This window comes from Callithrix jacchus, chromosome 22 (genome assembly GCF_049354715.1).
Source record: "Callithrix jacchus isolate 240 chromosome 22, calJac240_pri, whole genome shotgun sequence".
Classification (NCBI taxonomy): Eukaryota; Metazoa; Chordata; class Mammalia; order Primates; family Cebidae; genus Callithrix; species Callithrix jacchus.
In genome coordinates, this window is record NC_133523.1 from 20,584,251 (window position 1) to 20,728,429 (window position 144,179).

The window sequence follows — 144,179 nt, forward strand, 5'->3', positions numbered from 1 at the left end:
AAATGACGGCGTATGGGCCTTCCCAGCAGGGAGTGAGGGGTTTGGGATGTTTCGCTTTGAGGAGGACTGAGTCCCCGGATGTGGTGTTTGCGCCAAGGGCTCATGACTTGCCCCAGTTTGGCTGCTGGACCTGTCTGCATTTCCCCACCTCGAGGGCTGTCGAGTGAGACAGGGCCATGAGCTGACTCACTAAAAGCAACAACAGAATGCAAAGCAAAGGCCTGCAGTTTATGAGGACATTGTGCTGTCTGCTTCCATGTCCCCCTTCAGTCTCTGTGTAAGCAATAAACTTGCTGCAATTAAGATACCCAAGAGTAGCAGAGACCTCTGCCCATATTTTCCCTGGAGCCAAGCCTTTGTTTTAGCTCCTGATGAAAAACAGGTTTAACCAGCCACCTTAAGGGTGCCATTGTATCTTTGGAATGTAAAATCTTTGAAATGTAAACTACTACCACTAGCCCCCTTAAACTGCTTCCTGAGCAGGATGTTTCCTTTCTGTCTTCCCCTTTGTTTCTTTCTGCTGAGATAAGGTAAATGTAAACAAGACAAAAGGTATAAAAGCTGTAACCCACAAAAATAAATTTGCTGCGTTTTGGCCATAATCTTCACGCAGCCCTCCAGACTCTACTTTTCTATATTCTTTCTTTTCCGCGCACTCTCTCTCTCAGGTTGAACGAGACATCTACATTGGCGGTCTCGGGGACTCCCGCAGGTCGGTAGTCCCCTGGCAGATGTGTCGGACCCCGACACCCGGACTTGCTTTGAGATTGGTGGCAGTGGTGGGGAAGGGCTGTGGGATACAGAGGTCAGCTTGCTGCATGAGCAGCTCCCTCACGAGGGACAGAGTGGGAAGATACTGAGCAAGAGTGGAGGTACCTGTGGAGAGAGGAGTCAGACCAAAGGGCCTGTCGTGCATTGACTCAAAGGGACTGAGGCCTGTAGATTTTCAAGGGGCTGCCCTACGGCAGGTTAGGGCTGGGGGCAGGAGTTGGGTCCAGGGGAGCTGTCATTCTGCAGTGAGTTTACTGAGGTGGTTTGCTTTTTCAACCTTGCCGGAGGATTTGGCCTGTAGGGAACGTGTACGTTCCATTTGATATTTAAGGATTAGGCTGTGAGCTGGGTTATTTGAGAGATGAATGCAGGGCCATTGTCAGATTCTAGGCTGCTTGGAAGGCCAAATCGGGGAATGGTTTCTGAAATGAAGGCTTGTGTGATGGCTGCTGCGTCTTCCATAGATGAGGGAAAGGCCTCGATCCATCCTGAGAAAGTGTCCATGAGAGTGAGGAGGTACTTTAACCTTTTGTGGGGAGGCATGTGGGTGAAGTCCATCTGCCAGTCCTGTCCTGAGATATGTCCCCTGGCCTGATGGGTGCGGAAAGAGCAGACTTGGAGACCTCCCTCAGTAGAGGAGCGTGCACACGAAGGGCAATTGTGTGTGATGTTTTTTATGTGTTAGCTCAGGTGGGGATGGTAGTAGACTGTTTGGAAAACTCTGCCCCTACCGCAAAATCTCTCTCTCTTTCCCTCCCCCACAAAGAGGCTCCCTTATCTCTCACTTTACATACCGGTCCTAGCCCTCCCGCCGCCCAGCTTCCCGCCACCCAGCTTCCCACCCAGCAGTTCAAACTGACCAACAGTTGCCCACCACCTCGGCTTTTGGCTTCCCCACCCCCCAGCCCTTCAGCCCCCTATAAAACAACCCTGCCCCTCTGAGCAGCGCGGCCATTTTTCCTTTTCGTCCTGGCTGGCCTGCCCGGAGGCTCTTTCCTCTCAATAAAGCCTGAACTTAAGGAATTTCCTCTAGCCTGCGGTCCGGTTTCTTTCCCAATGAGCCCAGTCTTCCCGCAGAGGGTAGGTCGGACAAATGGTGCCGGAAACCCGGGACGGGAGCTGGGGCCGTTGGCCCGGCCACGGCCCCCCTCCCCGACCTACCCAACACTGGCCCTGCCACCTCCACGTTCCGATTAAGGTAAGCCAAGTTTTTCTTGCTTTGCCTTCCCCCGCTTCCCGTCTCCTCTTCCTATGGCACGGTGCAGTTGCTCCCTCTCCAGCGTTCCGCACGGACTCCTTGCCTAGTCTCGGCCGAGCCAAGGTAGTCTTCCATTCCGGCTCCAGGAGCCTTCCGAGGGACAGCCGCCAGACGGGGGACGCCCCTCTGACCGCTTCCCTTTCCGTACTTAATTGTACTCCGGGGAATTTGCAACGAACGGGGACGCCTTTTCGTTGCATCTGCCCATCCGCGCCGGAGAGTCTGTAGCTGCGCCTGCCATGGGAAATTCGGAGTCCAAAATACCTCTGAGCACCCCCCTCGGGTGCTTGCTGCGAAATTTTACCAAATTGGGATATTCCCAAACCCTCAGAAAGAAAAAGCTTATTTTCCTGTCCCAGGTGGCTTGGCCCCAATACAAACTCAGTAACCAGTCACATTGGCCCCCGACTGGCACTTTTGATTTCAACACCCTCCGAGATCTCGACGATTTTTGTCGCCGCGCGGGCAAGGACAATGAAATTCCTTACGTCCAGGCTTTTTGGGACCTCCGTACCCACCCCAACCTATGTTCTTCCTGCTCCACCTACCAAATCCTCTTATCTCGAACCCCCCGTAAATCTTCCTCCACTACCTCTCCCCCTCCCTACTCCTCACCGGAGGATCTGCCTGAACATCTGTCCTCTCCTGCCAATCTCAGCAACCACTCGCCATCAACGGCACGCCCTTCCCCCACTCCCTCTGCACCTCCTACCTCAGAGGCCATGCCTCGCTCTCCCTCTACTCCCTCCGAGCACCCTCCCTCAGAGGCTGCACTTCCTCTTGCCTCTCCGGTGGCGGCCCACACCCGCTCCCACCAGCCAGCTATCCTGGCCCCACTCCGAGAAGTAGCAGGCGCAGAAGGTTTAATCAGGGTCCATGTTCCTTTCTCACTCCAAGACCTGTCCCAAATTGAGAAACGTTTAGGATCCTTCTCAGCCAACCCGTCCACCTATATTAAAGAATTCCAATACCTCACTCAAACATAAGAAGCCCTAGTCCGGTACACTCGACTAGATCCAGCGTCCCAAAATGGGGCCACTGTATTAGCCTCCCATTTTATCTCCCAATCAGCACCCGACATAAGAAAGAAACTAAAGAAAGCAGAAGAGGGGCCAGAGACTCCCATCCAAGACCTGGTAAAAATGGCCTTTAAAGTATTCAATGCCAGGGAAGATGCGGCTGAGGCTGCCCGCCAAACTCGCATGAAGCAGAAGGCTGCCCTCCAGACCCAAGCCCTAGTGGCGGCTCTAAGGCCAGCAGGGAACCAAGAAGCCCAAGGCCAAAACCCATGCCCCTCCAGGGGCATGTTTCAAATGTGGAAAGGAAGGACACTGGTCCCGAGCCTGTCCACAACCATGGCCACCAACTAAGCCTTGCCCTATCTGTCGGCTCCCGGGACACTGGAAGTCAGACTGCCCCAGCTTCCCCAGGGTGCCGGTTCCTCAAAACAGACACACTGGCGTTACGCAGCCGGCGGTCACCCTCAGTAGGGAGGAGCCTGCTTGCCAGGAGCCGACCTCCGAGGGAGCTCCGTTCCCCAGTCTACTAGGGCTGCTAGATGACTAGCGGGGCCCTGGCTTTCTGACTCCGGTTACCCTCGCCGAGCCTAGGGTCACAAGACATGGGGGCTACCTACTCCGCACTTCCTTCTTATTCTGGCCATCTCACCCCTTCCCAGGTCTTAGTCATGGGAATCGATGGGACCCCCGAGTATCCCCTATCAAACCCCACCACTCATGTGCTCATGTAACTCCACTCCCTTCACCCACTCCTTTTTAGTAATCCCCACCTGCCCAGTTCCCCTTCTGGGGTGAGACATCCTTTCAAAGCTGAAGGCCGTCATAACCTTCCCCACCGCCAGCCCACACAGCCTTTTTCTCCTAGCCCTCAATACTCTGCCTCAGAACTCCAGACCCTCCAGTCTACTTCCGGGGTACAGTTCAAGGATGACTGGGCCTTCAAGCATAACCTCCTCATCCTCCCTGAAAAGCAAAGGTACCAGATAATCCAAGACATCCACAATTCACTCTACATTGGGCCTAAAGCCTTATACCGATTCCTCAACCCACTTTTTCACCCTCACCATCTCCTCAGTACCATACAGGAAGTCCAGTCCTCATGTACTGTCTGCGCGAAAACTAATTCCCAGGGTTCCTGTCATCCCCGGCGCCAGCTTCATCAGCTACGCGGGTTCCTACCTGGCCAAGACTGGCAAATTGATTTCACCCATATGCCAAAGCACAAACAGTACCGGTATCTGCTAACCATTGTTGACACTTTTTCAGGCTGGATTGAAGCTTACCCCACAGCCTCTGAGTCTGCCGGGACAGTAGCCACTCATCTCATTCAAGACATCATCCCACGCTTTGGATTCCCGGCTACCATACAGTCAGACAACGGCCTAGCCTTTATCTCCAAAGTCACTAATGCCGTTTCTACCTCTCTAGGAATTCAGTAGAAGCTACATGCCGCCTACCATCCCCAGTCCTCTGGTAAGGTGGAACGGGCCAATGGCCTAATAAAGGAGCATCTGACTAAGCTCATGCTTGAGCTCCGCCAATCCTGGGTAACCTTACTTCCTATCGCCCTCACCAGAGTAAGAGCAAGCCCCCGGGGCCCATCACAGCTTAGCCCATTTGAGCTGCTGTATGGTTGCCCCTTCCTACTTTCAACTCCCCCACCGCCAGAGACTACTCCTCTAGACAGCTACCTCCCCTACTTTACTCTCCTTCGCAGCCTTCTCCGAGAACACGCCAACGCTTCTCTTCCCCAACCCACCCAGCCATCTGAAAATACACAGAAAGTCCTCCCGGTAACCCTAGTCCCTCGACTCACTATATATTCCCCAGCCGAATTCCAGATGCTGCAAACTCCCCATCGCTGCACCCGATGAGCTGCCTTCCTACCCATTGCCGTTGGAGTCTCCCTTGCTGGTTCAGCACTTGCAGCAGGATTAGGAGGAGGGGCACTAGTCCACTCTCACCTGGCCATAGCCCGACTGACCTCACAACTCCAAGCGGCTATTAATGACTCTACTGAGTCTTTAGCATCACTCCAATGACAGATCACCTCAGTTGCCCAAGTTGCCTTGCAGAACCGAAGAGCCCTGGACCTGCTCACTGCTGAACGAGGAGGGACCTGTATCTTCCTACAAGAAGAGTGCTGTTACTACATCAATGAATCCGGCCTAGTAGAAACCCGAATCGAGAGCCTCCAGAAACTCAAAACTAACCTGTAGAGTCAGAAGTTCTCGGCTGAAGCCACAGCGTGGTGGTCTCCCTCTATGTATACCCTCTTGTCCCCATTGCTTGGGCCCCTAATAGCCGTTTGCCTAATCTTACTTATTGCTCCTTGCTTTCTCCAGTTCCTACAGCGGCTCTTTCAAGAACTGACTGGAGTCACCATCCACCAGATGCTGCTCCAACCCCACCCTGAACGAGTGCAAGAAACAGACCTCTCCCCAAACCTCCAGGCTCCTTAGGAAAAGAAACCTCTTCAGAACCCCCTGTCGACCCTTGTCAGCAGGAAGTAGCCAGAGAGACAACCGACGCCCCTGACCCCCTTTTTTTCTGTTCTTTAAGGAGTCGGGAATGTTTGGAAAACTCTGCCCCTACCGCAAACGCTCTCTCTCTCTCTCTCTCTTTCCCTCCCCCACAAAGAGGCTCCCTTATCTCTCACTTTACATACCGGTCCTAGCCCTCCCGCCGCCCAGCTTCCCGCCGCCCAGCTTCCCACCCAGCAGTTCAAACTGACCAACAGTTGCCCACCACCTCGGCTTTTGGCTTCCCCACCCCCCAGCCCTTCAGCCCCCTATAAAACAACCCTGCCCCTCTGAGCAGCGCGGCCATTTTTCCTTTTCGTCCCGGCTGGCCTGCCCGGAGGCTCTTTCCTCTCAATAAAGCCTGAACTTAAGGAATTTCCTCTAGCCTGCGGTCCGGTTTTTTCCGAACGAGCTCAGTCTTCCCGCAGAGGGTAGGTCGGACAGTAGACAGGTTGGAGAAGGTGCAGTAAGGGTTCAGCCCATAGAGTTGTGGAGGTCGAGAAGTATTTGTTTAGTCTGTTTACCGGGGAGGACATACCGTCCTGTAAGGAGTACCAGTCCCCCTGCTGAGTGGCCCCCAGTTGCTGGAGTTTTGTACCTCCTGAGGAATGTATTTGGGAGTGGTGGTAGGGGTCACAATGAGTACCTTGGCTGGTGCCTCGGGTTGGGGGGTAGAGGTTGCCCGTTTGGCTGCCTGATCTGCTTTGTGATTGCTGAGGGCAATGGGGTCACTTGTGGTTTGATGACCCCAGCAGTGGATGATGCCTGCCTCCTTGGGGAGTTGGGCTGCCTCAAGCAACTGCCTGATAAGGTGGCTGTTTTTAATGGACCCCCCTTGGGTGGTCATATATCCCCTTTCTTTCCAGATTGCAGCGCAAGAGTGCAGAATGTGGTGGGCGTACTTGGAGTCTGTGTCTATGTTAACCCTGAAATCCTTTGCTAAAGTGAGGGCTCGTGTTAGGGCAACCAGCTCCGCCTGCTGGGAGGTGGTGCCAGGGGGAAGGAGAGCTGCCTCAACTGTGTGTTTTTCGCTTACTGTGGCATAACCCACCTGGGGTTGTATTTGGAAGCTGCACTGCCATCAATGAACCAAGTGTAATGTGGTTGATTAATGGGGTGAGGAACGATGTGTAGGAAAGGGTTAAGGAAAAGGTCTAGTGCCTCGGCACAGCTGTGTTGTGGAGGGTTGGTTTGTGTAGGGATTAGGGAAGCTGGGTTTAGAGGAGGGCATGGCTCAAAGGAGAATTGGGGGTTGTCAGTGAAGGTTAAGTGGACTAATTGGGTTCCGGACGGAGAGACGGTTGACATGGCTCTGTGGGTGAACAGGTCTTGAAAGTGATGTGGAGAACGAATGGTGTTATTTTGCCCAAATGTTGGCTTGTTTCCTGGGCTAGGAGGGTGGCTGCAGTGAGGGCCCGCAGACATGGTGCCCACCTTCTGGTGGTGGTATCTAGTTGCTTTGAGAGGTATGCGACAGGGGTGAAGAGGTTATTGGCTCCTCATCCCAGGACCCCAACTACAATGCCCTTAGACTCTGTGACATATAGAATAAAAGGGAGGGATAGGTTGGGGAGAGAGCAAGCTGGGGCTGTGACAAGCGCAGTTTTTAGTTTCTGGAAGGCAGTATTTTTTGGTTTTATAGGGTCTGGGGGAAGAGAGGGGTCCCCTTTTGTGGCCTCATTTAACAGTTTAGCCAGAACACTGAAATTAGGGACCCATAGGCGGAGATATCCTGTGAGTCCCAGGAAGGAGATAAATTCTCCTTTGGTGGTTTGGGTTGGTAGCTGGGAGATGAGGCTTTTACAGCCCTGTTGTTATAGCCCTGGTTGTAGGGGTGAGTAGGACTCCTAAATAGGTGACCTCTTGTAAGGATATTTGGGCCTTTTTGGGTGAGACTCTGTACCCTCTGGTGGCTAGGAAGTTTAAAAGGAGGATGGTGTGCTGTTGGGAGTCCTCGTAAGAGGGGCTGCAGAGAAGAAGATCGTCCACATACTGGATGAGGGTATGGAAGGCTAGGGAGAGCTGTGAGAGGTCTTTGACCAGGGCCTGGCCAAAGCAATGGGGGCTGTCTCAGAAACCCTGGGGTAGGACTGTCTAAGTGAGCTGTTGAGCATGGTGGGTGTCTGGGTCAGCCCGAGTGAAAGCAAAGCACTCTTGACAGGAGGGATGTAGGGAATGGTGAAGAAGCCGTCTTTGAGGTCTAGGACCAAAAGTGGATGGTTGCAGGGATGGTGGACAGGAGAGTGTATGGCTTAGGTACCACTGGGTGGGTAGGCACGACAACTGAATTGGTGGCTCTAAGGTCTTGGACCAAGCCGTAGGAGCCATTGGCCTTTTTGACAGGGAGAATGGGTGTGTTATAGGGTGAGTGGGTAGGGCGCAGGAGATGGGTCTGGAGAAGTTGGGTCATTATTGGCTTTAGTCCCCACAAGTGGGCCAAAGCGATTGGGTACTGAGGGACGTTGGGGAACAGGGAGGGGTCCCTGAGTTTTATGAGGACGGGTGGTGGTGTGTAGCTATGGAGGGTGAGGCTACATTTCACACAGAGGGGTTAACTAGACTGGGGGGTAAAGGGGAGGTTTGGAGAGGTAGGGAAAGGGCCTGGGGCCGCTTGCAGCAAGAAGTGATGGGCTGGGGACATGGTGCCAAATGTGAGGGTAGTCTTGAATTTAGATAGTATGTCTTTCCCTAGTAGGGGAACTGGGCACTGAGGCATAACTAGACATTTGTGTGAAAAACGGACACTGTGTAGGGTGCAAGAGAGAGGCTGGGTAACTAATGGGTGGTGTTCTAAGCCTATTACTCCTACTATGGTGCCTGGGGAGGCAGAGAGGGGTCCTGAATGCTCAGGAAGGGTGGAGTAGGTAGCCCCAGTACCGATAATCCAGGAGATCTGCTTACCTGCAATGAGGAGAGATACCCTGGGCTCACGGGTGCTGACGGCCGTCGGGGCTCTGAGCCCTGGGCACCGTTAGTCTTCCTCAAGGACCAGGCCCAAGAGTTCTAGCAGAGGGCTGCAAAGCAGGGTGACTTGGGTTTGGGACTGGCCACTTCCCCTTGGGCGAGTGGGGCAATTGACCCCCCAGTGGTCTGGCTGTTTGCAATGCGGACATGGTTTTAGAGGTGCCCTTGGATTGGGGCATGTGTGTGCCCAGTGTCCATACTGGCTGCACTTGAAGCAGGGCCCAGGTGGAGTCTCCTTAGGGAGATGGGGTTTTGACCCCGGTTGTGAGCCCCGGATTGCATTGGCTAGGAGCTGGTATTTAGCCTGATCTCTCCCGTATCAATCCTTTTTCTCTTCTTCCTCCCTATTATTAAAGACCCTAAAGGCGGCATTAAGGAGCTCTCTCTGGGAGGCAGTGGGGCTGTCCTCAAGCTTTTTTTAGCTTTTTGCAGATGTCTGGAGCTCACTGGGTAATGAAGTGTGAGTGTAACAGGGCTGTGCCTGCTGGGGAGTTTGGGTCTACTTTAGTGTATCTGAGTAGAGCCTCTGAGAGGCAAGATAAGAATTGGCTAGGATTTTCAATGGGCTTTTATGTGATTTCACTCAGCTCATCATAATTGACGGATTTGTGTGCTGCCTTTTGGATTGCCTGTATTAGGAAGGCTGTTATGTTGTGTCTGAGGTCCCTATCACTATGGCCAGGTTGGTAGGTCCAATCTGGGTCTGTCCGAGGGACAGCTATAGTGCCTACTGGCTTCCTGCTGTTTTGTGTGTGTGCCTCATTGGCTTGCTGCTGCACGGCTGCCCAGACCTGCTTCCTGTCCTCAGGGGAGAGGGTGGTAGTTAGGATATGGAAAGATCATGCCAAGTGAGGTCGTCAGATTGTATGAGGTACCTAAATTCTTTAATATAGGTGTCAGGGTCAGACTGGAAGGAGCCCAGCTGTTTCTTAATTTGGGAAAGACAAGACAGAGAAGGAGATGTGTACATGGACAGTGCCCTCGGCCCCTGCCACCTCACGAAGGGGAAATAAGGGAGCTGGGGCAGCAGCGGGAGGTTGTGCAAAGGTGGAGGTGGGGGCAGAAGGAACGGGAGGTGGGAAATTGAGTGTGGGGAGGACACAGGGGGGGTGATGGAGCTGGTGAAGAGTTAGGTGGAGAGGCATATGGAGGCGGGCACAGAGCGGAGTGGTCAGTAGGGTTAAAAGGTTGATCGGCATCTGGGAGTAGGGGTTGAGCATGGGCAAGTAAAATTTGGGAGGTGGGGCAACTTTGACAGAGGGAAAGGCAAGAGCGAAGGTAAAAGAAAGCTTGAGTATAGGGAATTCTCCAGCTTTGCCAGTCTGGTGAGAGAAGTTGTTTAAGTCTGTGAGAATATTAAAATCGAAAGTGCCATTTTCTGGCCACTGGGATCCGTTATCTATTTTATATCGAGGCCATGCCTGGTTGCAGTAGAAAATGAGGTGTTTAGTTTTAATGTCCCCTCGGAGACCCAGAGTTTGTAAGTTGGCAATGAGACAACCCAGAGGGGTAGAGCAAGGGGGTTTTGACTGAGATGATCCCTTTTTTTTTTTCTATAGAAAGATAACAGGTCAAAATAAGCTACTTGAATGGTGGGAAAAAATAGAGTAAGCCCAATTCTAATGAACAAGAAGCAATAGTCTCTGATAAAGATAAGCAGAAAATAAAGATAGGAGTTATTACTGGGGCCAGTGGGTGATCCCGTTTAGTAGAGTTGGGAGAGACCGAGCAGACCCGGTAGAAGGAGGGACAAACCAAGGAGTGTCCTTGTTGGTTTTGAGCGTCCCTGTAGGGAGAAGATGCCACCAATTGGAGGGTCATCATCCTTTTGCCAGGGCAATAGAGGGGGTTCCCTCGGCTGCGCCTGGTCTTGGGAGAGAGAGAGAACAGGGGAACCCGTGGTGGCAAGAGAGTTAGGTCTCTTACCCAAATGGAGGTCAGTGGTGGATGCGAGGGGGTCTGGAGTGGCAAGCGGAGAAAGTCCCTGGGACACCTGGTACGGCAACAAGATTGGGAAGGGGTGGCTGGGGGGCCATTCGACCTGAGTAGGGATCGTCCAGAGACCCTGACCAATTCCCCTCCCGGGTTTCGGCACCACTAATGATAGAAATTAAAGAGAGGACCGAAACACCAGGTGCGGGAACAAGCTTTATTAAGAGCAGGGGAAAAGCTGCGGGGCTGCACCCAAAATTGGTGCGCAGCACCTGTGGCGTGGCAAAAGGGATTTTTATGGCCTGCAGATGCATCTGGTATGAGGGGCTGTGCAGGAGGGGAGGGGATGGGGAACTGCTGAGTTTGATAGTTCCTGGGAGGGAGTCGTGCTAGGGAATTGCTGAGAGAGTTCCCGGGAGCGGGTGGTGCTAGGAGGCTGGGGAACTTGAGGCAGCGGCAAATGGAATAAGTTCTGTCAATTGTATATTTTCAGGTGTTTTTCTTTGTATTTAATTGTACATCTTTATCAAGCTGTCATCTAAGTGAGCATTGATATGATTTTGGGATTATTGAATTTGCCAAGGATTGTTGTATTTCTGATTGGTCAATTTTAGAGTATGTGACAAGTGGTAATGAGAAGAATGTGTATTCTGTTGGTTTTAGATAGTTTTATAAATGTATATTAGGACTATTTGGTCAAGTGTTGAGTTGATTTTCTACCTTAGTGATTTGTCTAATAGTGTCTGTGGGGTGTTGTATTGTGTCAGAATCTACATTTCTTCACAGGCCTTTAAAGACTTCCTTTATTCATGTACACCCATACATTTTTAAAAACATCTTTCTTCCGCATTTTTCTTCATAAACATTCTTTTAAGTGCACACAGGGTGCCCGAGGCTGCTATTTAAGTACCTGAATCCTGTGTCTACTGAAATTCACATGCCCAAGAATTCAGGAGCACCCAGAGACTTCGCTATTTTAACCAACTGTAAATACCCCTGTGGCATAGAGAACAGAATTGTATGTCGGGTCCACTGCGTACTCCAGTTCTGTTCAGATTCACCCTTTTTGGAGGCCTTACTTAGATCTGACCCAGCCCCTGGAGTCTTGCTTCACACAACTGATGAGAAGAGATGAATTTTGGCTGGGAAATTCTGATGCCTTTCTAGAGCTGGTGCTCACAATTTCCTGAAATTGGAGATAAATAGAAAAATAAAGTATGTACTTTAGGGTCTTATTTCTTAATTTCTATTGAAACCAGTACTTGCAGAGACAGTCTAGTTAGCAACTTGTTTCTTATTCCTGCAGATCCAGTAGTTGTTCCACAAGTCACAAAAATTAAATACAAACATAAAAATTTCTCTAAACATTAAACATTTTTTTCTGTATTCTTCTCATCTGTTCTATATTTAGCTTTTATTCTCTACAGTTTTTTAAAAAAACCAATAACAGAGAAGCAGAAGAAATAAAAATGCTGGGCCCTTTATCTAAATTTTGGGAATTGTTAATCTCTTAATACCAAGTTTCAGGGTTTTATGCAGATTAAATCACATACTGTGTTATTCCCAGCGCAGTGCTTTTAACATACTCTTGAGCACATAGTACCTGCTAAGTAAACATTGCAATAGTACATGTGTACGTGTTGTTTTTCTAATGCAGGCTCATTCAGACATTGCCACCTTCTGTTTCCTTTGTAAACTTTACAGAGCCAGCAAAGAATATGATGCTTGAGGATGGAGATTGGTTGTCTTCATTTGTACCAGAAATACTTGTGTTGTGACAAAAGTGCAGGAGTGTAAGGGACTCTGCTCTGCCATTCTCTCCTTTTTTTTCCCCTTTTCTTTCTTTCTTTCTTTTTTTTTTTTTTTTTTTTGAGACAGGGTCTCACTGTGTCACCCAGGCTGGAGTGCAGTGGCATAATCTTGGCTCACTGCAACCTCCATCTCCTGGGTGCAAGTAATGCTTCCTGCCTCAGCCTCCTGAGTAGCTGGGATTATAGGCACCTGCCACCATGCCCAGCTGATTTTTGTATTTTTTAGTAGAGACAGGGTCGAACTCCTGACCTCAGGTAATCTGCCCGTCTTGGTCTCCCAAAGTGCTGGGATTACAGGCATGAGCCATCTCGCCTGGCCTGTGCCTGCTTTCTCTAACTAATGCTAATAATGAGCCCAGGGGTCATAACATCAGCGTTGAAAGAGGACTGGTTTAAAATGCTCATTTGGACCCCTTCCAAACCTGCAGAATCATATTACATAGAGTGGGACTAAATTTACCAAGTGATTTTTGAGCTCATTAAAGCTTGAGAGGTCCAACCTGGCCAACCCTGTCTCTACTAAAAATACAAAAATTAGCTGGATGTGGTGGCTCATGCCTGTAATCCCAGCTACTTGGGAGGCTGAGGCATGAGAATCACTTGAACCCTGGAGGCGGAGACTGCAGTGAGCCAAGATTGTGTCATTGTATTCCAGTCTGGGCAACAGAGTGAGACTCTCTTAAAAAAAAAAGAAAAAAAAGCTTGAGAGGCAATGCCAGTTTGCAGAAATCTCTTTACTTGTGCCCTTTCCACAGGTTCTGTTTATTGTTCTGGGTAGAAGCATCTATGTTGTTTTAATTGTCTCATGTGACTCTGAGGTGAAGCCAGAATCAGGTATGAGGGCTCCAAGAGAAATTCTTGAGAGTTAAGTTCCACCTTTGCACTGAAGGGTGGTCACAGGGCCTGCTTTGCTTTGGTTTGGTTGGGACAGGGCAGTGTGGGCCACATTTTCATTACTGTAGCAGAACTTGCTGGTGAGTCTTGCAGGGGAGGGCACCTGAGTTCAGGGAAGGAGAAACTTACATTTTTGTCTTCATGGAGCGGCTCCTGAATCTCTTCTGTTAGACAGAAATGGGTGGACTTTTTCTGCAAGCCTTGGTCGACTGCCTGTGAGTGTGGCGGTAGCAGGTAAACAGGTGGTGCTGACATCTTTAAGGGCATATTCTCAAGATGTAGGTGGAATTTGTCCAGAGAATCTCATCTGAGCAGGAATTTCAGAGGAGGAGGAGAAAGAAGAAAACATGGCTTTTTTTTTTCAGCTAAACATGTCTTAAATCAGCTGTGTCCACTTTTCCTCCTGGTTTACCATGTGTTTAATACTTGCGAACTTACTTTTCTTCTTGTGCTTTTCCTCCCTAACGAGTTTAACTACTGTTTAAAATCAGTATGGTAATCAGGGGTCTCTGAGAAATATTTCTTACATGTCAGAGCTACTTCATGGCTTCTTATATGCCATGCAAAATTCTCACAATGAATTTATAATCTGAAGTATTGAAAATGTTCCCTTCGTTGCTATTGAATTCGGGAAAGTGTGGATACTCAATATTCCTATTGGGAAAAGCTGGGGTTCTTAGTAAAGACGGAGGATGTGTAATGATAGGGTTTGATCTGTGTTCTCTATTAGCTCTCTGCAGAACAGGATTGAGAAAATGCTTATTTAAACAGGATGACATTTTATTTAGAAAGTTCTAGCAAATAAATATTAGGAGATACTTGCTCTCTAGAGTGCTTAAGAAAGACTACTTAAAATCACTATTAAAAATGACAACATGGGAGATATCTGTATGTTGAACTTTGCATAAAACTGATGTATCTTTATGGTTAAATTCAGACTATAATTTACTTTTGGGGTGGCAGTATCCCAGCAGCGATGCTGTGTCTTTCTGCATGTATCAGCACATCATAAAAATTTGTCCTAATGCACTTGATGGTAATGATTCACTTGGATAAAGAGCTCTCTCTCAGATTTTTTTCACTGCAGAGTTAATTGTGTTTCTTTTTTATTATTAAGTATCTTTATGCAGCCGATGTACATAAATCATATTTAATCTGGCAGCTGCCTTTCTTTCTTAGGTTTTCTTTGTTTATATCAGTCTTTGGAAAATGAAGGCTCTCATCTTTGTTTACAGGCCAGAAAAACTGGGAAAAATATTTTCACTTACTGGAGGTTTGACAAAATAGTATTTTTGGGCCAAAAACATTGGCATTACTGGTGGGTTTGTTAGAAATTCAACAAACTTTATTCCAGATCTTCTGAAAAAATAATCTGCATTACATATTAAAATTTGAGAGGTACCTGCTAACTCAGCATGTCTCTTTGATCTGAAAAATATGCACAATTTATTCTGTATGGTATAAATATAGCACCAAAAATGTACATGTTGTTGTTTGTACCTCTAATTTAAAGCTCTATTATTCAGAAAAATATCATATAGGAGTGGGTGCCATGGCTCACGCCTGTAATCCCAGCACTTTGGGAGGTTGAGGTGGTCGGATCACCTGAGGTCAGGAATTTGAGACCAGCCTGACCAACATGGAGAAACCCCATTTCTACTAAAAATACAAAAAGTTAACCAGGTGTGGTGGCACATGCCTGTAATCCCAGCTACTTGGGATGCTGAGGCAGGAGGACCGCTTGAACCAGAGAGGTGGAGGTTGTGGAGAGCCAAGATCTCACCATTGCACTCTAGCCTGAGTGAACAACAAGAGCAAAACTCCGTCTCAAAAAAAAAAAGAAAGAAAAGAAAAGAAAAAAAAGAAAAAGAAAAATATCAAGGCCGGGCACGGTGGCTCACGCCTGTAATCTTAGCACTTTGGGAGGCTGAGTCGGGCGGATCACGAGGTCATCCCGGCCAACAGTGAAACCCTGTCTCTACTAAAATATAAAAAGTAGCTGGGTGTGGTGGCGCGCATCTGTAGTCCCAGCTACTGGGGAGCCTGAGGCAGGAGAATTGCTTGAACCCTAGAGGCGGAGGTTGCAGTGAGCCGAGATCGCGCCACTCCCAGCCTGGCGCCTGGCAACAGAGCGAGACTCTGTCTCAAAAAAAAGAAAAAGAAAAATATCATATATACACTGATGTTGTGGAGCTTATGCCACTCTTTTTTCTCAGATTAGAGAATTCATTAGGGAATATTTCCGTGTTGAAAATTATTTTATTAGATAATTTCAGTCACTCCTATAAGTCAGAACCAGTTCTCTTTACTCTCTCATTTCACCTTGAGTCAAAAATTCTGTTCAGCTGGGTGCGGTGACTCTCTCCTGTAATCCCAACACGTGGGGAAGCTGAGGCAGGTAGATCACAAGGTCAGGAGTTCAAGACTAGCCTGACCAACATACTGAAACTTTGTCCCTACTAAAAGTACAAAAATTAGGCGAGCGTGTTGGTGTGCACCTGTAATCCCAGCTACTCTAGGCTGAGGCAAGAGACTTGCTTGATCCTGTGAGGTGGAGGTTGCAGTGAGCTGAGATCACACCACTGCACTTGGGCCTGGGCAACAGAGATTCCATCTCAGAAAAACAAAACAAAACAAAAATTCTGCTCATGTTCACTTTCTAAAAGTGTGTGTGTGTGTGTGTGTGTGTGTGTGTGTGTGTGTGTGTGTGGATGTGATTTTTTTCAGAGACCATTGACATTTAGGGATGTGGCCATAGAATTCTCTCTGGAGGAGTGGCAGTGCCTGAACCCTGCTCAGCAGGATTTGTATAGAAATGTGATGTTAGAGAACTACAGAAACCTGGTCTTCCTGGGTGAGGATAATAATTTCTAATATACCTTAAATGTTTCATTTCTTTGTAGAATGTTTTTTGGTAACTTATGCTTTGCACAAATGAGTTTCAGATCCCTGTTTTCCAGAAAAGCTTGGGGATTTGTCTGTGTAAAAAAGAATTTTTCATGATGTTTTATCTTGACCTGAACTTTCCACATGCCTGAGCTGATCTGTATCCTTCAATCTAGATTAGTGGTAATTCCAGAAATTTAATGGCAAAAAATATTGTTGCCCACACCTTAAAATCTGATTGCTACCATTAATTTTTGATTTAATAGTACTGGGTACTGAAATTAAAAACATACACATTTAAAATATTTTCTAAATATTTAGAAATTTCTCTTATAAATTAGTATTTTTGGGGTTAATTTGCTAGACTATTCTATTACGTTCTCTTTACTAAGCACATTACTAAGTTTTAGTAATTACAGAATATGAGCGAGATTTATGTTATTTATTTTTAATAAAATAGGTATTGCTGTGTCTAAGCCAGCTTTAATCACCTATCTGGAGAAAGAAAAAGAGCCCCAGAGTATGAAGAGACAGGAGATGGTGGATGAAACCCCAGGTAGGTGAGAGTGAACACAACATGTGACACAGATGAGAGGTCCAAAGGTCAAGAGAAAGCCAGTTTTTAAATTGTGATTTGGGAAGCTGTGTACCAAAAGAAATAGTTTCTGTAAGCTGGTTGTTGTTGTTGTTGTTTTAAATTTTTCTCTCATTTAGGGTCATCTTCTGTCTTATGCTTTTTCCAAGTTTATAGTGAGAGCCAAAGTCCTATTTATGGCATCTAACAGACTGCACAATTTGACTATTTCTTCATTATTTTGGGGGACACACAAATATCTGCATAATTTTGTGAAGCTCTATGTTAAACTATTTTTTAAGTTCTCTTTTTGCATCCTTTCTGAAATGTGTGAGAGTAGTAGTTTTGGCTCCATGAGGGTTTGTTGTTGTTGTTGGTTTTTTCTGCATATTCCATCCTGTTTGTATTACTATAGTCTTGAAATATAGTTTGAAATTATAAAGTAGGATGTCCCTCTGCTTTGTTCATTTTTCTCAATATTGCTTTGGCTATTCAATGTTTATTGTAGTTCCCTGCACATTTTAGGATTGCATTTTCTATTACTGTGAAAAATATACCTAGAATAGAATAGAATAGAATAAAATAGAATTTTGATAGGAATTTATTGAATCCATAGATTACGTTGGATAATACTTGCTTTTAAAAACTTTTGTTTTTAATTTCTAGTTTAATTCATTTGGTCAGAAAACACACAGTGTATAATTTTGGTCTTCTTAACAATATTGGCCCTTTAACAATATTTATTTTAGCAATATTTAACAATATTCTAGTTTCAGTTTTGGTCAGAAAACACAGTGTATAATTTTTGTTTTCTTAACAATATTACCACGTTAACAATATTTATTCTTTCAATCTATACACATGAAATATTTTTAAATTTATTTATGGTCTTCTAATTTCTTAATACATCTTTAATTGTAAAGACTTTTAACCTCCTTCATTAAGTTCCTTTCAGAAATTAATTTTAATGCAATTGTAAATAAGTTTTCTTCCTCTATTTTATGAAGTAGTTTGTTTTAAGTATACAGAACCATGACTTGTATCTTAATTTTGTATTTTGCTAATTTACTGTGTGTATTTATTAGTTTAGACACATTTTAATGTACTGCTTGTGGCTTTTTATGTATAATATTATATAATAAGCAATTTCAATGACTATTTTTTATTTTTTTGACTAATTCTTTTGCCACATACTTTCACTGCTATGTTAAAATCGAAGCATTAACAATGGGCACAATATAGTTTTGTATTGGTGTCTGTGAATTTGAAAGAGCAAACACTTCTTCAGGTTTTTATAAACTGCTTTTAAGAGGTAAAGATCTTTTGTTGGGCCCTCAGAGTGATAGAATGCCCTCTGGGTTTGTAGTAGAGAGGGGTTGTAGCTTAGTCACAGGTTCCTGGGTCTTCACTAGGGTCCACCTTTAGTTGGCTCATAAATAAGGGGCTTGGGTAGATGTAATTCCCATTTTGTTTTTGGAAAGAGTGACTATCCTTCAGGACTTTGCTCTGTAGGGCAGACACTAAGGCAGATTTTTGCAGTCGGGTCTGTAAATGCGGGCCTTATATTGGGATGTAGAAGAGTATGGCTTTCACTAAGAACCAGAGAGCATTTTCCCAGGTCACTGTGTGGGTTTCTATATAGGCAGAACTGGTCATGCACTGTGGCTCAGCAACTGGACCTGAGTCATTGAACTGCTTCAGGGACCGCAGTAAAGGCCAAGGTCTGTAGGCCTGCTGCATGGCTATAAACAGATGTCTTCCTCCAGGCTCTGGAAGGGCAGGGCCTCCTTCGGACTATGGCTGGGAGGAGTTTGGGATGATTACACAGTAAGTTCAGAATTCTCAGTTGAACCAAGGTGAGTGGGCCGCTTCCTGGTCTGGATTCAAAAACAGGGGTCCCAAAGTTTGCCCCTTGAATAAGGACTTGCACTCTGAAAAGAAGTACTTCTCAGTTCTGGGCTTTAGCAGTTTCACAGCTCCCTCCCTGGATCTCACAGCTCTCTTAAAGGCACTTATTTGTGATATCGGGTCTTGCTATATAACCCTGGCTGGTCTTGAACTCCTGACCTGATGAAATTCTCTGATCTTAATGTACCATGTACGTGTCATTACAGATGTGAGCCATGATGGCTGGCTCTCTTAGAAAGGCATTTTTGTTAGGGATGGTTGACAACTTTTCTTGCCTTTGGGGGATAAGTAAACAGGGCACCTTTTTTTCTTTATCTTACTGATGTCATTCCCCCTCTATATTTTTACTTCTATTTTCATTTTCCCTTCCCTTTCCTTTTCTTCCTTTCCTTCTTTCCCCTCTCCCTCTTACTCTGTTGCCCAGGCTGGAGTACAGTGTTGCAATCTTGGATCACTGCAACCTCTGCCTCCTGGGTTCAAGGGATTCTCATGCCTCAGCCTCCAAGTAGCTGGGATTACTGCCTGCCACCATGCCCAGCTAATTTTTATATTTTTAGCAGAGATGGGGTTTTATCATATTGGCCAGGCTAGTCTGGAACTCTTGACCTCAGGTGATTCACCTACCTCTACCTCCCAAAGTGATGGGATTACAGGCATGAGCTACCGTGCCTTTACTTTCATTTTCTATTTTAAATTTGTATGTAATTTTAGATTCAGAGATTTAGGACAATATGCCAGAATTTACATGTTATGTTTGAAGTAAATTAGATAATTAGTAGGCACTCCATATTTACTAAAATAGTACTTACAATTTTTTTTTTTTTTCTGAGGCAGAGTCTGTCTCTGTTGTCAGGCTGGAGTGCAGTGGTGCGAGCTCAGCTCAATGCAACCTCCGCCTCCTGGGTTCAGGCAATTCTCCTGCCTCAGCCTCCTGAGTAGCTGGGATTACAGGCACGCGCCACCATGCCCAGCTAATTTTTTGTATTTTTAGTAGAGATGGGGTTTCACCATGTTGACCAGCATGGTCTCAATCTCTTGACCTTGTGATCCACCCGCCTTGGCCTCCCAAAGTGCTGGGATCACAGGCGTGAGCTGGGATTACCACACCCGGCAGCATATGGTGCTTTTGACTGGAGAGAGTCTTTTGCTTTCGACTGGAAAGTTTTGTACAAGTCTGTTAAACCTCGTTGGTCTATAATATCTGGGTGTCTGTGTTCTCCAACCTGTGGCTGGCTCATTTTTTGGAAAAGGTCATTGAGTTTTATTTTTAGTTTTTAGGATATTTTCTGCTTTTCAAAACCTGGGTAATATTCCAGTATGTTTATATTTCAAATTATATCTACTGAATGATTTACTGACAAAAATTTGCATTGTTTTTACCTATTGGCTTTCAGCAACGTTGCAGCAGTAATTATGGTTATGATGATATGAATATCGCCATATGTATGAATGTTTATATATGTGCTGCATTATATTTGAGTAGTCTACTTTTTCACCTTGATACTCAAACTAATTTGTTTGAACTCTGTAGCTTTGTAATATGCTTTTTTTTTTTGAGACAGTCTCACTCTGTTGCCCAGGCTGCACTGCAGTGGTGTGACCTCAGCTCACTGCAACCTCTGCCTCCCAGGTTCAAGCTATTTTTTTGCCTCAGCCTTCAGAGTAGCTGGGATTACAGGCACACACCACCACCCCCAGCTAATTTTTGTATTTTTAGTAGAGGTGGGATTTCACCATGTTGGTCAGGCAGGTCTTGAACTCATGATCTCATGATCCCTCCGCTTTGGCCTCCGAAAGTGCTGGAATTACAGGCGTGAGCCACTGCGCCTAGCCTGTAATATGCTGTAAAATAAGAAACTGTAGGCTGGGCGCGGTGGCTCACGCCTGTAATCCCAGCACTTTAGGAGGCTGAGGCGGGTGGATCACGAGGTCAAGAGATCGAGACCATCCTGGCCTACATGGTGGTGCGTGCCTGTAATCCCAGCTTCTTGGGAGGCTGAGGCAGGAGAATTGCCTGAACCCAGGAGGCGGAGGTTGCAGTGAGCTGAGATCACGCCATTGCACTCCAGTCTTGGTAACAAGAGTGAAACTCCGTCTCAAAAAAAAAAAAAAAAAAAGAAACTGAAATGCCACCAACATTGTTTTTTTTTGTTTGTTTGTTTTTGAGATGGAGTTTCTCTCTTGTTGCCCAGGCTGGAGTACAATGGTGCGATCTCAGCTCAGTGCAACCTCTGCCTCTCAGGTTCAAGTGATTCTCCTGCCTTAGCCTCCTGAGTAGCTGGGACTATAGGTACGTGCCACCACACCCAGATAATTTTTACATTTTTAGTAGAGAAGGGGTTTCTCCACATTGGTTGGGCTGATCTTGAACTCCCAGCCTCAGGTGACCCATCCACCTCAGCCTCCCAAAGTGCTGGGATGACAGGCCACCGCGCCCAGCCTTTTGTTTTTTGATTGTTGAGTACCTCATTGTCTCTTGAGATTCCATATCCTTTTGGTGTTGCTGTTTCTATTCAAAAATGCAGTGAGAAATTTGAAAAAACATTGCATTAAATCCATAGATTACATTGAGCAGTATGAAAATCTTCACAGTATTAATTATTTGAACCTTTAGATAAGAGTATGCTAAAGGTTGTATTGCTTAATTTCTATATAATTTTGAATTTTTCAGTTTTTTTCCTATTAATACTTATTTCATTTTGATCAAGAGAAAGTAATCCATAAAATTTTAGCCTTAAAAAAAGACTTTTCTTTTGGCCTAACAGGTGATCTATTAAGGAGAATGTTGTCTGATCTATTAAGGGTGTATATCCTGATGCTGAGTGTCCTCTATACCTCTGCTTGGAATAATTGTTTTATACTGCCTTCAAGTCCTCTGTCTTGTATTATTATGATTACTGAACACAGCAATAAATTATAGTAGGGCATTTTAGTTCGACTAGTAGTTCAGTTCTATCAATATTTGCTTTATATATTTGGGACTCTAATGTGAGACACACACACACACACACACACACATGCATAAACAAATTTGTCATAGGTTCCTAGTGAATGCATTATTAATGTCCTTTGTCTCTTTGGAGTTTTGACTTCAAGTACATTTTATAAAATATGACAGTTTTTGACTTAAGATGTAGCTTGTGTAATATTATTTTGCCCCCTTCTGTTCTCGTTCTGTTAATATTTTCATGGAATGTCTACTATCTTGCCACTTTTAGTAACTTTTGTCATTAGATCACAACTGACTCTTGTAGAAAGGCAAGTTGGATATTGTCATTTTTCTTAAAATCCTTTTATTAAAAGTACGTGTTTTTACAGAAAATTTAATTTTATATATACTTCATTTTATGAAAAAGAACTTATTTTTAGTTGTTTTGATTCTTACATATTTATCTCACTTTTTCTATTTGTCTTTGTGTCTTTTTTATTTTTGTATTCATATGCTTTTACTTATTTCTATTTTCTTTTGTGTATCTATACAGATATGTACTTTGTGGTACTTTGGGGATTGTATAAAACCTCTAAAAAACACAATGATATATTTTAATCTAGCAAAAAAATCAGTTGCAGACAAAAGTTCTTCCTCATTATATCTGCCCTCAACTTGGTTATTTATGTTGCTAATTGTATCTTTTTGTGTTATATATTCATTAACAAATGTTTATAATAGTTTTTATGCTTTTGTCTTTCAAATTTTAGAGAATGTTTTCTGCATCATTATGATGATGCTAAGGAATTCTATTTTTGTGTATATGCATGTCTTTCCCAGAAAGTTACGCATTCTCTTATGATTATGTGTTGTATTCTTGCATTATGTTTTTGTTTTTTTTTTTTCAGTGGAAAGAACCCCTTTCAGCATCTTCAATAATACAGGGTATATGCAATGCCAGCATACTTTCTCAGGATTTGGTTATTTTGGGAGGTTTTTTCTTTCTTTTTCTTTTTTTAAATTTTGTGGGCCTTTTTTTCTGATGGCATTCATCTCACTTAATAGCTATTTTTGTTTTCAGGACTTCGATGATATCACAGTTTCCTCTGGCCTGCAGAATTTATGTTGACAAATTCACAGGTTATCATATAAGACTATGCTTATAAATGACACATCACTTTTGTCTTGCAGGTTCTAAGATTTTCTTGTCTGTGACTTTTGAAATTGTGCTTAATATATGTATTTGTTATAATATCTCTTATATACTAGGTTTTTGTTTTCTTTTTTGTTTTGTTTTTAGATGGAGTCTTGCTCTTTCACTAGGCTGGAGTGCAGTGGCGCAGTCTGGGCTCGCTGCAACCTCTACTCTCGGATTGAAGCAATTCTCCTGCTTCAGCCTCCTGAGTAGCTGGGACTACAGGCACATGCCACCATGCCCAGCTAATTTTTGTATTTTTAGTAGAGATGGGATTTCACCTTGTTGACCAGGATGGTCTCGATCTCTTGACCTGGTGATCTGCCCACTTCAGCCTCCCAAAGTGCTGGGATTACTTACAGGTGTGAGCCACGGCACCCAGCTGCTAGTTTGTTATGTGAACTTCTTTTTTATATCATTTTTCTTGCTACTAGAATTTTTCAGTTATTTTTACGTTAACCTCTGCAATTTGTTTTTTGATGTTTTTAAAATTTTTGGTGTCATTTTTATTTGTCTGATTTTCAGTAATTGTCTGTTTCTTTTTCACTGATATAGTATTACTCACTTTGTTTTCCATTTCTAAAATTAATCTATACATCTTTATTTTTTATGGCTGCTTTCTGAAAATTTTCTAATTTTTATGATGGGGCCATGTTGCCCTAATATTTTGTATACATTGTAATCTTTGATTGAGATTTGGACATTTAAAAAATGCTACCTGTCGGCTGGGCACGATGGCTCAGGCCTGTAATCCTGGCACTTTGGGAGGCTGAGGCAGGCAGATCACATGACCAACATGACGATCAGCCTGACCAACATGGAGAAACCCGATCTCTACTAAAAATATAAAAAACTTGCAGGCATGTGGTACATGCACGTAATCCCAGCCACTCAGGAGGCTGAGGCAGGAGAATTGCTTGAACCTGGGAGGTAGAGGTTTTGGTGAGCTGAGATCACATCATTGCACTGCAGCCTGGGTAATAAGAGTGAAACTCCATCTCAAAAACAAAAAAAACAAAAATGCTACCTTCACAATATTTATAATGTTGCCTTCTCCTGGCATAGTCTGAAACCAGTTGTGTTCGCTAGAGATTCTAGGAGACTCAGGATGGGCGCGGTGGCTCACGCTTATAATCCCAGCACTTTGGGAGGCCGAGGCGGGTGGATCACGAGGTCAAGAGATCGAGACCATCCTGGTCAACAAGGTGAAACCCCGTCTCTACTAAAAATACAAAAAATTAGCTGGGCATGGTGGTGCACGCCTGTAGTTTCAGCTACTTGGGAGGCTGAGGCAGGAGAATTGCTTGAACCCAGGAGGCAGAGGTTGTGGTGAGCCAAGATTGTGCCATTGCACTCCAGTCTGGGTAACAACAGCGAAACTCTATCTCAAAAAAAAAAAAAAAAAAAAAAAAGATTCTAGAGACTCTCAAACGTGTTCTCAGGATGTTTCTTTCTTTTTTTTTTTTTTTGAGACAGACAGAGTTTCGCTGTTGTTACCCAGGCTGGAATGCAATGGCACGATCTCGGGTCACTGCAACCTCCGCCTTCTGGGTTCAAGCAATTCTCCTGCCTCAGCCTCCCGAGTAGCTGGGATTACAGGTGCGCACCACCATGCCCAGCTAATTTTTGTATTTTTAGTAGACACGGGGTTTCACCTTGTTGACCAGGATGTTCTCAATCTCTTCACCTTGTGATCCACCCGCCTCGGCCTCCCAAAGTGCTGGGATTATAGGCGTGAGCCACCGCGCCCAGTCATGAATGTTTCTTATCTAAAAGTTGGTGTTTATTTTTTAGTTAAAATAGTTTATTCCTGTTTCTTCTTAATACTAACCATTTCTTACACCTGTTCCTTGCCTGTGGTGCTGCAGTCTCCCTGCTGCTGTAACATTTACCTTCGATCTCATCAGACTCAAACCGTCATGCCAAAGTATACCATTGTTTCTTTCAGCACTTTATGTAATGGGAGACAAAAAACTGTGTCAAGACAGAACCAAAGCAGTGAGAAATGAAGGTGTGTCTTCCAGTGTTTTTCTTGACTTTTAAAGTAGAAACCAGGACTTGGCAATTTACTTTTGAAGACACTGTGTTATACTGAAGAGTAAAAAGACCTCTTTTGGGTAAAAGAAAGTCTTTTATTTCTTTTCTGTGTGGTTCTTTGCATTGTACTCACCAGGGGCACTGTACATACTTAACTCATTTATAAATTTTCCACAAATGTATTTTGATAAGTATATGTTACACGTATATATTTATTTAAAAAATTAGAACCTGTGGTATTTTGCTGTGTCATCTTGTTTATGTAGTTTGTATAATTTTAGAGGTTAGATTTGTTAAGTATATTCACCTGAGTCTAGTAAATGGAATAATTTTTTGTTTTGATTTTTTTTTAGTCCTTTGTTCTCATTTTGCCAAAGACCTCTGCCCAGAGCAAGACATAAAAGATTTTTTTCCAAAAAGTGATACTGAGGAGATATGATACATATGAACATGAGAACTTACCATTAAGAAAGGTCTATAAAAGTGTTGATGAGTGCCTGTTGAACAAAAGAGGCTGTAATGAACTTAACCAATGTTTGACAACTACCCAGAGCAAAATATGTCAATGTAATAAAGATGGGAGAGTCTTTCATAAATTTTCAAATTTAAATACACATAAGACAAGACATACTGGAATGAAACCTTTCAAATGTAAAGAATGTGGCAAATAATTTTCTACACTTTCACATCTAACTTGGCGTAAGATAATTCATAGCGGAGAGAAACCTGACAAATCTGAAGAATATAGGAAGGCTTTTAGTGTGTCCTCAACCCTTACTCAACATAAGAAAATTCATACTGGAGAGAAGCCGTACAAATGTGAAGAATGTGGCAAAGCCTTTAATTTACCTTCATCCCTTAGTCGACATAAGAGAATTCATATTGGAGAGAAACCCTACAAGTGTGAAGAATGTGGCAAATCCTTTAAGAAGTCCTCACACCTTACTACATATAACATAATTCATACTGGAGAGAAACCCTACAAATGTGAAGAATGTGGCAAAGCATTTAACTCTTCCTCATCCCTTAATAAACATAAGATAATTCATACTGGAGAGAAACCTTATACATGTGAAGAATGTGGCAAAGCATTTAACCGGTCCTCATCCCTTAATAGACATAAGATAATTCATACTGGAGAGAAACTTTACAAATGTCAAGAATGTGGCAAAACCTTTAAGCAGTCCATATACCTTACTATACGTAAGAGAATTCATACTGGAGAGAAGCCCTACAAATGTGAAGAATGTGACAAAGCTTTTAACTGTTCCTCCCACCTTACTAGACATAAGAGAATTCACACTGGAGGGAAAGCCTAAAAATGTGAAGAATGTGGCAGAGCTTTTTTTTTTTTTTTTGAGGCGGAGTTTTGCTCTTGTTACTCAGGCTGGAGTGCAATGGCGCAATCTTGGCTCACTGCAACCTCTGCCTCCTGGGTTCAGGCAATTTTCCTCCCTCAGCCTCCTGAGTAGCTGGGACTACAGGCACACGCCACCATGCCCAGCTAATTTTTTGTATTTTTAGTAGAGACGGGGTTTCACCATGTTGACCAGGATGGTCTTGATTTCTTGACCTTGTGATCCACCCACCTTGGCCTCTCAAAGTGCTGGGATTACAGGCGTGAGCCACTGCACCCGGCTGTGGCAGAGCTTTTAACTGGTCTTCAAACCTTACTAAGCATAAGAGAATATGTACTGGAGAGAAGCCCTACAGATGTGAAGAATGCTACAAAGCCTTTAACCAGTTCTCAACTCATACTAAACATAAGAATTTGGCCAGGCACGGTGGCTCACGCCTGTAATCTCAGCACTTTGGGAGGCCAAGGCGGGTGGATCAGGAGATCGAGACCATCCTGGCCAACATGGTGAAACCCCATCTCTACTAAAAAATACAAAATCACCTGGGCATGGTGGTGTGTGCCTGTAGTCCCAGCTACTCGGGAGGCTGAGGTAGGAGAATTGCTTGAACCCAGGAGGCGGAGGTTGTAGTGGGCCAAGATCGCGCCTCTTCACCCCAGCCTGGTGACAGAGTGAGATGGAGTCTCAAAAAAAAAAAAATCATATGGAAAATAAATCCTACAAATGTGAAGAATGTGAAAAAGTTAATTTTCCTTTTAAGTTCAGGGATGCATGTGCAGAACTACAAGTTTGTTACATAGGTATACATGTGCCATGGTGGACAGCTGCACCTATCAACCTGTCATCTGGGTTTTAAGCTCCACATGCATTAGCTATTTGTTTTTCCCCACAATCCTCGGCTATGAGAGGCCCTCATGTTTGTTGTTCCCCTCCCTGTGTCCATGTGTTCTCTTGGTTTACCTCCCCCTTATGGGTGAGAACATATATGTTTGGCTTTCTGTTCCTGTGTTAGTTTCCTGAGGATGATGGCTTCCAGCTTCATACATGTTCCTGAGGAGGACATGATCTCATTCCTTTTTATTACTGCATGATATTTCAAGGTGTGTATGTACCATCTTTTCTTTATGCAGTCTATTATTGATGGGTATTTGGGTTGGTTCCGTGTCTTTGCTCTTGTAAATAGTGCTGCAGTAAACATACGTGTGCATGTGTCTTTACAGTAGAATGATTTCTATTCCTTTGGTTATATACCCAGTAATGAATTGAATTCCTGGGTCAAATGGTATTTGTGGTTCAGGATCCTTGAGGAATCACCACAGTCTTCCACAGTGATTTTTTATTTTTATTTATTTATTTTTTGAGATGCAGTTTTGCTCGTTACCCAGGCTGAAGTGCAATGGCGCGATCTCAGCTCACCGCAACCTCTGCCTTTTGGGTTCAAGCAATTCTCCTGCCTCAGCCTCCCGAGTAGCTGGGACTACAGGCGCATGCCACCATGCCCAGCTAATTTTTGTATTTTTAGTAGAGACAGGGTTTCACCATGTTGACCAGGATGGTCTCGGTCTCTTAACCTTGTATCCACCCACCTCGGCCTCCCAAAGTGCTGGGATTATAGGCGTGAGCCACCACGCCCGGCCTCCACAGTGATTTAAGTAATTTAGAATGTGGCACAGACTTTTCTGCTTTTGTTTTTAATGGAGTTTTGCTCTTGTTGCCTCGTTGTTGCCCATGCTGGAGTACAATGGTGCAATGTCAGTTCAACACAATCTCCACCTCCTGGGTTCAAGTGATTCTCCTGCCTCAGCCTCCCACAGTACTGGGATTACAGGTGTGAGCACCGTACCAGCCTAATTTTTAGCTCTTAAAAGACAGATAATTTATACTGAATAGAAACTACAAACCTGAAAGATGTGATAGTGCTTTTAACAACACCTCAAATTTTTCCAAACATAAAAGAAATTATACTGGTGCAAAACCCTAGTAATATGAAGAATGTTACAAAGCCTTTAAATGGTCATCACAGTCTACTGTAGCTAAGATCATTCATACTGGAGAAAACTCCCAATTGTGAAGAATATGGTAAAATTTAAATGCTCACACCTTATTGCACAGGAAAACATTTATGCTTGGGAAAACACGTACAAAGATAAAGGATGTGGAAAAGTCATTAATATCTCCTCACTTCTTAACATCAGAAAGATCATACTTAAAAGCACTATAGGTACAAGTGCTGTAAAGTCGTCTTTCAGAAAATACAAGCCTTCAAAGTACAGTATTTATTCTGAGGGCAGATGTTACAAATATGAAGAAGACTAGTATTTTTACTTACATCACAGATCTTGTTGTACACACTTTGTACTGTAGGAAAACCCTGAAGCAATTGCTCAAACTTCATCATCTGGGAGTTTTTTTAAATCCAGCAAATGTAATAAATTTGAAAAAAAAAAAAACAAAACACTTTTTTTCAAGAACAGCTTAGAAAACACTGGAGACCTCATACTAAAATATATTATTGCAGATGTAATAAGTGAAAAAATATTCAGGTTGGGCGTGGTGGTTGATGCCTGCAATCCCAGCACTTTGGGAGGCCAAGGCAGGCAGATCACCTGAGGTCAGGAGTTGAAGACTAGCATGGCCAACATGGTGAAGTACTGTCTCTATGGAAAATACAAAAATTAGGCAGGTGTGGTGGCTGGCACAGGTAATCCCAGCTACTTGGGAGGCTAAAGCAGGAGAATCGCTTGAGCCCAGGAGGCAAGTCAAGATTGCACCATTGTACTTCAGCTTGGGTAACAGGAGAAAAACTCCATCTCAAAAAAAAAAATAAAATTAATTCCAAATTGAGTCAGTGGAAATACCATTAAGTTCACAGAGAAATGTCTTAGGCCCTGAAACTTCAAACATTACACTAAATAACAGTGGTGAGTATAGAAAATAATCTGAAAGTAATCTAAAACTAATGTTTCTAGAGAAATTATTTATATATAACTTTTAAAAAGTAGGAGATACTTTGATAAGTTATAATTACATTAGAAGTATACTTTTTCCTTGAAAATAATATGGATTTTTTTGTTTTCAAGATGGAGTCTCACTGTCACCCAGGCTGAAGAGCAGTGGCATGAACTAGGCTCAGTGCAACCACTGTTTCCTGGTTCCAGGTATTCTCTTGCCTCAGCCTCCTGAGTCGGTGAGACTACAGGCAAGAGCCACCATGCCCAGCTAATATTTGTATTTTAGTAGAGATGGAGTTTCACCCTGCTGACCAGGCTGGTCTCAAACTCTTGTCCTCAGGTGATCCACCCACCTCAGCTTCCCAAAGTGCTGGGATTACAGGTATGGGACACCATGCCTAACCAAAATTTGAATTTTTGAAAAGCAAATGATGTAATTCAAGTATCAAATTACTTCATGCTGTTTTTTCATTCCTATTCACATGTAAAAGCATGTGATCAGTTATTGCTGTATCAGAGATGTAAGAGGTTCTTATTAGGTGAGCATTAGTTATGATCCTTTTTATAAAAGAGTAAAAGGACATTAAATGTAACATGTATAAGAGGGAGAGGCTGTTTTTGATTAATTTTTTGAGTGATGTATAAGGTAGGTGTTCAGAGTAATGTTCTGTATTATAGTGAGAAAAAAACATGATTATGTATGAACTTAATTTTTTTTTTTTTTGTGATGGAGTTTCGCTCTTGTTACCCAGGCTGGAGTGCAATGGCACGATCTCGGCTCACCACAACCTCCGCCTCCTGGGTTCAGGCAATTCTCCTGCCTCAGCCTCCTGAGTAGCTGGGATTACAGGCACGCGCCACCATGCCCGGCTAATTTTTGTATTTTTAGTAGAGACGGGATTTCACCTTGTTGACCAGGATAGTCTTGATCTCTCGACCTCGTGATCCATCCGCCTCGGCCTCCCAAAGTGCTGGGATTATAGGCGTGAGCCACCACGCCTGGCCCAGTCTACAATTTTTATACTTAAGTCACCTAAATATAGCTAACTACTTGGTCATTGGTAAGTGACTGATAATAACAATTTATATCATTTTAGTGACTGAGAAAATATTTGTTAATTATTCAGTAAAAAAGTTTATATTATTTCTGACACTTTTAGAATCTAGACTACTAAAAAAAGGATGATGTATACGCATACCACAGATTCTTTTTTTTTTTTTTTTTTTGAGACGGAGTTTTGCTCTTGTTGCCCGGACTGGGGTGCAATGGCGCAATCTTGGCTCACTGCAACCTCTGCCTCCTGGGTTCAAGCAATTCTTCTGCTTCAGCCTCCCAAGTAGCTGGGACCACAGGCATGCACCACCATGCCTGGCTGATTTTTTTTGTATTTTTAGTAGAGACAGGGTTTCACTGTGTTGGCCAGGATGGTCTCGATCTCGTGATCCACCTGCCTCAGCCTTCTGAAGAGCTGGGATTACAGGCGTGAGCCAGTATGCCTGGCCAAAAAAAAAAAAAAAATCAATATATTTCAAAAGTAAAAATGCTCTTCTAAGTCATAAGAGGGATGTCATTGTTAGATTCTATTTACCAAACTGTTTGCATTAAACATAGTAAATGAGTACTTTATTAAACCAAAAATTAAGTTCTACATACTATCCAAAAGTTTTAAAACGTGGCTTTTGGGCCGGGTGCAGTGGCTCACACCTGCAATCTCAGCTTGAGGTCAGGAGTTCAAGACTAGCCCTGTGAACATGGTGAAATCCCATTTCTACTATAAATACATATATTTAAAAAAACTTGGTGTAGTGGCGCACGCCTGTAGTCCCAGGTACTTGGGAGGCTGAGGCAGGAGAATCGCTTGAACGAGCTGAGATTTTGCCATTGCACTCCAGCCTGGGCAACAAAAGCAAAACTATGTCTAAAAAAATATTAGCCAGGTGGCATGCCTGTAGTCCCAGCTACTCTCGAGGCTGAGGCAGAAGAATCGCTTGCACCCAGGAGATAGAGGTTGCAGTGAGCCAAGATCATGCTACTGCATGTTTTTTCTTTCTTTTCTTTTTTTTCTCTCTTCTTTGTCTTTCTTCTTTCCTTCCCCTTTCTTTTTTTTCTCCTTTTTCTTTCTCTCCTCCCCGCCCCTTGCTTTCTGAAACCCTGTGTCTACTAAAAAGACAAAAAAAATTTAGCCGGGCGTGGTGGTGCATGCCTATAGTCCCAACTAGCTTGGGAGGCTGAGGCACAAGAATCACTTGAACCCAGGAGACAGAGGTTACAGTGAGTTGAGATCGTGCCACTGCACTCCAACCTGGGCCACAAAGGGAGACACTGTCTTACCAAAAAAAAAAAAAAAAAAAAAGGCCAGGCTCAGCTCAGGCTTGTAATCCCAGCAATTTTGGAGGCTGAGGCCCATCTGGCTAACATCGTGAAACTCCATGTCTTAAAAAAAAAGAAGTGTGTATGTGTATACATCATTTAACCAATATATTATTGGTGACTCTTTGGATTCACTTAAAAAATTTTTATTAAAATAAGTTCTGGGGTACATGTGCAGATCATGCAGGTTTGTTACATAGGTTTTTAACCTAGCATCTAGGAGTTTTTCATGTTTAGTTCCCAGAAGAATAAAAAGAGCTGTTTTAAGAGCTAATGGAAGGTGAAAATGCCCGTGCAGTTAGCCCTGACTTGCTCAGCCATGTTTATTGTTTGGGGTCTGGAGTTCTTTTCTCTTTTCCTCTCGCTCCTCTCTCTCTCTCTTCCTCCCTCTCTCCCTCTCTCCCCACTCTCTCCCTCTCTCCTCCCTCTCCCTCTCTCTCTCTCTCTCTCCTTCCCCCTCTCCCTTCCCCTTCCCCTGTCCTGGTAAATAATGACACTGCTGGCTGGCCTTGTCTTTGGAGCACTGGAGGATTGTTAGCCCCATGTGGAGGCAGGTGTGGAGCAGTTTGACCTGGCTCTCGGGTGCTCCAGCTTCTCATCCACACTGGAGCTGACATGCCTGTAGAAGCCCCTGGGCCAGGTCATAACGTGGACGCCACTGCACCTCATTCCCCACCCTTTTGTTTGCAGGACACGGGGAACAGAATGGTCCACATGATCCAAAAGAGGTCCTGAACACAGTGCAGTGCTTTGAAGGTTAAGCCCAGGGCTGGAGACAAGAGCCAGCTTGCAGAGAAGAGGGCACCAGCCAACAGAAGGGCATGGGCTGGGCTGCTGGCCACTGAGGCTGGGTTGAAATGCTGGGACAGGTTGGAAATGCCAAGTCCAAGAACATACAAGAGCTGTGACACACTCCACAGTGTCTGTAGAAACATTCACTAAACACAAACCTCGGTCAGCAGAGTCAAGCCCTTCCGCCATTATCTCCTCAAAACAGGAGGGGATTATGGATGCTCCAGAAGAAGGCGTTGAGTATGCCGGAGTGGCTGTTCTCAGTGCCCTGGGGTCCCCCAAGTTTCCTGCACTCCTGAGGCCAGCAGCTCAAGCAGCAGCAGTAGTGGGGGGGGGGGCTTAGGCCCGGCTCCTGGGTCTGCCTTTAGTCATGTCCCCAGGCCTGGAGGTGGGATGTGGTGTCATGGTGCAGGGAGAGAGCCACATGCAGAGGTGGACTGCCACGGGCTCAGCAGACAGCAGTAAAATAATCAAGGGCTGCACACTACATCTTTGCTTACAGCTGCAGAACACATCCAATAATGTATAAGGAAATGCATTTTAGAGAGCACATGTAGTCCTTTATCAAGATAAAAACTCCCAGCAGGGCATTGTGGGTAACCCCCCTTCTGGGCACCGAGGAAGGAGAGCTAAGTAGCCCCCGAGCACAACTAGTGCCTGAAGAATAACATACTGCTCATTTCTTTCCTTTTATATAATCATATCTTAGTTCATAGTTGGAGGAGTGTCAAGAGCAGACACGGTGCAGAGCATGAACTAGGGAAAAACAGCCATACCAGGACAAAAATCAGTGGCCTGGGTGGTAGTGCCCCTGCCTGAAAGGGCATGTGCTACACGGCAGTCCGGCCCAGGCGGCAGCGTTCAGTATTATAAAGATACCCGCTGTACAGCAGGCCTGGAGCAAGAGTCACTCCTGTAAGGGAGTTGCATCGTGTCCAGTTCTTGTGGAAAGCTGGCCTCTGGCCCCCAATCCCGCGAACATCCAAGGACTTAAAACCCCTCTGGTATAATCACACGTAGGTGGCTGTAAATCCTGTCAGCTCTCTTGCTACTCTGCTGACTTGAAACTCCTTCCATAGAAAGTCTTAGAAGTTGCCTACCCCTAGATCAGAGATGTTGCACACTGCACCCTCCTTGCCTCGGTAACCTAATTGGAGGGGGGCCTTGTACTGCCCACCTCTTTGACTCGGTGACCTAATGGGGGTGGACCCCTTATTGCTCACATAATTGTCTTGACCCTATCACTACCCTTAAGATGACCTCAATCATGACCCTTCCCCACCTTGGATCCAGCGCCAAAACACAGAGATGGGGGCACCCCATGACCCTAGTAGGGCTGGACCCTACGAGGCATGGTGGCTCATGCCTGTAATCCCAGCACTTTGGAAGCCAAGGTGGGCAGATCACCTGAGGTCAGGAGTTTGAGACAAGCCTGGTCAACATGGTGAAACCCCATTTCTACTAAAAATACAAAAATTAGCCAGGCATGGCAACCGGCACCTGTAATCCCAGCTACTTGGGAGGCTGAGGCAGGAGAATCATTGGAACACAGGAGGGGGAGGCTTCAGGTAGCTGAGCTTGAATTGATTTTTCTGTCACCCAGGCTTGAGTGCAGTGGCACGATCTTGGCTCACTGCAACCTCTGCTTCCTGGATTCAAGCAATTCTCCTCAGCGCCCTGAGTAGCTGGGACTACAGGTGTGAACCACCATGCCTGGCTAATTTTTATATTTTTAGTAGAGATGGGGATTCACTATTTTGGCCAGGCTGGTCTTGAACTCCTGACGTCAAGTTATCCAACCCCCTCAGCCTCCCAAAATGCTAGGATTACAGGAGTGAGCCACTGTGCCTGGCCTGAATTCAATTCTTTTAATTAGAAAGCTTTCAAAATATCCCAATGTTAAATACCCGAAGACAAACTTGTATCTTTAGGAAGCCTTATCTCTAGAAGTTGTAAGAGAAGTTGTCTAAGCCATTAATCAATACCTTTTTAAGTATAAAATAAAATATCAACAAAAAAATCAAGCTCATATTACAATAAAAATTAAGAAAGTTGATCTACATATATTGATCGGTAAAAGTTTTACATACCAAAATCTCCAAGGCCAATAGAATATCTAGGGCCGGGTGCGGGGGCTTACACCTGTAATTCCAGCACTTTGCAAGGCTGAGGCGGGTGGATCACCTGACGTCAGGAGTTCGAGATCAGTCTAACCAACATGGAGAAACCCTGTATCTACTAAAAATATAAAAAATTAGTCAGGTGTGGTGGTGCATACCTGTAATCCCAACGACTCAGGAGGCCAAGGCAGAAGAATCACTTGAACCCAGAAGGCAGAGGTTGCAGAGAGCCGAGATCACACCATTACATTCCAGCCTGGGCAACAAGAGTGAAACTCCATAACTATCTCTATCTATTATCTATCTATCTATCTATCTATCTATCTATCTATCTATCTATCTATCTCTATCTATCTATCTCTATCATCTATCTATATCTATCTATCTCTATCTATCTATATCTATCATCATCTATCTATCTATCATCTATCTATATCTATCATCGTCTATCTATCATCTATCTATCTATCCATCATCTAGCTATCTATCATCTGTCTATGTATGTATATACTTGATTACCCAGTTAGAGCAGGGAGTAAGTCATCTCAGCTGGCTCCAGGTAGGGGGAAACATCCTGAAAACAGAACACATGCTGAGCTCATGGGGAGCAACTTTGTAATAAAACCTCAAAACTTGGGCAAGACACTCAACCATGCACACTGAGGGGCAAAATAGCGGAGTTTAACTGATATATGACCTTTCTCTGGCACTTGATCTCACTTGATCTCTTGATTCTTTCCCAAGGGCACTTTATTTCCTTTCAGGAACACCCCATTTATGCTTCAAACTCACTCTTTGTCTCTGTGCTAGATTACTTGAGACTGGAAAAAACAAAATCAGTGCAAACCTATATGGACCAGCGATTGGTCACATGGTAATCGTGAAGAATGATTTATTTTTTATTGCTGGCAATTTATTATTCTCCAAATTAAAAATAACATCTGATTTACATTTAAGATTTTTATTATATGAAGCTTAGCTTTTCATGTCTTCAGAAATAACTGTCAATTCTTTTTCCAAGGATTAACAATTACACTGCTGTGTTTATATCTCTTGAGATTATTCGATGTGAAGAAGCTTTTATAAACAAGTGTTTACAAACAGAATTATCTGAGGTGGAATTTCTCATATTTTGCAACTCATAAATCAACACATTGTAAGAAAGCTGTGAATTTCGGAATGGCAAGAACAGACTCCAGATTTGTTCACCCGGGAATTTATGGAGTATTTACCACTGAGGCACCTTCACTACCCTTAACGTTCTGTTGAAGGGCCAGTAAGAACCTGTTAATTTCAACCTGCAAGAGTCTTGCCATTTTAGGGTTAGCATTAAAAATAAGAGAAAGGCAATTTTCTCATATTCGCCATCTGTAATTAAGCGAGTAAACAAAGCAAAAGGTGACTATTCAGACCATCTGCTCTGTCTTCTGTGGATTCCCTGAGGTTTCTAGATTTTTGAATTCAACAGTATTATGATAATTCTGTGCTTTTGCAATCTACAAATATGCGTTCCAGCCAGAGATCAGAGTTGCAGTTTTTTGAACTAATCACTGTTGGTAAAGCCTTTCCCTCCTGCTCAGTTTTTAAAGATAGGGCAGGTCAGGGAGGCTCATGCCTGTAATTCCAGCACTTTGGGAGGCTGAGACAGGCAGATGACTTGAATTCAGCAGTTCAAGACCAGCCTAGCCAACATGGTGAAATTCTCTCTCTACTAAAAATATAAAAAAATCAGGCTGGGCACGGAGGCTCATGTCTGTCATCTCAGTACTTTCGGAGGCCGAAGCGGGTGAATCACAAGGTCAGGAATTTGAGACCAGCCTGACCAACATAAACCCCGTCTCTATTAAAAATACAAAAATTAGCTGGGCGTGGCGGCACGTGGCTGTAATCCCAGCTACTAGGGAGGCTGTGGCAGGAGAATCTCTTGAACACGGAGGCAGAAGTTGCAGTGAGCCAAGCAAGGTCACACCACTGTACTCCAGCCTGGTGACAGAGTGAGACCCTGTCTCAAAGATATCATAATAAAAAATTAAAAAATAAATTTAGCTGGATGTGGTGGCACATGCTTTTAATCCCAGCTACTTGAGAGGCTGAGGGCAAGAGGATCCCATGGACCCAGGAGGCAGAAGTTGCAGTGAGCTGACATCATGCCACTGCAGTCCAGCCTCGGTGACAGAGCAAGACTACATTAAAAAAAAAACCCAGTAATTTGAATCAGTAATTAGTGCTACCCTGCCAGAAATGTGTACAGTTTAAAGACAAGTAAATGAATTGGCTAAAAGTGCAATTATTAAGTAGTGAGGTGAAAGCTGGAACACTGCGAATCCCATTTTCTCTCTTTAGATATTTCCAAGGCTTTATACTGTGTTTCCAAGTAACATTAAGAGCATATAACCTGAAGAACAACACATTTCAGCTGTTTCTAGAAGTTATACTTCATTATTGGAGCAGGGGAAAGCAATTTGAAGGGCATTATTAGCTAATTTAATCTGAATTTTGCCAGAAACATTTTAAGTTCTAAATATAGGGTCCACTTGCTATGCAAATTTAGATTGTTATTATTATAGTTTAGGTCAAGATGAACAAAGAAGAAAAGCACGGAGACTGAGGCAGGCAGATTACCTGAGGTCAGGAGTTTGAGACCAGTCTGGCCAGTATGGTGAAACCCCATCTCTTCTAAAAATACAAAAATTCGCTGGGTGTGGTGGTGCATGCCTGTAATCTCAGCTACTCAGGAGGCTGAGGCAGGATAATCACTTGAATATGGGACATGGGAGTTTGCAGTGAGCTGATACCATGCAACTGCACTCCAGCCTGGGGGACAAGAGCAAAACTCTGTCTAAAAAAAAAAAAATGTTGGCCAGGATGGTCTCGATCTCCTGACCTTGTGATCTGCCCACCTTGGCCTCCCACACTTCTGGGATTCCAGGTGTGAGCCACTGTGCCCGGCCGAAGGTGGATGATTTCTGCATTTCCAACTGAGGTACCCAGTTCATCTCATTGGGACTGGTTAGGCAGTGAATGCAACCCATGGAGGGTGAGCAGAGGCAGGGTGGGGTGTCACTTCACCAGGGACCTCCCTCCCCCAGCCAAGGGAAACCACGAGGAACTGGGTTTCTGGCTGGGTTACTACGGTTTTCCCACAGTTTTTGCAATCTGCAGATCAGGAGATTCCCTCGTGTGCCTACAGCACCAGGGTCCTGAGTAATAAGCACACAACTGGGTGGCTGTTTGGGCAGACACCAAGCTAGCTACAGGAGTTTTTTTTTTTTCCATAACCCAGTGACATCTGTAGCCCCAGCAAGACAGAACCATTCATTCCTCTGGAAAGGGGCTGAAGCCAGGGAGCCAAGTGGTCTCATTCAGCGTGTCTCAATCTCACTGAGCCTGGCAAGCCAAGAACCACTGGCGTGAAATTCTCGCTGCCAGTACAGCAGTCTGAGGTTGACCTGGAATGATCGAGTTTAGGGAGGGAAGGGGCATGCTCCATTACTGAGGCTTTTTCTCTTTCTCATTACGAGGAGGTTTTCTCCTGACAATGCTAAGGAGGCTGAGGGGTCTGGAGTGGGCGGAATTCAGGATAGCATGGCAAAGTGCTTGTGGCCAGACTCCTTCTCTAGATTCCTCCTCATTGGGCAGAGCATCCCTGAAGGAAAGGTAACAGTTCCACTCAGGGGCTTAGAGACAAAACCCCATCTCTGTGGGACAGAGCACCTGAGGAAAAGGGAGGAGCAGCTGTGGGTGCAGCTTCTGCGGATTTAATCATTCCTGACTGCTGGCTCTGAAGAGAATAGCTGCCCATCACAAGAGGGATTCTCCCAGCACAGCACACCAGCTCTGCTAAGGGACAGACTCCCTCCTCAACTGGGTCCCTGATGATCAGCCCTGTGCCTCCTGACTGGGAGAGACCTCCCAACACGGGTCGATAGACACCTCAGACAGGAGAGCTCCAGCTGGAATCAGGCTAGTGCCCCTCTGGGAGGAAGCTTCCAGAGGAAGTAGGCAGCAATTCCTGCTATTCTGCAGCCTCTACTGGTGATGTCAGGTGAACAGGGTCTGGAGTGGACCTCCAGCAAACTGCAGCAGCCCTGCAGAAAGGGGCCAGACTGTTAGAAGAAAAACTAACAGAAAGCAACAGCAGGGCCGGGCGCGGTGGCTCACGCCTATAATCCCAGCACTTTGGGAGGCCGAGGCGGGTGGATCACGAGGTCAAGAGATCGAGACCATCCTGGTCAACAAGGTGCAACCTCATCTCTACTAAAAATACAAAAAATTAGCTGGGCATGGTGGGGTGCACCTGTAGTCCCAGCTACTCGGGAGGCTGAGGCAGGAGAATTGCTTGAACCCAGGAGGTGGAAGTTGCAGTGAGCCAAGATTGCTCCATCGCACTCCAGTCTGGGTAACAACAGCAATACTCTGTCTTGGAAAAAAAAAAAAAAAAAAAGAAAGCAACAACATCAATATAAAGGACCACCATATAAATACCCCATCCGATGTCATCAGCCTCAAAGACCAAAGGTAGATAAATCCATAAATATGAGGAAAAAATCAGTGAAAAAATGCAGAAAATTCCCAAAACCAGAATGCCTCTTCTCTAAATGTCACAACCCCTCTCCAGCAAGGGCACAAAACTGGATGGAGAAGACTAGGCATGGTGGCTCACATCTGTAATCCCAACACTTTGGGAGACCAAGAGAGTTGGATCACAAGGTCAGGAGTTCAAGACTGGTCTGGTCAAGATGGTGAAACCCTGTCTCTACTAAAAATATAAAAATTAGCTGGTTGAGGTGGCAGCTGCCTGTAATCCCAGCTACTCAGGAAGCTGAGGCAGGAGAATCACTTGCACTGCATGACAGAAGCTGCAGTGAGCTGAGATCGTGCCACTGCACTCCAGCCTGGGCAATAGAGGAGGAGTCTGTCTGAAAAAAAAAATGAATGGAGAATGAGATTGACAAATTGACAGAAGTAGGCTTCAGAAGGTGGGTAATAACAAACTCCTCTGAGCTAAAGGAGCATGATCTAACCCAATGCAAGGAAGCTAAGAACCTCGATAAAAGGTGACAGAAACTGCTAATTAGAATAACCAGTTTAGACAGGAACATAAATGACCTGATGGAGCTGAAAAACAGCAGGAGAACTTTGTGAACCACACACAGTTATCAATAGCCAAACCGATCAAGCCAAAGAACCAATATCAGAGACGGAAATCAACTTAATAGAAAAAGTTGTGAAGACAATATTAGAGAAAAAAGAATAAAAAAGAATGAACAGAGCCTCCAAGAAAGATGGGACTATGTGAGAAGAGCAAACCTATGACTGACTGGCATACCTGAAAGTGATGCAGAGAACGAAACCAAGCTGGAAAACACACTTTGAGGATATTATCTAGGAGAATGTCCCAAACCTAGCAAGACAGGCCAACATTCAAATTCAGGAAATATAGAGACCACCACTAAGATACTCCTCGAGAAGAGCAACCCCAAGACACATACTCATTAGATTCTCCAAGTTTGAAATAAAGAAAAAAATGTTACCTGCAGTCAGAGAGAAAGGTCTGATTATGTACAAAGGGAAGTCCGTCAGATTAATGGTGGATCTCTCTGCAGAAACAGTGTAAGCAAGAAGAGAGTAGGGGCCAATACTCAACATTCTTAAAGAAAATAATTTTCAACTCAGAATTTTATATACAGTCAAACTAAGCTTTATAAGTGAAAGAGAAATAAAATCCTTTACAGAAAAGCAAAGGCTGAGGGGTTTTGTCACCACCAGGCCTCCCTTACAAGAGCTCCTGAAGGAAGCACAAAATGTGGAAAAGAAAAACTGGTAGCAGCCACTGCAAAAACACATCAAAATATAAAGTCCTATGAAACTATGAAGAAACTGCATCGACTAATGTGCAACATTACCAGCTGGCATCATGATGACAGGATCCAATTCACACATAACAGTATTACAATTACATGTAAATGGGCTAAAGCCCCAATTAAAAGACACAGATGGACAGATTGGATGAAGAGTCAAGACCCATCAGTATGCTGTATTCAGGAGACCCATCTTACGTGCAAAGACACACACAGGCCCAAAATAAAGGGATGCAGGAATATTTACCATGCAAATGGAAAGCAAAACAAATAAACAAGAACAAAAGGCAGGGTTTGCAATCCTAGTCTCTACTAAAACAGACTTTAAATCAATAAAGATAAAAAAAAGACAAAGAAGGGCATTACACAATGGTAATGGGAACAGTGCAACAAGAATCACTAATTATCCTAAATATATATGCACCCAGTACGGGAGCACCCAGATTTTTAAAACAAGTTTTTAGAGACCGACAAAGAGACTTAGACTCCCACATAATAATACTAGGAAACTTTAACACTGCATCTGTCAATATTAGACAGATCAATGAGACAGAAAACTAACAAGGATATTCAGGACTTGAACTCAGCTCTGGACTAAGCATACCTAATAGACATCTACAGAACTCTCCACCCCAAATCAACAGAATATACATTTTTTTCAGTGCTACATAGCACTTATTCTAAAATCAACCACATAATTGGAAGCAAAACACTCCTCAGCAAATGCAAAATAACTGAAATCATAACAAACAATCTTTCAGACCACAGTGCAATCAAATTAGAACTCAGGATTAAGAAACTCACTCAAAACTGCACAACTACATGGAAACTGAACAGCGTGCTCCTGAATGACTACTGGGTAAATAATGAAATAAAGGCAGAAATAAAGAAGTTATTTGAATCCAATGAGAACAGAGATAATGTACCAGAATCTCTGGGACACAGCTAAAGCAGTGTTAAGAGGGAAACTTACGACACCAAAGACCCACATCAGAAAGCTGAAAAGATCGATAATCAACAGCCTAACATCACAATTAAAAGAACTAGAGAAGTAAGGACAAATAAATTTAAAAGCTAGCAGAAGACAGGAAATAACTAAGATCAGAGTAGAAATGAAGGAGACAGAGACAAAAATTCCTTCAAAAAACTAATAAATCCAGGAGCTGTTTTTTGAAGAGATTAACAAAATACACAGACACTAGCTAGACTAATAAAGAAGAAAAGAGAAGAATCAAATAGACTTAATAAAAATAAGGGGATATCACCACTGATCTCACAGAAATACAAACTACCATCAAAGAACACTACAAACACCTCTATACAAATAAATTAGAAAACGTAGAAGAAACGGACAAATTTCTGGACACATACCCCCCTCCCTAGACTAAACTAGGAAGAAGTCAAATCCCTGAATAGATCAATAACAAGTTCTGAAATTGAGGCAGTAATCGCCTACCAACCAGAAAAAGCCCAGGACCAGACATATTCACATCCAAATTTTACCAGAGGTACAAAGAGGAACTGGTATCATTCCTTCTGAAACTATTCCAAACAATAGAAAAAGAGGGACTCCTCCCTAACTCATTTTATGAGGTGAGCATCATCCTGATTCCAAAACTTGGTGGAGACACAACAAAAAAAGAAAATTTCAGGCCGATATTCCTGACGAACATCAATGCAAAAATCCTCAATAAAATACTGGCAAACTAATTCCAGGAGCACATCAAAAAGCTTATCCACCACGACCAAGTTGGCTTTATCCCTGGGATGCAAGGTTGGTTCAACATACACAAATCAATAAATGTAATCCATCATGTAAACAGAACCAATGACAAAACCACGTGATTATCTCAATAGACACAGAAAAATCCTTCGATAAAATTTAACATCCCTTCATGATAAAAACTCTGAATTAACTAGGTATTGATGGAACATATCTCAAAATAATAAGGGCCATTTATGATAAACCCATAACCAATATCATACTGAATGGGCAAAAGCTGGAAGCATTCCCTTTGAAAACTGGCACAAGACAAGGATGCCCTCTCTCACCACTATTATTCAACAAAGTATTGGAAGTTCTGGCCAAAGCAAGGAGGCAAGAGAAAGAAATAAAGGATATTTAAATAGAAAGAGAGGAAATCGAATTTTCTATTTGCAGATGACATGATTGTATATTTAGAAAAACCCATCATCTCAGCCCAAAAACTGCTTAAGCTGATAAGCAACTTCAGCAAAGTCTCAGGATACAAAATCAATGTGTAAAAATTACAAGCATTTCTATACACAATAATAGACAAACATAGGGCCAAATCACATGTGAACTCCCATCCAAAATTGCTACAAAGAGAATAAAATACCTAGGAATACAACTTACAATGGATGTGAAAGACTTCTTCAAGGAGAACTACAAACCACTGCTCAAGGAAGAGAGGACACAAACAAGTGGGAAAAAATTCCATGCTCATGGATCGGAAGAGTCAATATCATGAAATTGGCCATTCTGCCCAAAGTACCTTATAGATTCAATGCTACTCCCATCAAGCTACCATTGACTTTCTTTGCAGATTAGAAAAAACTACTTTAAATTTCATATGGAACCAAAAATGAACCCAGATAGCTAAGACAATCCTAAGCAAAAAGAACAAAGCTGGAGGCATCATGTTACCTGACTTCAAACTATACTACAAGACTACAGTAACCAAAACAGTATGGTATATATCTGGTCTAACCAGATATATAGACCAATGGAACAGAACAGAGCCTCAGAAATAATACCACACATCTACAACCAACTGATCTTCAACAAACCTGACAAAAATAAGCAATGGGGAAATAATTTTCTATTTAAGAAATGGTGCTGGGAAAACTGGCTAGCCAGTATGTGGAAAACAAAAACGGAACCCCTTCCTTATACCAGACAAAAATTAACTCAAGATGAATTAAAGACTTAAATGTAAAACCTGGCCTAGACGGTGGCTCACGCCTGTAATCCTAGAATTTTGGGAGGCTGAGGCAGGTGGATCACTGAGGTCAGAAGTTTGAGACCAGACTGACCAACCTAGAGAAACCCCATCTCTACTAAAAATACAAAATTAGGCCAGGCACAGTGGCTTACGCCTATAATCCCAGCACTTTGGTAGGCTGAGGCGGGTGGATCACGAGGTCAAGAGATCGAGACCATCCTGGTCAACATGGTGAAACCCTGTCTCTACTAAAACTACAAAAATTAGCTGGGCATGGTGGTGCACGCCAGTAGTCCCAGCTATTAGGGAGGCTGAGGCAGGAGAATTGCTTGAACCCAGAAGGCGGAGGTTGCGGTGAACCGAGATCGTGCCATTGCATTCCAGTCTGGGTAACAAGAGCAAAACTCCGTCTCAAAAACAAAACAAAAACAAAATTAGCTCGGCGTGGTGGCACATGCCTGTAATCCCAACTACTCGTGATGCTGAGACAGGAGAATAGCTTGAACCCAGGAAGCAGAGGTTGTAGTGAGCTGAAATTTTGCCATTGCACTCCTTCCTGGGTGACAAAAGTGAAACTTTCAAAAAAAAAAAAATAATAATGTATTTGGTTACTGTAGATTTGTAGTATGAAAAAGAAAAAAATAGTAAAACCCAAAACCGTAAAAACCCTAGAAGAAAACCTAGGCAATACCATTCAGGGCACAGTCATGGGCAAAGACTTCATGACTAAAACAGCAAAAGCAATTACAACAAAAGCCAAAATTGACAAATGGGAGCTAATCAAACTAAAGAGCTTCTGCACAGCAAAAGGAACTATCATTAGCCCAGCACAATGGCCCATGCCTGCAATCCCAGTACTTTGTGAGGCTGAGACAGGAGTTTGAGACCAGCCTCATCAACATGGAGAAACCCATTTCTACTAAAAATACCAAAAATTAGCTGGGCATGGTAGTACATACCTGTAATCCCAGCTACTCAGGAGACTGAGGCAGGAGAATCGCTTGAACCCAGGAAGCGGAGGTTGCAGTGAGCTGAGATCGGGCCATTGCACTCCAGCCTGGTCAACAAGAGCAAAACTTGATCAAAAAAAGGAAAGAAAAGAAGAGAGAAAGCTACCATTCTGACAAAGGTCTAATATCCATAATATACAAGAAACTTAAACGAATGTACAAGACAAAAACAACCCCATCAAAAAGTGTAATATCCATAATATACAAGAAACTTAAACGAATGTACAAGACAAAAACAACCCCATCAAAAAGTGGGCGAAGGATATGAACAGACACTTCTCAAAAGAAGACATTTGGTTGGGTGTGGTGGCTCACACCTGTAATCCCAGCACTTTGGGAGGCCGAGGCTGGTGGATCACAAGGTCAAGAGATCGAGACCATCCTGGTCAACATGGTGAAACCCCGTCTCTACTCAAAATAAAAAAAAATTAGCTGGTCATGGTGGCATGCGCCTGTAGTCCCAGCTACTCGGGAGACTGAGGCAGGAGAATTGCCTAAACCCAGGAGGCGGAGGTTGTGGTGAGCCGAGATCGCGCCATTGCACTCCAGCCTGGGTAACAAGAGCAAAACTCCATCTCAAAAAAAAAAAAAGAAAAGAAAACATTTATATAGCCAACAATCATGAAAAGAAACTCATCATCACTGGTTGTTAGAGAAATGCAAATCAAAACTGCAAGATACCATGTCATACCAGTTAGAATGACAATTATTAAAAAGTCAGGAAACGACAGATGCTGATGAGGCTGTGGAAAAATAGGAATGCTTTTACCCTGTTGGTGGGAGTATAAATTAGTTCAACCATTGTGGAACACGGTGTGGTGATTACTCGAGGATCTAGTACCAGAAATACCATTTGACCCAGGAATTTTATTACTGGGTATGCACCCAAAAGATTATAAATCATTCTACTATAAATATACATGCACATGTATGTTCATTGCAGCACTATTTACAATAGCAAAGACTTGGAACCAACCCAAATGCCCATCAGTGATAGACTGGATAAAGAAAATGTGGCACAGCATGGAGTACTAGGCAGCCATAAAAAAGAATGAGTTCATGTCCTTTGCAGGGACATGTATGAAACTGAAAGCCACCATTCTCAGCAAACTAACACAGGAACATAAAACCAAACACTGCATGTTCTCACTCATAAGTGGGAAGTGAACAATGAGAACACAGGACAGACAGAGGGGAACATCACAAACAAGACCTCTCAGGGGGTTGGGAGCAAGGGAGGGAGAGCATTAGGACAAATACCTAACTAATTTGGGGCTTAAAACCCAGATGATGTGTTGCTGGGTGCAGCAAACTACCATGGCACAAGTATACCTATATAACAAACCTGCACATTCTGTACAACTGAAAGTAAAATAAAAATTTAAATTTAAATTTTAAAAAGTGAAAAATAAAACCATCAATAATAACATGATTTGAACCCTGTCGAAGGCCAATTTTATGCAAAAGCCCACTAATGGACATTGTTTCTATGTATAAAAACTTGTGCATACATTGAGGATATTTTGCAGAAACAAAAATCCTTACAAAACTCTGTTAATTCCAATATTACAGTTTGAAATTGGCCTGGGCTGACAATAACTTAAACAAGATTTCTAAACTTAGTACTAAAATAATAGAAGTAATCTTATATGAATTATTAATTTTAAAAAACGGAAGCAAAGATTATTATAAAGACAGTACCATGTATCCTACTTAATAGAATATTTCTATTTGTGTCTTTCTTTCTTTTTTTTTGAAACAGAGTCTCACTCTATCACCCAGTCTGGAGTGCAGTGGTGGGATCTCAGCTCACCGCAACCTCTGCCTCCCAGGTTCAAGAGATTCTCCTGCCTCAGCCTTCCAAGTAAGTGGGACTATATGTGTATGCCACCATGCCTCCCTACAGAGTGTGTGTGTGTATTTTTAGTAGAGATGAGGTTTCACCGTGTTAGAAAATTTTCACTTACTTTGAAATTTTCTTTAATTTGAAAATTGTCAAAGCTGTCTACACTCAAAGAAAAAAACAGAATAGTCTTCAGATTCTCTATCCAAGGCTTCTTTGAAGAGCTCAACAATAGGATCTGTGTTGCTTTTCATTTATATAGCAAAGATGGAAGCAAAAAAAATGGCAAAAAGAATATTAAAATATTAAAAAGAATCAGAAAACTTTCCAGAAATAATTTGGGTTTTTCCCTACCCAAAGCCACATCTTACCTGATTAAACTAGTATTTTCTTTATGTTTGTGTATGACTAAGTTCTTATAGCCTTAGGACCCTTTTAAATTGCATTCAGGAAATAAAGTTCAGGCTTAGAGGCAGGGCACTGTGGCTTACACCTGTAATCCCAGGACTCTGGGAGGCGGGGGCGGGCAGATCACTTGAGGTCAGGTGTTCAAGTCCATCCTGGCCAACATGGTGAAATCCCATTTCTACTAAAATTACAAAAAATAGCTTGGTGTAGTGGCTCACACCTGTAGTCTCAGCTACTTGGGAGGCTGAGGCAAGAGAATGGCTTGAACCTGGGAGGCAGAGGTTGCAGTAAGCTAAGATGGCGCCAGTGCACCATTTTGATTGAGAAATATTTAATACTCTAGGTAAAGATACCTGAAATACTGTAAAATTCAGTAAATACATTTATTGTCTTCCAGTGTGTTCATAGCATTTATAATTGGATGTCCAGAATAATATTTGTAGAAAATAAGCCTAAATTTACTTAGAAATATATATAGAAATTTATGGCATTATGCTAAACAGGTATATTCAGGATAAATGTATTACAAAATTCTTTCGGGGTCTGGTGACTCACACCTGTAATCCTAGCACTTTGGGAGGCTGAGGTGGGTGGATCACTTGAGGTCAGGAGTTGGAGGCCACTCTGGCCAACATGGTGAAATGCAATCTCTACTAAAAATACAAAAATTAGCTGGGTGTGGTAGCACATGTGTGTAACCCCAGCTACTCAGGAGGCTGGGGCAGGAGAATCACTTGAATCCAGGAGAGAAAGGCTGCAGTGAGCTGAGGTGCCGAGACGGTGTCACTGCACTCCAGCCTGGGCGACAAGAGCAAGTGTTCAGACTCTTCATAATATTAAACCATTATTTACCTACATCACTAAATGAGCAAGGCATTTGACTTTGTATTTTTAGAGGAGATGGGATTTCACCATGTTGGCCAGGCTGGTCTTCAACTCCTGACACAGGTGATTGACCCACCTTAGCCTCCCAAAGTGCTGGGATTACAGGCGTGAGCCACAGCAGCTGGCCATCTTGATTTTTAATGTTCAAAATAATATAATACTTTAAAAGACAGACTCTAAAGCAACTGTTTAGAGTAAAATTCTAAGTGCCTAACTGATTTCCATTATTAGAAAAAAAGGTATTTAAATATATTTTTTACACTACATTTAAATTTATCAAATGAACATACTTGGCCATGAGAAATGTATTAACTAAGTAGATAAGGAAACAATTTGCCTAATTTAAGACTGGCAAGTGCTCAACATTTAGGTGCTCATTTATCTAGTGTTACTGGCATGTTAAAGAGCAGTACTCGTGGCCGGGCATGGTGGCTCATGCCTATAATCTCAGCACTTTGGGAGGCTGAGGCGGGGGGATCATGAGGGTTAAGAGATCAAGACCATCCTGGTCAACATGGTGAAACCCCGTCTCTACTAAAAAATAGAAAAATTAGCTGGGCATGGTAGAGTCCCGGCTACTCGGGATGCTGAGGCAGAGCTGCTTGAACCCAGGAGGCGGAGGCTGCCGTGAGCCGAGATCGCGCCATTGCACTCCAGCCTGGGTAACAAGAGCGAAGGTCTGTCTCAAAAAAAAAAAAAAAAAAAAAGAGCAGTACTCAATGAAAAATCTTTCCATCATATTTATATTCATCCTCTATGTGAATATGTGGGAATTTGCAAGGATAGTGTTGAAAGCATTCAATTTCCATTACAGCCCCAGAATGACTAGTTAGAACGAACATGGATTACAAACCACTGATGTGGCCACCTTGTTTTCAGGCTTTTTGTTGATTATGATGTAACAGAATCAACAAATAAAAGCTAATAAACTTCCCGTACACTCCCTATATGCTGGGCACTCTTCTGGCATCTTTATTTGCATTAATTGCGTCAACTTTACAGACCCCTGGAATTCAGGCACTATTATCCTCACCGTACAGCTGGAGAGTGAAGCACAGACGAGTCGTGAAACTGTATTCAGGTCATGCAGCCCATGAGCGGCAGAACTGAGATGCAACCAGGAACCACCTGATACGGAGTTTCAATCTTAACCACAATCCACAACACCCTTGCACCCAATTTTTGTTTTAATTCCTGAGCCCACATTTTGGCATCAAATTTTCTAATCTAGTGGAAATAAAGTATATCTTAAAACTTACTTTTTGGCTGGGAGCAGTGGCTCACGCCTGTAATCTCAGCACTTCGGGAGGTCAAGGTGGGTGGATCACCTGAGCTCGGGAGCTGGAGACCAGCCTGACCAACATGGAGAAACCTCGTCTCTACTAAAAATACAAAATTAACCAGTCGTGGTGGCACGTGCCTATAATCCCAGCTACTCAGGAGGCTGAGGCAGAAGAATCACTTGAACCCAGGAGGCAGGGGTTGCGGTGACCCGAGGTTGTGCCATTGCACTCCAGCCTGCACAAGAGCGAAAACTCCATCTAAAAAAAAACAGAAAACAAACAAACAAAAACAAAACAAAACACTTTTTAAACTTTTATATACTACGTAGACATTGATTTTTGGTTTAAAGTACTCATTACTAAGCTTAACACAAATATTTTGGTAAACACATTCTAACGATACCCGTCTCATGACATTATAGAACTCTGGATTTTACTTTGGAAATATTTTAAATTTTTATATTAAAAGCCAGGATGAGCCTATAATAACACAGAAAATTTCTGTCTGTATGTACATCACAATCTATTGAGTGGTCTACAGTTGCTGAAAGTTTCCAAAAATCTAATACAAAAATACTCTTCCTCATTGAATATAGAATATTGTTTGCTCAGTGACAAGAGTGAAATAGATTGAAATTACTAATCAGTCACTTACCAATGACCAAGGAGGTGGCTACAGTTAGATGACTAAGAGCAAAAACCGTAGACTGAATTTCACCCACTCAAAAAATTATGTAAAACGAGTTATTTCTCCAAATTGTTATATCAATATGGAAAATAAGTATTACTCCGACTTTAAAATCCACAGAGGTCATTTTATTATTTTGCAACTCTAACTCACAACTACAAAACAGAAAATTCTGCATAGAAATATAACTTGTGCTCTAAGTATGCTACGGTAAAATTAAAACATCTTCAGCTGGGCACGCTGGCTCACACCTGTAATCCCAGCACTTTGGTAGGGCGAGGTGGGCAGATCACAAGATCAGGAGTTTAAGATCAGCCTGGCTAGCACGGTAAAACCCCGTCTTTACTAAAAAATACAAAAAATTAGCTGGGTATGGTGGCGCACTCCTGTGATCCCAGCTACTTGGGAGAGTGAGGCAGGAGAATTGCTTGAACCCAGGAGGCGGAAAAGCACTGCAGTGAGCCAAGCTCGTGCCACTGCACTCCAGTCTGGACGACAGAGTAAGACTCCCTCTAAAAAAAAATCTTCAATTACTATAACTCTTAAAAATCTGTTTTCAGAGGCTGGGTGTGGTGGCTCACGCCTGTAATCCCAGCACTTTGGGAGGCCGAGGCCGGTGGATCACAAGGTCAAGAGATTGAGACCATCCTGGTCAACATGGTGAAACCTCATCTCTACTAAAAATACAAAAATTAGCTGGGCATGGTGGTGCACGCCTGTAATCCCAGCTACTCAGGAGGCTGAGGCAGGAGAATTGCCTGAACCCAGGAGGCGGAGGTTGCAGTGAGCTGAGATCGCGCCATTGCACTCCAGCCTGGGTAACAAGAGCAAAAACTCCGTCTCAAAAAAAAAAAAAAAAAAAAAAAAAAAAAATCGAGATCATCCTGGCAAAATGGTGAAACCCAATCTCTAATAAAAATACAAAAATCAGCTGGGCGTGTTGGCGGATGTCTGTAGTCCCAGCTACTCCGGAGGCTGAGGCAGAATTGCTTGAACCCGGGAGGCGGAGGTTGTAGTGAGGTGAGATCGCGCCACTGCACTCTAACCTGGCAACAGAGCGAGATTCCGTCTCAAAAAAAGTTTTTTAAAATCACTTTTCAAACATAGTTTCTGGCCAGGTGCAGTAGCTCATGCCTGTAATCCCAGCACTTTCAGAGGACAAGGTGGGCAGATCACTTGAGGTTTTGAGTTCAAGAATAGCCTGGCCAACATGGTGAAACCCTGTCTCTACTAAAAATACAAAAATTAGCTGTAATCCCAGCTACTCGGGAGGCCAGGACAGAAGTGCTGAACCTGGGAGGTAGAGGTTGCAGTGAGCCAAGAAAAAAAAAAAAAAAAAAAGAAAGAAAAAAAGAGTCTCTAACAAATTATTTAGCACACTTTGTGTTAGAATCGAATAGATTTTTCTGGAGAGGTGCAGTGACTCACACCTGTAATCTCAACACTTTGGGAGGCTGAGGAGGGCATATCACCTGAGGTCAGCAAGACCAGCCTGGCCAACATGATGAAACCTCATCTCTACTAAAAATACTGAAATTAACTGAGCATGGTGGCAGGTTCCTGTATCCAGCTGCACAGGAGGCTGAGGTAACGCAGGAGGTGGAAGTTGCAGTGAGCCAAGATCACGTCATTGCATGCCAGCCTGGGTGACAAGAGCGAGGCTCCATCACAAAAAAAAATTTTTTTCTTTTACAAAGAAACAATGTTAAGTGATGGGTTCTCTCACCCATGAAAAATGTATGCTTCTTATTTATCAATCTGAAAGTTATAATAAGCGAATTCTCTAGTTAAAACAACTTTTTTCAGTTCATTAAAAAATAAAATTTTTCTCATTAAAACCTATAAAGTACCATGTGAAATGCCATGGCATAAAGACACCAGGGAGAAAACTGTTGCCATAACACAGTAAAAGAAGGAAGCTGTAATGTATATAATATAACCTCTATGATAAGACATATACTAAGCCAAACAAAACAGGATAATTAGAAAACAAAAGCCAAAGTTCTCTTTAAATTCAGGAAGAGTCAGCTTGGCAGCCTAGACAAAAATGCCCGCTCCACATGAAAAATCAATGTTATTTCTTCACCAGTGATATTTTTAGCTCTGATTTGAAGTTAGAAACTAACTCCGGCAGGAATATTTATGGCTTATGATGGATCATCTGTGACACAGGAAGTGCTTTCATATTTGTGTGCTACATTTATAGATTTACATCCTCATGACTTATGACGTCTCCCTAGTGCTTACCTCAGCAAATCGGATCAATAGATTTACTTGCCGCTAATAAAAAGTGAAAGAAACAGTAACAAAAAAAAGTAGGCTTATATAAGGTTCTCCAACGAATAAAATAAAATGCAATGTTCTAACTAAATATGCAAACTAATACCCTAATTTTGGAATTATATCTAAAAATTATTTTGTGTGCATGATTCAATTTTATAAAAATTATTATAATCCCTGACCAGCTCCCATAATGAATACTTCATAAACTACACAACAAAAAATATGTAAAACACACAATAAAATTATGGGCCTAGCCTGAGTACCAGGTACCATAAACCCTAAAATTTTACACTAATACATTCCATACAGAGAGTACAGATTTGCTTTCAGCATTTTTGAGTTCTTTTTGTTTTCTAGTAAATTACCCACCTTATTAAAATGATTCCTTCTGTTCCAGTAGTGCTCTTTTCTTCAGAAAACAGATAGATTCACATCAAGACACTTAATAACTGTGTAATTTTCTTACATCTAAAATTTATCTTTGGAACAATACATGTGTATATTTAACTCTATGTAAATCAAAACTAAAAGTCTGTGTGTGTTTGCATGCAGAGGCCAGTTCAAAAAATATATGTTACAAATATCTGAAAATGTTTAAGAGTCAGAAATGAGTTGATTTTATTTCTACTTATACATAATTTTTATGACCATAAAAATAATCATGTAGTCAATGACAATTTTATTGTACATTTTAAAATAACTAAAAGTATATAATAGTTGTTTGTAATATAAAACATAAATGTTACAAGTGATGGTTACATAATTTACCCTGATCTAATTATATATTATATGCCTGTATAAAAATATGCCAGATTTGCATAAATATAAATACATATTATGTTTACCCAAAATATAAGAAAAATAAATTTAAATAACTAAAAAAGACAAATATTTAAACTATGGAAACAATATTAACTTATCTGCTGGTTAAAACTACTGGCAAAAGAGATTACTTGAGATGCTATTCCACTACGTTACCAAATAATATACTGCTACCACCATTTACCTACACCCATGAGTAAGGTGGGATAGGTTAAAGTTAGTAGCATAATGCTTCATTAAACACACAATAGTCTTAACATGGTAAAAAATATATATTAAAATTAAATTTACACATAATCTAAAAATTTGGGAGGCTGAGGTGGGCAGATCTCTTGAGGTGAGGAGTTTGAGACCAAGCTGGACCACATGGTGAATCCTCGTTTCTACTAAAAATATAAAAATTAGCTGGGCATAGTGGCACTCACCTGTAATCCCAGTTACTCGGGAGGCTGAGGCAGAATCACTTGAACCGGGAAGGTGGAAGTTGCAAGTGAGCCAAGATTTTGCCATTTGCACTCCAGCCTGGCGACATGGTGATACTGTCTCAGAATAAATAAATAAAATACACACACACACAAAATTGCCAGGGATGCTGGTATATGCGTGTAGTCCCAGCTACTCAGGAGGCTGTGACAGAACTGCTTGAACCCAAAAGTGCAAGTTGGCAGCAAGCTGAGATCACGCCACTGCACCCCAACCTGGGTAACAAAGTGAGACTCTTTCTCAAAAAAAGAAAAAAAAAAGTACACTTTGAATGTAATTATAACTTTGCAAAATATCTTGTTCTTTTTGAAGTTACATACAAATAATTTATCTGACAACTTTAGTTTTATTTTCTATACTGAGCACTTTTAGTGTAATGTCTGAACGGTTTATTAGTTATTTGTACCTTACATTGTTATTTACAGACTCAATTTTGAATGAAATATTTTTTTCATGCTTATTGCATATGCAAAAATATATCTTAGAAATATATCCAGTGTTTTCTAAGCTATAGTTTGTGGGGAAAAAATGTTTTTCCAAATTTTTACATTTGCTGGATTTTTCTTCAATATAGATTTTTTGATGTTGAACAAAGTTTGTACAACTGGTTCAGGGTTTTCCTTTAGTACAAAATGTGTACAATAACATCTATGATACAAGTAAAGACACTGCAACCCTCTTATATTGTAATGCTTTTCCTCAGAATACATAGTTTCCCTTCACTTTTAAGGCTTATATTTTCTAAAAGATTGTTTTTTCTTTTAGAGACAGGGTTTCACCATGTTGGTCAGGCTGGTCTCAAACTCCTGACCTCAGGTGATCCACCAGCCTCAGCCTCCCAAAGTGCTGGGATTACAAACGTGAGCCACTGCGCCCAGCCTCTACAAGAATGTTTGACAGTGATTGCCTTTACAGTGCTCTTAGTAAGTATCAACTCTCTGTTATTAGGAAGTGAGCAGATATTAATGGCTTTTCCACAATTTTTAAAATTTATACACGTTTTTTCAAGTATTAATGGTTTTCTGAACAATAAGGTGTGAGCATTGGTTAGCAGTTCTGCCACATTCTTCACATTTGTAAGGTTTCTCTCTATTATGAACTTCCTTATGTTTAGTAAGTCTTGAAGACCGGGTAAAAGCTTTGCCACATTCTTCACAGCTGTAGGGCTTCTCTCCAGTATGAATTTTCTTATGTTGAGTAAAGTCTTGAGAACCGGTGAAAAGCTTTGCCACACTCTTCACAGCTGTAGGGTTTCTCTCCAGTATGAATTTTGTTATGTCGAGTAAGTCTGGAAGACAGGTTAAAGGCTTTGCCACATTCTTCACATTTGTAGGGTTTCTCTCCAGTATGAATTCTCTTATGGCTAGTAAGGTGTGAGGACCGGTTAAAGGCTTTGCCACATTCTTTACTTTTGTAGGGTTTGTCTTCAGTATGAATTATCTTATGTTTAGTAAAGGTTGAGGATATGCTAAAGGTTTTGCCACATTCATTACATTTCTAGGGTTTCTCTCCGGTATGAATTCTCTTATGGGTAGTAAGGGTTGAGTAGTGGTTAAATGCTTTGCCACATTCTTTACATTTGTAGGGTTTCTCTCCAGTGTGAATTCTCTTATGGTTAGTAATGGTTGAGGACTGATTACAGGCATTGCCAAATTCTTTACATCTGTAAGTATTCTCTCTAACATCAATTACCTTATGTTGAGTCAGTTGTGAAAGCCTGCAAAATAATTTGCCACATTTTTTACATTGGAAAGGTTTCTTTCCAGTATGTCCTATCTTATATCTACCTGAATTTAAAAATGTATAAAGAAGTTGTACATAAATATCACATTGATACATTTTGTTCTGGGTTGGTGTCAAACATTGGTTAGGAGCAGTGTAACGTCCTTTGTGTAGCTGCCCATTACCTACAGTTTCACAGCCTTTTCTTAACTGTAAATTCTCATGTCCACATTTATCATATCTCCTCAGTGTCACTTTCTGGAAAGAATCTTTTATGTCTTGCTCTGGCAAAAGGTCTTCAGCAAAATGAGAACATGTAACTAAAAAAAAAAATTAGAACAACAAATTACTTCACTTACTAGTCTCAGATATATATACTTTACAAATGTAACCTCTAAAATTATATAAACTACATGAGCAACACGGCACAGCAAAATACCAGACTCTAATTTCTTCATAAACATCTATAAATGTAACAAAGACATACTGACCAAAATATATTTGCGGATAATGTATAAATAAATGTGTGCAGTGCCACAGCTGAATACAATGCAGAGAGTCACACAGAATGAAAAAAAATGTTCTGTTACACCCACCCAACACAGATTATGATAGACCATATTTACCAAATGCCCTCTATTTACATCAATATTATATTAGCATACGCCTGTTCCCCAGTAAAACATAGTGCCTCTAGAAGTAAACTGCCAACTCCTGGTTTTCTTTTTAAAAGACAAGAAATAAATTGGCACATACATCTTTATTTCTGGCTTCTAGGGATATTACCAGAGGCTGGTTTTAGTTTCCCATGACATAAAATGCTGAAAGAAATAGTGGCATACATTGCAATGACAATTTGAGTCTGCTGAGACCAAACAGCGGAGAGACTGCAGTACCACAGATAGGGAACAGGTGTAGAAAGTGACCACTGACTATTAAGATGAAACATGAATACACTTCTCTTTTTTTTTTTTTTTTTTTTAAAGTAAGACGGGGTTTCACCATGTTGGTCAGGCTGGTCTTGAACTCCCAACCTCAGGTGATCTGCCTGCCTTGGCCTCCAAAGTGCTTGGATAACAGGCGTGAGCCATCATGCCCAGCCAAATACACTTCTTTAACTAAAAAATAAAAACAAAGTTTCAGATAAGACACATGCTAACAACATATTTGAGAGACTGCCAGAATCTCTAACCAAGACAACTGATTCCAGACTATGCAGAACAGAGCTGCATTATCAAGATTGTGAGAGCTTTTTTTTAAATGTCTAAATCTCCATCGAAGACTGAAACATGGAAAATATTAGGTCACCATGGCCCCATCAAAAAATTTCCAAAATTTTTAGAAAGCAAAACCATTAAAAAATAGAGATAAGCCGGGTGTGTGGCTCACACCTGTAATCCCAGCACTTTGGGAGGCCAAGGCAGGTGGATCACCTAAGGTCTGGAGTTCGAGACCAGCCTGACGAACATGGTGAAATCCCATCTCTACTAAAAATACAAAAAATTAGCTGGGTGTGGTGCTGCATGTCTGTAATCCCAGCTACTTGGGAGGCTAAGGCAGGAGAATCACTTGAACCCAGGAGGCAGAGGTTGCAGTGAGCCGAGATTGCATCATTGCACTCCAGCCTGGGCAACAAGAGCAAAAACTCCACCTAAAAAATAGAGATTCATAGATTAATTTTTAATATTTAAGATAAATATGGGCATTGAGGCAGGTGGATCACTGAGGTCAGGAGTTTGAAACCAGCCCGTCCAACATGGCAAAACCCCATCTCTACTAAAAATACAAAATTAGCCGGGCATGGTGGTGCATTCCTATAATCCCAGCTACTCAGGAGGCTGAGGCAGGAGAATCACTTGAACGTGGGAGGCAGAGGTTGTAGTGAGCCAATTTCATGCCACTGCACTCCAGCCTGGGCAACAAGAGCAAAACGCCATCTCAAAAAAAAAAAAATTAAGATAAATCAAATACCACTGAGGAAAATAGAAACATAACCTACGATTGAATATCAGAAAAAGGAGGATAACAAAAATACTAACATTGTTACGGAAACAAAAATTGTAGAGATAAAAATATAAATGAAAAATTATAAAAGTAAAAAAATATAAAAATGAAGTTCAGCAAACTAGGATATACACAGAAGATATTTATAACAAAAACATATATAGCACAATTGCAAAAGGCACAGACAAGAGAATCTTAGAAGCTGCAAGACAAAAGTGATGTGTCATTTACAAGCATAGTCTTATATAATAACCAGTGAATCTGTCGGCAAGAACATTTCAGGTTAGAAGTAAACTGTGTGATAGTCTCAAAATCCTGAAGAAAAACAGCTGTCAAGTGAATATAATAGTCAGCAAAACTGTCCTACCAAATAAAAAGTAAAACCCATTCCAAAATAACCAAATGCTGAGAAAGCATACTGGCACTGTGTATACCCTACCTATCTCCTATATATCAAAGATACTGATATATAGTATCTTTGCTGAAAATAACACGATGCAAGAAAACAACACATAATTATATAAAAATATATAACTTTCTGGGAATGATGTCCACATACACAAAAATAAAATTGCTTAGAATTATCACAATCGTGAAGAAAAAAATTTTTTTTTTAAATTGCATTTTAGGTTTTGGGGTACATATGCAGAGCATGCTATACAGTTGCATAGGTACACACATGGCAGTGTGTTTTCTTTGCTTTCTCCCCTTCACCCACTTTTGGCATTTCTCCCCAGGATATCCCTCCCCACCTCCCCCTCCCGCTGGCCCTCCCCTTTTCCCCCCTATAGACCCCAGTGTTTAGTACTCCCCTCTCTGTGTCCATGTGTTCTCATTTTTCATCACCTGCCTATGAGTCAGAATATGTGGTGTTTCATTTTCTGTTCTTGTGTCAGTTTGCTGAGGATGACGTTCTCCAGATTCATCCATGTCCCTACAAATGACACAAACTCATCATTTCTGATTGCTGCATAATATACCATGGTGTATATGTGCCACATTTTCCCAATCCAGTCTATCATCAATGGGCATTTGGGTTGATTCCAGGTCTTTGCTATTGTAAACAGTGCTGCAATGAACATTCGTGTGCATGTGTCCTTATAGTAGAACGATTTATAGTCTTTTGGATATATACCCAGTAATGGGATTGCTGGGTCAAATGGAATTTCTATTTCTAGGGCCTTGAGGAATCGCCACAGTCTTCCACAATGGTTGGACTAATTTACACTCCCACCAACAGTGTAAAAGTGTTCCTTTTTCTCCACATCCTCTCCAGCATCTGTTGTCTCCAGATTTTTTAATGATCGCCATTCTAACTGGCGTGAGATGGTATCTCAATATGGTTTTGATTTGCATCTCTCTGATGACCAGTGACGATGAGCATTTTTTCATATGATTGTTGGCCTCATATATGTCTTCTTTCGTAAAGTGTCTGTTCATATCCTTTGCCCATTTTTGAATGGGCTTGTTTTTTTCCTGTAAATCTGTTTGAGTTCTTTGTAAATTCTGGATATCAGCCCTTTGTCAGATGGGTAAACTGCAAAAATTTTTTCCCATTCTGTTGGTTGCCGATTCACACTAGAGACTGTTTCTTTTGCTGTGCAGAAGCTGTGAAGTTTCATTAGGTCCCATTTGTCTATTTTGGCTTTTGTTGCCAATGCTTTTGGTGTTTTGGTCATGAAGTCCTTGCCTACTCCTATGTCCTGGATGGTTTTGCCTAGATTTCCTTCTAGGGTTTTTATGGTGCCAGGTCTTATGTTTAAGTCTTTAATCCATTTGGAGTTAATTTTGGTGTAAGATGTCAGGAAGGGGTCCAGTTTCTGCTTTCTGCACATGGCTAGCCAGTTTTCCCAGCACCATTTGTTGAACAGGGAATCCTTTCCCCATTGCTTGTTTTTGTCGGGTTTATCAAAGATTGTATGGTTGTAGCTAAGTTGTATTGCCTCTGATCTGTTCCATTGGTCTATATCTCTGTTTTGGTACCAGTACCATGCTGTTTTGATTACTGTAGCCTTGTAGTATACTTTGAAATCCGGTAGTGTGATGCGCCCCACTGTGTTCTTTTTGCTTAGAATTGACTTGGCTATGCGGGTTTTCTTTTGGTTCCATATGAAGTTCATGGTGGTTTTTTCCAGTTCTGTGAAGAAAGTCAAAGGTAGCTTGATGGGTATAGCATTGATTCTGTAAATTACTTTGGGCAGTATAGCCATTTTTATGATATTAAGTCTTCCTATCCATGAACATGGAATGTTTCTCCATCTGTTTGTGTCCTCTCTGATTTCGTTGAGCAGTGGTTTGTAGTTTTCCCTGAAGAGGTCCCTTACATTCCTTGTGAGTTGTATTCCAAGGTATTTTATTCTTTTTGTAGCAATTGTGAATGGCAGTTCGTTCTTGATTTGGCTCTCTTTAGGTCTGTTATTGGTGTAGAGGAAGGCTTGTGATTTTTGCACATTGATTTTATATCCTGAGACTTTGCTGAAGTTGCTTATCAGATTCAGAAGTTTTTGGGATGAGGCGATGGGGTCTTCTAAGTATACTATCATGTCGTCTGCAAATAGAGACAATTTGGCTTCCACCTTTCCTATTTGAATACCCTTTATTTCTTTTTCTTGCTTGATTGCTGTGGCTAGAACTTCCAGTACTATATTGAATAGGAGTGGTGACAGAGGGCATCCTTGTCTAGTGCCGGATTTCAAAGGGAATGCTTCCAGTTTTTGCCCATTCAGTATGATATTGGCTGTTGGTTTGTCATAAATAGCTTTTATTACTTTGAGATACGTTCCATCGATACCGAGTTTATTGAGGGTTTTTAGGATAAAGGGCTGCTGAATTTTGTCAAATGCCTTCTCTGCATCAATTGAGATAATCGTGGTTTTTGTTTGTGGTTCTGTTTATGTGGTGAATTACGTTTATAGACTTACGTATGTTGAACCAGCCTTGCATCCCTGGGATGAATCCTACTTGATCATGATGAATAAGTTTTTTGATTTGCTGTTGCAATCGGCTTGCCAATATTTTATTGAAGATTTTTGCATCTATGTTCATCATGGATATTGGCCTGAAGTTTTCTTTTCTTGTTGGGTCTCTGCCCGGTTTTGGTATCAGGATCATATTGGTCTCATAGAATGATTTGGGAAGGATTCCCTCTTTTTGGATTACTTGGAATAGTTTCAGAAGAAATGGTACCAGCTCCTCTTTGTGTGTCTGGTAGAATTCGGCTGTGAACCCGTCTGGACCTGGGCTTTTTTTGTGTGGTAGGCTCTTAATTGCTGTCTCGACTTCTGCCCTTTTTATTGGTCTATTCATAGTTTCAGCTTCCTCCTGGTTTAGGCTTGGGAGGACACAGGAGTCCAGGAATTTATCCATTTCTTCCAGGTTTACTAGTTTATGTGCAGAGAGTTGTTTGTAATATTCTCTGATGATGGTTTGAATTTCTGTGGAATCTGTGGTGATTTCCCCTTTATCATTTTTTATTGCATTTATTTGGTTGTTCTCTCTTTTCTTTTTAATCAATCTGGCTAGTGGTCTCTCTATTTTGTTGATCTTTTCAAAAAACCAGCTCTTGGATTTATTGATTTTTTGGAGGGTTTTTCGTGTCTCAATCTCCTTCAGTTCAGCTCTGATCTTAGTTATTTCTTGTCTTCTGCTGGGTTTTGAGTTTTTTTCATCTTGCTCCTCTAGCTCTTTCAATTTTGATGATAGGGTGTCAATTTTGGATTTCTCCATTCTCCTCATATGGGCACTTATTGCTATATACTTTCCTCTAGAGACTGCTTTAAATGTGTCCCAGAGATTCTGGCATGTTGTGTCTTCGTTCTCATTGGTTTCGAAGAACTTCTTTATTTCTGCCTTCATTTCGTTGTTTACCCAGTCAACATTCAAGAGCCAGTTGTTCAGTTTCCATGAAGCTGTGTGGTTCTGGGTTGGTTTCTGAATTCTGAGTTCTAACTTGATTGCACTATGGTCTGAGAGGCTGTTTGTTATGATTTCAGTTGTTTTGCATTTGCTGAGCAGTGCTTTACTTCCAATTATGTGGTCAATTTTAGAGTAGGTGTGATGTGGTGCTGAGAAGAATGTGTATTCTGTGGATTTGGGGTGGAGAGTTCTGCAAATGTCTATCAGGTTTGCTTGCTCCAGGTCTGAGTTCAAGCCCTGGATATCCTTGTTGATTTTCTGTCTGGTTGATCTGTCTAATATTGACAGTGGAGTGATAAAATCTCCCACTATTATTGTGTGGGAGTCTAAGTCTCTTTGTAAGTCGTTAAGAACTGCCTTATGTATCTGGGTGCTCCTTTATTGGGTCCATATATGTTTAGGATCGTTAGCTCTTCTTGTTGCATTGATCCTTTTACCATTATGTAATGGCCTTCTTTGTCTCTTTTGATCTTTGTTGCTTTAAAGTCTATTTTATCAGAGATGAGGATTGCAACTCCTGCTTTCTTTTGCTCTCCATTAGCTTGGTAAATCTTCCTCCATCTCTTTATTTTGAGCCTTTGTGTATCCTTCCATGTGAGATGGGTTTCCTGGATACAGCACACTGATGGGTTTTGGATTTTTATCCAATTTGCCAGTCTGTGTCTTTTGATTGGTGCATTTAGTCCATTTACATTTAGGGTTAATATTGATATGTGTGAATTTGATACTGCCATTTTGATGCTAGCTGGCAGTTTTGCCCGTTAGTTGTTGTAGATTCTTCATTATGTTGATGCTCTTTAGCATTTAGTGTGATTTTGGAATGGCTGGTACTGGTTGTTCCTTTCTATGTGTAGTGCCTCTTTCAGGAGCTCTTGTAAAGCAGGCCTGGTGGTGACAAAATCTCTGAGTACTTGCTTGTTCGCAAAGGATTTTATTTTTCCTTCACTTCTGAAGCTCAGTTTGGCTGGATATGAAATTCTGGGTTGAAAGTTCTTTTCTTTAAGAATGTTGAATATTGGCCCCCACCTCTTCTGGCTGGTAGAGTTTCTGCCGAGAGATCTGCTGTGAGTCTGATGGGCTTCCCTTTGTGGGTGACCCGACCTTTCTCCCTGGCTGCCCTTAGTATTTTCTCCTTTATTTCAACCTTGTTGAATCTGACGATTATGTGCCTTGGGGTTGCTCTTCTTGCGAAATATCTTTGTGGTGTTCTCTGTATTTCCTGCAATTGAGTGTTGGCCTGTCTTGCTAGGTGGGGGAAATTTTCCTGGATAATGTCCTGAAGAGTATTTTCCAGCTTGCATTCATTCTCGTCGTCACATTCAGGTACACCTATCAAACGTAGGTTAGGTCTCTTCACATAGTCCCACATTTCTTGGAGACTTTGTTCATTCCTTTTTGCGCTTTTTTCTCTGATCTTGGTTTCTCGTTTTATTTCATTGAGTTGATCTTCGACTTCTGATATTCTTTCTTCTGCTTGGTCAATTCGGCTATTGAAACTTGTACATGCTTCGCGAAGTTCTCGTATTGCGTTTTTCAGTTCCTTTAATTCATTCATATTCCTCTCTAAGTTATCCATTCTTGTTATCATTTCCTCAAATCTTTTTTCAAGGTTCTTAATTTCTTTGCATTGATTTAAAACATGTTCTTTTAGCTCACAAAAGTTTCTCATTATCCACCTTCTGAAGTCTAATTCCATCATTTCATCAGAGTCATTCTCCATCCAGCTTTGTTCCCTTGCTGGTGAGGAGTTTTGGTCCTTTCTAGGTGGCGAGGTGTTCTGGTTTCGGGTGTTTTCCTCCTTTTTGCGCTGGTTTCTTCCCATCTTTGTGGATTTATCCACCTGTCGTCTGTGTAGTTGCTGACTTTTCGATTGGGTCTCTGAGTGGACACCCAGATTGTTGATAATGAAGTATTTCTGTTACTTGGTTTTCCTTCTACCAGTCTAGCCCCTTCGCTGTACGACTGCTGAGGTCCACTCCAGGCCCTGCTTGTCTGGGGTGCACCTATAGCAGCTGCGGAACAGCAAGGGATGCTACCAGTTTCTTTGTCCCAGGATGATGCCTGCCAAATGTCAGTCTTTTGGATATAGAGGGGTCAGGGAGCTGCTTGAGGAGACAGTCTGTACTTTGTAGGAGCTCAAGTGCCGAGCTGTGAGCTCTGTTATTCATTCAGGGCTCTTAGGCTGCTATGTTTAATTCTGCTGCAACATAACTCATAAAAAAACCCTTTTTTTCTCAGATGCTCTGTCTGGGGGGGTTTGGGGCTTTCCTTGTGAGTGTCCGCCTCGCTGTCCTGCCCAGCTAGGAGGCAGTCTAGCCACTATTTGCCTGCCGAGGCTCTGCCCTGCTGGTGTGACGTTCGCCCTGTTGCTGCAGGCTCTGCCCTTCTGCTGCGGTCTCTGCCCTGTTGCCACGGGCTATGCCCTGCGACGGTGTCTCTCTGTTGTACCGGGTTGCCTCGGCAACGGCAGGCTGCGTCAGCAATGGGCATGTACCTCAGTAGGGGCTGATTGCCTTGGTAATGGCGGATGCCCCTCCCCCACGGAGCTGCTCTTTAAGAAAACCTCCTCACCGGGAGCGTTTGGAATCGCCGTTTTGTTTGTCACACTGCGCTACCCCAAACGCTGTGTCCCTGGGATTTCCTGTGCTGGGTCACTGTCCAAGTCCCACTCAATCTCAAGTTCAGCCCTCTCAGGTCTCAGTTTGCCGGTTCAACAGGGCACCCGTAACAGTGTGCTTTTGTATGGAGCGCTGTGGAGTGCCTCTGCGCTCTGGCATGGGCCAGAGCCGCACCGGCTGTCAGCTACACCAGCCTAGACCTCTGCCTGGCGTCTTGCGTCTCTTTTATTCCTGAGAATTTCCCCGTTCTGTGGGCAACTAAGATCCATCTGGAAATGCGTCCCCGACTCACCCTCTCCGTGCATCCAGCGAGAGCTTCACTCCTGGGTTGTTCTCACAGCGCCATCTTGAGTCCTAAAAGAGAAAACATTTTTAATTATCTAAAAGTTGAAAGATAAAAGCATAAAAATTAGTATAGAAATCTGTTAATGAATATACAACATAAAAAGATACAATCAGCAACATGAATAACAAATTTGAGGGCAGATGTAATGAGGAAGAATTTTTGTATGCAATTGAAGTTAATGTTTTACCACATTTAAATATACTGTTTCATCCAGGCGCAGTGGCTCATGTCTGTAATCCCAACACTTTGGGAGGCCAAGGCGGGAGGATCAGCTTAGGTCAAAATCTGAGACCAGCCTGGCCGACATGGTGAAACCCTGTCTCTACTAAAAATACAAAAATTAGCCGGGTGTGGTGGTGGGCAACTGGAATCCCAGCTACTCAAGAGGCTGAGGCAGTAGACTCACTTGAACCTGGGAGGTAGAGGTTGTAGTGAGTACAGATCGTGCCACTGCGTGGTAGAGGTTGCAGTGAGTAGAGATCGTGCCACTGCACTCTAGTCTAGGCAACGAAGAGCGAAACTCTATCTAAAAAAATATATATACACATACACACACACACGCTTTTAACGTTGAGAAATTTTTAATACTGAAGGTACCACAACAAACACATCTGTACAGACACACACACACACACACACACAAAAAGTGAAAGCATATCAATACAAAAATTTCAAACACACAAAGCAAAACAGAAAGAGAAAATGGACAAAGATATAAAAATGAAATAATAAAGCAACAGTTTTTCTTTCAGAAAATTATCTACCTATATATAAATTTAACTTTCCCATCAAGAGACATACTTTCAATAAAGGGATTTATAATAAAAATTAAAAAATCAAGATCCAACTTGCCTTTCTACAAGAGTCAGTGAAGATCTAACGATAAAAGAAGACTGAGAGTGGCAAAATGGAAATAGAAATTTCATGTAAATATTAGCCAAGTGAGAGAAGTCAAAATAATATCACACAAGATACTGTCATATTTTATAAAATATACTTAAAGTTTATTTTAAAACTGTCATATTTTATAAGATGTACTTTAAGTAGAAACTCCAAAGAGACTAAGAACAACATTAAACAATTATAGATTCATTCACTGGGAACCTATGACAAATTTGTATGTGTAAATGTGAAAGGAGATGGAGTCTCACTCTGTTGCCCAGGCTGGAGTACAGTGGTGCTCACTGCAACCTCTACCTCCCAGGTTCAAGCAATTCTCCTGTCTCAGCTGCCCAAGTAGCTGGGATTAGCATGCCACCATGCCCGCCTAATTTGTTTTTTAAATTTTAGTAGAGACAGGGTTTCACTGTGTTGCCAAGGCAATCCACCTGTCTTGGCCTCCCAAAGTGCTGGGATTACAGGCATGAGCCACAATGCCCAGCCATAGGGTTTCCAATATGTAAAGCAAATACTGACAGAATTCAAGAAACACACAGAAAGCAGTATAATTATAGTAGGATATTTCAGTACCCACTTCCTGTAATAATAGTAAGACAAGACAGAACATTAGTAAGGGAAGAGAGGAATTGAAGGTAGTATAAAACTGTTATTCCTAACAGAGTTACAGAGAATACCCCTAAACATCATCAGGACACACACCCTTCTCAAATGATCATTCAAATTTTTCTTGCTAGATCACCTGTTAGGCCAAAAAAGAAGTCTTAACAAATTTTTTAAAACTGAAATATTATGGATTACTTTCTATGACCAAAATTGAATGAGAGCATACAATAATAAAAGAAAAAGTGGAAACATTCACAAATATATAGAAATTAGGTTGCAATAGGCCAGGCGCAGTGACTCAAGCCTGTAATCCCAGCACTTTGGGAGGCCGAGGCGGGTGGATCATGAGGTCAAGAGATCGAAACCATCCTGGTCAACATGGTGAAACCCCGTCTCTACTAAAAATACAAAAAATTAGCTGGGCATGGTGGCGCGTACCTGTAATTTCAGCTACTCAGGAGGCTGAGGCAGGAGAATTGCCTGAACCCAGGAGGCGGAGGTTGCGGTGAGCCGAGATCGCGCCATTGCACTCCAGCCTGGGTAACAAGAAAACTCCGCTCAAAAAAAAAAAAAAAAAAAAAAAAAAAAAAAACCAGTGATAATTTAATAAATGCCACCAATTCTGGCTTAGTTTTGTGAACTGTGTGGCAAGAGAGCTTCACACCTCACTAGGTGCAGAGAGCCCAGGCCTTATGTTAAAGGCATGCACTTGAAAAGCAAACCTTAATCTGCTAAGATAGCAAGTTCTGCATGCTGAGGACTCAGCAGCAAGCACTGTATGCTAATCTCAAATGATACCCTTGGATTATTTTTTTGGTTTAAATCAAGCCTGAGGCTGGTGAACAGTAGCTACACACCCATATCGTGTGTTCTGTGAATGCTAGCTCTCTTGAATTTGGATATTGGTTATTTTTTATGGTGTATAAACCAAGTTTTATATTCTACAATGCAAACAGGTACCTATCTGTTTCTAAATAAAACCATTTACATTAAAAAAAAAAACTTAAAAATTAAATTTCAATTTTAATGTTAATCTTGCTTCCTACTCTGAGAAGGGCATAAAATATCTGCTGCTTGTTTGTGACACAGTGCCACTCTGTCACCCAGGATGGATGGCAGTGGCACCATCATGGCTTCATGTAGCCTCAACCTCCCCAGGGTTAGATGATTCTCCCACCTCAGCCTCTCAAGTAGCTGAAATCACAGGTGTGTGCCAGCACACCCGGCTCATTTTTGTATTTTCAGTACAGATGGGTTTTCCACATGTTTCCCAGTCTGGCTCAAACTCCTGGGCTCAAGTGATTCTGCAGTGTTGGCTTTCCAAAGTGTAAGGATACAAGCATGAGCCATCACTCCTGGCCTTCCTTAGTACATCTGACCTCACTACATTCTGGCACTAAGGCCTCACATCAAAAAGTTAGGAAGAGCTCAAGTTAACAATCTAACATCACAGCTAAAAGGCTTAGAGAACCAAGAGCAAAAAAAACCAAAGCCAGCAGAAGACAAGAAATAACCAAAATCAGGGCTGCACTAAACAAGTGACGTGAAAACACATTCAAAAGACCAACAAATCCAGGACCCGGTTTTCTGAAAAATGAAATAAAATAAAATAACTAAAAAGGTGACTAGCTGGACAAATAAAGAAGAAAAGGGAGAGGATTCAAATAAACAGAATCAGAAACAATAAGGGGGTATCACTGATCCCAGAGAAATACAGACAACTATCAGAGAATATTATGAACTCAATGCACATCAACTAGAAAATCTAGAAGAAATCAATAAATTCCCGGAAGCTTACACCCTGTTAAGTAAGACTGAACCAGGGGGCTGGGCGGGGTGGCTCACGCCTGTGATCCTAGCACTTTGGGAGGCCGAGGTGGGTGGATCACGAGGTCAAGAAATCAAGACCATCCTGGTCAACATGGTGAAAACCTGTCTCTACTAAAAATACAAAAAATTAGCTGGGCATGGTGGCATGTGCCTATAATCCCAGCTACTCAGGAGGCTGAGGCAGGAGAATTGCCTGAACCCAGGAGGCGAAGGTTGCGGTGAGCTGAGATCGCGCCATTGCACTCCAGCCTGGGTAACAAGAGCGAAACTCCGTCTCGGGGGAAAAAAAAGACTGAACCAGGAAGAAACTGAATCCCTGAACAGAACAATAATAAGTTCTGAAATCGGGGCAGTAATAAATAGCCTGCCAATCAATAAAAGTCCAGGACCAGATGGATTCGCAGCTGAATTTTCCCAAAGAAGAGCTGGTATTGTTCCTACTGAAACTATTCCAAAAACTGAAGAGAAGGGACTCCCAAAACTCATACTATCAGGCCAGAACCATCTTGACATAAAAACCTGAAAAAGTTACAACAAAAAAGAAAGCTTCATGTCAATATCCTTGATGAACATTGATGCAAAAATCTTCCAACAAAATACTAGCAAAGCAAATTCAGCAGCAAATCAAAAAACTTATCCACCATGCTCAGGTGGGCTTCATCTCAGGGATGCAAGACTGGGGCAAAATACCCAAATTAATAACTACAATTCATTACAGAAACAGAACGAGGGACAAAATCCACATGATCATTTCAATCAATGCAGAAAAGAAACTCTCAATAAACTAGTTATTGGGAAGAAAAAAAACCTCAATAGGAGCCATTTATGACAAACCCAGCATTATACTGAATGGGAAAAAGCTGGAAGCAGTCTCCTTGAAAATAGGAATGAGATAAAAATGTCATCTCTAATCTCTCCTATTCAACTGGAAGTTCTGGTCTGGGTAATCAGGCAACAGAAAGAAAGAAAGGGCATCCAAATAGGAAGAGAGGAAATCAAACTATCCCTGTTTGCAGGTTACATGATCCTATATCTAGAAAACCCCATAGTCTCAGCCCAAAAGCTCCTTAGGCTGACAAACAACTTCGGCAAAATCTCAGAATGCAAAATCAATGTGAAAAATTACTAGCATTCCTATACTCAAACAACAGTCAAGACGAGAGCCAACTCATGAACGAACTCACATTCACAAGTGTCACAAAAAGAATAAAATACCCAGGAATACAGATAACTACCAGGGAGGCAGAAGATCTCAGGAACTACAAATCGCTGCTCAAAGAAATCAGAAATGACACAAACAAACATATTCCATGCTTGTGAATAGAAAGAATCAGTATCATTAAAATGGCCATATTGCCCAAAGCAATTTATATATTCAACGCTATTCCCAATAAACAACCACTGACATTCTCACAGAATTTAAAAGAATTATTTTAAAATTTATATAAAACCAAAAGAGCCTGAATAGCCAAGGTAATCCTAATCAAAAATAACAAAGCTAGAGGCATCATGCTACTCAACTCCCAGCTATACTACAAGGCTATGATAACCAAAACAGCATGGTACTGGTACAAGAACAGAAAAATAGATCAGTGGAACAGAACAGAGGGCCAGAAATCAACCTGCACACCTACAACCATCTGACCTTTGACAAAGCTGGCAAAATGAAGCAATGGGGAAAGAATTTTCAGTAAATTTTGCTGGGAGAACTGGCTAGTCATAAGCAAAAAATTGAACCTGGACCCCTTCCTTATACCCTATACAAACATTTACTCAAGATGGATTAAAGACTTAAATGTAAAACCCAAAACTTATAAAAACCCTGAAAGACAACCTAGGCAATACCATTCAGGACATAGGCAAAGGCAAAGACTTCATGACGAAGATGCCAAAGCAATTGCAACAAAAGCAAAAATTGACAAATGCGATTTAATTAAGTTAAAGAGCTTCCGGCTGGGTGTGGTGGCTCAAGCCTGTAATCCCAACACTTTGGGAGGCTGAGGTGGGTGGATCATCTGAGGTCAAAAGTTCAAGACCAGCCTGGCCATCATGGTGAAACCTCATCTCTACTAACGATAAAATATTAGCCAGATGTGGTGGCATATACCTGTAATCCCAGTTACTCTGGAAGCTGAGGCAGGAGAATTGCTTGAACACGGGAGACAAAGGTTGCAGTGAGCTTATCGCACCACTGCACTCCAGCCTGGGAGACAGTGTCTGTCTCCAGTCAATCCATCAATATATGAAGAGTATCTACTGGTCTACTGGACAAGTGGAAGATTATATTTTATAAACAAAACCATCTTTGAAAATACTGGTTGATTCCTCTTTAAAAGGTACAAACATAGCCGGGCCTAGTGATGCATCCCTGGAATCCCATCTACTCGGGAGACTGAGGCAGAAGAATCGCTTGAACCCAGGAGATGGAGGTTGTAGGAAGCGGAGATGACGCCACTCACTCCATTCCAGCCTGGGCTACAGAGCAAGACTGTCTCAAAATATAGTTCTTTTAAAAAACTTTTAAGTTCAAGGATCCAAGTACAGGTTTGTGACATAGGTAAACTGTGTCATGGGGATTTCCTGTATAGATTATTTACTAACCCAGGTACTGAGCCTAGTACCTATTCGTTATTTTTTCTGATCCTCTTTCTCTTCTCACCTTCCACTTTTTGAAAGACCCCAGTGTGTGTTGCTTCCTTCCCTGTGTCTGTGTGTTCTCATTATTTACCTCTCAATCATAAGGGAGAAAATGTGGCATTTGGTTTTGTTCCTGTGTTAGTTTGCTAAGGATAATGGCCTCCAGCTCTCCAGCTCCATCCACACCCCTGCAAAGGGCATGGTCTCATTTTCCTTATAGCTGCGTAGCATTTTTATTTTTATTTTTTGAGACAGAGTTTTGCTCTTGTTGCCCAGGCTGGAGTGCAATGGTGCATTCTCTGTTCACTGCAGCCTCCGCCTCCCGCGTTCAAGCAATTCTCCTGCCTCAACCTCCCAAGCAGCTGGGATTACAGGCATTCGCCAACACACCCGGCTAATTTTTTTTTTTGTATTTTTAGTAGAGACAGGGATTTCACCATGTTGGCCAAGATGGTCTCAATCTTGTGACCTCGTGATCCACCCGCCTCGATCTCCCACAGTGCTGGGATTACAGGTGTGAGCCTCCGCACCCAGCTATGGATGCGTATTTCATAGTGTATATGTACCAAATTTTTCTTTGTCCAGTCAATCATTTATGGAAGTTTACATTGAGTCCATGTGTTTCCTATGGTGGATGGTGCAGCAGTGAACATACATGTTCATGTGTATTTATAATAGAATAATTTATATTCCTTTGGGCATATACCCAGAATTGGATTGCTCATCACACTGGGCCAGGCATGGTGGTTCACGCCTGTAATCCCAGCACTTTCGGAGGCTGAGGTGGGCAGATCACTTGAGGTCAGGAATTTGAGACCAGCCTGGACAACATGGCAAAACCTAGTTTCTACTAAAAGTTCAAAAATTAGCTGGCATGGTGGCACATACCTGTAATCTCAGCTACTCGGGAGGCTGAGGCAGGAGAACTGCTTGAACCCAAGGGGTGGAGGTTGCAGTGAGCTGAGATCATGCCATTGCACTTCAGCTTGGGCAACAAGAGAGAAACTCTGTCTCAGAAAAATAATAATAATAACCACACTGTCTTCAACAATAGATGAACTAATTTACACTCCCACAAACAGTATAAGCATTTCTTTTTTTCACAACCTCACCAGCATCTGTTACTTCTTTAACTTGTTAAAAAATCGCCTTTCTGGCCAGGCTCGGAGGCTCAAGCCTGTAATCCCAGCACTTTGGGAAGCCGAGGCGGGTGGATCATGAGGTCAAGAAATCAAGACCATCCTGGCCAACATGGTGAAATCCCATCTCTACTGAAAATATAAAAATTAGCAGGGCATGGTGGCGTGCGCCTGTAGTCCCAGCTACTCGAGAGGATGAGGCAGGAGAATTGCTTGAACCCGGGAGGCGGAGGTTGCGGTGAGCCGAGATTGTGCCACTGCACTCCAGCCTGGCGCCTGGTGACAGAGTGAGACTCTGTCTCAAAAAAAAAAAAAAAAAAAAATCACCTTTCTGACTGGCATGAGATGGTATCTTATTTGCATTTCTTTAATAATCAGTGATGTTGAGCTTTTTGTTCATATGACTGTTGACCACACTAAAGTTTCCTTTCTTTTTCTTTTTTTTCTTGAGACGGAGTTTCGCTCTTGTTACCCAGGCTGGAGTGCAATGGCGCGATCTTGGCTCACTGCAACCTCCGCCTCCTGGGTTCAGGCAATTCTCCTGCCTCAGCCTCCTGAGTAGCTGGGGTTACACGCACGCGCCACCATGCCCAGCTAATTTTTTATATTTTTAGTAGAGACGGGGTTTCACCATGTTGACCGGGATGGTCTCGATCTGTTGACCTCGTGATCCACCCGCCTCGGCCTCCCAAAGTGCTGGGATTACAGGCGTGAGCCACTGCACCCGGCGGAAAGTTTTCTTTTAATACCTGTCTGCTTATGCCCTTTCCCAACTCTGGTTTTTGTTTTGTTTTTTTTTAAGACTCAGTCTTGCTCTGTCACCCAGCTGGAGTGCAGTGGCATAATCCCGGGTCACTGCAACCTCCGCCTCCCGGGTTCAAGCAATTCTCTTGTCTCAGCCTCTCCAGTAGCTGAGATTACAGGTGTCTACCACCATGCCCAACTAATATATATATAAATATAAACACATATGTATATATATATATATATATATATATATATATATATATATATATATTTTTTTTTTTTTTTTTTTTTTTAATGAGTTTTGCTCTCGTTGCCCAGGCTGGAGTGCAATGGTGTGATCTCCTCTCCCCCCAACCGCCACCTCCCGGGTTCAAGAGATTCTCCTGCCTCAGCCTCCCAAGTAGCGGGGATTATAGGCATGTGCCCCCACACCTGGCTAATTCTATATTTTTAGTGGAGATGGGGTTTCTCCATGTTGGTGAGGCTAGTCTCGAACTCCCGACCTTAGGTGATCCACCTTGGTCAGCCTCCCAAAGTGCTGAGATTATAGGCGTGAGTCATGGCACCTGACAATATTTTGGTTGGTTTGTTTGCTGTTTTTTTTTTTTTTTGAGATGGAGTCTCACTCTGTCGTCCAGGCTGGAGTGCAGTAGTGTGATTTCGGCTCACTGCAACCTCTGCCTCCAGGGTTCAAGCAATTCTTCTGCCTCAGTCTCCCAAGGAGCTGGGACTATAGGAACGAGCCACCACGTCCGGCTAATTTGTATTTTTAGTAGAGATGGGGTTTCACTATGTTGGCCAGACTGGTTTTGAAATCCTGACCTTGTGATCGGCCCACCTCAGCCTCCCAAAGTGCTAGTATTACAGGCGTGAGCGACAGCGCCCAAGCCAATATTCTGTATTTTTAACAGAGATGGGGTTTTACCATGTTGGCTAGGCTAGTCTTGAACTCCTAACCTCAAGTGATCTACCCACCTTGACCTCACAAAGAGCTGGAATTACAGGCGTCAGCCACTGAGCCTGGCCCTATTCATCTACTTTTTTATGGAATTGTTGCCTGCCTGCCTGTCTCCCTCCCTCTCTCTCTTTTTTGGAGATGGATTCTCACTCTGTCCCACAGGCTGGAGTGCAGTGGTGAAATCTGGGCTCACTGCAACCTCTGCCTCCTGGGTTCAAGTGATTCTCTAGCATCAGCCTCCCCAGCAGCTCGGATTACAGGCGTGCACCACCACGACCAGCTAATTTTTGTATTTTTAACAGAGACGGTTTCACCATGTTGGCCAGGCTGGTCTTGAACTCCTGACCTCAAGTGATTTGCCACAGCGCCAGCCAAGGGAGATTTTAATGCACAAAACGCTGAATACAACATGGATATACTATTAAAAATGATTATTATCTGGGCGCGGTGGCGTACGCCTGTAATCCCAGCACTTTGGGACGCCGAGGCGGGTGGAGCACGAGGTCAAGAGATCGAGACCATCCTGGTCAACATGGTGAAAACCCGTCTCTACTAAAAATACAAAAAATTAGCTGGGCATGGTGGTGTGTACCTGGAATCCCAGCTACTCAGGGGGCTGAGGCAGGAGAATTGCCTGAACCCAGGAGGCGGAGGTTGTGGTGAGCCGAGATCCCATTGCACTCCAGCCTGGGTAACAAGAGCGAAACTCCGTCTCAAAAATAAATAAATAAATATAAATTTTAAAAAATAATTCTTTAGATATCTATAGTTTTTACCTGTGTGTACTCATGGAGAGCAGGCATTCTGAATTATTGGCATTCAATGAATAGCAGCAAAATTTCACAGTAAAACTCACTACGATCATTAAAATAAAGTTTAATAAATATTAGAAGGACGATAGAATAATTTCTTTATGGCCGGGCGTGGTGGCTCATGCCTGTAATCCCAACACTTTGGGAGGCCAAGGTGGGGGTGATCACCTGAGGCCAGGAGTTCAAGACCAGCCTGGCCAATATAGTGAAACCCCGATTCTATTAAAAATACAAAAAATTCACCCGGAGCGGCGGCAAGTGTCTGTAATCCCAGATACTCAAGAGGCTGAGACACGAGAATCGCTTGAGCCCGGGAGACGGAGGTTGCAGTGAGCCGAGAGAGCACCACTGCACTCCAGCCTGGAGACGAGCGAGACTCCGTCTCACACTCACAAAAATAATTATCAGGAAAGGCTGAAGATCCTACGGGCTGCATCCCCTCCCACGCACACACCGAGTGGGAATTTTGCCCTGATGACCGCCTGAAATCCCTGAACAATGTCGGAAATACCCGGGGCTGCGGGTGCAGAGCTGCCCAGAGAGCTCCAGACAGGGCGCCCCGCAGGTACAGGCAGGACGCGGGGGTCCTGGCTGCGGGTCCAGCCGCCATCTTGCGGCCAGAGGGGCTTGGGGTTGAGCTGCGCCAGCGGGAACTCAGGTGGGCGACCTGGGAGCGGACTGTGGGGAGGCCGGTCCAGCCGGTTTCACAGCCCGCTCTCCCCTCTCGGGATACCCAGCCCCGCACACTCACTGTTTCGCAGCTTTCAGAGTCTCCTGGCATCTTGGCTGCGCGTCTCCCAGGACCTGCAGATCACAGGGGAACAGAGGATGTAACCAAGTCACGAGGTCTCCCAGGGTGGAGGACTCAGAGCCGCAGAGACCGATCCCAAGCTCTGGCGGGAGCAGAGACAAAGGCCCCGCCAAATGCCGGAAGCCACGCCCTCAGCTCCAACTGCGGGCCTGATTGGGAGGTTCCCGCGCCAGGGCCACTGACTGGATAAAGATCCGGGCCCACCTCCCACTCCTACCCTCCCCCCATCAACGCTTTTTAAAGTCAGGGAAACAGGCTCCCATAGGAAGGGCCACAGGCCCAGGGAATTACAGCTAATAAAGAAGTGAGCTGAGGCTTGAAATGCACTTGCTCTTTCCCTTACCTGGGTCTGCTTGTTTAATACATCCTAGTATCAACTTGAGGGTAAAAAGAAAGTTTGGACACCTTTTTGAAAACTTTTTAACCATTTTGATAATGCAAGAAAAACCTTCATCCCATCCCCGAGCCCCTCTCTCACCATGCTGTACCCCACTGCTGACCACATCGTGGGATGGCCATTAGGAATGGGGGGCAGCGGGGGCTGGGAATGGCTATGCATGAATTATGTTGGCCAAAGTTGCTCATCTTAGGCTCCTCAAGCATCCTGTGTGAAGCGGCTATTCTCAGGATTGCACCACTGCACTCCAGCCTGAGTGACAGACGTCTCAAAAAATAATAAAAAAAGATAAATAGAACTGAAAATTTTGTACGAAACAAAATGAGAAATCTAATGGAGAAGTAGGCCAAGCATCGTGGCTCACATTTGTAATAAAAAAAAATTGAAGAAGTTGATGTAGAACAGCCTCGGCCAGGAATTCAAGACCAACCTGGCTAACATAAAAAGACCCCATCACAGGTCCAAGCGCGGTGGCTCACGCCTGTAATCCCAGCACTTCGGTAGGCTGAAGAGGGCAGATCATCTGAGGTCGAGAGTTTGAGATCAGCCTGACCAATATGGAGAAACCTTTTCTCTACTAAAAACAAAAACCAAAAAACAAAAAATTAGCCAGGAGTGGTGGCGCATGCCTACTACTCAGAAGACTGAGGAAGGAGAATTGCTTGAACCTGGGAGGCAGAGGTTGCCGAGAGCCGAGATTGCGCTACAGCCTGGAAAACAGGAGAGAAACTCCATCTCAAAAATTAAAAAAGAAAAAGAGATATGTCATAATACTGTGGGCAGGTCTCATGACATAAAGTTCTATCACCTGGGTGCTAAATCCAAGTATATGTCACAATACACGATGTATGCAGGGCTTAGGCAGAAGAGAAGAATCACAGCAGTTGAGTGGTGGGCCCAGCAACACATCACAGTCCCTGCTTGGGCAAAGCCCAACCCACAGAGGAGAGTCACATCACCTGTGTACTGGGTTTAGCAATGTGTCACACTACACCTTGCGGGGAGGGCCCGTGAAGTGTCACATCACCTAAATGATGGGCCCAAAAATAGGTCCAAATTCTCTCTGTGGGTAGGACTCAGGAAAAAAAGAATCACGTGACCTGGGGGATGGGCTGAGCTGTAGGTAGCAAACACCCCAATTGGCCGGGCCCAAGCATGGGAGAGAGTCACATCACCTAGTGCTGGGCTCAGCGATACCAACAATACTTTTTTGACAGGTCCCAGGCAGAAGGGGTGTGTCATCTCACCTAGGTGATTAATAGAAAGACAGCTCATAATACCCCTATGGGCAGGGCCCATGAAGGAGAGTTGCATTACCTCTGTGTTAGACCCAGTGACTTGTCTCCATACACAATGTAGGCAGGTCCTAGCTGGAGAGGAGAGTCACCTCATCTAGGTTCTTGACAGAATGATACGTCACCATCCTTCTTTGGGTAGAGACCAAACAGTAGGGAAGAGTCACATCACCTAGATGCTGGGCTCAGCGATGTCACAATATCCTGAAAAAAGGGCCCAAACAAAAGAGTCACATCACCTAATGGAGGGTCTCAGACAGATGACACAATGGCCCCTGTGGGTGGGGCTCAGGAAGAAGGTGGAGTCACACAACCTTGGGGCTGGGCCCAGCTACATGTCAAAATCACCCCAGTGGGCATGGCCTGGGCATAAGAGGTGAGTCACATCATATAGGTTCTGGGCCAAGCAATATGTCACACTCCCCACTGTGGACAGGTCCCAGGAAGAAGAGAGTCACATAATCTCAGTGACAGGCCCAGATATATGTCACAATGACTTCTGTGAGCAGGCAGAAGAATCACCCCACATCACCTGTGTGCTAATTCAGCAATAAGTCATTTTCTCTTCTGTGGGCAAGGAATGGGCAGGAGAGAAGAGTCACATTACTTCTCTGTTGGGCCCAAAGTTATGTCACAATCTCTTTTTGGGCCACATCCAGGTAACAGAGGAGAGTCACATCAAATAGCGATATGACACAATGTTCCCTGTAGAAGAGCCAAGGCTGGACAGAAGATTCACATCACCTGGCTACAAGAGCCAGTGATGTCACAATGTCCCCTGTGGGCAGTGCCAAGGCAGGAGAATAGTCACACCAACTCAGTGCTGGGTCCAGGGATATTTCACATTCTCTTCGGTGGGCTTGGCCAGTGCAGGAGCACCAAATCACTCTGGTACTAGGTAAAGTCAAATGTCACAATCACACCAGCAGGAATGTTCAGACATGAGATTATGCACCTGGACTGGAAACAATCAACACATCAAAAACATGACCAGAGCATGCACAGTGACTCACACCTGTAATCCCTGCACTTTGGGAGGCCACAGAGGATACCTGAAACCTAGGAGTTCCAAGACTATCCTGGGGCAACATGGAGAGACAACATCTCTAAAAGAAACAATGATTAAACTTAAAAAAGAAATATATATCCAGAGCCTGGAGAACATAGCAAGATCACATCTCTACTGAAAAGATGAAAGGCCAGAAAGACCGACAGACAGAGCCAGCCAGATAGACAGATAGAACCAGACATACAGAGGTAGATGATAGATAGATAAACAGTTAGATAGACAGACAGATAGATAGACAGCCAGGCAGGATGGCTCGTACCCGTAATCCCAGTATTTTGGGAGGTCAAGGCTTGTGGATTGCTTGAGCATAGGAGTTTGGGACCAGCCGGAGAAACATGGCAGAACCTCGTCTCTACAAAAAGGAGGTCCAAGCTGCAGTGAGTCGTGATCACACACCTGCACTTCCGCCTAAGTCACGAAGTGGGAAGACCTCATTCGAAAAAAAATGTGTACACATACATATACACATATGTATTATAAATATACACACACACAAGAAACAACTTCAGTGTGCAGGAAAGAACATAAGAGAGAGACCAAAAAAACGAAGAACAAACAATTACTCAATGTACTGTGGAAACAAACTCAAAGTGGGGCTAGGAAAAAACAAAACAAAACAGAAAGATCCCCTGTGCCGCCGCTACTTTGGAGGCCGAAATGGGATGACCTGGGTGAGCCCGGGAAGGCGGAGGGCCGTGAGCCGTCATGGCGCCCTCTACTGGACCTAAGAGGTACTGCCGCCGGCGAGAGGCAGAGAGGCGTCTGGTCCACCTTAAACATTTCAAGCCGGTGGCCAAGTCCTAGCCTCGGAGCTGATATCTGGTCGACCCGGCAGCTGGACAGAGAAGCCAGCCAGTGGTAAGGGCAGAGGCCCACCGGGCCACCCACAGGCCAGGTGTGACCAAGTGTGGCGCACGGGGCCTGAAGCCGTCTGCCGGGAGTTTAACTCCGCCAACCTTCCTTCCCACCGCTCCCCCACGCTGTCTGCTGGTCCACCCGGGTGGCAGAAAGACGGAGAAGGGCTCAAGGGGGGCGACCCGCCCCTCCTTCCCACCGCGCAGTGGGCGAGGCCCAGGACCCGGACAGCCAGGCCTCACCCTCCGACAACCGCATCTCAGCCATCCCCAGGACACTCCCCTAGCCCAGTCCCAGCCCGGGGGATGAGCCACCCAAAGGATGGGAAGAGGAAACCAGAGGGAGTGGACACCAAGCAGGGGCGCCCCCCGAACCTGTGGCAGCCTCGGAGCAGCCCATGGCCCCTTTGCGCTCGGAAAGCCCACAGACAGCTTTCCCGGCCCTCCAAAGATGGCACAGGATTGTCCCGACTCTTCATGGGGATTTGGGAAAAACATCGGCCGGAGCCTCAGATGGTCAGGACCCACGGGGGCCCATAGCTGGGCCTGGAGGCTGTGCCCGGTCCCCTGCACCATGCCTGGTGAATCCCGCGGGTGGGGTCTCTGCAGCTGCTGTGAGCTGGGGACCAGCCGGGCATCCCCCAACTCTGCTCGTGCCAGGAGCGCGGTGACAGCCTCCCCTCCACAGCCCTGCACGTCTGAGCTCTGACTCACGAGAAACGCACCAGAGCTCCAGCACCATTGTGACAGTTCTGCTGAAGCCTGCAGGACTCCCGAGCTCTGTCCAGCTCACAGTGGGAACTGTCCCTCCCTCGGCAGCTGCCGCTGGAGCTCCGGAGGACAAGAGAACTCTAGAAAGAAGGGCGCGGTGCCTCACGCCTATAATCCCAGCACTTTGGGAGGCCGAGGCGAGTGGATCACGAGGTCAAGAGATCGAGACCATCCTGGTCCAACATGGTAGAAACCCCGTCTCTACCAAAAATATAAAAATTAGCTGGGCATGGTAGCGCATGCCTGTAGTCCCAGCTACTTGGGAGGCTGAGGCAGGAGACTTGCTTGAACCCAGGAGACGGAGGTTGCGGTGAGCCGAGGTCGTGCCATTGCACTCCAGCCCGAGTAACAAGAGCGAAACTCCGTCTCAAAAAAAAAAAAGGAAAAAAAAGAAGAAAGAAAGAAAGAAAAGAAAAGAAAGGAAAGAAAGAAAGAAAGAAAGAAAGAAAGAAAGAAAGAAAGAAAGAAAGAAAGAAAGAAAGAAAGAAAGAAAGAAAGAAAGAAAAAGAAAAAGACGGTCGCCCCCGCAGGCCACAGGCTGCGCTGTTAGCCCAGGAGGCCTCTGGAGGAGGCCTGTACTGCAAGCCGGCCGCTAGGTGGCGCCCAACGACCACCTACCCAATGGTCAGCCTGGAAAGAATGGAAAAAATATAAATATGCACATACTGATCAAAGAACAATCATACCCAATCCGGGTGATTTTCTAGGCAACAAGGGAGAAAGCAACTTTGAGGTGGGGACGGTAGAGAAGACACAGTTGCCCCAGTCTGTGCACAGGTTTCCTTTTCTCTCTAAGACCTTGGTTTAGGGTATATAACTTTCTGTATAACAAAATGACTTCTTATAAACGTTATGTTTTCCTATTTCTTTCTTTACTTTTGGAGATTGAGGGTTTTTTTTTTTTTAATGGAGTCTGATTTTGTCACCCAGGCTGGCGTGCAATGGCGTGATCTCAGCTCACTGCAACCTCCACCTGCCGAGTCCAAGCGATTTTCCTGCCTTAGCCTCCCGAGTAGCTAGGATTACAGGCATGTGCCACCATGCCCAGCTAACTTTTGTATTACTTTTAGAAGAGGCGTGGTTTCACTATGTTGACCAGGCTGGTCTTGAACTCCTGACCTTGTGATCTGTCTGCTCAGCCTCCCAAAGTGCTGAAATTACAGGTGTGAGCCAACATGCCCAGCCTGAGACTGAGTCTTGCTTTGTTGCCCAGGCTGGAATGCAGTGGAATGATCCTGGCTCACAGCAACCTCCACCTCCCGGGTTCAAGTGATTCTTGTGCGCCATTGTGCCCTGCTCTATTGTTTTATTTTTCACCTGCATGGTCCTATGATAAACCAGGGGACTTGTAGCCTCAGAGTTCATGAGGACAGAAGCTGACAACCTAAATGTCTATTTAGAATGAATATAAACAAACCAAACTCTCTCCCATGAAACTCTTGGAAAGACAAACGATTAAAAAAAAAAAATTGCAGCCAGGCATAGTTAATCACACCTGTAATTCCAGTATTTTAGAAAGCCAAGATGGTGAATTGCTTGAGCCCAGGAGTTCGAAACCAGCCTGGGCAAGATGGTAAAACCTCATCTCAATCAAAAATACAAAAATGAGCCAGTTTCATAACCTGATTTCAAAATACATAAATAAATAGATTAAAATTTAAAAATAAAATTTAAGGCCAAGCATGGTGGCTCACACCCATAATCCCAGCACTTTGGAAGGCCAGAGTGGGCAGATCACCGAGGTAGGGAGTTTGAGACCAGCCTAACCGACATGGAGAAACTTTGTCTCTACTAAAAATACAACAATTAGCCAGGCGTAGCGGTGCATGCCTGTACTCCCACCTACTCAGGAGGCTGAGTCAGGAGAATCACTTGAACCAGGGAGGTAGAGGTTGTGGTGAGTTGAGATCACACCATTGCGCTCCAGCCTAAACACTAGAGCAAGACTCTGTCTCAAAAAAATGAATAAAATAAAATTTAAATTTTATAATGCGGTATTTTGCTAATTTAGCTTCCTACCTTGAGAGGGGCATAAAATATCTGTTGCTTGCTTGTTTGTTTGTGACAGGGTCTCACTCTGTCGCCCAGCATGGAATGCAGCCTCAAACTCCCCAGGCTTAGATGACTCTCCCACTGCAGCCTCCCATGTAGCTGAAATCACAGCCAGAACACCCGTTTAATTTTCATATTTTCGGTAAAGACAGATTCTCCACATGTTTCCTAGTCTGGTCTGAAACTTCTGGGCTCAAGTGATTTTCCCATGTTGGCCTCTCAAAGTGTAGGGATTACAGGTATGAGCCACCACACCTGGCCTTAATACATCTGACCTCACTACATTCTGGCCCTGAAGCCTCACATCAAAACGTTAGAAAGACATCAAGTTAACCAAACATCACAACTAAAAGAATTAGAAAACCAAGAACACAGCTAAGGCAGGAGAATCACTTGAACCTGGGAGGTGGAGGTTGCAGTGTGCCTAGATTGTGCCATGGCACTCCAGCCTGAGTGACAGAGCAACACTCCCTCCCAAAAACAAACACACAAAAAAGAATCAGGAAAACATAAGTATCACCAAAGAAAACCCAGCTAGGTGCTGAGCCCTGTGATACGTCACAATCCCTTCTGTGAGCAGGGGCCAGGCAGGAGAAGAGAGCCACATTACCTGTGTGATGGATGCAGAAATATGTCACAATGTCTTCTGTAGGCAGGACATAGGCAGCACAGTTACATCACCTGGGTGTTAGATCCAGAAAAGGTCACAATGGCTCACAAGGGCAGGGCACAGGCAGGAGAGTCACATAACCTATGTGTGGGGCCCAGCAATATGACACAATGTCCCTGTGGAAGAGCCAAGGCTGGAGAGAAGATTCATATCACTTGGGTACAAGACCTAGTGATGTCACAATGTCCCTTGTGGGCTGTGGCAAGGCAGTAAAATAGTCACATCACCTTAGTGCTGAGTCCAAGGATATGTCACAATCCCTTCTGTGGGCTGGGCCAGTTCAGGAGCACCAAATCACTCTGGTGCTGGGTAAAGTCATATGTTACAATCACACCAGTGGGAATGTTCAGATAGGAGATTATGCACCTGATTTGGAAAGAATCAACACATCAAAAATATGACCAGTGTGGGGGTCCGGCACATCTGCCGGGGGGCTTCCGACCAGCAGAGAGCCTCAGCCCCACTCAAGTGTTCTCAACCTGGAAGAGGGAGTGCACAGAAGAAAAGACAGATAGACAGTGGGGTCTGGAGGACTGCCAGGCAATGCCGGAACAGTGAGTTTATTTGTGCACACCACAGGTTATATACCTTTCAGTGCTTGAGGAGTGACATACATTCCATTGTATCTTAAAATCAAGAACAAGAATCACAAAAAAGGGGTACAGAAAGTATGACTCATAATCAAAGGGTGTACAGCAAAGGGACAATAAAGTTTGCAAAAAAGGGGGTCATAAATCTAAACATGTGTTTATTTAAAATCAGTCAAGCAAGCAGGTAAGATCATTAACAAGGTACAGCTGGAACTTTCCAAATGTCATTCTAACCTTGCCTATTCATATAGGATCATATGCAAACAATATGATTGAGTTAGCAGAGGTAAACAAAGTCATACAGTTATTGTGCAGAGAAGGAACTAGGAGGCACACAATGTCTAACCACACAATGTCTCATTAGACCACAAAGCCTGAGCTCAGCCATCCTGTTGCAAATGTCAGAGGCAAAGATTGATGTTTATAAAATCAGTGCAACCAGACTTCCTCTTTTCCCCTTAGCTCAACAGCCTCCAGGAGAGGAGAAATGTGTATGGGCTCAAGCTCAAGATGGCGAGGGTCCTGTCAAGGATCCCTTGCAGGAGCGATCCCCACAGATCAGACCATGTACAGTGGCTCAAACCTATAATCCCAACACTGTGGGAGGCCACATAGGATACCTGAAACCCAGAAGTCCAAACACAATCCTGGAGGCAACATGACGAGATGATATCTTTATTAAATAATAATATTTAAACTTAAAAAAAGAAATACATAAGCCGGACACAGTGGCTCACACCTGTAATCACAGCACTTTGGGAGGCTGAGGCAGTGCATCATGAGGTCAGGGGTTCAAGACCAGCCTGCCTGACTGGTGAAACCCTGTCTCTACCTAAAAATACAAAAATTAGCCAGCGTGGTGGTGTGCACCTGTAACCACAGCTACCTGGGAGGTTAAGGCAGGAGAATTGCTTGAACCTGGGAGGCAGAGGTTGCCATGAGCCGAGAGCACACCATTGAACTCCAGCCTGGGCGACAGAGTGAGACTCTGTCTCGAAAAAAAAAAAAAAACAAAAAACAAAGAGCGGGGGACGATCCAAGATGGCCGATCGCTAACATCTCAGGATTGCAGCTCTCAGTGAAAGCGCAGAGAACTAGAGGACGCCACACTTTCAGACAAATTCTGGTCGCTCAGGGAGCAGAAGATTCCCAGTGGAGGAGCCACAATGGGTCGCCAGCGCAACTCTTGTGGCCGGCACAGCGGTTTCGCTGGCACCTCAGCGTGGCAGCTCTCAGAGCAGAGTAAACGGGTCTGGCTCCCCTTCTGACAGAGGTTTGGAGCTCCAGGAAGGCAGAGTCGCCTATTACGGACACAAGAAGGAAGCGAGACAGGAGAATCCTGGGCAGAAAAGCACCATCAGTCTTAATGCCGCTGCTTTGGCCCTGGGAACTAACAACTTGGACGTCCACTCAAGAGACCTAATCTGACAGTTGGTAATTTCAAAGACGACAGGAGGATAAATTTACAATGATGGGAAGAAACCAGTGTAAAAAGGCTGAGAATACTCAAAATCAGAATGCCTCTCCCTCTAAAGATGATCACAGTCCCACATCAACAATGGAACAAGGCTTGATGGAGAACGAGCGCATCCCAATATCAGAATCAGGCTTCAGGGTATGGATAATAAGAAACTTCTGTGAGTTAAAAGAACATGTTGTAGCCCAACGTAAAGAAACTAAGAACTTTGAAAAATGGTTTGACGAAATCCTAATGAGAATAGACAACTTAGAGAGGAATATAAGTGAATTAATGGAACTGAAGAATACAATGCAGGAACTCCAAGAAGTATGCACAGGTTTAAACACTGAAATTGTTCAAGCAGAAGAAAGGATATCAGAGGTCGAAGACCAACTTAATGAAATGAAACGAGAAGACAAGATTAGAGAAGAAAAAGTAAAAAGGAATGAGCAAAGTCTCCAAGAAATATGGGACTATGTGAAAAGACCAAATTTACGTTTGATATGTGTACCTGAATGTGACGGAGAGAATGAATCCAAGCTGGAAAATACCCTTCAGGATATTATTCAGAAAAATTTTCCTAAACTAGCAAAGCAGGTCAATATTCAACCCTAAGTAATACAGAGAACACCACAAAGATATTCCTCAAGAAGAGCAACCCCAAGGCACATAATCGTTAGATTCACCAGGGTTGAAATGAAGGAGAAAATACTAAGGGCAGCCAGAGAGAAAGGTCAGGTTACCCACAAAGGCAAGCCTATCAGACTTACAGCAGATCTCTCAGCAGAAACTCTACAAGCCAGAAGAGAGTGGGGGCCAATATTCAACATCCTCAAAGAACAGAACCTTCAGCCCAGAATTTCATATCCAGCCAAACTAAGCTTCACAACTGAATGAAAAATAAAATCTTTTATGAACAAGGAAGTACTCAGAGATTTTATTACCACCAGGCCTGCTTTACAAGAGCTTCTGAAAGAAGCATTACACACAGAAAGAAACAACCAGTATTAGCCTTTCTAAAAATATGCCAAAAAGTAAAGAGCACCAACATAAAGAAGAATTTACATCAACGAATGGATAAAACAGCCAGTTAACATCAAATGGCAGTAACCCTAAATTTAAATTGACTAAATCCCCCAATCAAAAGACACAGCCAAAACCCAACGGCATGGTACATCCAGACCCGTTTCACATGCAAGGATACACAAAGACTCAAAACAAAGGGACGGAGAAAGATTTACCAACCAAATGGAGAACAAAAATAAATAAATAAATAAATAAATAAAAAGCAGGAGTTGCAATTCTTGCATCTGATAAAATAGATTTCAAAGCAACAAAGAGATAGTGGTAAAAGGATCTATGCAACAACAAGAGCTAACGATCCTAACACCCAGATACACAGAGACTTAGATTCAATGAGACAGAAAATTAATAAGAATATCAAGGACTCGAACTCAGATCCGGAACAAGTAAATTTAATAAATATTTATAGATCTCTCCACTTCAAATACACAAAATATACATTCTTGTCAATACCACATCATACCTACTCATAGGTTTAAATGAAACATTGATTGGCCATCATTAATACCCATTTTTTTCAGAATAAAGCAATATTTCCGTTCCCCCTCCCTCTTTCTCTTCCTCTTTCTTCCTCTTCTTTACTCTTTTTTTTTTCTTTCCTTCTCTCAAAAAAAGAAAAAAAAAAAAAAAAGAAAGAAATCAACTTGTAAACCTCTAGATCCAGGTTGGCAATGTCTCTCTCATTGCTTGATTTACTTCCTTCCCTTCCCTCCTTCCCTCCCTCCCTCCGTCCCTCCCTTCTTTCCTCCCTTCCTTTCTTCCTCCCTCCCTTCCTCCTTTCCTCCCTTCCTGACTTCCTCCCTTTCCTAAAAACAAAAACAAAAAAACAAAAAGCAACATATCCAGAGTCTGGACAACATAGCAAGAGTACATCTCTACTAAAAAAAAATGATAGGTAAATAGACCAGAAAGACAGATGGAGCCAGCCAGATAGATAGATAGATAGATAGAGCCAGAGAGACAGAGATAGATGACAGGTAGATAGATGACTGATAGATAGATAGATAGATAGCCAGGCAGGATGGCTCATGCCCGTAATCCCAGCACTTTGGGAGGTCAAGGCTGGTGGATTGCTTGAGCACAGGAGTTGAAGACCAGCCTGAGAAACATAACAGAACCATGTCTCTACAAAAATAAAAAGTAAAAATTACAAAATAAAGAGGCAGCGTGGTGGCAAGTGACCAGCTACAAGGGGAGCTGAGACGGGAGGGTCCTGAGCCCAAGGAGGTCCAGGCTGCAGTGAGCCATGATCACACACCTGCACTTCAGCCTGGGTGACAGAGTGAGAAGACCTCATGCAATATATATATTTATGTGTATATAGAGGTATATATTTGTATACACACGTATATAAAAGAAGAAAGACATTTAAAACGACAGCAACTTCACTATGACGAAGGAGCATGAGAGAAAGAAAAAACAAAACAAAGAAGAACCAATACCCCAATGGACTGTGGAAACAAACCCAAAGCGAGGGTAGGAAAAAAAACCTAAGACTGAAAAACAGATCCCCAGAGCTGCAGCTACTCTGGAGGCCAAAATGGGAGGATGACCTGGTTGAGCCCGGGAAGGTGAAGGGCGCCTGATCCGTCATCCTGTTGGGTGTCCCTGGAACCCTGCATCATGCCTGGTGGGTCCCGTGGGTGGCGCCTCTGCAGCTGCGGTGAGCCGGGGACCGGCCTGGGCAGCCCCACACTGGGCTCATCCCGAGAGCGCGGAGACAGCCTCTCCTCCACTGCCCAGCACAGCTGAGCTCTGACTCACAAGGGACGCGACAGAACTCCGGCACCATCGGGACAGTTCTGCTGAAGGCTGCGGGACTCCCGAGCTCTGCCCAGCTCACAGCGGGGACATTCCCTCCCTCGGCAGCTGCCGCTGGAGCTCCGGAGAACAAGAGAACTCTAGGAAGGCGGCTGCTCCCGTGGGCCACACGCTGTGCCTTCAACCCAGGCGGCCTCTGGAGGGCTGTACCGCTACACGGTCGCTAGGTGGCGACCAGGGACCACCCACGCAATGGTCAGCCTGGGGAGAATGGAAGAAAAAAAACCCTGTGTGTGTGTGTGTGTGTAAACGTGTGTGTGAGTGTGTGTATGCATATACTGATCAAAGAAAAATAGTCAGGGAGGTGATTTTCTAGGCAACAAGGGAGAAAGCTACTTTAAGGTGGGGAAGGTAGAGAAGACAGCTGCCGCAGTCTGCACAGGCGGCCAGTGCTTTCTTTCCTCTGTGAGACCTGGGTTTCTGGTACATAACTATATTTCAATGTGACAAAATTACTACTGGGCGCTGTGGCTCACGCCTGTAATCCCCAGCTCTTAGGGAGACAGAGGCGGGAGGGCAGCTTGAGCCCAGGAGTCTGAGACCTGCCTGGGCAATATAGCGAGACCCCGTTCTCCACAAAAAGGAAAAAAACAAGACAAAAAATAAAATAAACAAAGGCCAGACGCGGTGGTTCACACCTGTAATCCCAGCACTTTGGGAGGCCGAGGTGGACGGATCACTTGAGGTCAGGAGTTTGGGACCAGCCTGACTAACTTGGAGAAACCCCATCTCTTAAAAAAAAAAAAAAAAAAATTAAATTTAATTTAAAAAGGGAAAAAAATAAACAAAATTACTTATTATAAACGTTATGATTTATTGATTTATTGAGATGGAGTCTTGCTCTGTCGCTCAGGCTGGAGTGCAGTGGCACGATCTCGGCTCACTGCAACCTCCGCCTCCCAGGTTCAAGCGATTCTGGTGCCTCAACCTTCTGAGTAGCTGGGATTACAGGCACGCACCACCTCTCCCGGCTTGGCTCATTTATCATTATTAGTAGAGCCGGGGTTTCACCACGTTGGTCAGGCTGGTCTCAAACTTCTGGCCTCAGGTGATCTGCCGGCTTCAGGCTTCCAAAGTGTTGGGATTACAGGCATGAGCCACCATGCCCAGCTGATTTTTTTCTTTCTTACGTGTATGGTCCTGTGATAGACCAGGGGACTTGTAACCTCAGAGTCCATGAGGCCAGAAGCTGACATCCTAAATGTCTATTTAGAATGAATTTAAACAAACCAAACTCTTTACAATGAAACTCTCAGAAAGAAAAGCAATTAGAAAAAAAAGAAAAAATCATGGCCAGTGAATCACGCCTGTAATCCCAGTACTTCAGGAGACTAAGGCGGATTGCTTGAGCCTAGGGGTTCAAGACCAGCCTGGGCAAGATGGTAAAACTACATCTGAAGCAAAAACACAAAAATTAGCCAGTTTTATAACCTCATCTCAAAATACATAAATAAGTAGATTATAATTTTAAAAATTGGGTGAGGTATCCCACACCTGTAATCTCAGCACTTTTGGGAGGCTGAGGCAGGCAGGTCACAAGGTCAGGCATTCCAGACCAGCCTGGCCAACATGGTGAAACCGCATCTCTACTAAAAATACAAAAATTAGCCGAGCGTGGTACGGGCGCCTGTGCTATCAGCTACTTAGTTGGCTGAGGCAGGAAAATCAGTTAAACCCAGGAGGTAGTGACTGCAGTGAGTGGAGACCGCACCATTGCACTCCAGCCTAACAACAGAGTGAGTCTCCATCTCAAAAAAAAAAAAAAAGAAAAAATTTAAAAATAAAATTTTAATTTTAAAATACTGTATATAGTTAATTTTGTTTCCTACCCTGAGAAGGGCATAAAATATCTGTCGCTAGCTTATTTGTTTAGGACAGGGTCTCACTCTGTCACCAGGCTGGAGTGCAGTGGTACCATCATGGCTTCATGCAGCCTCAACCTCCCCAGGCTTAGATGATTCTCCCACCTCAGCCTCCCAAGTAGCTGAAATCACAGGTGTGCGCCAGCACGCCCGGCTCATTTTTGTATTTTCAGTACAGATGAGTTTTCCACGTTTCCCTGCATGGTCCCAAACTCCTGGGCTCAAGTAATTCTGCAGTGTTGGCCTCCCAAAGTGTAGGATTACAGGCATGAGCCATCACTCCTGGCCTTCCTTAATACATCTGATCTCACTACATTCTGGCACTAAAGCCTCACAGCAAAAAGTTAGAAAGATCTCAAGTTAACAACCTAACGTCACAACTAAAAGGACTAAAGAACCAAGAGCAAACAAATCCCGAAGCCAGCCGAAAACAAGAAATAACCCAAATCAGAGCTGCACTGAACAAAATAGTGACAAGAATACATATTCAAAAGACCAACAAATCCAGGAGCTCGATTTTTGAAAAAAATAAAATAAAATAAAATAAAATAAAATAACTAAAAACACCACTAGCTGGACTAACAAAAAAGAAAAGGGAGAAGATTCAAATTCTAACATCCAGGCCAGTTAGAAGGAATGCGCCACACACTGAGTTTCAAATTAAGAGTCCTTTTAATTAGCCTGTGACGGCTAATGCTCAAAGTTCTCTCAGCCCCGAGGAAGGGGCTGGATTTCCCTTTATACCTTGATTTAGGTATAAGTCAAGGTATAAGGAGGTATATAGGGAGGAAGAGCCTAGCTGAAGTGGAATTTTACAGAAGCAGAAGAGGCAAGTTAGCTAGTAACCAGTGGGGAGGAGGTTCCCAGGATTGTTGGTTGCTAAGGGTATTTTCAAACAATCACCAAGGGGGGGTTCAAAGAGAGTTACACATATAGAAGGTGTGCTTGCCAAGCAGGATGTAGTTACATTGGTTATATGGTAGGATAAGCACAGAGTCAGCGTGACATAAGCACAGTGTCAGTGTGGCCCAGTTATGCACCCAAAGGGACTGTGGTAGGGAGGAGAAGCCAGGTTGGAGTTTACAGTTAAGATGGAGTCAGTGATGCTAGCCCAGGGTAGGTTATTACAAAATAAACACAATAAGAAACAATAAGGGGGATATTACCACTGACCCCACAGAAATACAGACAACCATCAGAAAATATTATGAACAACTCGATGCACAGAAACTAGGAAATCTCAAAGAAAATGAATAAATTCCTGGAAGCGTACACCCTGTCAAGACTGAAGCAGGAAGAAACTGAATCCCTGAACAGAACAATAATGAGTTCTGAAATTGAGGCAGTAATAAACAGCCTATGAATCAATAAAAGTCCAGGACCAGATGGATTTACAGCTGAATTCTCCCAAAGAAGAGCTGGTACTGTTCCTACTAAAACTATTCCAAATTGAAGAGAAGGGACTTCTCCCTAAACTCATTCTATGAGGTCAGGACCATCTTGACATAAAAACCTGAAAAAGTGGCCGGGCGCGGTGGCTCAAGCCTGTAATCCCAGCACTTTGGGAGGCCGAGGCGGGTGGATCACGAGGTCAACAGATCGAGACCATCCTGGTCAACATGGTGAAACCCCGTCTCTACTAAAAATTACAAAAAATTAGCTGGGCACGGTGGCGCGTGCCTGTAATCCCAGCTACTCAGGAGGCTGAGGCAGGAGAATTGCCTGAACCCAGGAGGCGGAGGTTGCGGTGAGCCGAGACTGCGCCATTGCACTCCAGCCTGGGTAACAAGAGCGAAACTCCGTCTCAAAAAAAAAAAAAAAAAAAACCTGAAAAAGTGACAACAAAAATGAAAGCTTCATGTCAATATCCTCGATGAACATTGATGCAAAAATCTTCCAAAAAAAATTAGCAAAGCAAATTCAGCAGCAAATCACAAAACTTATCCACCGGGCCGGGCGCGGTGGCTCACGCCTGTAATCCCAGCACTTTGGGAGGCCGAGGCGGGTGGATCACGAGGTCAACAGATCGAGACCATCCTGGTCAACATGGTGGAACCCCGTCTCTACTAAAAATACAAAAAATTAGCTGGGCATGGTGGCGCGTGCCTGTAATCCCAGCTACTCAGGAGGCTGAGGCAGGAGAATTGCCTGAACCCAGGAGGCGGAGGTTGTGGTGAGGCAAGAATGGCGCCATTGCACTCCAGCCTGGGTAACAAGAGCGAAACTCCGCCTGAAAAAAAAAAAAAAAAAAACTTATCCAACATGCTCAGGTAGGCTTCATCTCAGGGATGCAAGTCTGGGTCAAAATACCCAAATAAATAAATACAATTCATTACAGAAACAGAACTAGGGACAAAAATCCACATGATCATTACAATAGATTCAGAAAAGATTTTCACCGGCCAGGCGCGGCGGCTCAAGCCTATAATCCCAGCACTTTGGGAGGCCAAGGCAGGTGGATCACGAGGTCAATAGATCAAGACCATCCTGGTCAACAAGGTGAAACCCCGTCTCTACTAAAAATACAAAAATTAGCTGGGCATGGTGGCGCGCGCCTGTAGTACCAGCTACTCGGGAGGCTGAGGCAGGAGAATTGCTTGAACCCAGGAGGTAGAGGTTGCGGTGAGCCGAGATCGCGCCATTGCACTCCAGCCTGGGTAACAAGAGCAAAACTCCTTCTCTAATTGTTATTATATTCTTTCTTTTTGTAAATAGCCATGTAAAATATTATTTGTAAATGCATACGACTTTGCACACCAGTTTAACGGCATTTAATACTCTCTGTGGTGGACCAGGCTAAGCTCAGAAAGGAAGCCCTGTCCGAAAAGGCTGCAGCCTAGGCTGTCTGTCACTTTTTCTTCACTCAGTCCTGCGTCTGATCACATCTTCTGTCACTCAGGGCCTGAGAGGGTGGGGTTTTACCCGTTATTCAATCAGCGACGCTGGGCTGGGAACCGTCCAATCGCGCACGCAGCTGGAGCGGACCGGAAGGTTTCCGGAATGTGGCGCGGCCTTTGTTTCCGGCTGCAGGAGCTCCAGGTCTCATCTTCACTTTTCTGTGTCCTCTGCTCCTAGAGTCCCAGCCTCTGTGGCTCTGCGACCTGAAGCTATTGGGAGTTCCACAGCTATGACGCCGGGACCCCCTGGAGCCCTAGAAATGGTGAGAGTGCCGGGTCGAACCCCCGAGACAGGGGAAGGGGCTGGTTGGAACCGGTGGGAAGTGGCTGTGGCGGGACTCAGGGCTCCCCACAGTCTGCGCCCGGAGTTCTTGCCCAGCTCGGCCTCAGTCCCCTTCAGCCATAAGATGGCGGCTGCGCTTACAGCCGGGCCCGGTGTACTGCCTCTTCCCTGCACAGTGACTGTGCTCTGGTCTGGAGCCATCCCTGGGCGGCTCTTCACCCGTAGCGTCGCGTCTCTCCGATTGTGCAGGGACCACAGGAGGGTCGTCAGGGGAGAATTCTGACTCCGGGTGCGAGTTCCATGAGTGAAAAGCTTTAGTCCGTGGGGTTCCCAGCTCTTTTCTTCTGTTAAAAATGTATGGGAGTCACCCTAAAACCATTAAATAATTTAATCAAAGAGTGATTCAAAAATTGTCAAGCACCTGCTGTGGTTTGTCATTTGTGGTTCATGGACGGGGCTTGAAGGAAAGAGCGTTATAAACTGCATGATGCCCACCTTCTGAAGCCTGTTTCTGTGAATTCATCAGAAATAAAAATACAAATAAATAAACTGCATGATGAAGGAAACCAAATTCACTAACTGGTTAGGTACAGTTATGGAGTTTCTTAATTGGTACAATAAAGCTGAGCATTTCTTGGTTATGTAATCAGAGGTTAATTGGCAGTTTATAGTTGGTTAAGGCTGAATTTTCTCTCAGTGTAGTTATTTACTAAAAAATGCACCTCAGTTAGATTTATTTAAAAGTACGAATCCAGGAACTAGACACACCTCAGTCTAATTGCCATTTAATTATTTTCACACTCCATGGGAAATTGATTTTCTGCTACATTTTTCACGTGTCCTAAGCAGTGTCTTTTTTTTTTTTTTTTTTTTTTTTTTTTTGAGACAGAGTTTCCCTCTTGTTACCCAGGCTGGAGTGCAATGGCGCGATCTCGGCTCACCGCAACCTCCGCCTCCTGGGTTCAGGCAATTCTCCTGCCTCAGCCTCCTGAGTAGCTGGGGTTACAGGCACGCGCCACCCTGCCCAGCTAATATTTTTTATTTTTAGTAGAGATGGGGTTTCACCATGTTGACCAGGATTGTCTCGATCTGTTGATCTCGTGATTCACCCGCCTCGGCCTCCCAAAGTGCTGGGATTTCAGGCTTGAGCCACCGCGCCCGGCCGACACATCTGTTTTTTAATCAGCACTGCCTGGGTTTGTCACGTCGAAAAATATTTGTTTACTTATTTTGACCTCAGTTTTTTAGCTGTAAATTGTATTACATTCGTAGGGCTTGAAAGGTAGACATTTATCTTTTCTTTTTGAGACAAGAGTTTCACTTTTTTTTTTTTTTTTTGAGACGGAGTTTCACTCTTGTTACCCAGGCTGGAGGGCAACGGTGCGATCTCTGCTCACCACAACCTCCGCCTCCTGGGTTCAAGCAAGTCTTCTGCCTCAGCCTCCCGAGTAGCTGAGATTACAGGCGCGCGCTGCCATGCCCAGCTAATTTTTGTATTTTTAGTAGAGACGGGGTTTCACCATGTTGACCAGGATGGTCTCGATCTCTGGACCTCGTGATCCACCCGCCTCGGCCTCCCAAAGTGCTGGGATTTCAGGCTTGAGCCGCCGCGCCCAGCCTCTTTTTTTTTTTAAGATGGGGTTTCACCATGTTGGTCAGGCTGGTCTTGAACTCCCAACCTCAGGTGATCCGCCCACCTTGGCCTTCAAAGTGCTTGGATTACAGGTGTGAGCCACCACGCCCGGCCTTTTTTTTTTTTAAGATGGGTTTTTCCTTTTATTTATTTACTTTTTAAGGTGGGTTTCACCCTGATGGCCAGGCTGGTCTTGGAACTCCTGACCTCGGGTGATCCACCCACCTGGGCCTCCCAAAGTGCTAGGATTACAGGCATGAACCACTGCGCCCGGCCAATTAATATATTTTCATGAGAAATGTGGTAGATAATTGGTGAGTTACAGAGATTCTTTTAGGAGGGTAATTTCTGAGAGTGAATATCTCTGTTCACATCTTGTTATCTTGATTTCTGAGTTTTATGAGATGAAATTTGGTACCACCTAGAAGTGTTCCCATATGACTAATTATTTACTACACGATTTTTAATAAAAGCAATAAAATAATATGTTGTCTGATAGGAATAGATACTTTTGCTTTTCTTACTGATGTATAAAATATAAGTAGCTTAAAATATTCTTCCCTTACATGAACACTGTTTGAGTAATTTTGCTGAATTTTTCAAACACATAGTTTCCAAAACCAAGTCAGTAACTAACATGGAAATTAAATCTTGAGCCCAGTGACTAATAGCTAAGGGTAATATTGAGCTTGCAAAAAGGTTTTTTTTTTTTGAGGCAGAGTTTCGCTCTTGTTACCCAGGCTGGAGTGCAATGGCGCGATCTCGGCTCACCGCAACCTCCGCCTCCTGGGTTCAAGCAATTCTCCTGCCTCAGCCTCCTGAGTAGCTGGGATTACAGGCACGCGCCACCACGCCCAGCTAATTTTTTGTATTTTTAGTAGAGACGGGGTTTCACCATGTTGACCAGGATGGTCTCGATCTCTTGACCTCGTGATCCACCCGCCTCGGCCTCCCAAAGTGCTGGGATTACAGGCTTGAGCCACTGCGCCTGGCCGCAAAAAGGTTTTTAAAAGCAAAGTTAGTTTTTTTCTTCTGGGTTGCCTTTCCTGCAGATGTCTCAGCCTGCGCATCCCAGTTATGGAAGAAGCCTTACTGCTAAGTGCAGTTAAGATTAAGATGAAAGGGGACTGAGAGGGTCTTACGGGTGTTGAAGTTATTATTGTTTTGAGGCAGTTTCTGGGCTTTGGAATATAAAACAAAGTTAGATTTATGTTTTTAAAAAATTAAATTCCAAAGGAGTATTGCAACAGGAAAAAGTACCAATTATTAAAAACTTCAAGGGCCAGATGTGGTGGCTCACACTTTGGGGGCTGAGGTGGGCAGATCACCTGAGGTCGGGACTTTGAGACTATCCTGATCAACATGAAGAAACCCCGTCTCGACTAAAAATACAAAATTAGCCGGGCGTGGGCAGCATGTATGTGTAATCCCAGTTATTCAGGAGGCTGAGGCAGAATTGCTTGAACCTTGGAGGTGGAGGTTGCAGTGAGCCAAGGTCGCACCACTGCATTCCAGCCCGGGCGATAAACCAAGACCTTGTCTCAAAATAAAGAAATAAATAAAAAAATTTTAAGGATGGCAAAGTTGAGTCATAGGTATGAAAGAGGGAAAAAAGGCTGGGCGCCTTTTTTGGCTTGAGCCACTGCGCCTGGCCCTTCAGCTGATTCTTTTAATGGGAAAAAGAAGAAAATGTGCAGCGTTCTTAACAAAAAGAGCTTCCAATTCAAGCCCCACAAGAGGATTCTTGGATTTCGCTCAAGAAAAAATTCAGGGTCGTCCATACAGTAAAGTAAAAACAAAATTAATTAAGAAAGGAAAGAAATAAAAGAATGGCTTACTCCATAGGCAGAGCAGCCCCGAGGGATGCTGGTTGCACATTTTTATCTTTATTTCTTGATTATATGTTAAACAAGGGGTGGATTATTTATGTCTCCCAATTTTAGACCACATAGGGTAAGTTCCTGATGTTTCCATTGCATTTGTAAACTGTCATGACACTGGTGGGAGTGTAGCAGTGAGGGCGACCAGAGGTCACTCTCTTTACAGAGAAAATACACTGTATTCTCTGGGTTCAAGCAATTTTTTAATTTCTTTGTTTATTTTCTTGTTACAGAGAGTACAGAGATGTACTCTCATACAGCCACCGTAACTCTCGGTGGTGGATGTTATTTGACTTCCTTACTGCAAATTGTTTTATCTGCAAGGTCTTTATGACTTGTATCTCGTGCTGACATTTTATCCTATCCTGTTGCGTAGAATGCCTAACTCTCCAGGAATGCAGCCCAGTAATCTCAGCCCAATTTTACCCAGCCCCTATTCAAAATAAATTTGCTCTGGTTCCGTCTACCTCTGACATCTCCCGCCTCTTTTTTTTTTTTTTCTACAAGGACACCATTAGTCCTAAGGATTGTAAAGGGACGAAGATCCATTTACTGTAACTATTTCATGCTGAATAGTGGTGATGATATTTTTGCCTAACTACTTAGTTTTCTTTTCTTTTTTTTTTTTTTTGAGATGGAGTTTTGCTCTTGTTGCCTAGGCTAGAGTGCAATGATGCAATCTCAGCTCACCGCAACCTTTGCCTCCTGGGTTCATGCAATTCTTTTGCCTCAGCCTCCCCAGTAGCTGAGAATACAGGCATGTGCCACCACGCCTGGGTAATTTTATACTTTTATTAGAGACAGGGTTTCTCCATGTTGGTCAGGCTGGTTTCAAACTCCCGACCTCAGGTGACCCATCAGCCTCAGCCTCCCAAAGTGCTGGAATGACAGGCGTGCGCCACAGCGCCTGGCCCAGTTTCTTGACTGTAAAAAACAAACCAAAGGATCAGTGATGTTTTATGCAAAGTCAAAAATATTACTCAGTCTTCTGTTAGTTCAGTCCCTTCAGTTAATTCCTATTCTGTTTGATAGTCATGAACATTTCAGTTCCCATAAATACTAAAATTTATTCTCTCTTCTAATGTCACAATTCCCAAAGTTATCATAAGCTTGCATTTAAGAACATCTGTGAAGCCGGGCACGGTGGCTCACGCCTGTAATCCCTGCACTTTGGGAGGCCGAGGCGGGTGGATCACGAGGTCAAGAGATCGAGACCATCCTGGTCAACATGATGAAACCCCGTTTCTACTAAAAATACAAAAAATTAGCTGGGCATAGTGGTGCGCGCCTGTAATCCCAGCTACTCAGGAGGCTAAGGCAGGAGAATTGCCTGAACCCAGGAGGCGGAGGTTGCGGTGAGCCGAGATCACGCCATTGCACTCCAGCCTGGGTAACAAGAGTGAAACTCCGTCTCAAAAAAGAAAAAAAAAAGAGTCTTCCTTTTGTTGCTGTTGAACATGGGAAGATGTGGATACTCATGGTTCCTATTGGGGGAAAGCTGAGGTCATTAGTAAAGATGGAGAACATAGAATGTTGAGGTTTCATCTGTGTTCTCCGGTAGCACTGTGCAGAACAGGATTAAGAAAATGCTTATTTAAACAGGATAGCATTTATTACCCAGGAAGTTCTGAAAAAAATTACTGAGAGATACCTGCTCTCTAGGGTGCTAAAGAAAGGTTACTTAAAATCATGGTTAAAAAGTATAGAATATGGAAGATATCTTCACCTTTGCTTAAACTAATTTTTCTTTATGGTTAAATTCAGTCTATAATTGACTTTTTGAGGGGCAGTACCTCAGCAGTGATGCTGTTTTTCTGTGTGCAATAGCACATCATGAGAAATTGTTCTGAGTAGTTGATGTGAATACTTTACTTGGTTAAAGAGCTCTCTTTTTTTTAAACTATAGAGTTAATTATTTTTCTTTTCATTGTCAAGTATATTTATGCAGCTAATGTGCATAAACCATCACATTTAATCTGGCACCTGCCATTTTTTCTTAGGTTTTTTTTTTATTTTTATTTTTTTCACCTATCTGTCTTTGGAAAATGAAGAATTTTTTTTTTCTTTGAGACAGAGTCTTGCTCTGTCACCAGGCTGGAGTACAGTGGCATGATCTTGGCTCACTGCAACCTCTGCCTCCTGGGTTCATGCAGTTGCCTGCCTCAGCTTCCCGAGTAGCTGGGACTACAGGCTTGTGCCACCACATCCAGCTAATTTTTGTATTTTTACTAGAGACGGGGTTTCATCATGTTAGCCAAGATGGTCTTGATCTCTTGACCTCGTCATCTGAGTACCTCAGCCTCCCAAAGTGCTGGGATTACATGCAGGAGCCACCTTGCCTGGCCGGCTCTTATCTTTGTTTACAGGCCAGAAAAATAGGGGACAACAGTCTCTTTTACTTACTGAATGTTTGACAAAATAGTCTTCTTGGGTCAAAAACACTGGCATTACTAGTGACCTTGTTAGAATTTTAAAAACGAACACTTTATTCCAAATCTTCCGGGAAAAAAAACAATTGTCATGACAGGATCTCTAGTTTATTGTACATTTAAATTTGAGAGTTACCTTATAACTCATCATGTTTTCTTTGTCTGAAAAAATACACAACTCATCATGATGTAAATATAACACTAAAAAATGTATACATTTGTGTTTATGTCCTTAATTATATATTTTATTATAGGGTCCAGCCCTTACAGGGTTCTGTGAGCCCCTCTCTACAGGTGTGGAGATAAGAAACTGTGGAAATAAAAGACACAAGACACTGAGAAAGAGAAAACAGAGTTTGGGTCCAGGGGTCCACTGCCAGCCAAAGCACGGAGTCCGGCAGTGGCCCCGAGTGCCTGGACACTCTGACTTTTATTGAATAAAAAGCAGCGGGCAGGGTAGGTAGGGTGAGGTCATGGTTGTCAGTGGTAGCGTCTAGTACATTATGTGCCATAGGAATGGCGGCCCAGAACTTTCAAGTAGCCAAGATGAGGTAAGAAGCATAATACGCCAACACTTTTTTTCATACTTGTCAAGAAAGAATAAAGACCTTGAGATTTATATTAGTATTACTAATATCTTCTAAGAAAAAGAAGGACCAGGTACAGAAGCAGAGCATGAAAGTGGACATGGAATATGACCACTGAAGCACAGCATCACATAGAGACAATTAAGTCCCCGGATGTCACATACCACAAGAGCTTAGCTCCTCTGGAGAAGGAGACATCATAAATGTCCCCTTCCACAGCTGGCTAAACAGCGGGCCCTTTCCCAGTGCTGGTGCTGCTGCACAGCCAAGGCACCCTCCAGCAGCCCTTACGTGGGCGTGACAGAGGGCTTAGAGTATCTTGCGTTAGGGTCACTTCTTTCACAGTGTCATCTTAGGTTCATACTTCAACCTGAGAGGCTTTAGTAAAAGATTATGCTGAGTATATGTATATATATCTTAATAGTTACCTATGAATATCTAAGATAACCTGTGAATAACTAAGATCACTTAGGAATAACCACTATAGTTATATCTCTAGTTATTTTCTTCTTCATTATTTATATGGGAACAGGTTGAGGCTTCTGACTCCTTCCTCATACTTAAGGGGTCTCCCACCCACAGTTTATCATCCAGAAGAGTATCAGATAGGCACTGGTGATGTGTTTCTTATGCCTTCCTCTTCCCTCAAGGGAAGAAAATACATTAGAGAATATTTCTGCGTTGAAAATTATTGAATAATTTGTTATTTTTGTAAGTCAGAACCAATTGTCTTTACGCTGTCATTTCACCTTAACTCAAATAAGAAATTCTTCCCATGACCACTTGTTAAATATATGTGTGTCTGTGTGTTTTTCAGGAGACACTGACATTTAGGGATGTGGCCATAGAATTCTCTCTGGAGGAGTGGCAGTGCCTGAACCCTGCTCAGCAGGATTTGTATAGAAATGTGATGTTAGAGAACTACAGAAACCTGGTCTTCTTGGGTGAGGATAACTTTAATATACAATTATTAATATATCCTAAAAATTTATGTCTTTTTTTCTGTAGAATTTTTTATTTTGGTAATTTATGCTTTGTATAAATGATTTTCTGATTTCTGTTTTAAGAAAATCTTGATGAATTTGTTTATGTAGAAAAGAATTTATTCAACATGTTTCATCTTGACCTGAACTTTCCACATTCCTCAGCTGCCCTGTATTCTTTCCTCTAGATTAATGGTAATTCCTGAAATTTAGTGGCACAAAGTATCATTGCCCATATTTTAAACTCTATTTACTGCCATCAGTTTTTAATTCATAAGTACCAGGTAGTAAAATTAAGGACTTACAAATTTAAAATATTTCCAAATATTTAGAGATGTCTCTCATTAATTAGTATTTGGGGATTAATTTTCTAGAATATTCTATTACATACTTTTTATTGAGCACAGTACTAGGTTAGTAATTAGAGAATAGAAGAATGATACATGTTATTTATTTTTAATGAAGCAGGTATTACTGTCTGTAAGGAAAACCCAATCACCTGTCTGGTGCAAGGAAAAGAGCCCTGTAATGTGAAGAGACATGAGATGGTGGCCAGACCCAATGGTAGGTGAAAGTGAATACAATAGACATCACAAATGAGAGGTCCAAATGTTAAAAAAAAGCCAATTCTTACAACTGGATTTGGGAAGGTATGTTGAAAAGCAAATAGTTTTTGGGAAGCCTGAGTATTTTCTTAAATTTTTCTCTCATGTGGAGGCATCTTTTGTCTTATGCTTTCAAAATCTCTAAAAATTCTACTTTTCCTTGGGTGACCTTCCTTCATTTCTAGTGAGAGCCAAAGTCCTCTTCATGGCATATTAGAGACTGTACAATCTGACTGCTTTTTAATTGTTTTTGGGGGACACACAAATATTTGCATAATTCTGAAAACCTCTATGTTAAACTATTAGTTCTCCTTTTGCATCATGTCTGGAATGTGTGAGAGTAGTGATTTCTGTTGCATTAGAGGCGTCTTTGTTAATTTTTCTGCATATTCCATTCTGTTTGTATTACTATAGTCTTTTTTTGAGACGGAGTTTTGCTCTTGTTGCCCAGGCTGGAGTGCAATGGCGCATTCTCGGCTCACCGCAACCTCCGCCTCCTGGGTTCAAACGATTCTCCTGTCTCAGCCTCCCAAGTAGCTGGGATTACAGGCATGTGCCACCATGCCTGGCTAATTTTTTTTTTTAATTTAGTAGAGACAGGGTTTCAGCATGTTGGCCAGGATGGTCTCGATCTCTTGATCTCGTGATCCACCCGCCTCGGCCTCCCAAAATGCTGGGATTACAGGCGTGAGCCACTGGGCCCAGCCGACTCTATTACTATAGTCTTAAAATATAGTTTGAAATTGAAAATTATGCTGGGCATGGTGGCTTATGCTTGTGATCCCAGCACTTTGGGAGGCCAAGGAGGGTGGTTCTGTCTAACAAGGTGAAACCCCGTCTCTACTAAAAATGCAAAAATTATCCAGGTGTGGTGGCATGCCTGTAGTCCCAGCTAATAGGGAGGCTGAGGCAGGAGAATCGCTTGAACCTGGAGGGCAGAGGTTGCAGTGAGCCAAGATGGTGCCATTGCCCTCTAGCCTGGGCAAAAAGAGCAAAACGTCGTCTCAAAAAAATAAAATAAAATAAAAAAATAATGGTAAACTATGATGTTCCTCTTCTTTGTTCTTTTTTTCTCAAGAATGCTTTGGCTATTTAAGTTTATTGTAGTTTCTTAAAAATTTTAGAATTGTATTTTCTATTACCATGAAAAAAAATGCCAGTGGAATTTGGACAGGAAGTTTATTGAATGTATAGAATACTTATAATGTGGCACTTTAACAATATTTATTCTTCCTTTTTTGTTGTTTTTTGTTTGTTTTTGTTTGAGATGGAGTTTCACTTATTTCGCAGGCTGTAGTGCAATGGTACAATACAGGTCACCGCAACTTCCATCTCCTGGGTTCAAGCGATTCTCCTGCCTCAGCCTCACGAATAGCTGGGATTACAGGCATGCACCACCACTCCTGGCTAATTTTGTATTTTTACTAGAGACGGTTTCTTCTGTTGGTTGTGCTGGTCTGGAACTCATGACCTCAGGTGATATGCCAGCGTCAGCCTCCCAAAGGGCTGAGATTACAGGAGTGAGCCACCACACCCAGCAATATTTATTCTTTCAATCCACAGACATAATTTTTTTTATTTGAGACATATTCTCACTGTGTCACTCAGGTTTTAGGGCAATGGTGCGATCTTGGCTCACTGCAACCTCCACTTCTTGAGTTAAAATGAGTATCCTACCTCAGCCTCCCAAGTAGCAGGGATTACAAGCATGTGTTACCATGCCTGGCTAATTTTTGTATTTTTAGTAGAGATAGGGTTTCACCATGTTGTCAAGGATGGTCTCTATCTCCAGACTTCATGATCCACCTGCCTCAGCCTCCCACAGTGCTGGGATTACAAGTGTGAGCCACCACACTCAGCCAACATAAAATATTTTTAAATTTTTGTCTTCTCTAATTTTTTTCATTAATATCTTATATATTTCGTTGCAAAGATTGTTCATCTTCTCGGTTAAATTTGTTCTCAGAAATTTATTATTTTAATGCTATTATAAATAAGATTGTTTTCTTTCTCTATTGTATCAGATATCTTGTGTTAAGTGTATGGAATCATAACTTCTATGTTAATTTTATATTTTGTTAAGTTACTGACTGTATTTATTAGTTTAGACAAATTTTAATGTATTGTTTATGGTTTTTTATATATAAGATCATATGATCCACAAACAGCAATTTTTACTGATTTCTTTTCAATTCCAATGGCTTTTTAAAAATGTTTTTGAGTAATTCTTGTGCCACACACTTTCAGTTCCACATTAAAATAGAAGCATTGACGGTGGGCACAATATGTTTTCATATTGGTGTCTGTGAATTTGAAGGAGCAACAACTCCTTACGATTTTATAAACTGGTTTCAGGAGGCAAAGATCATTTTCTGTTGTGTGCCTAGAGTGATGGGATGCCCTCTGGGTTTGTAGTGGAGGGTTTGTAGCTTGGTCACAGGCTGCTGCGTCTGCACTAGGGTCCACCTTTAGGTGGCTTGTTACAAAGGGTTTGGGTAATTGTAATTTCCATTTTATTTTTGGACAGATTTTATCCTTCAGGACTTTGATCTGTAGGACAGGTTTCTGCAGTTGGGTCCATATATAATGGCCCTTATATCAGCAGGTGAATGGGTATGGCTTTCACTGAGTGAGTACACAGAGTGGTCTCAAGTCACTGTGTGAATTTCTGTTTAGGCAAAAGTGGTAATGAAGTTTGGCTCAGAGATCTGGAACTGAGTTACTGAACTGCTTGAGGGGCCACAGTAAAAACTGTGTGGCTGTAAATGGGTATCTTCCTTCACGTCTCTGGTAGGGCAGGATCTCTCTCAGACTGTAACAGGGAGGCGGTTGTAATAATTACAGGGTTAACTTCAGAATTCTCAGTGGGACCAAGTTGGTTGGGCCATTTCTTGTTCTGTAGCTAAGATCAGGTAGTTTCCCACCTGAATGAGGTCCTGTCCTCTGAAAAAAACACTCCTCAATTTTCGGCTTTAGTAGAATTTCACAATTCCCTCCCTAAATCTCAAAGGTCTCCTAAAGGCACTTACTTTGGAGATGGGGTCTTGTTTATTGCCTGGGCTGGTCTTGAAATCCTGGCCTGCAGAAATTCTCGAACCTGACTGTGCCACATAGTTGTCATTACAGATGTGAGCCATGATGCCTGGCTCTCTCATGAAGGCATTTTTTTCAGGGATTATTGAGAAATTGTTTTGCTATGAAGAGGATAATCAAGCAGAGTTCCTTTTATTTTCTTTATTTTTTTATTTTTTTTGAGATAGACTCTCACTCTGTCACCAAGGCTGGAGTGCAATGGTATGATCTTGGCTCACTGCAATCTCCGCTTCTTGGGTTCAAGTGAGTTTCCTGCCTTAGCCTCCTGAGTAGCTGGGATTACAGGTACATGCCACCATGCCTGGCTAATTTTTGCATTTTTTTTTTTTTTTTTGAGACAGAGTCTCACTCTTTTGCTAGGCACCAGGCTGAATTGCAGTGGCACGATCTTGGCTCACTGCAACCTCCGCCTCCTGGGTTCAAGCAATTCTCCTGCCTCACCCTCCTGAGTAGCTGGGACTACAGGTGTGTGCCAGCACGCCCAGCTAATTTTTGTATTTTTAGTAGAGATGGGCTTTCACCGTGTTGGCCAGGATGGTCTTGATCTTTTAACCTCGTGATCCACCCGCCTCGACCTCCCAAAGTGCTGGGATTACTGGCGTGAGCCACTGTGCCTGGCCAATTTTTGCATTTTCAATAGAGATGGGGTTTCACCTTGTTGGTAAGGCTGGTCTCGAACTCCTGACCTCGTGATCCACCCACCTCAGCCTCTCAAAGTGCTGGGATTACAGGCATGAGCCACCATGCCCAGCACCACATTTTCTTTATCCAGTCCATTGTAGATGGGCACTTGAGTTGATTCCATGTCTTTGCTATTGTGAATTGTGCTGCAATGAAGATACACATCTGTGTATCTGTATAATAGAACAATTTATATTCTTTTGGTATATATCCACTAATGGGATTGTTGGGTCCAGTAGTATACCTGGTTCTAGATCTTGAGGAGTCACATACTGGCTTTCACAATGGTTGAATTAATTTATATTCCCACCAAAAGTGTAAAAGCATGTCTGCTTCTCCATAGCCTCCCCAACACTGTTGTTTCTTGACTTTTTAATAATCACCATTCTGACTGGTGTGACATGGTATCTCATTGTGATTCTGATTTGTATTTCTTTTTTTTTTTTTGAGACAGAGTCTCGCTCTGTCGCCAGGTGCCAGGCTGGAATGTAGTGGTGCGATCTCGGCTCACTGTAATCTCCACCTCCGGGTTCAAGCAATTCTCCTGCCTCAGCCTCCCAGGTAACTGGGACTACAGGCACACGCCACCATGCCCAGCTCATTTTTTTTTTTTTTTTGTATTTTTAGTAGAGATGGGGTTTCATCATGTTGGCCACAATGGTCTTGATCTCTTGACCTCATGATCGGCCTGCCTCGGCCTCCCAAAGTGCTGGGATTACAGGCTTGAGCCACCGTGCCTGGCCTGATTTGCATTTCTTTAATGATCACTAATGTTGAATGTTTTTTCATGTTTGTTTTGGCCACATAAATGTCTTCTTTTGAGAAGTGTTTATTCTTGTTCTTTGCTCACTTCCCAGTGGGGTTGTTTTATTCTTGTAGATTTGTTTAAGTTCTTTGTAGACTCTGGATATTAACCTTTGTCAGATGGATAGAGTGCAAAAATGTGCTTCCATTCTGTAGATTGTTCATTCTGATGATAATTTCTTTTGCTGTGCAGAAGCTCTTTAATTAGATGCCATTTGTCAATGTTTGTTTCTGTTGCAATTGCTTTCATCATAAAATCTTTGCCTATGCCTATGTCCTGAATGGTACTGCCTAGATTTTCCTCTAGGATTCTTGTAGTTTTGAGTTTCACATTTAAGTCTTCAATTCATCTTTAGTTAATTTTTGTATAGACGGAAGAAAGGGGTCCAGTTTCAACCTTCTAAATATGGCTAGCCAGTTCTCCCAGTACCATTTATTAAAAGGGAATCCTTTTCCTATTGCTTGTTTTTGTCAGGTTTTTCAAAGATCACATGGTTGTAGATACGGAATCTTATTTCTGAGTTCTGTATTCTGTTCCATTGGTCTCTGTGTCTGTTTTTATAACAGTTTCAGGCAGCTTTGGTTACTACAGTCTTGTAGTACACTTTTAGGTTGAATATCATGATGCCTTCAGCTTTGTTCTTTTTGCTTAGGATTCTCTTGGCTATATGGGATATTTTGGGGTTTCATATGAATTTTAAAATAGTGTTTTTCTAATTCTGTGAAGAATGCTAATGGTAGTTTAGTCTGAATAGCATTGAATCTATAAATTACTTTGAGTAGTATGGTCATCTCTACTCATTCTTTCTGTCTTTTTTATTTGGGTCCTCTCTGATCCTCTTGCGCAGTGGTTTGCAGTTCTCCTTGAAGAGGTGGTTCGCTTCCCTTATTAGCTGTACTCCTGGGTACTTTATTCTCTTTGTAGTAATTGTGAATGAGAGTTTATTCGTAGTTTGGCTCTCTGCTTGTTTATTGTTGGCCTATTGCAATGCTTGTGTTTTTTGCACATTGATTTTGTATCTCAGTACTTTTCTGAAGTTGCTTATTAGATGAAGAAGGTTTTGGGCTGAGACAGGGGGGCTTTCTAGATCTAGGATCCTGTCATCTGCAGAGACAGTTTGACTTCCTATTTGAATATGACTTATTTCTCTTGCCTAATTTCCCTGCCAGAACTGAATACTATGTTAAATAGGAGTGCTGAGAGGGCATCCTTGTCTGGTGACAGTTTTGAAGGGGAATGCTTTCAGCTTTTTCCCTTTTAGTATGCTACTGGCTGTGGATTTGTCATAGATAGTTCCTATTATCTTGAGGTATGTTCCATGAATACCTAGCTTAGTGAGAGTTTTTAACATGAAGGGATGTTGAATTTGGTCAAAGGCCTTTTCTGCATCTGTTGAGATAATCATGTGGTTTTTGTCTTTAGATCTGTTTTTGTGATGAATTAGGTTTGTCAATTTTGGTATGTTGACACAGCATTGCATCCTGGGAACAAAGCTAACTCGATTGTGGTGGATAAGCTTTTCGATGTGCTGCTGGATTTAGTTTGCTAATATTTTATTGAGAATTTTTGCACTGATGTTTATCAGGGATATTGGCTTGAAGTTTATTTTATTTTTTGCAATTTCTGCCAGGTCTTGATATCAGGGCGATGCTGGTTTTATAGACTGGGTTAGGAAGAGGCCCCAGCTAGACGTGGTGGCTCACACTTTGGGGGCCATCACAGCCCCCAAATCGCAGCACTTTGGGGGGCAGAGGCAGATGGATCACAAGGTCAGGAGATTGAGACCATCCTGCCTAACATAATGAAACCCGTCTCTACTAAAAATATGAAAAATTAGCGGGGTGTGGTGGCACATGGCTAAAGTCCCAGCTACTCAGGGGGCTGAGGCAGGAGAATTGCTTGAACCCAGGAGGCGAAGGCTACAGTGAGCCAAGATCGCAGCACTGCACTCCAGTCTGGGCAAAAGAGCGAGACTCTTTTCTAAAAAAAAAAAATAAGAAGAGTCCCATCCTTTTCTATCATTTGCAATAGTTTCAGAAGAAACGGTTTCTTTTTGTTTCTCTTTGTACCTCTGGTAGAATTCAGCTATAAATTCATCTGGTCCTGGCCTTTTTTGGTTGGTAAGCTATTTACTGCCTCAGTTTCAGAACTTGTTATTGGTCTTTTCAGGGATTGAACTTCTTTCTAGTTCAGTCTTGAAAGGATGGATGGGTCCAGGAATTTATTAATTTCTTCTAGATTTTTCAATTTATGTGGATACAGGTGTTAACAGTATTTTCTGAACGTTGTTTTTACTTTATGGGGTCGGTGGTGATATCCCCTTTATAATTTTTTATTATCTATTTCATTCTTCTCTTTTTCTTTATTAGTCTAGGTAGCAGTCTATTAATTTTGTCAAAAAAATAAATAAATAAAACCGTTTCGGCCGGGCGTGGTGGCTCATGCCTGTAATCCCAGCACTTTGGGAGGCCGAGGCGAGCAGATCACGAGGTCAAGAGATCGAGACCATCCTGGCCAACATGGTGAAACCCTGTCTCTACTAAAAATACAAAAATGAACTGGGTGTGGTGGTGTTCGCCTGTAGTCCCAGCTACTCGGGAGGCTGAGGCAGGAGAATTGCTTGAACCTGGGAGGTGGAGATTGCAGTGAGTCAAGATTGTGTCACCGAACTCCAGCCTGGAGACAGAGTGAGACTCTGTTTAAAAAAAAAAAGTTCCTATTCATTGAATTTTTTTTTTTTTTTTAAGAGTTTTTTTGTCTCTGTGGCTTTCACTTCCACTCGAATCTGGTTACTTCTTGTCTTCTGCTAGAAGGTTTCTTTGCTCTTGGTCTTCTCATTCTTTTAGTTATGACGTTAGAGTGTCCATTTGAGATCTTTCTAGGTTTCTGATGTGGGTGTTTAGTGCTATAAATTTCCCCCTTAACACTACCTTAGCTGTGTGCTAGAGATTCTGGTACAAGGAATGTCTCTTCATTCTCATTGGTTTCAAATAATTTTTTTATTTCTAATTTTTTTTTTAGATGGAGTTTTGCTCTATCTAAAACTATCTATTTAGTTTTAGATGGAGTGCAGTGGCATATCGGCTCACTGTAACCTCCACCTCCCAGTTTCAAGTGATTCTCCAGCCTTAAACTCCTGAGGAATTACAGGTATCCACAACCACATCCAGCTAAGTTTTTTGTATTTTTAGTAGAGATGGTGTATCACCATGTTGGCCAGGCTGGTCTCAAACTCCTGACCTCAGGTGATCTGCCCGCCTTAGCCTCCCAAAGTGTTTGACAGAGTGAGCCACCATGCCCAGCAAAAGCATAAAGCACCCAGTATTCCCAGGTGGTCTCACATCCAAGTCTCAGCAAGGCCCAACCCTGCTTAGATACAGAGATCAGGTATGATCAGAAGGGTGTAGGCATAGATGCCCACTGCTGATTTTATTATTTAGCTAGAAGTCATTCAGGAGCCGGTTGCTCAATTTCTATGTAGTTGTGTGCTTTTGAATGAGTTTCTTACTTTTGAGGTGTTTTTTGTTTTGCTTTTTTGTAACAGAGTCTCGTTCTGTCACCCGGGCTGGAGTGCAGTGGCATGGTCTTGGCCCACTGCCACTTCTGCCTCCTGGCTTCAAGTGATCCTTGTGCCTCAGTCTCCTGAGCAGCTGCGACTACAGGCAAGTGTCACCATGCTCAGGTAACTTTTTATATTTTTGGTAGAGATGGGGTTTCACCATGTTGGCCAGGCTGATCCCAACCTCCTGACCTCAAGTGATCCACCCACCTCAGCCTCTTAAAGTGCTGGGATTACAGGTATGAGCCATCATGCCTGGTGAGTCTTACTCTTGTGTTTTAATTTGATTTCACTGCAGTCTGAGAGACTGTTATGATTTCAGTTCTTTTGCATTTGCTGAGAAGTGTTTTACTTCCAATTGTATGATCAATATGTATATTTACCTGCCATGTGCAGCTCAGAAGAATGTGTATTGTGGTGTTTGTGGCTAGAGAGTTTAGTAGATAGATATCTATCAGGTCCATTTGACCCACAGCCGAGTTCAAGTCTTGAAAACTATTGTTACTTTTCTGTCTCACAGATCTGTCTGATGTTAACAGTGAAATGTTAAAAGTCTCTCACTATTATTATGCGGGAGTCTAAGTCTCTTTGTAGGTCTCTACGAATGTGTTTTATGAATCTGGGTGCTGCTTGAATTGATCTCTTTACCATTATTTAATGCATTTCTTTTTTGATGTTTGTTGGTTTGAACAACAAGTTTGTCTTGTCAGAAACTATGATTGCAACCCCTGCTTTTTTATGCTTTTATTTGCCTTGTAAATTTTCCTCCATTCCTTTACTTTGAGCCTGGGTTTGTCTTTTCCTGTCAAATGGGTCTCTTGAATACAGCATACATATGGGTCGTAACTGTATCCAGCTTGCCCTTCTGTTTCAGTTGAGGCATTCAGTCTATTCCATTTAAGGCTAATATTGTTATGTGTGGTTTTGATTCTGTCCAAATGGTGCTAGCTGCTTATTTTGAAGAGTTGTTGATGTAGTTGTTTTATAGTGTCATTGATTTGGTACTTCAGTGTGTTTTTGCAATGACTGGTAATGTTTTTTTCTTCCCATATTTCGTGCTTCTTTGTAGAGCTCTAGCAAGGCAGGCCTGGTGGTGATGTATTCCTTCAGCATTTGCTTGTGTGAGAATAATTTTACTTTTCTTCACTTATGAAAACTTAGTATTGTTATTTTGCTTTGTTTGCTTCTTGTATCTTTGTTCTTCATTCTCTTTTTCTGTCTTTGTGTCTTTTTTATACTTATCTTGATATGCTTTCACTTTTTTATTTTGTGTTGTGTATCTATGCAGACACATTGTTGGTGGTACCTTGGGGATTACACAGAGCCTCTAAAAGATACAAAAATGTATTTTAATCTGGTGAAAATGAACTTAAGCTGCATTCAAAATTTTTTTCTCATTATATCTGCCCTCAAATGTGTCATTGATGTTGCTAATTATATATATCATGTTGTATATTCATTAATAAATGTTTATAATGATTTATATGCTTTTATCTTTCAAATTTTAGAGAATAACTAAAAATGTTTTTGCACCATTATTATAATGCTAATAAATTCCATTTTTATGTATGTCCATTGTCTTCCCAGAAAATAAGGCATTTTATACAATTATGTGTTGTTTTGTTGAATCATGTTATTTTCAGTAAAAGCAACTGCTTTCAGCTCCGTTTATATTTAGGGCATATGAATTGCAATATAATTTTTCAGAATTTGGTTATGTTTTAAGGTCTTTTAAAAAAATTATTTGGCAGGATAGATATGTTGATGGTGTTATTCTCACTTGATAGGTATTTTCTTCAGGATGTTAACTATATCGCACAGTTTCTCTGTGGCCGGCACAGTTTCTCTGTGGCCGGCACAGTTTTTGTGGACAGTTCACCACCTATCTCATAAGACTATGCTTATAGGTGACACATCATTTTTATCTTGCAGCTCCATTCTCTTTTCTGTGACTTTTGAAATTGTTCATATATATATTTTTGTTAGAAATATCTTTGTGTGTATCCTAGTTTGTTTGTTGAGCCTCATTATTTTGACATTTTTTCTTTTGGAATTTTTTTTTTTTTTTTTTTTTTTGAGACGGAGTTTCGCTCCTGTTACCCAGGCTGGAGTGCAATGGCACAATCTCGGCTAACCGCAACCTCCACCTCCTGGGTTCAGGCAATTCTCCTGCCTCAGCCTCCCGAGTAGCTGGGACTACAGGCGTGCACCATGATGTCCAGCTAATTTTTGTATTTATAGTAGAGACGTGGTTTCACCATGTTGACCAGGATGGTCTCGATCTCTTGACCTCGTGATCCACCCGCCTCGGCCTCCCAAAGTGCTGGGATTATAGGCGTGAGCCACCACGCCCAGCCTCAGAATTTTTTTTTTTTTTGAGACAGAGTTTCGCTCTTGTTGCCCAGGCTGGAGTGCAATGGCGTGATCTCGGCTCACCACAACCTCTGCCTCCCGGGTTGAAGTGATTCTCCTGCCTCAGCCTCCCTAGTAGCTGGGACTACAGGCATACACCACTACACCCAGCTAAGTTTGTATTTTTAGTAGAGACAGGGTTTTTCCATGTTGGTCAGGATGGTCTCAAATTCCTGACCTCAGGTGATTTGCCTGCCTTGGCCTCTGAAAGGGCTGGGATTACAGTCCTCAGCTACCTTTATAATATAGGTTCAATTTGTAAAGTATGTTTATCTAAGCATAGTGAGTTTAACAATTTGTTGTTTTTATTTCTTTCAGCTATGTGTTCTTATTTTCCAAAATACCTTTGGTCAGAGCAAGACATAAAAGATTCTTTTCAAGAAGTGATACTGAGAAGGTACAGAAAATGTGGACCTGAGAATTTACAGTTAAGAAAAGGCTGTGAAAGTGTGGTGGATGAATGTAAGGTGCACAAAGAAGGTTATAATGAACTCAACCAGTGTTTCACAACTACCCAGAGCAAAGTATTTCAATGTGATCAGTATGCGAAAGTCTTTCATAAATTTTTAAATTCAAATAGAGATAATATAAGACAGACTAGAAAGAAACCTTTCAAATGTGAAAAATGTGACAAATCGTTTTGCATGCTTTTACACCTAAGTCAACATCAAAGAGTTCATACTGGGGAGAATTTGTACCAATGTGAAGAACATGGCAAAGCCTCCAAGTGGTTCTCAACCTTTACTAGAGACAAGAGAATTCATATTGAAGAGAAACCCTTCAAATGCAAAGAATGTGGCAAAGCTTTTAAATTTTCCACAACCCTTATTGCACATAAAAGAATTCAAACTGGAGAGAAACCCTACAAATGTGAAGAATGTGGCAAAGCCTTTAATGAGCCTTCAAACCTTACTACACATAAGATGATTCATACTGGAGAGAAACCTTACAAATGTGAAGAATGTGGCAAGGGCTTTAACTGGTCCTCAAACCGTACTAAACATAAGAAAATCCGCATGGGAGAGAAACCCTACAAATGTGAAGACTGTGGCAAAGCTTTTAATCAGTCCTCAATCCTTAGTAAACATAAGAAAATGCACACTCAAGGGAAACCCTACAAATGTGAAGACTGTGGCAAAGCTTTTAATCGGTCCTCATTCCTTACTACACATAAGAGAATTCACACTGGAGAGAAACCCTACAAATGTGAAGACTGTGGCAAAGCTTTTAATCGGTCCTCATTCCTTACTACACATAAGAGAATTCACACTGGAGAGAAACCCTACAAATGTGAAGACTGTGGCAAAGCTTTTAATCGGTCCTCATTCCTTACTACACATAAGAGAATTCACACTGGAGAGAAACCCTACAAATGTGAAGACTGTGGCAAAGCTTTTAATCGGTCCTCATTCCTTACTACACATAAGAGAATTCACACTGGAGAGAAACCCTACAAATGTGAAGACTGTGGCAAAGCTTTTAATCGGTCCTCATTCCTTACTACACATAAGAGAATTCACACTGGAGAGAAACCCTACAAATGTGAAGACTGTGGCAAAGGTTTTAATTGGTCCTCAAACCTTAGTAAACATAAGATAATTCATACTGGAGAGAAACCCTACAAATGTGAAGAATGTGGCAAAGCTTTTAATCGGTCCTCAACCCTTACTAAACATAAGATAATTCATACTGGAGAGAAACCTTACAAATGTGAAGAATGTGGTAAAGCCTTTAACCAATCCTCAGCTCTTACTAAACATAGGAAAATTCATACTGGAGAGAAACCTTACAACTATGAAGAATGTGGCAATGCTTTTAATCCTTGAACCTTATTAAACAAATAATTTATGTTGTAGAGAAACTCTACGAATGTGAAGAATGTGGCAAAGCTTTTAACCATTTCTCAAGTCTTACTAAGTAGTACATTTATACTGTACAGAAATCCTACTAGTGTGAAAAACATGGTAAAGCCTTTAGTAAGCCCTCAATTCTTTTTTTTTTTTTTTGAGATGGAGTTTTGCTCGTTACCCAGGCTGGAGAGCAATGGCGCGATCTTGGCTCACTGTGATCACTGCCTCCCGGGTTGAGGCAATTCTCCTGCCTCAGCCTCCTGAGTAGCTGGGATTACAGGCGCGCACCACCATGCCCAGCTAATTTTGGTATTTTCAGTAGAGACGGGGTTTCACCATGTTGGCCAAGATGGTCTTGATCTCTTGACCTGGTGATCTACGTGCCTCGGCCTCCCAAAGTGCTAGGATTACAGGCATGAGCCACTGCACCCGGCCAGTCCTCAATTCTTAACAGACACAAAATAATTTATACTGGAGAGAAACTGTACAAACCAGAAATACTTGACAATGCTTTTGACAACATCTCAAACTTTTCTAACCTAAGAGAAATTATCGTTGGGAGAAATCCTAGAAATCTGAAGAATGAGACAAGGCCTTTAAATGGTTGTCACACTTGATTTAGGTAAGATAATTTATACTATAAAACAGGCCTACACGTTTGAACAATGTGGCAAAACTTGTAACCAATGCTCACACCTTATTGTACAAGAAAGCCTTTATACTTGAGATAAATTATATAAAGACTGAAAAATCCATTTTCATATCTGACTCATGTCTTACTTGCTCACATCTCACACCACATGCTCACATCTTAACACCAGAGAATTTGTACTTAATAAAAGCATTATAAGTGCAATTTCTATCAAGATTTTTCAGAAAATACAAGCTTTCATAGTGAAGAGTATTTATTTTGAAGGTAAACATTACAAATATAAAGAGAGTTATACCTCTTTACTGGTATCATAGATTTTATTATAGACATTTTGTTCTAGAGGAAAACTCTGAAGTAGTTGCTCAAACTTTGTTCTGCATCAGGGGATTTATATTGAAGTTGTGCAGATGTAATAGATTTGGAAAAACACTTTTTCAAAGCCTACATCTTAGAAAATAACTGTTTATACTAGAAGATATTTTTGCAGATGCAGTAAAAGTTAAAAAAATTAATACATAATTAAGTCTATGCAAATATCAGAGTATTTATGATAGAAATATATAAGGCACTGACACATCAGATATCCTAAATCAGAGTGCTGAGTATAGAAAATCTAAAGTTGGTAGAGAAATTCTTTGTATAAAACTTTAAGAGAATCAGAAGGGTTTTTTGCAGGTATTATGACATTCAAAGTATACTTCTTAAAAATATTACAGATTTTTTGAGAAGTGAATAATAATGTCATTCAATCCTGAAATTATTCTGTTTCTTCATTTCTGTTTGACTCACACATGAAAGCATGGATCAATTGTTGCTGCATCAAAGATAGGTGACATTCTTTTTTGTTTTGCTTTGTTTTTTTCTTTTGAGAGGGAGTTTTGCTCATTCGCCCAGGCTGGAGTGCAGTGGCGCAATCTCGGTTCACTGCATCCTCTGCCTCTGGGTTCAAGCGATTCTCTTGGCTCAGCCTCTGAGTTGCTGGGATTACAGATGCGTACCATGACACCCAGCTATTGTATTTTTAGTAGGGTTGGGGTTTCACTATGTTGGACAGACTCGTGATCCATCCACCTCAGCTTCCCAAAGTGATGGAATTACAGGTGTGAGCCACTGCATCTGGCTTTTTTTTTTTTTTAAGACAGTTGCTGGAGTGCAGTGGCACGCCTCAGCTCACTGCAACCTCCACCCCCTGGATTCAAGCAATTTTCCTGTCTCAGTCTCCCAATTAGCTGGGATTACAGGCACCTGCCACCACACCCAACTAATTTTTGTATTTTTAATAGAGATGTAGTTTTACCATGTTGGACAAGCTGGTCTCAAACTCCTGACCTTGTAATCCACCCACCTGGGCCTCTAGACAAGAAGTTCTTTTTTATTAGGTGGGCATTATTTATGATCTTTTCTATACAAAAGTGAAGACATTAAAATGTAAAATGCACGATGAAAATCTGAGTGGAGAGGCTCTTAGAGGTTAACAATATTGAGTGATGCATGACGGAGATGTTCAGAGTAATATTGTGCATTGTCATATGAAGACAACATGTTTAAAATTAAATTAGTATATTAACTACTTTTATATAATGAAATGCAGTACATTTTTAAAATTTTTGATTAATAAAGTTCATACTTTAATTCAAAATTTTTACATGTTAAACACTATTGTGCATTCAATGAAGCGTTATTAGGCCACAAACTTTAACCTCTTCCACCTTATCCAAGGGTATAGGTAAAAGATCATAACAATATACATAATGGATTAACATCTCTAGTAATTTTTTTTGCCAGTGGCTTTCAACTGCAAATAAGTTAAAGAATATTATTTCTGTAGGTTAAGTTTTTTTTTTTAAGATAGGGTTGCCGGGCTCGGTGGCTCACGCCTGTAATCCCAGCACTTTGGGAGGCCGAGGCAGGTGGATCACAAGGTCAAAAGATCGAGACCATCCTGGTCAACATGGTGAAACCCCATTTCTACTAAAAATACAAAAAATTAGCTGGGCATGGTGGCGCAGCCTGTAGTCCCAGCTACTCGGGAGGCTGAGGCAGAATTGCCTGAACCCAGGAGGCGGAGGTTGTGGTGAGCCGAGATCGTGCCATTGCACTCCAGCCGGGGTAACAAGGGCGAAACTCCGTCTCAAAAATAAAAAGATGGGGTTTCACCATGTTGGTCAGGCTGATCTTGAACTCCCGACCTCAGGTGATTTGCCTGCCTTGGCCTCCAAAGTGCTTGGATTACAGGCATGAGCTACCATACCTGGCCAGGTTAAATTTTTATTCTGTTTTTAATCATTTAAATTTATTTTAATCCTGGTGGGTACATAATATGAGTATACATTTATGCAATATATGGCTTATTTTAATACAGGAGTAGAATATGTAATAGTCATATCAGCATTAAGTGAGGCATCCTTCAGTGCTAGCATTTATCCTTCGTTTTACAAACAATCCAATTCTACACATATAAAAAATTTTCACAGGTACAAATTTTATTTACTACAGGGTTATTTTTATGGTCATAATAAAAATTATAGACAAGTATAAATATAATTCATTTTTAGATTCTTAATAAATGTTTTTTCAAACTTTATATATTTTTCTTTGAACCTGTGGCCTGTCTGCCTGCAAAAACATACAGACTTACTTTTGACTTACATAGAGTTAAATATATATTAGTGTAAAGACAAACCTTAGGTGTAAGAAAATTAGAGTGTGTTTGTATGAGTATGAGTTTGAAGAGAGCAAAATGGGAACAAAAATTACTTTAATTAAGGTGGCTACTATAAAACTAAAAAATCTAAAAAAATGCTGAAAGCAAATATATACTTTCTGCTTTGTATTGAATTTCTCCCTGCAAAATCCATGACTTACAGTTCTGCATCTTCCCAGGCAAATTCTCTGTATTTACTTTCCAAGTATTTATGCTAGACCCCTACTTTTTTTGTTTCTTGCATATTTTTTGTTTAATAGTTTATGAAGTATTCATTATGTGAACTGGTCTGTGATTGTAAGAATTTTTATTTATATTTATATTTATTTATTTATTTTTGAGACAGAGTCTTGCTCTGTTGCCAGGCACCAGGCTGGAGCACAGTGGCGCGATCTCGGGTCACTGCAACCTCCGCCTCCCAGGTTCAAGCAATTCTCCTGCCTCAGCCTCCCTAGTAACTGTGACTACAGGCGCGCACCACCATGCCCAGCTAATTTTTGTATTTTTTTTAGTAGAGACGGTGTTTCACCATGTTTTCTAGGATGGTCTTGATCTCCTGACCTTGTGATCCACCCGCCTCAGCCTCCCAAAGTGCTGGGATTACAGGCGTGAGCCACTGTGCCCGGCCAATAATTTTTATAAAATTTAGTACACTCAAAATAATTTTTAGATGTTAATTCTAAAATTACTGTATTGTTACACTTTCTTGAGTTGGTGCACTCTATTTTGTTCTTTTAATGGGAGAATAATATATAAGCTTTCTTTTCTTTAGTGATTGTTCCTTTCACTTTTTATAATTGACATAAGTATTTTCAACTAGTGAGTCCATTTGTTCAGCTAAGTACTAGACAGTCTTCATAAGTCATTTCAGGATTTTTTTTTCTTTTTTTTTTCAGACAGAGTCCTGTTGCCCAGGCTGGAGTGCAATGGTGAAGTGGCATGATTGGCTGACTGCAACCTCCACCTCTTGGGTTCAAGTGATTCTCAGCCTCAGCCTCCTGAGTAGCTGGGATTAGAGGCATGTGTGATGACAGGCATGCGTCATCATGCCCAGGTAATTTTTTTTAGTAGAGATGGGGTTCACCATGTTGGCCAGGATGGTCTTGAACTCCTGGCCTCAGGTGATCCACCCGCCTCTGCCTCCTAAAGTTCTGGGATTATAGGCTTGAGTCACCGCACTCAGCAAGTCATGAGGATGTTTTTATATATAAAGGTAGCAAACATACCTTGCAGGTTTTGCTGTGTAATAGATGCTCCATAATGATTCGCAAAGATTCCTGCTGCAGTTAGTTTGTAACTTCAACTCAGAGAAAGTAATTAATACTTTTACATAGTTAACATTTTTTGGTGAGATCATGTGACATTGTATTGTTTTTCAAAAGTCCAAATACATTATTATGAACTGTAGTCACCATGTTGTACAATAAATCTCTTGAAATTATTTGTCCTAGTCAACTGTAATTATGTATTATTTGACAGACATTTTTTCAACCCTCCATTCTAAATACCTTGACACGTGGTCCCAGCTACTTGTTGGAGGCTGAGGCAGGAGAATTGCTTGAACCCAGGAGGTGGAGGTTGTAGTCAACCAAGGTCGCACCACTGCACTCCAGCCTGGCGCCTGGTCACCGAGAGAGACTCTGTCTCAAACAAACAAACAAACAAAATAATAAATAGTATTCCATTGTGTATACCTACCACCTTGTCTTCATTTACTTATTGGATGTTGAACTGTTTATTCTGTATTTTAACTATTGTGAAAAGTGCTGCAAACAACAGAAGTGTAAATGTTTCTTCATTCTGATATTATTTGTTTTGTATATATATCCAGTAGTGCAATTGCTGTATTACATGGTAGTTAAGTTTTTTGGGAAATCTCTATTTTGTTTTTCATAATGGCTGTCCTCATTCACATTCAAACCAAAGTCTGCAAGGATTCCCTTTTCTTCACATGTTTACCAACACTTTTTTCTTTTTAATGAGAGTCATTCTAACAGGAATGAGTTGATATCTCATAGTTTTTATATTTTGGCTTGCCTTTTTGTGATAATAATTGACATTGAGCATTTTCAAATATATCCATTGGACAGATGTGTATGTCTTGTCTTGAAAAATACTTATTTCAGCTACTTGCTTATTTTTAGTAGTTTTTTAATTGTATTGTCATTTGAGTTTTTAAAATATATTTTTGATATCAACCTCTCATCATATTTTTGTCAGTCTTTTAGTTGTCACCTTTGGTTGATTGTATCAGATTCTGCACAGCAGCTTTTTATTTATTTATTTATTTATTTATTTATTTTTGAGACAGAGTTTTGCTCTTGTTACCCAGGCTGGAGTGCAATGGCACAATCTCGGCTCACCACAACCTCCACCTCCTGGGATCAGGCAATTCTCCTGCCTCAGCCTCCTGAGTAGGTGGGATTACAGGCACGTGCCACCATGCCCAGCTAATTTTTTGTATTTTTTTAGTAGAGACGGGATTTCACCATGTTGACCAGGATGGTCTCGATCTCTTGACCTCATGATCCGCCTGCCTCGGCCTCCCAAAGTGCTGGGATTACAGGCTTGAGCCATTGCGCCCAGCCAGCTTTTTAATTTGAAGATATGACTTATTTATTCTTTTGTGTCCTGGAATATTTAGGTTTAATCAAAAAACTTGCCGCCCAGACCAGTGTTATAGGGCATTCAGTGTATTTTTTGATAATAGTAGTTTCAGAGTTTCAGGACTTAAAGCTGCTAATTTATTTTGAGTTTATTTTTACATATGGTGTGAGAAGAGGGTCTAACTTTTTTTTTGTCTGCATGTGAATATAAAGTTTTCTTAAAATCATTTAATGAAGATACTGTTTTTTTCGTTTTAAAAAGTCACCTATATTTAAAATCAGTTAGCTGTGAATACATGGATATATTTCCCTTCTTTTTTCTTCTGCTCTATGGACCTAGGTTTCTCTTTTTATTCAAGTACCATACTGCTTTGGTTACCATAGCTTTATAGTGTATTTCAAAGTCAGGTAGGGTGATACCTCCACTTCTTTTGTCTTGATTGCTTCGGCTATTCACGGTCTTTTGTGGTACCATATGAATTTTAGATATACTTTTTAAAAATTTCTATGAAGTATGTTACTGGTATTTTGATAGAGGTTACATTAAACCTATAGAATTTGTGTAATAGAAATATTTATTAATAATGCCAGTTAATGGGTAACATTTCATTTATTTATTTATTTATTTATTTATTTATTTATTTATTTATTTTGAGATGGAGTTTCGCTCTCATTACCCAGGCTGGAGTGCAATGGCGCGATCTCAGCTCACCACAGCCTCCTCCTCCTGGGTTCAGGTAATTCTCCTGCCTCAGCCTCCGGAGTAGCTGGGATTACAGGCATGCGCCACCATGCCCCGCTAATTTTTTGTATTTTTAGTAGAGACGGGGTTTCACCATGTTGACCAGGATGGTCTCGATCTCTTGACCTATTGATCCACCCACGTCAGCCTCCCAAACTGCTATGATTATAGGTGTGGGGCACCGCGCCCGGCCCCATTTATTTTTTAATTAATTAATTTTTTTGAAATGGAGTCTTGCACTGTCACCTGGGCTGGAGTGCAAATGGTGCAATCCCGACTGATTGCAACGTCCACCTCTCGGGTTCAAGCAATTCTCCTGCCTCAGCCTCCAGAGTATCTGGGATTACAGGCACCCTTCACCACAGTGAGCTAATTTTTTGTAGTTTTTGTAGAGATGTGGTTTCACCATGTTGGCCAGGCTGGTCTCGAACTCCTGAAGTCGTGATCCACCCGCCTTGACCTCCCAAAGTGCTGGGATTACAGGTGTAAGCCACCACATCTGGCTCTCTTTTTCTTTTTTTTTTTGAGACAGAATCTCCTTTTGTCACCCAGGCTGGAGTGTGGTGGCTGGATCTCAGCTGACTGCAACCTCTACCTCCTAAGTTCAAGCAATTCTCTGCCTCAACCTCCTGAGTAGCTAGATTACAGGTGCCCGCCATCGCACCCAGCTAATTTTTTTTATCTTCAGTAGAGATAGGGTTTCACCATCTTTGCCAGGCTGGTCTTGAACTCCTGATCTCGGGATCCACCTGCCTTGGCCTCCCAAAGTGCAGGGATTACAAGCATGAACCACCATGCCTGGCTTAGTCTTTCTTAAGTGCTTTCTTTTATATTAGATACTTTCCATGTAATATTTAAATTTGTTTTTCTTTGTTTTTGAGAGAGAGTTTCACTGTTGTTACCCAGACTGGAGTGCAATGGCAGGATCTCGGCTCACCGCAACCTCCGCCTGCTGGGTTCAAGTAATTCTCCTGCCTCAGCCTCCTGAGTAGCTGGGATTACAGGCGTGCACCACCATGCCCAGCTAATTTTTGTATTTTTAGTAGAGACGGGGGTTTCACCATGTTGACCAGGATGGTCTCGATCTTTTGACCGTGATCCACCCCCATCGGCCTCCCGAAGTGCTGGGATTACAGGCGTGAGCCACCGCGCGGGGCCTTAACTTTAAGACATTTTATGTAGGCCGGGCGCGGTAGCTCAAGCCTATAATACCAGCACTTCGGGAGGCCGAGGCGGGTGGATCACGAAGTCAAGAGATCGATACCATCCTGGTCAACATGGTGAAACCCCGTCTCTACTAAAAATACAAAAATTAGCTGGGCATGGTGGTGCACACCAGTAGTCCCAGCTACTCGGGAGGCTGAGGCAGGAGAATTGCTTGAACCCAGGAGGCGGAGGTTGCGGTGAGCCGAGATCGCGCCATTGCACTCCAGCCTGGGTAACGAGCGAAACTCCGTCTCAAAAAAAAAAAAAGATGTTTTATGTAATCTTTATTTGTTAAGATGGTTACAGTATGCTACAAGATGGTTGCATTATATTTATAGAAAATATACAATACAAAATAAAAAAGGAATCAAAGCATGTCACAACAAAGTTAAAAATTAAGGAAGTAAAACAGGAAATGAAAAAAAATATGTCTCCAAGAAACACATAAAACTCTAACAATGAGGTGGTTTCTGCAGATCAGCAGACTTATTCTTTCCCCCTGCTGGCTCTGAGCAACCGGGCAGTACAGATGTATGGAATTTCCCCCTGTGCAGCATGCCCCCTCCACCAAGGGGCAGCCAGAGAGCTTTGTTAAGTGCTTCCCAATCTTGGGCATCCTGACTTGGTGAGACCCCTCCCCACAACAGACATTGCCAGACAACTTATAAAAGAGTGTTCCCACTGTCATCAGGTTGGTGCCCCTCTGAGATTAAGATCTCAGAGATTTTCCAATCGACGTGGTGACGTCACGCTCTCCCGGGCCGCGACCGTTCCGCGGTGGGGGAGGGACGGACATTCATAGTCAATGGGAACACTCTTCTCGTCCTGCCCGCGGGGGCCCCTTGCCTCTCCTCCCCGCCTGTGGGGTTTGTGTTGGGAGGCATAGGGGTATGGAATCCGGCCCGACCTCGCTGTGCTCCCCGGTCCTCAGCCTGGCTGGGGCGGCATTTATATTTTTCTTTTTTTAAAAAACAAGAAAAAATAAGATCTCAGAGAAGGGAGCAGGCAGTCATCTCTGCTGTTCTGCAGGCTCCACTGGTGACATCTCCAGGTGTGAGAGAAACTCAAAGTCTTAAGTGAATTCCAAGCGAATCACAGCAGCCCTACAAAACAGCCTGTCTTGCCTGTAATCCCAGCACTTTGCGAGGCGGAGGCGGGCGAAACACCTGAGGTCAGGAGTTGGAGACCAGCCTGGACAAAATGGCGAAACCCTATTTCTACTAAAAATACCAAAAATTAGACGGGTGAAGTGGCAAGAGCCTGCAAACCCAGTTACTCAAGAGGTTGAGACAGGAGAATCACTTGAACTCTGGAGGTGGAGGTTGCAGTGAGCCGAGGTCGCATCATTGCACTCCAGCCTGGGCAACCAGAGTGAAACTCCATCTGAAAAAAAAAAAAGAAAGAAAAAAGAAGAGCCTGATTGTTTTTTGTTTGTTTGTTTGTTTTTGTGTTTGAGACCGAGTTTCGCTGTTGTTACCCAGACTGGAGTGAGTGCAATGGCACGACCTCTGCTCACTGCAACCTCTGCCTCCTGGGTTGAAGCAATTTTTCTGCCTCAGCCTCAGGAGTAGCTGGGACTACAGGCACGCACCACCATGCCCAGCTAATTTTTGTATTTTTAGGAGACATGGGGTTTCACCATGTTGACCAGGATGGTCTCAATGTCTTGACCTCGTGATCCACCCGCCTCGGCCTCCCAAAGTGCTGGGAGCCATCGTGTTTGGCCAAGAAAATAATTTTTAACCAAGAATTTCAGATCCAGCAAAATAATGCTTTATAAGTGAAGGAGAAATAAAATCCTTGTCAGACAAGCAAATGCTGAAGAAACCTGTCATCACCATGAGGCCTGCCTTGAAAGAGGTTTTAAAAGAAGTAAATATGGAAAAGAAAAAGAATTACCAGCCACCACAAAAACACACTCAAGTACAAAGACTAATGACACCGTGAAACAACACCAAGTCTGCAAAATAACTAGCCAGCACCATGAAGACAGGATCAGATTCACACAAAACATATTAACCTTAAATGTAAATGGGCTAAATGCTCCAATTAAAAGACCCAGAATGGAAGTTAAATAAAGAGTCAAGACTCATTGCTGTGCGATATTTAAGAGACCCATCTCATGGGCTGGGTGCAGTGGCTCACACATGTAATCCCAGCACTTGAGAGGCGAAGGCAGGCAGATCACCTGAGGTTGAGAGTTAAAGACTCTCTACCAAAAATACAAAATTAGCCAGTCATGGTGGTACATATCTGTAATCCTAGCTACTTGGGAGGCTGAGGCAGGAGAATCACTTGAACCCAGGAAATGGAGGTTGTGGTGAGCTGAGATCACATCATTGCACACCACCACTCCAGCCAAAAAAAAGTGAAACTTCGTCTCAAAAAAATAAATAAATAAAAGACCAATCCCACATGCAAATCCCACAAATAGGCTCAAAATTAAAAAGAAAAGAAAAGAAAAATTTACCAAGCAAATAAAAGCAGAAGCAAAGGCAGGGGTTGTAATCATAGTTTCTGACAAACAGAATTTGAACTAACAAAGATCAAAAAAAACAAAAAGAGCATTACATAACGCTAAAAGAATCAATCCAAGGAGCACCCAGATTTAAAAAAACACATTCTTAGAGACCTACAAAAGCCATGAAGGTCGAGACCACAAACCAGCCCCTAACTGCTTCTCATTTAATGTAATCCTCGCTGTTTATCATTATTTGTCTCAATAAAGTCATGAAATCTTTTTTTTTTTATAGAATAGAATAAGGAGACAGGGCCTTATTCTATTGCTCAGGCTGAAGTGAAGTGGTGCAATTGTGGCTTACTGCAGCCCCGAATACCTCAGCTCAAGCAATCTTCCCACCTCAGCCTCCTGAGTAGCTGAGACCACAGTCATGTGCCACTGCATTCGGCAAATTTTTAAAAAAATCTGCAGAGACAAGCTCTCCCTGTGTTGCTCAGGCTGGTCTCCTGGCCTCAAGCAATCCTCTTGCCTCAGCTTTCCAAAGTGTTGGGATTATAGGCATGAGCCATCACACTCAGCCTATTTTTAAGATACCTAATATAATTTGGAAATTAATTTGCCAGCTGCTGTCTTATTTACATGAATATTTGCAATATTCATAGAGGTGTTTCTATAACACCTCCATGCCTGTAATCATGTATAAGATATAGCCAATTGACTTACCTTATTCTGTTTGGAAATAGTAAATATAGTGTTTTCACCAACTCTGTGCATAGAATATACCAAATGGAGAACATAACTGTGTCAGGACAGAAAAAAATCTGTTGTCTCTTTACTATGGTGAGACTGTTTTCCTTCATGAAATCAGCAAAGAAAAGTAACTGACCTCAGCTTTTTGTGGTAGGAAAAAAATGTTATGCTCTTCAGCAGTTCTCATAATTGCATTATTTTGTGATCTATCCTCTGGTTTAAAAATGTTTTCATGCCAGTCCTGGGATCAGTGCTCATCTTAGTACTGTTTTGAGTCAATGTATAATTTTTACCTTCAGTTTTTCTTTTGCCTAATGGACTTGAGTTTTCAGACAGTTAACCATTCTGACATTGAATACTATATTTGATATTTTTGCATTCACAACTACTCATTTTCTTTATACATTCATGGTGATTTAATTTATTCTCCGCAATGTTTCACCTCCTACTCATTTTCCTGCTCTCTTACTTAGCACGTGGTCATTCCATTGTGCGCTCCTTCATGGTTAAGATGGAAAATAACTTCCTCTTTTAATTCCATTTTTGCATTTAATAGATTCCATTTGGTCATATGTAATACTCTTTTAATATTATACTAAAATCAGCTCATGTATATTTTACTTGGATCTCTGATCACTATAGATGATATTGAAAAACAAGTCTCACAACCATTCTTTTAAAATCCCAAAAGAAATACAAAAATATGTTTTAAATATCTGGCTTGTCTTAAAAATTAATTGTTTCTGTTGCTCAGAGAGCATAGCGGTCAAGTCCATTGTCAATATCAATGGTCAAGTCCATTGTCAAGTCCAATATCATTCAGTTTTCCTGTCCCCAAGATTGCCTCACTTGCCAAATGGAAACAATAGAGTACGTCAGAGAATGGTAACAGTTTGATGTACAACACTGTTATAGTACTCAGGCTAGGAATTTTTATCTATACACACATGTATATTTTTATAGCAGAACTCTCAGAAAAAAAGAAAATGAAATTTAACAGGAAATTGACGGCTTGGAAACAATGGTAAGTGGAAAAGAGTGGATTTCAGTTGCCATGGTACCACAGGTCTCTTGTTTCCACTCTGGATCCTCTCACTCTGAATAAGATGAACAGTCATTGAAAAATGACAAATGGCCTCCAGGGATGTGGCCATAGGAATGATCTTCTTATCTCAAACCACAGTAGGATTCCTGGGCAATTGCTTCCTTCTTTACCATTATTGTTATTCATTTCACCAGATGCACATTAATGTCCACAGATCTGACTCTCCAGCACCTGACTGTAGCCAACTCCTTGGTCATTCTCTCTAAAGGAGCCCCACAGACAGTGACCTCCTTGAGGCTGAAACATTTCCCCTGTGTAATTGGGTGCCAATTTGTTTTCTGTTTTCAGAGTGATCAGGGGTATGTGCATGGGCACCTCCTGCTTCCTGAGTATCTTCTAGGCCATTGTGATCAGCCCCACAAATTCCAGGTGGGCAGAGCTGAAACTACAAGTTCCCAGATACACTGAGGCCTTCAACCTCCTGTGCTGGCTGAGGAATATGCTGGTAACGATCATTTTTCTTAGGAGTGTGACTGGCAAGTGGAGTAACTGAAATAATACACAGAAAAGAGATTTGAGATGTTGTTCTGCAGTAGGTAATAACAGAACTACAGGATTACTACATACAACGTTGCCATCATCTTCTCATATTTTGTGTTTGGGCCTCACCACCTGGGCCAGCGGCTCCATGGTTTTTATTCTGCATGGGCACAGGAAGTGGGTCCAACACCTTCACAGGACTAAGCTCTTCCCCAGGTCCTCCTCGGAGTCCAGAGTCACCAAAAGAATCCTTGTTCTAGTGAGCACCTTTGCATCATTTTACATCCTCTCCTCTGTCTTCACACTATTTTTGGCTAAGTACCCTAACCCCAGCTGGTGGCTGGTGAACACGTCTGCACCGATCACTGCCTGTTTTCCCACAGTCAGCCCCTTTGTCCTCAATGGGCCGTGATCCCGGGACATCCAGGCTCAGCTCTACCTGCTGTGGCAGGAATAGACAATCTCCTGAGCTAGTCAGATAGCTCCAGTTTATGTGAGCTGTCTTGAGTGCTTCTACGTTGTTCAGCCATTTCTTCTCCCCATGCCAAGGTTGGAGCACCATTGTGAGCAGTCACATGACAGAGAGTGTGATCCAGAAACCGAGCCTCTGTTCTCGTATGATGTGTCATGGGGTGAGAATGGCAGGTACAGATTAAATATTTTGAAAATGATTTTATAATTTTCATTTATTGAACACTTTAATGGAGACATTTCAAGGGTAAAAACTCTTTTTAAAATGGGCCTCTAACAACTTGGAGACAATGAAAAACATGTATGAGTATGTAACATAAAACTAACTAATTAAAAATATCCTAAAATTAACTGGACACAGAAATATAAGAAAGACTTAATAAAATGAAAAAAAAAAAAGGCTGAGTATCTGCTTTGAACTTTGGGAATGAATCTATGGGGGAACCGTCTACTGTCCATGGAAGAGCTGAAGACAAGGTGTCCGAGCATATAGGTCATTGTTTATTTTGCAGGGAAGATAATTGTTGCTTTGAAATATTCAAGGGAGAATTTTTAAAGGTATCATGAAGTAAAATGTACAATTCTTTGACCACAGTGGAAAATTTTAAAAGACGCTTTGTGATTATATTTGTGATAACATAGATAGCATTTACTGATTATTCAACAATTTCAACAATATGACACACATGCTCGTTCTAATTGACATATGTAGAAAGTGGGTTTTACATCACATTTTTCAGCACAAGTAGGTCACTGAAATATTTTGATCTCAAAGAAATTTTTACCAAATATAAAATATTTTAATCAAAGAGATTAGCTTTGTTATTCATGATATAATAATATTTTTGAAATAGTATATTAAAGAATTTTAAAGATTATAACTGGGAAATACTCCTACTGAATATTATTTTTTTAGACTAAAAGACAGTTTAAATCCTTCACATCAAAGCTGCTCACTCTATTTAATTCAAGAGTATTAGGCAGGCCAGGTGCGGTGGCTCAAGCCTGTAATCCCAGCACTTTGGGAGGCCGAGGCGGGTGGATCACGAGGTCAAGGGATCGAGACCATCCTGGTCAACATGGTGAAACCCTGTCTCTACTAAAAATACAAAAAATTAGCTGGGCATGGTGGCGCGTGCCTGTAATCCCAGCTACTCAGGAGGCTGAGGCAGGAGAATTGCCTGAACCCAGGAGGCGGAGGTTGTGGTGAGCCGAGATCGCACCATTGCACTCCAGCCTGGGTAACAAGAGGGAAACTCTGTCTCAAAAAAAAAAAAAAGTTTTAGGCAAAATAAGATAACTGCAAATTTACTTACTAGAATAGAGGATGCCGACAATATGCATGCTAGATGTCAGTCTCTGGAATTTACAAAAAGAAGCATAGGTGAAATACAGTAATGTGTAGCAATAAAGCATAAGGTAGATAATAAAATACAGAACAATTATTACAGAGAATATAACACAAATGAGTAAAATCAACAGTAAAATACACAGACCTAGAGCAATGTTGAAAAAAAACTAACTTAAATATTAATACATGTTATTAAAACAATTGATATATATATATATATATATATATATATATATATATATATATTTTGAGACGGAGTTTTGCTCTTATTACCCAGGCTGGAGTGCAATGGCACAATCTTGGCTCACCAAAACCTCCACCTCCTGGGTTCAGGCGATTCTCCGACCTCAGCCTCCTGAGTAGCTGGGATTACAGGCACGCGCCACCATGCCCAGCTAATTTTTTGTATTTTTAGTAGAGACGGGGTTTCACCATGTTGACCAGGATGGTCTTGATCTCTTGACCTTGTGATCCACCCGCCTGGACCTCCCAAAGTGCTGGGATTACAGGAGTGAGCGACTGCACCCGGCCCCAACAATTGATATTTTTAAACCCCTGGAGACCAATATAAAAAACCTTATAGTAATAAATTAGAAAACGGAGAGAAAAAAGAATTAGACGGTATAGTCTCTATTATACTTGCTTTGTATTTCAGAGGCTCAGGGGCAGAGAAGACTGCTGCCTTGTCTCTGATGGGACTTTGGGTTTCGAACATTTGAGTAAATGCTGGAATGAGTTAAGACATTGGGGGACTGCAGAGAAGGCCTTATTTTATTTTGCAATGTGAGGAGGACATGAGATTTGGTGGGCCAAGGGAAGAATAATATGGTTCGGCTCCGTGTCCCTGCCAGAACTCATGTGAAATGTAATATGGGGTATGTTAAAGGAAGCGGTTGCTGGAAGGTGATTTAATCATGGTGGACGGTGGCATTTGGAAGTGAGGGTGTGGGGCACAAATGGTTAACACTATCTTCTTAATGCTGTCTGGGTGATAGATAGTGAATTCCCATGATAAATGAATACTGACCTTCTGGCTTTTGAACTTACATTGGGCCTGTTTCTCCTTGTGTTACTTTAATGGAATGTTTTTTTCCCATTGGACTGCACATTTTGCCTTAGCAAGCTTGCTCATGCGTGTACCATCATTGTATCTTGAAAGACAAGACCTCCCTTTTAAATTCAGGGATTCACAGGCAGAAGGGACTGTAGCCTTGTTTTGGATGAGACTTTGAACTTTTTACGTTTGAATTACTGTTGAAATGTGCTCAGATTTTTGGAAACATTTGAAAATACTTGTTTGTATTTTGTTCTCTGAGGACATGAGATTCAGAGTGTCAGGGTCAGAATAATATGATTTGCCGTGTTTCCCAACCAAAACTCATGTGGAATTGTATTCCCAAACGTTGAAGGTGGGGTCTGGTAGGAGGTTATTCAATCATAGACTGGAGGTTGGTGAGCATGAAGGAAAAAATGATTGGGTAAGGTGGGGAGGAATAGGTTTATAGTAAGGTTGTGAGAGAGTGTTGGAGAGTAGGAAGGGAAAGTAGCCTGCTGCAGAGGCAAAGGATAGCAGGAGTGGCTGCGAGAAACAGAGCTCTGGAACACCTAACGGGGAAGGAAGGAGTTTATTATTATTATTATTATTATTATTATTATTATTATGGCCGGGAGCCAGGCGATGATTTGTCTAAATAACCCAGCTTGTCTAACAAAGAGAGGCTCTGCCTTTATATTGTGATATAGCTAGCCTAGAGTTAGAACCTGTACACTGCCATTTTATAAAAGACAAAACTGTTTCTATTCTCCTCGCAAGGACTGCTAACCTTGGTTTCTGTAAACTGCTAATTTACTTTGCAAAAAGGTAAAGCTGCATACTTCCTCTTATCTGTAACTGCCAGAATTGCTGGCCTTTGATCATCGGTAATGGCCAGAGTAAGCACCCCTGAATAATTCCATTCTGGCCCCAAGTAACTCCCACCCAGACGATGTGTAAGCAAATGGTTATCTTAAGTTCTGCAAATCTCTCCCCTAGGCCTCGGAATGTCCGGAGCCCATCACCCTCCTCTCCTACCCAGGAGGTGATTCACAGCCCACCGAGATATCTGAAGGTTTTCATCTCTGCTCCTTACCCCAACTCCCAAAGTGGTTTAGTGGGTATAAAAGATCTTGTCTCTCTTCTTTCGGGGCCACGGGTTGGAGAGACGTGAGTCCTCCGTGGTCGCCGGCAATAAACCCTGCAATTTGGCATACTTTTGTCTTGGTGTTGACTTTCTGTGCTCGGTCCGATACAACACAAGTCTGTATTTTTCTTCTGCACTGCCCTATAGAAGTTTTTCAAGAGGTTCTGCCTGGAAACAGTGAGGGGTGGGGAGTAAAGTGGGGGTGTGTTGGGGGCAGATCTTTCACAAATGCTTAAGCACTGTCTTTTCCTGATAGTGAGTTCTAAGGAGATCTGGTTGTATGACAGGGTGTGGTACCTCTTTCTCAGTCTTTCTCCTACTACTGCCAGATGAAACATCCCATTGCTTCTTGGTCTTCTAGTATCATTGAGAGGCTTCTCGAGTTTGCCCAGAAGCAAAAGTCTCTAAGCTTTCTTTACAGCCTGCCTAACCCTTTAGGCAATCTAACCTCTTTATGATTACACAGAAAATTAGAGCTGTGAAATGAAGCTATGAGATGTCCTCAAGGGATTTTCACCACTGTCTCGGGAATCAACACTCAGCTTCTTTTCACGCAAATATCTGAAGTCTCTGTGAATTTTCTACCCTAAATGGGCTTTTCTTCTTTTAGCACATTGCCAGGTTGCAACAAAGGTAGCTGAAAATGTAGAAGCAGGTTCAGAAGTGGCTAACAGCCAGAGGTTGGAGAGTTTGGAGGCCTTGAAGAAGACAGAAAGGTAAGAAAAAGTTTAGCCTATTGTAGAGACTTGCTAAATAGTTATAATTAAAAGGATTATAGATGGAAGGACAGTGAAGGCCGGGCTTAGAAGATCTCAGATAAAAATGAGGAACTTACTGAAAACAAGAGCCAAGTTTACTTTTGTTTTGCCTTAGGAGAGAACGTGGCTGCACAGTGCCCCTGCCCTGGAGACTGTAAAACTTTGAACTTAAGGGTGATGATTTAGGTTGTATTTGGTGGAATGAACATCTATGCACCAAAGCTTAAGAGGTGTCCTGTTTGTGTCAAAGATTCTGTGGTCTTATGTGTGACCAAATAAATAACCTCAAGTTGAAACATTTATTTAAATGAGAAGCAGAGCTTAAAAGTTTGGACAATTTGCAGCCTGGCCAAATGGTCAAAGAGAAAAGCCGATTTTCAGTGTAAAATTTCAGTAAGAGTTCAAAAATTTGCATACAATGGAGCCCAGTGCTAATAGTCAAAATAATGGGAAAAGGCATTTCAGACAACCTTGCTGTCACAGGCCCTGGAACCTAGGAGAGAATAGATGGCTTTTTGAGCCAGTCCCATGGCCCCGCTTCTATGAGCACCCTCAGGACACTGCTGCCTGCATACCTGCGGCTCCTGCTGCAGCTCCAGCTCCAGCCATTATTCAAAGATGCACAGGTACAGCTTAGGTCACTGCTTCGGATGGTGCAAGCTCCAAGCCTCAATGGCTTCCACGTGTGTTAAGCCAGCAGGTGCACAGAGCAGGAGACTAGAGGCTTAGGAGTCTTCATCTAGACTCCAGAGGATATACAGTAAAACCTGGGTGTCCTGGGAGAAGCTTCTTGAAGAGGCAGAGCCCCATGGAAAATCTTTACACGTCAGTACAGAAGAAACATATAAGGTTGGAGCCTCCACACAGGGAGGCACCTTTCTCCAGACCCCAGATTTATAGACCCACCAACAGCTTGCACTTTGGGTTTTAAAAAGCTACAGGCGGGCCGGGCGTGGTGGCTCACGCCTGTAATCCCAGCACTTTGGGAGGCCGAGGTGGGTGGATCATGAGGTCAAGAGATCGAAACATCCTGGTCAACATGGTGAGACCCCCGTCTCTACTAAAATACAAAAAATTAGCTGGTCATGGTGGTGTGTGCCTGTAATCCCAGCCACTCAGGAGGCTGAGGCAGGAGAATTGCCTGAACCCAGGAGGTGGAGGTTGCGGTGAGCCGAGATCGCGCCATTGCACTCCAGCCTGGGTAACAAGAGTGAAACTCTATCTCAAAAAAAAAAAAAAAAAAAGCTATAGGCACTCAACACCAGCCCAGTTCATGAGGGCGGCTTTGTGGGATAAACCCTGCAAAGCCACAGGTGCAGAGCTGCTGAAAGCCTTGGGAGCCCAGCCATCACACCACCCTGTGCTCAGAATGTGGGACATAGATTTGAAAAAGGTAATTTTGGAGCTGAAGGTTTAAATGACTGGCCTGCTGGGTTCTTGACTTGCATGCGGTCTATAGTCACATCTGTATTTTGTGCTTCTTTCTGGCAAATTTCTTCCTTTTGGCTGGAATGCTTATTCAATGCTTGTACAATTGTTTTACCTTGTAAGTAGCTAACTTGCTTTGTATTACAGAGGTTCAGGGACAGAAGAGACTGCAGCCTGTGTCAGATGAGACTTTGGGCTTTGGATATTTGAGTAAATGCTGGAGTGAGTTCAGATATTGAGGGACTGTAGAGAAGGCATGATCATACTTTACAGAAACCATGAGGTTTTACTTCGAGAACCTGCCTGTTCTTGGCTTTTTATATAAGTAAAATCAGATAGTATTTGAGTTTTTCCTTCTGGCTCCTTTCACTTAGAAGAATGTTTTCTAGGCTTATTTATGGTTTTTCTATGGATCAGTTCTCCATTGCTTTCTATGGCTTTGTAAGTTTCCATTGTAATTCATTAAGATAAAACAAGTGATCCACTGATATTCACACAGAGCCAACCCCTAAGCCGAAATTGTGGTAAAATATGTTTTTCATAACTGTCACAATACTCTCTATCTCCATGAGTTCAACTGTTTTAATTTTTAGTTCCCACAAACGAGTGAGAACGTAGGAAGTTTGTCTTTCAATGCCTGGTTTATCTTAGTTAGCATAATAATCTTCTATCCATGTCCTTGCAAATGACAGGATTGTATTCTTTTTTAATAGCTGAATAGTACTTACTATGTATACGTGTCACATTTTCTTTATATCTATTGATGGACACAGGTTAATTCCAAACCTTGGTTATTTTGAAGTGCTGAAATAGACATGATAGTGCAGACAGCTCACTGGGACACTGATTTTCTCATGTTGGGTATATACCTAGCAGTCGTTTTCAGGGATTATATAACAGATCTATTTTCAGTTTGTTGAAAAACCTCCAAACTTATTTTTTTTTTTTTAGTGATGGTACTAATTTATATTCCTAACAAGTTTACCTGAGTTCCCTTTTCTCAGTCAAACTATTGGTGAGAATCTAAATTAGTACAATTTCTATGGTGGTTTTCGCCAGCATTTGTGTTAAAGTATATTCCTTTATAGCCACGTTTTGAAAATTTGATCATAAAGAAATGTTGAATTATACTAAATGCTTTTTTAGCATCATTTGAAATAATCATATGGTTTTTGTCCTTCATTCTGTTCATATGATGTATCACATTGATTTGCATAAGTTGGACTATGCTTGCTTCACTGGGATGAATCCCACTAGGTCATGATGTGACCTTTTAATCATCTTATTCAATTTAGTTTGCTGGTATTTTGTTAAAAGTTTTTTTTTTTAGATGGAGTTTCACTCTTGTTACCCAGGCTGGAGTGCAATGGCGCGATCTCGGCTCACCGCAACCTCCGCCTCCTGGGTTCAAACAATTCTGCCTCAGCCTTCCGAGTAACTAGGATTACAGGCGTGCGCCACCATGCCCAGCTAATTTTTGTATTTTTAGTAGAGACGGGGTTTCACCATGTTGACCAGGATGGTCTCGATTTCTTGACCTCGTGATCCACTGGCCTCGGCCTCCCAAAGTGCTGGGATTACAGGCTTGAGCCACCGTGCCCGGCCCAGAAGTTTTTAAATTAATATTCATCAAACATAATGGCTTATTGCTTTCTTTGCTGATGTGTCTTTTTGTTTGTTGTTTTGACATGGAGTCTTGCTCTGTTGCTCAGGCTAAAGTGAAGTGGCATAATCTGGGCTCACTGAAACCTCCGCCTCCCAGTTTCAAGAAATTCTTCTGCCTCAGTGTCTGGAGTACCTGAAATTACTGTCGCCAACCACCACGCCTGGCTACTTTTTGTATTTTTGGTAGAGACAGAGTTTCATGATGTTGGTCATGCTGGTCTTGAAGGCCTAACCTCAAGTCATCTGCCTGCCTCAGCCTCACAAAGTGCTGGAATTACAGACGTGAGCCACCATGCCCGACCTTGATGTGTCTTTTAATGATTTTGGTATCATGATAATGCTGACCTAATAGAACAGATTGAAAGTGTTACCTACTTCTTTAATTTTGAAATAGTTTAAATGAGATTACTATCGGTTCCTTAAGTGTTTGGTAGAATTCAGTAGTAAAACAGAGTCCTGGGATTTTCATTGCTACAAAAATTGTATTTGGATCTTATCTTTTCTTTCTTATTTAATCTTGTAAACGGTGTGTCAAATCTATCTTTTCAAAAACACAGTTGTTTGCTTTTCTGTAATTTTTTCCCTTTCTTTTGCCTTTTCTATTCCTTTTTTCTTCTTTCTCATTATCTTTCTTTCCTTCTTTCATTTTATTCATTCATTCATTCTTTCCTGCTTTCTTTATTTCTTGTTCTTTTTCTAGAAATGAAGTCTCAAGCTATCACACAGGCGAAAGTGCCATCACATGATCTTACTTCACTGCGACTTCTGCCTCCCCGGTGTAAGAGGCTCTACTGCCAAAGCCTCCAAAGTCGTCAAAATTCAGGCATGCACAACCACACCCACCAAATATTTTGAATTATTCATAGAAAAAATTATTCACCATGCGAGCAGGACTGACCTGGAACTACTGACCTCAACTGATTTGCCAACCCCAGCCTCCAAAAGTGCTGGTATTACAACTATGAGACACCAGGCCGGCCTACTTTCTTACTGAAATTTTATTTATGGTCTGATTTTTACAATTTGTTTTCTATGGACTTATACAAATTTACGTTTTGATTTGTTCTTACCTTCAAACACCTCTGTGAATATACACTTTACTCCCTTCACTACTTTCACTCTGTATCTAAAATCTACATCCTTTATGTCTACCCTTCACCCCAACGAGGAAAAATAAGGACCTCCTTGGCCCAGAGTCTCGGGTCTGCGTTTAGCTTCAAGGTGCTTCCCGTGGATGGCATGTAGGCTGGCAGGGCACCCGTGGGCAGGTGAAAGTGGAGCGGGGAAGCAGAAAAGGCAAAAAGGAAGTTAGGCTTGCCTATGGATCCGGCAAGGCGTTTCCAGAAAACTGGAAAAAGGGGGCGCTGGGGCTGGCTCTCCGGGGTTCCACAGGAATTCTACAGAAACTGAAGGCCTCCCTATGGGCTGGAACACGTTACATGGGTGGTGGGTGGTGCGCAGTGAGGAAGTAAACCCCCATGAGAGTCTTGAGTTTTCTGGACCCTCAGTCCGGAAAGGTGCCAATGTCTGTGGGTGTCGCCATTGCCGCGAGTATCTCACACAAGCAGCCTCCCTCCATGCCTTCCTGCCTCCCTGCATACCTCCTTCCCTTCCTCCCTCTCTCCATGTCTCCCTTCCTTATTTTCTCCCTCTTTCACTCCTTCCCTTTCTCCCTCCATTCTGTCCTTTCCTCTCTTAATTTCTCCCTCCCTCTCTGCCTGGGAGGCTCTCACGATCTCTACCCGCTTTCCCTGCCGCCTGGAAAAAGCAGCACCTGCGTTTGCGCAGGGACTCGTGTCTGTGTGGTGGGGTAGGGGAGAGGAGGGGTGAGAGCCCTGCCTGGGTTGGTCCTCGAAGCGCAGCTGGCTCCCCCGAGAGGCGCGCAGGCGCCGCAGAAGGCCCACGTCTCGGGACCTGGGCGGCTCTGGGAAACCCGAGATGCTCAGGAAAGAATGGCAGCACAGCCCTGCCCTGTGTGTAGTGTCTCACCTGACTGACCTGGAACTCAGGGATCCTAGACAGGTGTGGGGGAAGGGAAGACTCGCCGCTGATTACGAAGGCAGTCAGTCAACGTGATCACGCCATTGCAAGCCAGAGAGACCAGAGCAACAGGCACCCTTGTGGAGGGCAAAGACAGACAGACAGAGACACACACACACACACACACACACGCACGCACTGACGACGAAATCCGAAATCCCGTTTCAGTTGGACTGAGTGTGACTCCTGTGTGGATGGGACTGTCCCGCTCCTCCTGGCATCTGCTCGGGTGCGCAGGACAGCCAAGAGCCTGAGAGTGGGGAAGCGCCACCTCCGGAAGAGCCAGGGCAGCGAACCCACTAGTGCCGGGGGCAGGTTTCGAGATTCCTTCTGCCGGCGGCGCGGCGGCCTGGCTCCCGGAAGCCCCCTGTGGGAGAGCCCCTGGCGCGCAGGGCACGTGGGGCGTGGGGCGCCGGGAGCGCCTTTTCCCACGCCCCGGTGTGGGTGAGGGCGACCGAGGGAGGAGGAGAGTGGCACCCCCCAGGGGCCGGATTGCACAGGCCCCCTGCGTGCGTGGGTGCCCTCTCACCTGGGCCTGGATGCCTGGCCCTTCGATTCTGAAACCAGATCTGAATCCTGGACTCCGGGAGGCCCGTCTCTCTGGCCAGATCCTCCCTGGTGGCGAAGTTCGGAAATCGCTCTCGCTCGAAAGCTCGGAGGAGCACGGAGGTCTGGGACTGGGTCACGGCGGTCCGCTTTCGCCGGCCTTCTGGCGGGCCGCGGGGCCCAGGCCAGGACCTGGATTCCCGCTGGTGCTGCCTCAGCCGGCGCGATCTGTCATTCTGAAACCAAATCTGGACCCTGGGCTCTGGAATGCCGATGGCCTGGGCCAGCTTTCTCTGGTGGCCATGCCCGGGTACGGGTTCTGCTCCAAGGACTCTCGCAGGGCATCCCTTTGGCTCGGGGTCCAAACGAGTCTGCTTCGCCGTCCTCGCTCTCGGGCTTCCGCGGGGAGAGGGCTGCCAGGAGCTGTGGGGAGAGCCATCGCGGAGAGACCGGGCCCGAGTGTCACAGACAGACACAGGAACACAGAGGCCGGCCGGCCGGTTCCGGTGCGCCTCAGTCAACCTCTGGACACCGCACCGCAGGCAGGTCGACCCAAGAGTCCGGCCCCACCATCCAGAGACCGTTCTTATAAAGACCTAGCTGCCCCACCCCCCTCATGAATATGCATGAGCTCCGGGGACCAAGGGCGGGACAGCCCGCCCTCTCGAGCCGGAAACCAAACGCACCAGGGCCTTGAGGGATGGGTGGGGTTGGGGCCAGAGCGGCCGAGGGAAGGAAAAGGGGGGCTTTGGGGCAGCTCTCCGGGGTTCCCCAGGAATCCACGGAAACTGAAAGTCTCTCTCTGGGCCCCAACACTTTACCGGGGCGGGGCGGGGGCCGGGGTGTCGGCCAGGGAAAGGTGGAGTTCAGAAGTCCACCCCCACGACCGTCTTGAGTTTTCTCGCCCTCTCTCCGTGAAGGCGCCGACGTCTGTGGGTGTCGCCGTTGCCGCGAGTGTCTCATACACGCAGCTGCGTGGATCCTGTTCCTGTTTCTGTAGAAAATGAGAGCAAAAGCACAGAGAAGAGACGTCCCGTGCATGACGGCCTGACGGTGGATTCCTGTTTCCTGCAACACGGGGAGTCTCCCATACAGCCTGTTTGCAAACCGGAAAAATGAGCACGGGCACGATGCTGGTTTTCACGGATCCCTGGAACTTTCTGTTTCCCCTCTGAGCTCGGGAAACAAAGTCAACATGATCACCTGATCACCCCTTCGGAAGCCAGAGAGACGTGAGCAACAGGTACCTTTGCGGAGGACAAATGCATACACATAAGCACACACACACACACACACACACACACGCTGAAAGCCGAAATCCCGCTTCAGTCGGCCTGAGTGTGACTCCTGTGTGGATGGGACTGTCTGCCTCGCGCTCCATTGCAGAGCTCAACACGGGGATCTGTAGTCTGTGAGCCTGTGAATGACACCCAGGCTAGCACCGAAGTCTGGGCTCTTTGCTCTTTGGGGAATTCGGCCAATCCTGGGGAAGACGGCGGAATTCGTCTGGATCGCCCTCGTGGTGAAGGAACCCAGGCTGGTGGTGGCTGTGGCTGGCCAGGGAGCGCCCCGCCCGGCAGACGTGGGCGAAATGTTTTCCGAGTGTGGGGTCCTCTTGGTCCTGGATGCAGAAGACCGCTCTTCTCTGCGTTTTTCCCTCTGTCCCTTGGTCCCTTTCTCCTTCTGTTCCTGAATACTCACATCTTTCCCTTTCTTCCTCAATGTCTCCCACGCTCCCTTTCTTCCTTTCTTCCACCCTTTGTCCCTTTCTCACATTTACCCTCTCCCTCCCTGCCTCCCACCCTCCCGGCTCCTCTCCCTCCCTCCCTCCCTCCGTGCCTCCCTCCCTTTCTATCTCCCTCCCGCCTTCCCTCCCTGCCTCCCGCCTGCCTGCCTCCCAGCTCCCCTGCCTACCCCCTCCCCTGTCTCCCTCCCTCCCTCCCCTGTCTCCCTCACTCCCTTCCGTCCTTTTCTCCCTTCATTTCTCCCTCGCTCTCTGTCTGGGAGACTCTCCCCATCTCTATCCGCCTTCCCTCCCGCCTGGAAAAAGCAGCACCTCCGTTTGTACAGGGACTCGTGTCTGCGTGGTGGGGTAGGGGAGAGCAGGGATGAGAGCTTTGCCTGGGTTGGTCCACGAATTGCAGCTGGGAAGCCATGTAGGCGCAGTAGACCCACATCCCCGAAACTGGGAGGCTCTGGGATCCTCCCCCCGCTCCCAACTTCGAGACGCTCAGGAAAGAATGTCAGCACAGCCCTGCCCCGTATGTAGTGTCTCACAAGACCTACCTGGAATTCAGGGATCCTAGGCCGGTCAGGCGGAAGGGAAGACTCGCCGCCGGACACCGAGGCAGACAGTCAACAGGATCACCTGATCACGCCTTTGGAAGCAGAGAGATGTGAGCGACAGGCACCGTTGCGGAGTGCACGTACGGGGACACACACACACACACACACACACACACGCAGAAATCCGAAATCCCGCTTCAGTCGGCTTGAGTGTGACTCCTGTGTGGATGGGACTATCTGCGTCGCGCTCCGTTGCAGGGTTCAATGTGGGGATCTGTAGTCTTTGAACCCTGTGAATGAAACCCGGACTGGCACCAGAGTCTGAGCTCTTTGCTCTTCGGGGAATTCGGCCAGTCCTGGGGTGACGGCGGAATTCGTCTGGATCGCCCCCCGTGGTGAAGGAACCCGGGCTGGCGGTGGTTGTGGCTGGCCAGGGAGCGCCCCGTCCGGCAGACGAGAAGCAGACGAAATGTTTTCCGAATGTGGGGTCCTCTTGGTGCTGGAGGCAGAAGACCCCTCTTCTCTCTGCCTTTTTCCCTTTCTTTTGGTCCGTTTCTCCTTCTGTTCCTCCCTATTCCCATCTTTCCCTTTCTTCCTCAATCCCTACAAACCTCCCTTTCTTCCTGTCTTTCTCCCTTTTTCACTTTTACTCTCTCCCTCCCTGCCTCCCTCCCTCCCTCCCTCCCTGCCTCCCTCCCTGCCTTCCTGCCTCTCTCCCTCCCTCCCTTCCTCCCTCCCTACCTCCCTGCTTCCCTCCCTCCCTGCCTCCCTGCTTCCCTGCCTTCCTGCCTCCCTCCCTGCCTTCCTCTCTCCCGATCTCTACCCGCCTTCTCTGCCGCCTGGAAAAAGCAGCACCTTCGTTTGCTTTGGGTCTGCGTGGTGGGGTGGGGGGAGGAAGGTTGAGAGCTTTGCCTGGGCTGGCCCACGAAGAGCAGCTGGCTCCCTGGGGACCCGCGCAAGCGCAGTAGACGCCCCCGTCCCGGGACCTGAGCTGCTCTGGGATCCCGGAGATGCCCAGGAAACAATGACAGCACAGTGTAGTGTCTCACAGGACGGACCTGGAACTCAGGGATCCTGGACAGGTCAGAGGGAAGGGAAGACTCGCCGCTGGATACGGAAGGCATCCACGAGAGATGGAAAATAAAAATGAAAGTCAAAGAAAATTAGTAGAAACCAAAGTCAAATGCTAAAGCAGCGAGAAACGATTCACAGCACGATGGAAACAGAGTGGATGAAGGAGTCTGGGAAATGAATCTTAGTGACAGAAAGCACAGCAGTGACCATAGCAAGGTGATGACGATTCTGGTCCACTGGATCCCACCATCCCCATGACAGTAAATCCCATGACGGTCACCACTCAGCAAGCTACGACCGCATTATTTCCTGTTTCTTCCAAAATGAATAAATGTGATTCTCATCACAAGGGCAAATACAAATTCTTTTTATTAAACTAAACTGTCATGGTTTAATTTAGTTTTCTAAAGTTCTTATAATTTTGAAAATGCAGTTGACACTTGTATGGCTTATGAAATTTCCAATAGTCTTGCGTTACTTGAAGTGTTCAAAATACTGCATATTTTAAATTAAAGAGTAAAATTTATGTATTTTTTATACATATTTAAGGCCCAAGACTCACAAGTAATGCTGTTTATGATTTGAAAATTTCAAAGTTTTGTTTTCCATCTGGACATAGTGTATCGTGCTGAAACAGTTGTTCTTTAAAGTGGCAGCCACAGATTTTGTCTCTCTGGATATATTTTGGACTTTAAATATTAAATGTAACATATTAAAAATTCTTCATTTTATTTTAGAAAATTTAAGATTGATGTCCACAAAAAATGCAAATTACTGTAGGGTTCAGCAAACAATGTATATAATGTGGCATTAATATCTCTATTTTTGATGTCTACATCTTTTTGTAGAAAAGCTTGGTTTCTTTAAAAATGTCTCCACAAATTCAGGCTTATTTTATAAAATGGTAAAATAGTAAAGAAATGGGTGGAGCTGGGCTACTTAGGAGGCTGAGGCAGGAGAATTGCCTGAACCCAGGAGGTGGAGGTTGCGGTGAGCCGAGGTCGCGCCATTGCACTCCAGCCTGGGTAACAAGAGCAAAATTCCATCTCGAGGGGGAAAAAAAAAAAAAGAAATGGGTGGTTTGGCACACCATGTGAATAATACTAGCACTCAAATTACAAATTAATCCAAATTATTTAGAAAGTAGATATAAATAATTTGTTTTAATACAGTGACAGATATTCACAAACACTTAAAAAGTCAAATCTATTAGTATTAGGCTTGACTTAGTTTATATATATATAAGATCAAAACTTTGTTAAAAATAAATATTTTAAATCAGTAATTTGGTGGTTGTTTTGAGATGGAGTCTCACTCTGTCACCAGCCTGGAGTGCAGTGGTGTGATCTCGGCTCACTATAACCTCCACCTCGTGGGATTAAGCGATTCTTCTGCCTCAGCCTCCTGAGTAGCTGAGACTACAAGCATATGTCACCATGCCTGGCTAATTTTTGTATTTTTCATGGAGATGGGGTTTCACCATATTACCCATGTTGGTCTCGAACTCCTGACCTCATGGTCCACCCACCTTAGCCTTCCAAAGTACTGGGATTACAGGCATGAGCCAATTTGATGTTTCTAACTACTCAGATGTCCTGTTTTAATCAAATTAAGTTTGGGGAAAGTTGCCTCATTTTATTTAATTTTTTGTTCAATGTATTCAAAATTTTCTAGTTTAACCTAATATTGATGAATGAGGAGTAAACAATTATTTTTAAAATCTCAGGCCTATTAAATTGCTGGAGACATTTCTAATTTAAAAATTTTGGGCTAAAAAACTCTATGCACATAAACTAGTAAACATGGAAGAAATGGTTAAATTCCTGGACTTCTGTGTACTCCCAAGCCTAAACCGGGAGGAAGCTGAAACTATGAATAGACCAATAAAAAGGTCAGAAGTCGAGGCAGCAATTAAGCCTACCATACACAAAGAGCCCAGGTCCAGATGGGTTTACAGCTGAATTCTACCAGACAAACAAAGCGGAGCTGGTACCATTCCTTCTGAAAATATTCCAAATAATCCAAAAAGAGGGAATCCTTCCCAAATCATTTTATGAGACCAATATCATCCTGATAGCAAAACCCGGCAGAGACCCAACAAGAAAACTTCAGGCCAATATCCATGATGAACATAGATGCAAAAATCTTCAATAAAATATTGGCAAGCCAATTGCAACAGCAAATCAAAAACCTTATCCATCATGATCAAGTAGGATTCATCCCGGGGATGCAAGGCTGGTTCAACATACGCAAGTCTATCAACATAATTCACCACATAAACAGAACCAAAAACAAAAACCACATGATTATCTCAATTGATGCAGAGAAGGCATTCGACAAAATTCAACAGCCCTTTATGCTAAAAACCCTCAATAAACTCAGTATCGATGGAATGTATCTCAAAATAATAAAAGCTATTTATGACAAACCAACAGCCAATATCATACTGAATGGGCAAAAACTGAAAGCATTCCCTTTGAAATCCGGCACTAGACAAGGATGCCCTCTTTCACCACTCCTATTCAATATAGTACTGGAAGTTCTAGCCAGAGCAATCAGGCAAGAAAAAGAAATAAAGGGTATTCAAATAGGAAAGGTGGAAGCCAAATTGTCTCTATTTGCAGATGACATGATAGTATACCTAGAAGACCCCATCGCCTCAGCCCAAAAACTCCTGAAACTGATAAGCAACTTCAGCAAAGTCTCAGGATATAAAATCAATGTGCAAAAATCACAAGCATTCGTCTACACCAATAACAGACTTCGAAAAAGCCAAATCAAGAACGAACTGCCATTTACAATTGCTACAAAAAGAATAAAATACCTAGGAATACAACTTACAAGGAACATAAGGGACCTCTTCAAGGAAAACTACAAACCACTGCTCAACGAAATCAGAGAGAAAACAAACAAATGGAGAAACATTTCATGTTCATGGTAAGGAAGAATTAATATCGTGAAAATGGCTATACTGCCCAAAGTAATTTACAGAATCAATGCTATCCCCATCAAGCTACCATTGACTTTCTTCACAGAACTGGAAAAAAACCACCATGAAATTCATATGAAACCAAAAGAGAGCCCCCATAGCCAAGTCAATTCTAAGCAAAAAGAACACAGTGGGGGGCATCCAACTACTGGATTTCAAACTATACTACAAGGCTACAGTAATCAAAACAGCATGGTACTGGTACCAAAACAGAGATATAGACCAATGGAACAAAACAGAGGCATCGGAGGCAACACAACATATCTACAACCATACAATCTTTTATAAAAGTGACAAAAACAAGCAATGGGGAAAGGATTCCCTGTTTAACAAATGGTGTTGGGAAAACTGGCTAGCCATGTGCAGAAAGCAGAAACTGGACCTTTTCCTGACACCTTACACTAAAATTAACTCCAGATGGTTTAAAGACTTAAACATAAGACCTGGCACCATAAAAACCCTAGAAGGAAATCTAGGCAAAACCATCCTGGACATAGGAGTAGGCAAGGACTTCATGAACAAAACACCAAAGCATTGGCAACAAAAGCCAACATAGACAAATGGGACCTAATCATACTCCACAGCTTCTGCACGGCAAAAGAAACAGTCACTAGAGTGAATCAGCAACCAACAGAATGGGAAAAAATTTTTGCAGTTTACCCATCTGACAAAGGGCTGATATCCAGAATTTACAAAGAACTCAAACAGATTTACAGAAAAAAACAAACAAGCCTATTCAAAATTGGGCAAAGGATATGAACAGACACTTTACAAAAGAAGACATATATGAGGCCAACAATCATATGAAAAAATGCTCATCATCACTGGTCATCAGAGAGATGCAAATCAAAACCACATTGAGATACCATCTCACGCCAGTTAGAATGGCGATCATTAAAAAATCTGGAGACAACAGATGCTGGAGAGGATGTGGAGAAAAAGGAACACTTTTACACTGTTGGTGGGAGTGTAAATTAGTTCAACCATTGTGGAAGACAGTGTGGCGATTCCTCAAGGCCTTAGAAATAGAAATTCCATTTGACCCAGCAATCCCATTACTGGATATATATCCAAAGGACTATAAATCGTTCTACTATAAGGACACATGCACATGAATGTTCATTGCAGCACTGTTTACAATAGCAAAGACCTGGAATCAACCCAAATGCCCATTGATGATAGACTGGATTGGGAAAATGTGGCACATATACACCATGGAATATTATGCAGCAATCAGAAATAATGAGTTTGTGTCGTTTGTAGGGACATGGATGAATCTGGAGAACATCATTCTCAGCAAACTGACACAAGAACAGAAAATGAAATATCGCATATTCTGACTCATAGGCGGGTGATGAAAAATGAGAACACGTGGACACAGGGAGGGGAGTACTAAACACTGGGGTCTATTGGGGGAAAGGGGGAGGGGGAGCTGGGGAGGGATATCCTGGGGAGAAATGCAAAATGTGGGTGAAGGGGAGAAAGGAAGCAAAACACACTGCCATGTGTGTACCTATGCAACTGTCTTGCATGTTCTGCACATGTACCCCAAAACCTAAAATGCAATAAAAGATTTAAAAAAAAAATTTTGGGCTGGGCAGGGTGGCTTATTCCTATACTCCCAGCACTTTTGGAGGCAGAGGCATGCAAGTCACTTGAATCCAGGAGTTCGAGACCAGCCTGGCCAACCCCGGAAGTGCAGGTTGCAATGAGCCAAGACTGTGCCATTGCACTCCAGCCTGGCACAGTTTTGAAAATCCATCTCAAAAAAATAAAAAATAAAAAGAATAAAGCAAATAAAAATTTAGCACTTTGATGGAATCAAAACAAGTATTTAAAAAATTTATTCTGACTCATTTTTTCACGAAAATGATTGTGATGGAATGGCTGCAGCAGTGTGGTCTTAACGCTCTCTGTTTCATCATTCTTGGGCTATGGTCATAAAACTTCTATGCTTTTTTTTAAGACAAATGTTTTGTTAACTCAATAATTTAGCATGATCTTCAAAGTCTCGTATTTTTAAAAATGGTTCATTCTTAAGAAAATGTGATTAAATCACCTACTACTTATTCTAAAAAGAGTAACAAATTATATAGTCTAGTGTATAGTTAATATATAAAAATATAGATGTAGAGTCATTTTAACTGCACACTTGGGAATAAAACATATCTTGGGCTATAGGCCAAGAGCTTTCAGATAAGATAGTTTACAAAATGTGGGAGACCTGGTTTAAAAACAGTTACCACTGTGCCTTAGGGAGTAAATCATTCTTTCACTGCTGATTCCAACTCTTAACTTGGAACTAAAGAAACATGTCGGCCGGGCGTGGTGGCTCAAGCCTGTAATCCCAGCACTTTGGGAGGCGGAGGCGGGTGGATCACGAGGTCAAAAGATAGAGACCATCCTGGTCAACATGGTGAAACCCCGTCTCTACTAAAAATACAAAAAAAAAAAAATTAGCTGGTCATGGTGGTGTGTGCCTGTAATCCCAGCTACTCAGGAGGCTGAGGCAGGAGAATTGCCTGAACCCAGGAGGCAGAGGGTGCAGTGAGCCGAGATCGTGGCCATTGCACTCCAGTCTGGGTAACAGCGAAACTCCATCTCAAAAAAGAAAGAAAGAAAGAAAAGAAGAAAGAAAGAAAGAAAAGAAGAAAGAAAGAAAGAAAGAAAGAAAGAAAAGAAAGAAAGAAACATGTCATTGTACCAAACAACAACAAAAAAACCTCTTCCTTCTATTTGACAGTAAGGGACTGCATGTGCAGGTTTGCAGCATAGGTACACCGCATGGTGCTGAGGTTTGGATGCTCAATAATCCCATTGCCCAAGTAGAGTACATCGCATCTGAAAGTTTTTCAGTATTTTTCTCCCTTTCTTTGTCCATCTTTTTAGATGTTTAGTTTCTTTTTTTTAGTGTTTATTTTCACCTTTGTTTCCATCTGCACCCAATTTTTATCTCCCATATATGAGAATGTGTATTTGTTTTACTGGTCTGCTAATTTGCTTACATTAATGGCCTTCTGTTGCATTCACGTTGCAGCAAAAGACATTCTTTCCTTATTTTCTGTGGCTGCATAGTATCGCATGCTCTATACGTACCTCATTTTTCTTATCCAATTTAAGATTTATAGATGCCCTGTTTAATTCTAAGTCTTTTGCTATTGTGAATTTTGCTGCAATAAATTTCTGTCTGGCAAAAGGA

The 144,179-nt window shown here is 43.0% G+C and overlaps 2 protein-coding genes, 2 long non-coding RNA genes and 1 pseudogene across 15 annotated transcripts; 2 read left to right on the top strand and 3 right to left on the bottom strand.

Annotated features, from left to right (window-relative positions):
• The first annotated feature begins 1,823 nt into the window (after positions 1–1,823).
• On the top strand, positions 1,824–16,532 carry LOC128930477 (uncharacterized). Its single transcript, XR_013531333.1, has 5 exons — positions 1,824–1,969; positions 4,315–5,296; positions 5,394–6,001; positions 15,899–16,025; positions 16,518–16,532. It is a non-coding gene; the product is annotated as an uncharacterized LOC128930477 (long non-coding RNA).
• LOC128930480 (uncharacterized) lies at positions 11,179–52,123 on the bottom strand. 4 transcript variants are annotated; one of them, XR_013531337.1, is made up of 7 exons: positions 51,889–52,123; positions 48,525–48,806; positions 44,079–44,176; positions 34,812–34,866; positions 34,451–34,548; positions 13,301–13,478; positions 11,179–11,652 (listed from the first exon to the last, which is right to left on the bottom strand). It is a non-coding gene; the product is annotated as an uncharacterized LOC128930480 (long non-coding RNA). The 4 variants fall into 4 exon arrangements; XR_013531335.1 differs by lacking the exon at positions 34,812–34,866 and having other exon boundaries at positions 11,185–11,652; positions 51,889–52,118; XR_013531336.1 differs by lacking the exons at positions 11,179–11,652; positions 13,301–13,478; positions 34,812–34,866 and adding an exon at positions 24,323–34,356 and having other exon boundaries at positions 51,889–52,108.
• Positions 52,124–52,246: 123 nt separating this feature from the next.
• On the bottom strand, positions 52,247–78,181 carry LOC144580946 (zinc finger protein 429-like). 9 transcript variants are annotated; one of them, XR_013531321.1, is made up of 6 exons: positions 77,857–78,181; positions 75,581–75,762; positions 73,807–73,859; positions 63,376–63,437; positions 54,736–54,866; positions 52,247–54,112 (listed from the first exon to the last, which is right to left on the bottom strand). XR_013531321.1 is itself a non-coding variant. In XM_078362074.1 (6 exons), the coding sequence occupies exons 5-6, from the start codon at positions 63,386–63,388 to the stop codon at positions 54,322–54,324; spliced, it is 558 nt and encodes a 185-aa protein (XP_078218200.1). In that variant the 5' UTR covers positions 63,389–63,437; positions 70,288–70,384; positions 73,807–73,859; positions 75,581–75,762; positions 77,857–78,181; the 3' UTR covers positions 52,247–54,321. The 9 variants fall into 9 exon arrangements, 6 of the variants coding, with proteins under 6 accessions (XP_078218200.1, XP_078218199.1, XP_078218201.1 ...); XM_078362074.1 differs by adding an exon at positions 70,288–70,384 and having other exon boundaries at positions 52,247–54,866; XR_013531322.1 differs by lacking the exons at positions 52,247–54,112; positions 54,736–54,866 and adding exons at positions 57,321–57,484; positions 70,288–70,384.
• A 12,564-nt stretch (positions 78,182–90,745) lies between these two features.
• Positions 90,746–112,074, top strand: LOC100398714 (uncharacterized). The gene is made up of 4 exons (XM_017969100.4): positions 90,746–90,949; positions 98,316–98,442; positions 98,947–99,045; positions 109,955–112,074. The coding sequence occupies exons 1-4, from the start codon at positions 90,917–90,919 to the stop codon at positions 111,460–111,462; spliced, it is 1,767 nt and encodes a 588-aa protein (XP_017824589.3). The 5' UTR covers positions 90,746–90,916; the 3' UTR covers positions 111,463–112,074.
• A 20,934-nt stretch (positions 112,075–133,008) lies between these two features.
• Positions 133,009–135,148, bottom strand: LOC100399799 (double homeobox protein 5-like; annotated as a pseudogene).
• Between the last annotated feature and the right edge of the window lie 9,031 nt (positions 135,149–144,179).

Coding starts and splice junctions, on each gene's coding strand:
- LOC100398714 (XM_017969100.4), top strand. CDS start 90,917: ATGACGCCGGGACCCCCTGGAGCCCTAGAAATG. Junction 98,443..98,946: donor CAGAAACCTGGTCTTCTTGG/GTGAGGATAACT, acceptor TTTTTAATGAAG/CAGGTATTACTGTCTGTAAG. Junction 99,046..109,954: donor GATGGTGGCCAGACCCAATG/GTAGGTGAAAGT, acceptor TATTTCTTTCAG/CTATGTGTTCTTATTTTCCA.